Below are 144,179 nucleotides of genomic sequence, written 5' to 3'. Positions count from 1 at the left end.
CAGGGGTGGTTTGAGTATCTCAGAAACTTATGATCTCCTGGGATTTTCACGCACAGCGGTCTCTAGGGTCTTGCAGAAAAAGACCACACTGGGTTCCACTCCTGTACCTAATAAAGTGGCTACTGAGTGTAAATGGCCCCTTAGTGTAAATAATTGACAAATGAATAAAAGGGAATTTGATGGACATGAGAGAGTGAGAGTATGTCAAATGAGCAGCAGGAAATGAACCAATGGGATGACTGTAGGTGCTAGAGATCTGGATCTACCTTGTATACCATCTTGGTAGTCAAAAAGAATGAATAAAAGGGAATTTGATGGACATGAGCGAGACACGGCAACTTTTGCAGGCAGCACACATAACTTCTAGATGTACTTCTTCTGGACTACTATTTCTGCAATCTGCTCCCTGTAATTTTCCTTTACAAAATCTACTTCTGAACAGTCTAAATGCAGTTTTATTCATTATTAATTTATTTATTGACATTTTGTTTTGCTTTTTGTGTTTGCATAATTTGACTTCTTTTGCACATTGGTTGCTGGTCAGACTTTGTTTCCATGTAGTTTTTCATTGAGTCTTCTGTATTTCTTTGCATTTTCTGTAAGAAAATGAATCTCAGGGTAGCATACGGTGACGTATATGTACTTTGATAATAAGTTTACTTTGAACTTTGATGACATGAATAATGCTACCTCTAACTTACGGTGACCACTCCCATCCCCCACCATTTTCTGTTTTCCTATACCCCCATGGTCCTGTTACACCTTCTCTTTCCCCTCCCCCACCTTCCCCTTCCTCCTCTTGTCTCCCACTTCCTTCCCCTATCCCATGATCTACTGTCCTCTCCCGTCAGATTCCTCCTTCAGCCCTTCCCCTTTTCCACCTATCGCCTCCCAACTTCACATATTATTTCCTCCTCCCTCACCTGGATTCACCTATCACATGTTAGTTTCCCCCTCCCCGTCCCCCCCATGTTTTATGCTGGCTTCTGCCCCTTTTCAATAGTTCAATAGTTCCATTTAATATCAGATGTTATATACATCCTGAAATTCTTTTTCTTCACAGTCATCCACAAAAACAGAAGAGTACCCCAATGAATGACAGTTAAAACTTTATAACCCAAAAGCCTCCCACTCCCCACTCCCACGCACAAGCAGCAGCAAAGCAATGACCCCCCCCCACCCATGCACAAAAAAGCACCAGCACCCTCCACCCTCAGGAGGGTTTCCCTCAGAATCAATAAAATATGTCTGTCACCCACCAAGCAAGCAATAGCGAAGCCTCCAATGAAGACCATGATCTGCAGTGCAACAAAAAAACATCGTTCACCCAACAAATCGACATACCACAGGCCCTCCCTCTCCCTAATAAAGGGAAAAGAGGTCTCCCCTTTCACAGTGAGAAGAGAGACAGGACAGAACAACTCATTGACTTACAGTGTTAAAAGTCTGTCAGACCTCTTTTTTTTCAGAGCTCTGTGACCCCAGAAACTGCAACAATCTCTCGCCACTAATGAGAGAGAGAGAGAGAGAGAGAGAGAGAGAGCACAACTCGGCAAGTACACAGACTCCGACAGCTGATCCGATGTTCCCTTCTCTCCCGCGACGCCTCAGTCGGAGGCACCGGCCTAGAATCAGCCCGTACGCAGGGCCGCGAAGCCTCAGAACCCTGTCTTCTAGGCTGCATCCTTGGGATATTGAAAAGCAGCTGAGGCAGGTCCCACACTGCGAAGAGCCAAGTCCAAGTGTACCTCCAGGTCAGAGTCTTTGGCAGACCCCATCCACCCTGAAAGGGAGAAGGAGAGACATCAAAGGCAGAAATTAAACTGTTTTCACAGATAAACATGAAGGATTTGCAATTTAGCGCCATCGTGACTCCGTCTTTGCCTACGTCTTCCAGACCTGATGCAGGATCTAGACCTGAGATATTGACTATTCATTTCCCTTCATAGATGCTGCCTGATTAGCTGTGTTTCTCCCAGCATTTTGTGTGCCTAGATGGGATCACAGAACATAGAACTGTAATGGCCCTTCAGCCCACAATGTTGTGCCAACCCTTTAACCTACTCTAAGAGCAATGTAACCCTTCTCTCCCACATAATTGATGGCATGAATAAGAAAGCACATAGCGTGCTGGCCTTTGTTAGTCAGGGGATTGAGTTCAAGGGCCGTGAGGTAATGTTGCAGCTCAGTAAAACTGGTTAGACCATGCTTGGAATAATGTGTTCAGGTCTGGTTGCCTCATTATAGGAAGATCTACAGGATTAAGAGAGAGTGCAGAGGATATTTATCAGAATGCTGCAAGGATTAGAGACCATATCTTTGGAGGCATGGGTAATGGTAGGGTTCTTCGCAGCATGGAGGAACTCAAGTGATCTTTGAGTCCATGCCCATTAATTCCTCAAAGTTGTCACACAAAGTGATAGGGTGGTTAAGAAGATGTGTGGTGTTGTGGTCTTCATTAGTTGGGGGAGTGAGTCCAAGCGACATGAGGTAATGTTGAATATGTCAATAAAAACTGCTATAGAAGACCACACGGAGCACTGTGTTCAGTTCTGGTCACCTTCTCACTGGAGGGATGTGGAAGCTTTAGAGAGGGTCTAAAGGAGATCTACTGTCACTGTCATTTACAGAGTACTGTCATAATATACAGTGATCCCCAGAGGAAAACGTGATACAGGAAGTCATATATAGATATTTTTCAGGACATTTCACGTGAGCTTCTACTGCTGCTTCTCCCAATCGCTTACCATTGGTCAGATGATGTGTCAATCATTGTAAGTGAGCCCATCTTGGGGGGCGGGGGTGGTTAGGGTGTTGAGGTGAATAAAAATCACCTGATTGGCCAATTCTGGGTTACACTCTCTCCCCACTACTCTTTTCCCTTGATTTCAGAAAGGAAATCTGTGCAGATGTCAAAAAACTGAAATTTAAAAAAAACAATCCTGACAGCACTTAGCAGTCTGCACAGTGTCTGAAACGTTTAATGTTTTCAGTTGATGAACTGAAGTACAAGGTTCAGAGTAAATGTATTATTGAAGTCCATATCTGTCACAATATACAATCCTGGGATTCATTTATTGTCGAGGTACGCATTCCGCACACACAAAATGCTGGAGGAACTCAGCAGGGCAGGCAGCATCTACGGAAAAGAGTAGAGTCGACACTTGGGGCCGAGACACTTCACCCTTCATTTATTATTAAAGTACATCTTGTGTACGTCACCAGCTACTACCCAGAGATTCAATTTCTTGCTGCATTTACAGGAAAATAAAGACATACAATAGCACTTATGAAGAACTGTCCCTAGACAAAGACTGACAAACAACTAAGGTACAACCAAAGACATGGAACACCATTTCAGGATGCAGAGATGGAGGTCGGGGGGAGAGGCAGATATAAAGAACCAAGGGCAAAGTCTGTGGTAGGGTTGGGACCAGGGGCGAGTAAATGATGTGAATAAGTATTACTCTACTATTAATATCTTCCCAAGATTTTCAACCCCTCTCTCAGCAATGCCACTGCTACATTTTATAGAAAAGTACAAGCCCTTCAGCCCACAATGTTGTTTAACATTCTCCAAGATCAGTCTAACCCTTCCCTCCTCCATGGGCACATGATAGAAAAATGGAGTTTCTTAAATATCCCGGATATAGCTGCTTCTCTCCAGCACCCTAGCAATGGGTTCAACGCACCCAGCGCTCTCTGTGTAAAACAAACTGAGTGAGAGAAGACTACAGCATAGAAACAGGCCCTGTGGCCCATCTAGTAGGTGCTGCACTATTATTCCGCTTAGTCCCATCGACCATAGCCCCCCATTACACTCCCTCTTGTGTCCATTAAGCTCCTGGTCTCCAACACTTTATCCTTTGTAACTTTTAATGAAAGTTTATTGACCTAAGTCATGAATAAAAACCGAAGATGCAGGAGGCGCATCAGGTCAGGTAGCATTTGTTGAGAGAGGAGCGATGAGCATTTCAGGTACCATTGTGTGCAAAGCAAATTAGCTTTTAGTAAACTCAATGTAGGTTACATGGTCGGCACAATATTGTGGGCCGAAGGTCCTGTAATGTGCTGTTTCCATGGCTTGAAGGGCAGAATGTTTCTAGCAGATTCTGTTTATTTCATTGTCAATATTTATTTTCACAATGTGAAATTCCAATTCACCCTCCTACTCTGCTGAGTGTTTCCAGCATTATTGATTGTGTCTGAATTTGGTGGTTCAGCCACATGATTGGCCGATTAGATAGATATTTGTATTAATGATCAGGTGTACCCAATTAAGCGGCCACTTAGTATAAACTTGGTGGGTTCGGGGTTGGTTACAGGGTAATAGGATCTGGCCAACAAATTTCTTCCTCTATCCCATTTTAGTCACCTTCATTGGCTTCTACAATAATGCAGCAGTTTCACAGTCATCAAAATTCACTTAGTACCACTTTATTTGGTGTCTCCCGCACCCACTAAAGTGATCACTGAGTGGATATCCGTGGTTTCCTGCTGCTTTAGCCCATCCACTTCGAGGTCTGGTGTGTTGTGCATTCAGAGAAGGTCTTCTGCACACCACTGTTGTCACACGAGGTTATTTGAGTTACTTTTGCCTTTCTGGCCATTCTCCTCTGACCTCTCTCGTTAGCACGGTGTTTTTGTCCCACAGAACTGACTCTCCCTGGATGTTTATTTGTCCTTTTGCCCAACATTTTCTGTAAACTCTGGGAACTATTGTGTGTGAAAATCCCAGGAGACCAGCAGTTTCTGAGATACTCGATCCACCCCATCTGGCACCAACAATCATTCCATATTCAAAAGTCATTTAGATCACATTTCCTCCCTATTCCAATGTTTGGTCTGAACAACAACCAAACCTGATGAACAGTCTCAGCCCCAAACGTTGACTGTTTACTCTTTTCCATAGATGCCTGCCTAGCCTCCTGCGTTCCTCCAGCATGTTGTGTGTGTTGCTTGGATTTCCAGCACCTGCAGATTTTCTCTAACTGAACCTCTTGACCATATCAGCATGCTTTTAAGCTTTGGGTTGCTGCCACATGATTGGCTGATTAGATATTTGCATTAATGATCAGGTGTACAGGTGTATCTAATAAAGTGGCCACATAGTATAAAGCTTTCAATCTGGACATAGGGAGTTATTGGAATTTAAATTCCTAAGATGCCATGGTGGGAATTGAACTCGTGATTCCAGGTTAATGGCTTAGGGCTACAGATCAAATAATGGTAAATGGAATAGTGCAGATGGGTTGAAAGACCTGTTTCTTTGCTCTTTGACATCTGGCTGTTGGGCTAAAAGTTAACATTCCACCACAAGCTACACAACTGCTGCTTGTTCCTGCAGAATTGTGTCTCCAGGACAACATCCCACGCACCATCGCTCTACAGGCCATGTCACTCAGGAACTTGGTCTGTTTATTACATTTTTAATTTTTCTCAGCTCAAGCTGGTGAAACCCAAGGTATGATTAGAACCAAGCACACTCATTTCTCAGTTGCTAGGAACTTTCAGACTATTCTAGTAGCTTTCTGGAGATTTACATAAGTACTGCTATGTAGGCCTAATTGTTTAATGCCATTGTGTAGTGGCTATGAGATGCTACCAGTTGTAGATATTACTATTGGGACAATGTATACCCTGTTCATGTTCCATAGTCTTTCAATTTCCTCTCTTTAGTTCAGCATATTTCTGGTTATTGATTTCTGTATGTTATGTGTGTTTGGAATGGCTATATCTATTAAGTAAGTTGTTCTTGCTTGTTTATTCTGTAATATTATATCCCGGCAGTTATTATATATATTGCCCTATCTGTAATGATGGATCAGTTGTAATATAATTTGTAGGACACTGACTCTAAGATTATTCTTGTTATTTTGTGACAGTATGTTTTCCTGCTATAGTAATGATATGTGCTGTGTGCTGTTGGTACTGGGTCTAGCGGCTTGGCCCCGGAGCAACACAGCTCCGCTTGGATGTTTTCTATGTCTGGTTGGTTGACAATTGAACTTGAACTCGACTGCGAACGTGAACCTTCCCGAATTTTTTAACCAGTAAAACGTCCCAAGAGACTCCAAAAGAATAGCTGGGGAGACCTTTGACTGGGCATCTCATGGAAGCCATCAGGGTGGGTGACCAAAGAAGCAACTGGTGTTGAGGAAACAGGCTAAGATCTTCAGGGAGGGAACATGCTAATTTATTTCTACCACCAGGCTGAAGGTACCACAGTATAAGAACGTGGACTGTTAAGTTGGGTAGCAGCTTCTTCCTCTTGGCTGTGAGAGTTCTAAAAGCCCCGTTACCACCCAGTGCACGTTATTTATGACAACATCAGTGGCAGTAATAGTGTTGTATATTTAACTATTGGTCATTTTTCCACTTTATGTCAACTTGTACATGAAGAGAATACTTTTTTATCTGTTAATATTATTTTATGTGCTGCATGTGGTCCCTGAGGAAGATTGTATCATTTAGCGGTATACATGTGTACGGTTAAGTGGCAATAATCTTGAATGTATTGCCCCCAGAGGCAGCGTGGGATAAATTGAATAAAATATTGGGGAAGGAAATGAAACAATACAATAGAATTCAATAATAAACTTGAGAAACATTTCAACTTTTGTACCAGTAAATTTCCAAGGTGACGATGAGCCATTTCCCATTGGATTACACACACGCTGTTATCAGAGGAATGTTGTTACACCCAGCAGAGTTTGCTGGAGATCGGATGAGCCAGGATCGGAAGTTGGTGGCCCCTAACTCCCAGTGCTCAACTGCACAAATAAATGAAACACGTATGTTCAGAGAGCAGCCCAGAGGATTAGTCAGTGGTCGTGGAGGAGTGGTGTGTGCATTAGGTTAAGAGCAGTGTAGGATTCATCATCAAAGTGTCTCCCTCATGTTTGTGATGTTTGTGCCTTCCCTCCCACACCCCTTCCCCATTCCACCGGGTAAACCCTGATTCATATGTAAGGGGGACACAGTGATAAAACCATAACACCTACATCGGAACAGAATTAGGCCATTTGGCCCATCGAGCCTGCTCCACTATCATGGTTGATTTATTTTCCATCTCGACCCTATTCTCCTGCCTTCTCCCCATAACCTGTGACACCTTGACTAGTCAGGAATCTAGTAAACTCTGCTTTAATTACATCCTGACGAAGGGTCTCGGCCCGAAACGTCGACAGCGCTTCTCCCTATCGATGCTGCCTGGCCTGCTGTGTTCCACCAGCATTTTGTGCGTGTTGTTGTTTAATTACATCCGATGACTTGGCCTCCACAGCTGCCCGTGGCAATAAATTCCACAGATTCAGCATCCTCTGGCTGAAGAAATTCCTCCTCATCTCCGTTCGAAAGGGACATCCTTCTATTCTGAGGCTGTGCCCTCCGGTCCTAGGTTCCCCCACTATAAGATACATCCTCTCCATGTCCACTCTGTCTAGGCCTCTCAATATTCAAAAGGTTTCAATGAGATCCTCCCTCATTCTAAATTCCAGCAAGTACAGGCCCAGAGCCAACTTTAAATGCTTCATTCCCAGAATCATTCTCATGAACCTCCTCTGGACCGTCTCCAATGCCAGTACCCCCATTTCTTAGATAAGGGGCCCAGAACTGCTCATGGTACTCCCCAAAGAGACCTGACCAATGCCTTGTGATACCTCCGCATCTGAGGTGGGGGGGGGGGGGGAAGAATTGTCAATGTCCTGGAACAGTTTTCACCCACTTCCTCCACAGATACTGCTTGACCCTCTGAGTTCCTCCTGCAGATTGTTTGTTGCTCCAGATCCCAACATCCTCAGATCCTTGTGCCTCCAAAACGATAGGCTGTATATCGCAGAGAGCCGGTACTAGATTTGTTCCAATAGAGGAATGTGACATTGGAAATACCCAGAAGGTTAGGCAGCACCTGTGGAGAGAGAACTGGAACCAGTGGTTTAGATTGATGACTCCTGTGATGCCAGAGTCCTGTGATGTTAACCTCAACAGCTCTATGTCGTTTGTCGGCAGGCTGGAATGACAGCTGACGGACAGGGTGCGTGATTGCATCCTGAATCTCCACATGCTATTCCCCTGTGCCCCCCGCTTTCAATTCCCATCTTACCAACTTAGCTCCACTTCATTTCTTTGTTTCTCCAACAGAACGGTCAGGTGGTCCTGCTGTTCCCAAGGCAACGCTGTGGTGACGGTTGTTTTCCTTCCCACTCTCTGTAGTGCAGAATGGGAACCTGGTTCATACATCCCTGTCTCAGGCAACTTCTTGACATCATGTTCTCCGTATTATTTACTAATTCTTTAATTAGTTATACAAGTTGCCTTCTTTTTCACATTGACCACATGACAGTCTTTGTTTATGTATAGTTCTTTTATAAATTCTATGGTATTTCTTAATTTTCTCGTAAATGCTTGCAAGAAAATGAATTTGACGTATACGTACTTTATAATAAATTTACTTTGAGTTAGATTTTGATCACCTGCTTCAAGTCAGCTGGGGGCACCACGGTGGTGTAGTGGTTAGTGTAACACCACTACAGCGCCAGTGACATAGGTTCAATTACCCGCCATTGACTGTAAGGAGTTTGTAGCTTCTCCCCGTGACCGCGTGGGTTTCCTCTGGGTGCTCTGGTTTCCTCCCACATTCCAACAACGTACAGGTTAGTAGGTCAATTGGTCACATGGGTGTAATTGGACAGCACGGGGCCATTAGACCAAAGTTACTGTGCTGTATCTCGAAATTGTTACGAATGTGGAGCAACTCTGAGGGGCCGAAGGGTGCAAAGTCGCCCCCTCCTTTTTGAAAATTGCAAGATCGCTATTATTTCGGGTCTGAGACCCAGGAAATGAGAGAGATACACATCATGTCAGGAAATGAGAGAGAGAGACGCAGGATCACAGCAAAGGCAGTTGTAATAGACAACGCAGAATACACAACAAGGTGGAATGTCTCCTAACACAAGCAGAACGGAACCACTGATTACTGCTATTGTCTCTTGGAGAAGGAATTGTGTAGTGAGTACTGTACTATTCATTGAAGCCCTCAGGGAATGACCAGAGTGGGCTGGTTGAGGGATTGCATCATCCCAACCTGACTGACATCTGAGACCCCGTGAGTAAGGATAAAAGACGGGTCTGGAACAACCCTCAGACACACCAGGAGAAATGCTAGAAATCCAGTGACAGCATTTTATAGAGAAAGCCGGTGAGAGCTCGTGTGTGTCCTCCCTTGCCTGGGTGGCAGGCTCATCACGGAAGAACGGTTTAGTTAAAGGAGAGGTCACACTTGTACGGCCACAACAACGAGACACTGACGGATCGAAATCATAAAGGAAGGTTGGCAAAAACAATAGCGGTAACTGTTCCCATTCTTCTATCTCTCTCTCTCTCCAACAATTGCACACAGCGACAAACAACCACCTTCAACTGTGAGAAGACACCTTCAACAAACAACTGTGTGAACTGAAACAAACTTTATATTTCCATCGGACAATTCATTATCCCCTAGACAGCGATAGAGCTTATTTCTTATTGATGATTATTATACCCGCACTTTTAGGTTTAGTATTGATGACGTATATTATCTGTATATTTGCATTGATATTATTTTTGTGTATTTTTACTAATGAATACTGCTAAAAATAGTATCACCAGACTCCAACGGACGTCTCTATCTTTGCTGGTAAGTAACCCAGTTACGGGGTTCGTAACAAAATAAATTCAAATCAGTAGATGAATGGATCCGAACTGCTTCCCTTCTCAGTTACCTGATGATGAGTTCTTTGAAAATCATTCCACTGCAGATGCTGGAAACCTGAGGTAAAAACACCCAATGCTGGAAACTCTCAGCAGGTCAGGCAGCATCTGTGGGCAGAGAGACGGAATGAATGTTTTTCATTCCTCACTCACTCTGTCATACCTCCTGCTTCATAGATTCATGGATCAATACAGCGCAGATACAGGCCCTTTGGCCCAACAAATCCCTGCTGACCACAGTGCCCACCCAGCTAGTCTCAATTTCCTGCATTTTGCCCACATCCCTCTAAGCCCTACCCCTCCATGTATTTCTGAATTGATACTATTGTCCCCGCTTCAACTACTTCCGGAGGAAGTCAAGGCATTGGTGAGGTTTATTGGCCGTGACATTAATGTGATTGACAGGACAGGCTTTTAGCCCCTCAAGCCTGTTCTGCCTTTCAATAGGGGCAGCTGCATGTCCACATTCGACTCCTCATTCCTGTATTCCCCCAATATCCCTCGCTCCTTTTAGCACCAAGGGCAATATCGAAATCCTCCATAATCATTGCTGTTGAACTGCTGTCTGTGGGAGAGAATTCTGCAGCTTCACCACGCTCGGGAAGAAATTTCTCCTCATTTTGGTTTTAAATTGGTGTTAGTTTATTATCGTCACAGGAACTAGGAGGAATTTCTTTAGCCAGAAGGTGATGAATCTTTGGAATTCATTGCTATAGATGGCTTTGGAGGCCAAGTCATTGGGTATATTCAAAGCGGGACTTGATAGTTAGGGTGTCAAAGGTTTTGGGGAGAAGACAGGAGAATGGGGTTGAGAAATCAGCTATGATGGTATTACAGCTCCCCCTCTTTCTGCTTCCAACGGGATCCCACTACCAAGCACATCTTTCCCTAACCCCCTCTTTCTGCTTTCCACAGGGATCGCTCCCTACGCAACTCCCTTGTCCACTCATCCCCCCCCATCCCTTCCCACCGATCTCCCTCCTGGTACTTATCCTTGTAAGTGGAACAAGTGCTACACCTGCCCTTACACTTCCTCCCTCACCACCATTCAGGGCCCCAGACAGTCCTTCCAGGTGAGGCGACACTTCACCTGTGAGTCGGCTGGTGTGGTATACTGCGTCCGGTGCTCCCAGTGTGGCCTTTTATATATTGGTGAGACCCGACGCAGACTGGGAGACTGTTTCGCTGAACACCTACGCTCGGTCCACCAGAGAAAGCAGGATCTCCCAGTGGCCACACATTTTAATTCCACGTCCCATTCCCATCCTGATATATGTCTATCCATGGCCTCCTCTACTGTCAAGATGAATCCACACTCAGGTTGGAGGAACAACACCTTATATACCGGCTGGGTAGCCTCCAACCTGATGGCATGAACATTGACTTCTCTAACTTCTGTTAATGCCCCTCCTCCCCCTCTTACCCCATCCCTGACATATTTAGTTGTTTGTTTTTTTTCTCTCTCTCTGACCATCACCCTGCCTGTTCTCCATCTCCCTCTGGTGCTTCCCCCCCCTCCCCCTTTCTTTCTCCTGAGGCCTTGCGTCCCATGATCCTTTCCCTTCTCCAGCTCTGTATCACTTTCACCAATCACCTTTCCAGCTCTTAGCTTCATCCCACCCCCTCCGGTCTTCTCCTATCATTTCACATTTCCCCCTCCCCCCACTACTTTCAAATCTTTTAGTATCTCTCCTTTCAGTTAGTCCTGATGAAGGGTCTTGGCCCGAAACGTCGACAGTGCTTCTCCCTGTAGATGCTGCCTGGCCTGCTGTGTTCCACCAGCATTTTGTGTGTGTGCGTTGTTTGAATTTCCAGCATCTGCAGATTTCCTCATGTTTGAGCCTAACTTTTCTCCTTTGCCTTATGGTATTAAGGACTTATCCTCATACAAATCCCTGGTTCTGGATTCTTCAACAACTAGGAATATCCTTCCTCAATCTAATCTGTCCAATCCTGTAGGAATTTTGTGTGTTTTTCCGAGATTCTCATCTTCCTTTGTGTTCTCCCTCTTATTTCTTCATTGACCAGTCACCCAGTCGGCTATGGCAGCAGTTTATCACCACAGCAACATCAGCCTTGTTCTTTCTTCTAGACGTCTCTCCTTCGTCATCCCTGCAACTTAAAAATAAACTGTTCGCTTCCTTTTCCAATTCTGACCAAGAGTTATGAACCTGAAAAGCTGCAGTTCCAGCCCAGGTTACGTACCCACAACTGAAGGACACCCCACTATTGAGCACATTTACAAGTGAGCAACATCCTTTATCGAGGACCCCCACCATCCAGGCCATGCTCCCTTCAGGTCCCACACCACCAGGTTCAGGAACAGTTATTACCCTACAACCATCAGGCTCCTGAACCAGTGTGGATAACTTCACTCATCTCATCTCTGAACTGATTCCACAACCTGTGGACTCACTTTCAAGGCTCTACAACTCATGTTTGCAGTTTTATTTATTTCTTATTTGTGTCCTTTTTTGTGTCTGCACACTTCTTTTACACATTGGATCTCCATCAGTCTTTGTGTGTAGGTTTTCATTGGTTTAGTTGTATTTCTTTCTTCTACCATGAATGCCCGCAAAAAAATGAATCTCAGAACTGTACATGCCGACATATACAATCTTTGATAATAAGTTTACTTCGAGCTTTGAACTTTGAACCTCGTGCACGTGGGCGGCATGGGAGACCAGAGAGATGGATGGAATGGGTCTTCTCCCTTCACCCACCCTCGGGGGCCGGGTGGAGCCAAACAGGGCTGGCAGCGCTGAGCAAGCTCACCGGCTCGCTCACCCAGTCGGTGAGGCTGGCTGGCGGCCAATCTTCCCGCGCCTGCTCGCACTCCCGAACGTTTCTGTGGCCCCCTCTCACACCGTTCGTGTTCCTTTCTGACTTATTGACGGTTCAGGCTGTGAACAGTTCTGAGTAACAGAAACCTAGGGACTGCCTGTAATTCCCTGTCTACACTTCTCACTGCCTCGGTTAAGCAACCAGCATAGTCGAAGACCCCACTCCCCTCGGGCATTCTTTCTTTTCTCCTCTCCTATTGGGCAGAAGATACAACGGCCCGAAAGTTCAGTGACAGCTTCCATCCCCTGTCATAAGTCTATTAAACGATCCCCGATACAAAAAGATGGACTTCAGCTCATTAAGATTTTGCACTTCCTGCACTTTCTCTGTCGCTGTTACACTTTAATCTGCATTCTGTTATTGTTTTATCTTGTTCTACCTCAGTGTTCTGTGCGATGATTTGATGTGAATGAACCAAGAACAGCTCTGTACTGTATCTCAGTATCTGTGACAATAATAAACCAATTGCAATTCCAATCCAAACAAACTTTGGTTTCTCTTTCCACAGTTTCTGCCAGAGCTGCTGAATGATCTTTTCATTTAGTTTCTATTTTAAAAGCAAGTTTTTATTGCCACAAGAAGTGGGAGGAGGGAGTTGACCATTTAGCCTATTGAACCTGCCTCAGCATTCAATAAGATGATGGCTGATCCATCATTCCCCTCGTCCACTTTCTTGCCCTTTACTCACTTAGCCCTCGATTCCCTTCCGTACTCTGCACCTTCTGCACGTTCAGAGCATCCCAAAGCTTTGCAGCCAGCAGAACCGCCGTTGCGTAGGAAACGCGGCAGGTAGATTGGGTAAAGCAAGCTCCCACAAATTGCCATGGGATCACGACAAGACAAAAAGCAGCTTTAGGGCAACCAAGATGCTGTAACTCTGAAATCTGATGAACATTCCTCAACCCTGAAACATTAGCTCCGATTTTCTCTCTCCACCGACACTGTCTGACTTTCTGGGTATCTCAGGCAGACTCAATGGGCCAAATGGCCTAATTCTGCTCTTATGGTGTCATGAGAACAACCCTTCCCCACTGTCAACAAAAGAGCTGGTCACTGACTTCAGAAAGGGGTGCTGTGCACATGCCCCTGCCTAAGTCAACGGTGCTGAGGTCAAGCGCTGCAAATTCCTAGGAGTGAGCATCAAGATTTGTCTGTCCTGGTCCAGCCGCGTTGATGTCATAACCAAGAAAGTTCACCAAAACCTCTACTTCCTTAGGAGGCTAAAGAAATGCAAAATGACCCCATCAACTCCTACCAATTTTTATCAATGCGCCATATCAAAGCGTTCTGTCTGGATAGGGCATCTGTTCTGCATGTAACCACAAGGAAGTGCCGAGAGTTGTGGGCACATTACAGGAACCAGCCGTCCCTCCGTGGACTCTGTCTATATTTTTCACTGCCTCGGGAAAGCAGCCAACAAAATCAAAGACCCGGACATCCCCAAAACGCCACCACCCACCACCCATCGGGCAGAAGACACACAATTCTGAGAGCTTGTACCACCGGGCTCAAGGACGGCTTCAGTTCCACTATTGTACGAATCCGATTCAGGTTTAATATCATGGACATACAGAACGTTGTGAAATTTGTTGTTTTGCAGCAGCAGTACACTACATGAAAAGAACTATAAATTGCAATACCAAATATATAATATAAATTAAATAAGTGGTCTGAAAAGAGAGCAAAAATACAGCGGATGTGTTCATTGTCCATTCAGAAATCTGACGGTGAAGGGGAAGAAGCTGTTCCTTACATGTTGAGTGTGTGTCGTCAGGCTCCTGGATCTCCTCACTGATAGCAGCAATGAGAAGAGGGCATGACCTGGGTGATGGGGGTCTTTAATCATAGGTGACGGCTTCTTGAGGCATCGCCTTTCGACGACGTCTTCGATGCCGGGGAGACTGGTGCCCGTGATGGAGCTGGCTGATTTTGCAAGTCTTTGCAGCTCTTTCTGATTCTGCGCGGTGGCCCCGCCATACCAGACGGTGACGCAGTCAGTTAGAATACTCCCCATGGTACACCCATAGAAATTTGAGAATGCCTTTCGTGACATACCAAATCTCCTCTAACTGCTGATGATAAAATAGCTGCTGACATGCTTTCAGTAGGGGCCCAGGATAGATCCTCAGAGATGCTGATGCGCAGCAACTTGAGAGTACTCACCCTTTCCACTGCCGATCTCCTGTTGAGGACCAGTGTGTGTTCCCTCGATTTCCCCTTCCTGAAGTCCACGATCAATTCGTTGATCTTACTGACCATGAGTGCAATGTTGTTGTTCAGACACCACTCGACCAGCTGGTCTAACTTGCTCCTATATGCCTTTTCCTCACCATCTGAGCTTCTGCCAACAACATCGGCATATTTGAGCTGTGTCTAGCCACACAGCCATGGGCATAGACGGCAGAAGGCTAAGCACACATCTTTGAGATGCACTGGTGTTGATTGTCAATGAGGGGGAGATGTTATTTCTGATCTGCACAGACTCTGGTCTCTCAATGAGGACTATTGAATGGTTCCCTGTAGATAGACCCTTGGCTTTGTACCATACTGTCCACCTGCCCTGCACTTTCTCTGTAACTTGATGCACCATCAATAACTCTCGGAGACAGGAGGCGAACGATAGGCTTTTATTAGCAGCAAGAGACCACCACACAACATCCTGGAGACTGAGGGGGGAGCAGTGCCTCCAATCGCCTTTATACAGGGGTCTGTGGGAGGAGCCACAGGAGCAGTCAGCAGAGGGGCGTGTCCAGACAGGTATATGTAGTTTACCACATAACTGTAACACTCTATCCTGCATTCTAGTATTGTTTTCCCTTGTCCTGTCTCGATGTACTGATGAAATGATCTATACGGTTGGCACGGAACACATAAAGATTTCACTGTACCACACTCAGTACACGCAACAATAATAAACCAGTTTACCAATTTTTTCCAGTTTACTACCATCAGGCTGGAAAGTCTGTATTTAGCAGACTCTTCTGTGCTGCTTTTCTTTAAAGGGACCACATTTTCCATTCTCCAGACATCTGGTACCCCACTTGTAGCCAGCATACATTTAGAAATCTCAGCCTGAGCTCTATTAATCTCCTCCCTTGTCTTCCCTTGCAGTCCAGGATAAATCTCACCTGGCCCTGGGGATTTTGACTTCTTTAAGCCCACCAAGGCACTGAGTCTTTACTCACAGAAACTTGCACTCGAATTTCCCCTTCTTGGAAAAGTCCGGTGACGTCATCGTCGAGAATGGCAGCTTAAGTCATTAGCTCCTCCGGAAAAACACGTATTAAGCCCCGTTAACCCGTCAAACATAATATTTTTCGAAAAATATTTGAACTGAAAAGAGGGGCAAGAATGGGGAAAAAGAATGGAAATAAAAAAAGCGACTCTGCGGAGCCTACGGCCGAGGGGAGTGCAGCGAGTGGCTCTCCGACCCGACCGCGTGCTAGCGAGGCGGACGCTAGGCCTCGTTCAGGCGAAGCGGCGAATATGTTTGAAATCCTGAAAGAAATAATGGAGGTCCAGAAAGAAATAAAGCAGCAGCTCCGGGATATTAAGGCAGAGCTCGCCAGCGTTAATCAAAAAATAGTGGTGGCAGAGACTCGCATTGAGAAGGTGGAAGATCGTGTTCAAAACGTGGAACCGATACTGAGCAAGACAATAAAAATAATACATCACCAAGAAGGTAAACTGCTTGACCTGGAAGGAAGATCACGGCGGAAAAATATCAGAATATACAATGTTCCCAAAGGAGCAGAGGGCTCGTCTATGGGAGTTTGTCGGAAAGTTACTGCGGGACACGCTGGATCTTTCCCCCGGCTATGAAGCTGGAAATCGAGAGAACATTAGTCCCAAAACCTACCCAGGATAGAAAGCCACGATCAATTATAATTAAATTCCTTCGGTACAGCACCAAGGCGGAGATTCTATGAAGGGCCTGGGGTAAGAAGAGAGTGTTTTTAGAGGATAAATTAATATATTTCGACCAAGATTACCCCCCCCCCCGCGTTCCTCCAGAAACGCAAAGAATACTCCAAAGTAAAGCAAGTACTAAAGCAAAATAAGATTAGATTTCAAAATCCGTACCCTGCTAAACTTCGAGCGTTTTATGACAACGGGACGCAGTTGTACCAGACAGTGGAAGAAGAGACTACAGACATGAAGGCCAGAGGTTTGCCCGTCAGCATGACCAAAACGAAAGACAGCCTGGCTGAGGAATTGTCTCGCTTGGCTTGAGAAATAGTGTGAGAATCGAGAAGGCAGGAGATGGGAGGAAGCCGAGAGAAACATATCAGGAAGAGACCGGGAGTTTCCCAAAGACAGTCCTCACCCCTTTCAGAAGAGCCATAAGGTTTGGCTAACTTTAAAAATGCTGAGAAGCTAAACAGAAGCAAAAGTACACTGTGATATACCCAATTCGAGAAATACTTATAAAATCCACATTATAATATTACTTAGTTGTTATTCTTTATTTGCTCACTTACTCCTTTTCCCCCACCAAAATGAGAATATATATATATGTGCATATATGTGTATGTGTGTGTGTGTATATGTGTATGTATATATGTGTGTGTGTGTGTGTGTGTGTGTATGTATGTATGCATATATATATTTGTGTGTGTGTGCATATATATTTATATGTATATATAGGAGGAGTACACAGGGAAATCTTTTCTGTGTAATGGATTTGTTCACTGACTTTTATGAATACTGCAATGGTATTCAACTCACAAGTAGGAGGGGTTATCCCCCACAGCTAGACATTTCCTCTAGCTCAACACAGGGTCGTTTACTAGAGACCTCAGCCTTGGAATCACACGTTTGTTGCCATTTTTGTTATTATTTGAGTTTCTTGGTTCTTATTTGTTCAGGGAGTAGATCAATTAAGTTTTATTCTAATTTCAATGATACATTGACAGATAAATACAGAAGGTAAAATTCATTTCTTTTAATGTAAATGGGCTATTAAATCCAATCAAACATAAGAGAATTTTATCCAAAATGAAAAAAGAACAAGCCCATGTAGTATATTTACAGGAAACTCATTTAAGTGATAATGAGCATAAAAAACTAAAGAGAATGGGCTTCACTAATCTGTTTTTCTCCTCATATAAATCAGGACATAGGAGAGGAGTTGCTATTCTTATCTCAAGTAAGCTAAATTTTGAAAAAATATTCAAAATGGGAGACAAAGAAGGCAGATATATTCTGGTAAGGGGGAATATAGATGGCAATTCAGTTACTCTATTGAATATATACACACCCCCGGGAAGTGATATTGGTTTCTTTCAGAAAATTACTGATATTATGGTGATGGAAACAGAAGGTCTCCTGATATGTGGGGGAGACTTAAATTTACAATTGCAACCAAACTTAGACTCTTCCAATAGAAAACCTATGAAACAAAATCTTTACATAAGAAAGTTAATACACTTTTTGAGGATCTGGTTTAATTGATATATGGAGGGACTTTTTCCCTGACAGAAGGGATTACACTCATTATTCTGCTCCACATTCTGTATATACAAGAATAGACTATTTCATAACATTTGGAAAAGACAAAGACAAAATAAACACCTGTGGAATTGGGACAATAGATGTAAGTGACCATGCACCTATATATTTATCTGTTGATTTTGACCTACAACCAAAGAATACTATTTGCAAACTAAATTCAAGTCTACTCAATGATCCATACTTTAAGGAACAAATTTAAAAAGAAATTGGTCTCTACTTAGAATTTAATGATAATGGAGAGGTTTCACCTCCCATTTTATGGGATACTCTGAAGGCAGTCTTAAGAGGGAAAATTATAGCAATATCTTCATATAAGAAAAAAATAAGGAATAAAACATTAGAGGAATTACAAAATAGACTGAAGGAACTAGAGAAAAAACACAAATTGAATTTGGCACAGGATACATTACGAGAAATGAAAAGAATTAGGAATTAAATAAATAATTTGGCTACGCAAGAAATCAGGAAAAACTTAATGTTTCTGAAACAGAGACATTATGAAAGTGGATCAAAATCTATGAAAATACTGGTGTGAAAACTGAAAAAAAAGATAGCAGAAAATACAATTCATAGAATTAGGGACCCAAGAACGAAAATGATAAAAAAATAAGCTAAGTGAAATTCAAGAAGCTTTTGAAGTGTTTTACAAAACGCTATATTCCAAAGTTCCAGGGGAAAGCATAATCCAAATTGACACCTTCTTGAATTCTCTAGAGTTACCCACTTTAAGCGAAGAACAAAATAGAAGGATGACTGCTGACATAACTGAAGTTGAATTAAAAGCTGCAATTAGTAGGCTTAAATTAAGCAAGTCACTGGGATCAGATGGGTATATGGCAGAGTGGTACAAAGAATTTAAAAATGAGTTAATTCCTGTTTTACTCCCCACACTGAACTGGGCTCTAAAAAAGGCACAAATGCCACCCAGTTGGAAGGAAGCGATAATCTCAGCTATACCGAAAGAAAGCAAGGATAAAATGGAATGCGGGTCATTTAGACCAATATCCGTTCTTAATGTAGATTATAGGTTATTTACCTCCATCGTGGCCAAACGGTTAGAGGAGTTTCTATCCATACTGATACGTCATGATCAGACAGGTTTTATACGACAACACCAGACTCAAGACAATATACAAAGGACATTTCACATTATGGATCATATACAAAAAAATAAAATCGAAGCAATAGTGATAAGCATGGATGCTGAAAAAGCGTTTGATTCGGTTAGTTGGAATTTTCTTTACAGAGCTTTACATAGATTTGGTTTCCAAGACACAATTATTAAAACTATACAGACACTATATGACAATCCTACTGCTAGGATTAAAATCAATGGATATTTATCAAATAGTCTTATCCTAGAAAAGGGCACGAGACAGAGTTGTGCATGGTCACCACTACTCTTCGCGCTATATCTGGAACCATTACTCAATACATCAGAAAAAATGAAGATATCAGGGGAATTACTATTAAAGGGACAGAACATAAATTGGCTTGTTATGCGGATGACATTTTGATCTATCTAGGGCAACCAACGTACTCCTTACCTAATTTGATGCAATCCTTTGAACAATATGGTCAATTATCAGGATAGAAGATCAACATAGATAAAACCCAATTACTTTCATATTACTATAGCCTACCAAGAGAAATTGAAAGTCGATACCCCTGGGCATGGCACACAAAGTCTTTCAAATATTTGGGCATCATTATGCCAAAAGATTTGGCAAAATTATCAGAATGTAATTATCAGCCTCTATATAAAAAAATTAAGGAAGATGTGGCAAGATGGAGCCTGATTCCTTTTTTCAGGCTCAGTCCAAGGATTGAGTCTATTAAAATGAATATACTGCCCAGACTGTTAAATCTCTTTCAGACCCTACCAATAGAGATGAATCAAAATCAATTCAATGAATGGAACAAGATGCTATCAAGGTATATTTGGCAGGGTAAAAGGCCTAGAGTTTGTCTCAAAACTTTGCAATTAGCAAAGGAAAAGGGGGGATGGGGCTTGCCTTCTCTTAGAGATTATTATTTTGCAGCACAGTTGAGAGCTGTGATATGTTGGTGCAACCCATCATATGACGCTCAATGGAAAAACATTGAGGAGCAGGTACTTCCCATCCCCATACAAGCAATTTTGGCTGATAACAACCTGCAAAGGTACATAAATACTATTGATAACCCATGGGTGAAATTGACTCTTAAAATATGGAAAACCACTATAAAAGAATATAATCAAGAGGGAGATATTGCAATTCTTAAATTGTGTGCATATGACTCTGATTTTACACCAAATAAATTGAATGCTAGATTTAAGGACTGGACAGCTAAAGGAATAACAGTTCTTTGCAACATACTGAAAGAAGGAACACTGTTCAGTTTTGAAATGCTTGAAGAGAAACACTTATAAGAAAAACAAGATTTTTATTGGTATTTACAGATGCGACAATATGTTAATAAGATGCTTAAAAATGTAACCAAGGCAAATACATGTTTGATAGAGCTCTTTAGAAAAGCATATAATTCAGATAACGATAGTAGAATCATTTCAAGCATGTATAAGGGGTTGTCAAATCTTAAAACACATTCGACTTCATACATTACAACAAAATGGGAGAAGGAAGGAGGGATAATAATATCTGAGGAAGAATGGACAACAATATGGAGATATCAATGGAAGTGTACCAGTTCACAGAAATGGAGGGAGTTTGGATGGAAAAACTTGAAAAGATATTTTATTACACCCTCTCAGAAATCCCATTATGATAGTAACCTCCCTGTTTGCTGGAGAAATTGTGGAAATCAAAATGCAAATCATTATCATATTTTTTGGGACTGCCCTGTTATCAAAAACTATTGGAGGGGGATACACAATGCCCTACAAGACATATTTAAATGTGAAATACCCTTGAAGAGTAAGACCATATATTTTGGATATATACCTCAAGAATGGTTGAAAAGAGATAAATATTTAATGAATATACTGTTGGTGGCTGGTAAAAAGTCTCTTACTAGGAAATGGTTATCACAGGAGAGCCCAAATTTAAATACATGAATGGAAATTACAACGGACATTTACAAAATGGAGAAGATAACAGCATCTGTTAATCATAAGCTGGAACAATTTGATTCATACTGGGAAAAATGGTTTAACTACATAATGCCTCATAGGCTTGATTTTATTCTCTCAAATCAATGAATCTGTTGTAAAAACAAGATCACTCCCTACTTGTACATAGTTCTTTCCTTTTGCTTGTTTTTTCTTTCCACTCTTTTCTATAAGTGTATACCTCAGATAAATACTTTGTGGTGATTTGTGAAATATATGATTATATGATATATATGTACAATGTCTGAAATACATCTTATGGAAATGTTTGTTTGATGAACTTCAATAAAAAAATAAATTACAAGAATTTCCCCTTCTTCACAGAGTCCACTTCCACTGTGAAGTACAATGAAAACTTTACTGTTGGGACCTCAGCTGGTTCTGGCTCCATGAAAAGCCACTCTTCTCCCTAACCGTCTCTGCACGTTTCCTGGTTATCTTCTGCCTTTAATTGATTCACAAAATGTTGGGTTAGAGGAGCCACCGTTCAGATTCCACCTTGGTCGTCTCCAATCCAATGGCAGAAACATTGATTTCTCTAACTCCTCTCTGTTTCTACACCCCCCCCCCCTTTGATTCCCTCATTCTAGTAACCTGTTCACCCCTTGTCTTCTAATACCTCACCCTCATGGCCTGCCCAGCATCTCTCTCTGGCACCCCACCTCCCTCCCTCTATCCCATAGTCTATCTTCTTCTCCTGTTAAATTTCATCTTCTGCCCTTTGCCTATCACCTCCCAGCTTATCACATCATTCCCTTACACCTACTCCCCAACCCAACCACCTTCCTCCTCTGTACTCACCCATATCCAGCCAGATTGTACTCTTCCCCCTCCCTCTGCCTCTGTCTTTCTATTCTGGCTTCTGCCCCCTTGCTTTCCAGTCTGGATGAAGTGTCTCGCTTAGCACATGCTCTGGGCACTGTGTAATGATTTGATCAGTCTAACGGTATGCAAGGCATCTTTTCACTGGACGTTTATTTTTTATTTTCTTTAAAGATACACCACGGAACTGGCCTTTCTAGCCCAGGAGCCGTACCACCCAGCCACCCACCTATTTAACCCTAGCCTAATCACAGGACAATTTACCAGTGTGTCTTTGGATACTGGGAGGAAACTGGAAGACCTGAAGCAAATCACGGGAAGAATATACAAGCTCCTTACAAATGGCGCTGGAATTGAACTCTGACTCCGATACTCCGAGCTGTAATAGTGTTGCAGGAACTGTGACGGAACCGTAGCACACAATGCTTTTTGCTACGTGTGACAATAATAAACAAATACTAATACCAAGACATTAACTATTCATTTTCCTCCTTAGGTGTTGTGGACTTGCTAAGTTCCTCTAGCATCAAGATCTGCACCATTAACACTGCTTCCATCCTCTTTGAGATTCTCTGCTTGACGCATCCCAGTTAGTCTGAATGGTTTCAACCCCTAGAAAAATGGAGAAATCCAACCATTCACATCCATCCAAAATCCACCCACATCCATTTATCTGCATCTAACTACATCTATCCATCCACCCACATCCATCCATCCACATCCATCCATCCATCCACATCCATCCACCCACATCCATCCATCCACATCCATCCATCCACCCAAATCCATCCATATCCATAAATCCACATCCATCCACCCACATCTATCCATCCACCCACATCCATCCACCCACCCACATCCATCCATCCACATCCATCCACCCACATCCATCCATCCACATCCATCCATCCACCCACATCCATCCATCCACCCACATCCATCCATATCCATCCATCCACATCCATCCATCCATCCACATCCATCCATCCACCCACATCCATCCATCAATCCACATCCATCCATATCCATCCATCCACATCCATCCATCCACCCACATCTATCCATCCACCCACATCCATCCACCCACATCCACCCACCCACATCCATCCATCCACATCCATCCACCCACATCCATCCATCCATCCACCCACATCCATCCATCCACCCACATCCATCCATCCATCCACATCCATCCATCCACCCACATCCATTCATCAATCCACATCCATCCATCCACCCACATCCATCCATCAATCCACATCCATCCATCCACCCACATCCATCCATCAATCCACATCCATCCATCCACCCACATCCATTCATCAATCCACATCCATTCATCCACCCACATCCATCCATCCATCCACCCACATCCATCCATCCACCCACATCCATCCATCCATCCACATCCATCCATCCACCCACATCCATTCATCAATCCACATCCATCCATCCACCCACATCCATCCATCCATCCACATCCATCCATCCACCCACATCCATCCATCCATCCACCCACATCCATTCATCAATCCACATCCATTCATCCACCCACATCCATTCATCAATCCATCCACATCCATCCATATCCATCTGCATCCATCAATCCATCCACATCCATCCATTCATACACATCCATCCATATCCATTCATCAATCCACATCTATCTATCCATCCACATCCATCCATCAATCCACATCCATCCATCCACCCACATCCATTCATCAATCCACATCCATCCATCCATCCATCCACATCCATCCATCCACCCACATCCATCCATCCATCCATCAATCCACATCCATCCATTCATACACATCCATCCATATCCATTCATCAATCCACATCCATCCATCCACCCACATCCATTCATCAATCCACATCCATCCATCCACCCATATCCATTCATCAATCCACGTCCATCCATCCATCAATCCACATCCATCCATCCACCCACATCCATTCATCAATCCACGTCCATCCATCCATCAATCCACATCCATCCATCCACCCACATCCATTCATCAATCCACGTCCATCCATCCACCCACATCCATCCATCAATCCACATCCATCCATCCACATTCATCCATCCAACTACATCCATCCATCCACCCACATCCATCCATCCACATTCATCCATCCAACTACATCAATCTATCTTCCTTCCTTTGCTCGTTGCACCCTCTTCCCCCCCCCCTCCCCCTTCCGCCATCACCTCTGGCCGGTATGCGGCCCCTTTAACAATCTGTAGGGGTGACGTCACCTCCGCGGTCCGGGGGAAACCAGCGAGAGTGCGCAGGCGCGGGGGTTGCAGCTCTTTAATCCGGGATCGCGGTAGCGCTGGGGTTGTTGTGCTGGTGCGAGAGTGAATGCTCACCGCGCCCCCCCCCCCCATCACCAATACCTCCATTGCTTTTAGTTTTGCCCCTCCTCTCTCTTTCCTCACCCAATGTTGCAGCCCCCTCCTCTCTTATCTGTAACGTTTGAAGTTGCCCCTCGCTGTAATATTTCATCAGCGGAGTGACTACATCCCAGTGACAGCCATGCAAAGGTAAGAGGAGGCTGGGAGGGAGGCGAAAATAAAACACTTCTCTGAAGCAAATGCATCTCATTCTGATCAAATCGCCGTGATCTAATTAATAGTAACGCCGTTTTTAATAACTCCCACGGCAAAATCCACCGTTGGCTTAATTGCTGTTTTTTTTCTCGTCTGCAGTAGTTTAGGCGAAGCTGTAAAATCTGTGATGTGCGTTGAAATCAAATCTGTGTTCAAATGCATGTTAACGTCACACGTTGCAAAATGAAAAAAATCTGTCGAAGGTTTTAATCAGTGGAGCCAGGACACGCTGTTCGGCAAAACTTCCTGGTGCCTGTACCGTTTTCGCGTGGGGGTCGTGTGGTATTTGTTTCGGTCTGTCACGCCCTGTTTTTTTTTAGAAAACAGTTTAAAGAGCATCTTTTTATAACCGCTACTGGCATTCCTTCGCTCCTTTGGGTACGGTTTCGTATTGACAAATGCTAGAACGCTTTCTGGTGGACGTGTGCTATTTTTCTTTAAACTTGCACTCGCCGATCCTTCTTCCCCTCGAAGAAAATGTTTCTGAGGGGAGAGTTGTAATCTGCCAGCGGTACTCCGTGCAGCGCTCTCTCTCTCTCTCTCTCTCTTCACTGCACCAGCCGGAGGCTTGTGAGGCTGTAGCCTGTTAGTCCGGCGGAGCTTGGGGGCAGCGAGCCCCCTCTCCAGCTGCGCTGTGCGCTTCTGCCCATAAACAAAAATTCATCGACCGTGACACGCACCGAGACTACAGGACGAGGCAGTGAAGCCGTCTCTCCCAGTTGTCGATGTAACAATCCGTTCTTTTTTTCTCTTTCTGTGAGATGGTGGAGGTGTTAAGAGACATTCTGTTACAAGTTTCCGCCTTGATTTTGGTTTCGTGTCTGAATGTTATAGTCACGAATATGCGTTTCCTTCTGTAAGTGCAGTTTCGTTCACATTTTGCATTTCAAAACAATTCTCTCTCCCGTACACCGTGGTGTGTTTTTATTTTGTTTTGTACCGAAGTTTTTCCCCCCATCTAGTTTCAAAATGGCTGCAACAGGTTTCACACCGAGGTGGTCCAGAAAGCGACGTTGGCCAGTAGCCCAGCAGAGATATCCGAGGCCCGATTGACCTGACGTAGATTTATCTTGAGTCTTTTTTTTTGGTGTGTGAATATTGCTGGAATTTGTTCCCCATGTTCAGTGGCTCCGGGGCAGGTGATGGCGAGACACTCCGATTTGTGTGAAGAGGGAGGCAGTTCCCAGGATCAGATCTTGAGGTGATTTTGGACCCAAGGTCGGGGTGGTGTGGCATTTTGGGATCCTGTGGGTGGTGGTGTTGTCCTCGGCGGTGGAGGCTGTTGGTTTTGTGGGGTACCCTGGGTGAGTCACTGCTTTGTCGTTGAGAGGTGGCGCACACACTAGGTTGGGGGAGGAGGGGGGGGGTGAGTATTTATGCTTGTAAACGCAAGAGGATTGCAAAGAAACTGGAAATCTGGAGCAACACGTACAAAATGCTGGAGGAACAGCAGGTCAGGCAGCATCTATGCAGGGGAACAAACATTCGACATTTTAGGCTGAGACCCTTTATCACAGCCTTTCTCAACCTTTTTGCCCTGGAGGGATCCTTTGAAATAATTTTCAGGTCTCAGCAAACCCCTACGTTAAAAAAAATATATCTACAACTCATGGTACATTAGCGTGATCAGTAAGTCGATATACTAATCCAAAAATAATTGCCAATGCTCTTTTCAGCAGAGAATGAATTTTTAGCCAACCTTTCTTTGGGGGGGGGGGTGGAGATAGTTAAACTTAGCTTACCTTTCTTGAAATTAATCTTTCTATTTAAAAAAATTTAAAAACTCAAAGACAAACATAATAAATTTCTGTTAAACAACTGGCTTAAGGCAACATGGGATTTTAGTTTTCTAAAGGTAGGCTCCTACCGCGCACTGCCATACGGGCTGAGAGACCTCTAACAAGATTGCTAACGGGGCTGCTCAGTCACTGCCCGCCATTGTGAGCGCCAGCATCACACGTTGCGTGAAGTTAAAAAAAACGTTTATGGTTTTAATCACGACCTCTCTAGGGTTCCGCGGAACCCTGGTTGAGAAACTCGGCTTTAACTAGATCAGAAAGGGAGGGGGAAGAAGCCAGAATAAGGTGGGAGAGGGGAGGGAGAAGGAGTACATGCTGACAGGTTGATAGGTGAGGGGAGTAGGTGGGTGGGCATGCGGGGAGGCGATGAAGTAAGAAGCTGACAGCTGATAAGTGGAAGAGAGAAAGACCTGAAGAAGGAGGAGTCTGATAGGAAAGGAGAATAGACCATGGTAGAATGGGAAGGAGAACAGGAACCAGAAGGAGGTGATGGGTGAGTGGGAAGAAAAGCGGGGCCAGAATTTGGAATGGAAAAAGGGGGAGAGGGGTGAAATAACCAGAAGTTGGTAAGGTTGATGTTCATACCCAAGTAGAGTTGTTCTTCCAACCTGAGTTTGGCCCCATCATGGCAGTAGAGGAGGCCATGGACAGTCATGTTGGAATGAGAATGGGAAGTTGAATTAAAATAAGTGGGCAGTGGTTGCCTTTTAGTGTTGTGGATGAAGTGGCATTCAACTGAATTTACCGTGTCCTGAGTGGCAGAGAGACTAGGAGTTGCTCGAGCATCACTCATCCAAGGGAGGAGTGGGCTGTTGTACTGTTTGTCTTATTAACGGTGGGAAAGCCTTCAGCTCTCAGGAGGCGATTCGCTTGTCACTTGTGATTCTCAGCCTGCTGTCCATGTTGAAGGTTGTCGTCGACAGTACAGGTTTGTACAGGTGTACCTTGGAGAGCATCACCGTCTGGTGTGCAGGGGCCACTGCACAGGATCAGAAACATCTGCGAAGGGTTGCAAACTCGGCCAGCTCCGTTGCGGACACTAGTCTCCTCACCGTCGAGGACATCTTCAAAAGGTGACACCTTGAAAAGGTGGCATCACCCAGGATGTGCTCCTCCTTGTCACTACCGCTGCAGAGGAGGTACAGGAGCATGGAGAGAGACCCTGAGAGCTGCTGCTTCCCCTCCTTCAGATTTCTGAATGAACAATGAGCAAACAGATGAAAAATGTAACTGCACTAATTTAATTTTTTAAAGCATATTTCTTATTGTGATTTGTAGTACTTGTGTTTTGCTCTGTACTGATGCTGCAAAACAAAATTTCTCAGTGATATTTAACCTGATTCTGAATAACCCCTAGCTTGTTGACAGTGAGGAGCTTGGGCTGGAAGACATGGATGGGTGATTGGACTTGCTGTCAATGCTTGGTGTTTTGTGAATGGCTGATTGGACTTGTGGGTGATGGTCACTGTTTGGTGCTTTACCGTGCCATGGCTGAATGTGGACATGGCCCGGCTGCAGCTGGCTGCGGGCTGCTTCATCTACGATGTCTTGCGAATGGAGACCATCCCGCCCATGTTGAAGGAGCTGTCGCTGCTCTTTTTGCATCATGGTTCAGATATTTATCACACATATTTGCATTAACAGTCAACACAGCCTCAGGATGTGCTGGGGGCAGCCCGCAAGCGTTGCTGCGCATTCCCACGCCAGCGTACGTAGCGCCTCCACCGTGTTTGTAGAATGCACAGGCATCAACAGCAACAAAACAGTGAAACAAGCCACTTGCCTTCCTCTCATCCACCTTGCAGTCGGCCATTCTGCCCTTCGAGCTGGGCTGTCATACTGCAAGATCAGAGCTGGTTTAAATGCTAGCCCCATATCCCTTAATTCTGAAATATCCAAAAATCTGTTGCTGTGCTCATTGAACGAACTCAATAACTGAATTTCACAGCCTTCGGGGGAGGACTGTTCCAACTTCACTATCCCCAGAGGAAAGAAACTTCTCCTTTTTGGTCCTCAAGCTGGCAACTCACTTTCAACTCTAGACTCACAGCCAGGAGAAGCAAGCAAAACTGGATCTAGTGCTTTCCTGGTATTTATGACGAATAAACTCTTCTCGGGTTGGTAAAGATGGCAGAGCTTGTCATCGAAAGACCGGTTGTAATCGAGTAGAGTTTAAACTTCTGCAGCACTTGCCCCCTTGAAATCTCCGAAGAGTTTGACAGATTTTCCAGTGGAGGTTCATTTGTTTCTGTAGCTGAGAAGAGTGTCTACTGTCGCTGTTCCATGCTTATGAAATGATTTATTTTCAGCCAAAGGAAGCGGGCAGGTGCAGCGACTGCTCTGTGGAGCTCCCGGTTCGATCCTGACTTCCGCTGGAGTTTGCATGCGCTCCCTGTAACCGTGTGGGGTTCCTCTGGGTGTTCCGGTTTCCTCCCACGTCCCAGAGACCAGTAGGTTAGCTAGCCGCTGCAAATGGCCCCGGTGTGTGGGGCAGTTCATGAAATGTTAGGGGGAATGCAATGGGCAACTTGCGAGCTCTGGATTGGCTTAGACCTGGTGGGCTGAGGACAGGGCTGAACATAAACCAACACGATACTGCCCCTCAGGCCCACGGTATCGGGCTGACCTTTTGACCTACTCCAACGTGTCCGTGCTGACCAAGCTAGTCTCATTTCTCTGCTTTGCCTGTCGTGCTCTGAGCCTTTCCTATCTATGGGCTGAGCACGTACCTTTTTAAACGTCGTTATTGTACCTCCCTCTGCCAGCTCCTTCCTTGTGCCCAGTGCCCTCCACCCTCTGCAGGAAGAGCTCTCTCATCAGGGCGTCTTTTAACTCTTTCTCCTCTCCCTGTAAATCTGTGCTCTCCTTTTTATTTGGTTGTCTTTGCTTGGGAGCTGACAGCATCAAAGCAGTCTCTATATGAATGCGCAGCTTCCTGGGCTTTGGGGGTGAGACCTGGTGCAGACAGGATCTTCCTGTGCAGCCTTTCCACTTCCTACTTCGTCACCATCCCAAAGCAGGAAAATCCCAGCCTGGAATGGATTTCACAGTAAAGATATTCCTGTGACCGGATGGTCAGGACCATTTGCAGTCTCCCAGCCGAGACAAGCTCAGTGGTGGAGAAGACACAGACAACTGATCCTGGGTGCTACCTTTATCTCAGAACCAATTGCACTACCATCCTCGTGTCAGTGCGTCACCCCATGTGCAGCGTTTCCTCCTACAACAGCCCCGACCTCCCCCCCCCCCCCCCCCCAAATCACACTAAATCACGGAGAAGTATAGCATGGAAGTGGGCCAATCAGCCCATCCCATCCGTGCTCACCACTGGGCACCCATCCCAAGTAATTACTGTGTCCCATTATCTGAGAAATGATTTGCTTGGGCATTGGTCCAGAGGAAGTTCACACTAATGTTCTTGTTAATGGAAGGGTTAATGTGATTGTTTGATGGCTCTGGGCCTGTATTTGCTGAAGTTTTGAAGAATGTGGGGGGGGGGGGGGAGGGAGATCATACTGAAACCTATGGAATGTGGAAGTGCAGACAGAGTGGATGTAGAGAGGATGTTTCCAATAGTGGAGGAGTCTGGGACCAATGGGCACAGCCTCAGAATAGAACAGAGATGAAGATTTTTATCAGCCAGAAGGCAATGAGTCTCCGGAATTCATTGCTATAGACAGCTGTAGAGACTACGTTACTGGGTATATTTAAAGTGGAGGTTGATAAGTTCTTAATTAGTAAGGGTGTCAAAGTTACACGGAGAGGGCAGGAGAATGGGGTTGAAGCAATGATGGAATGATACAGGAGTCTGTATGGGCTGACTGGACCAATTCTGCTGTTGTATTTTATGGTACCCCTGCGTGCCTAAACAATTTGTGTTCTCATCTAGAGAGTTCTTAAATGTTGTGTACTGCTGTCCATTTCCCTCACCATTTTATGCACTTCAATCTCTAAATCCATCTGCAATCAACACACACTTTCTCACACACTCTCTCACACACTCTCTCACACACTCTCTCACACACTCTCTCACACACTCTCTCACACACTCTCTCACACACTCTCTCACACACTCTCTCACACACTCTCTCACACACTCTCTCACACACTCTCTCACACACTCTCTCACACACTCTCTCACACTCTCTCACACTCTCTCACACTCTCTCTCACACTCTCTCTCACACTCTCTCTCACACTCTCTCTCACACACTCTCTCACACACTCTCTCACACCCTCTCTCACACCCTCTCTCACACCCTCTCTCACTCTCTCTCTCACTCTCCCTGTCACTCTCCCTGTCACACTCTCTCTCACTCTCCCTGTCACACACTCCCTCTCCCTGTCACTCTCACTCTCTCACACACTCACACACACACGTAGCATCTATGGGTGGGAATGGCCAGGCGGTGTTTCGAATTGAGCCCCTTCAGCAGCACTGGAAGGGAAAGGGACAGAAGCCAGAGTGAGAGGGTGGGGAGGGGGACGAGTACAAGCTGGAGGTGATAGGTGAGGCCAGGTGGGTGGGAGAGTGGGGGGAATGAAGTGAGCAGCCAGGGAGATGATGGGTGAGACCAGGTGAGGGGGAAGATGGGTTGCAGGTGATGGGTGAGGGGTAGAAGGTGCGAGAGTGTGGGGGATGAAGTGAGAAGCTAGCGGGTGATGTGTAGAAGGGCGAAAGGGCAGGAGAAGAACGAATGTGAGAGGAGAGGACAGTGGATCACAATGAGAAGGAGGATGGAAAATTTTCTTGGGAAGAACACCCTGCTCTCTGGGTAGAACAGGTCCCCTCTCTTCCCCCCCCCGCCCCTTATCTGAAATCAGTGTATAGTTTTATCTTTCTGAGATGGGGAATGTTTCCTGTGGTCTACCTACTCTATTCCCCTGATAAATGTTTTATATTTCAGTCATGTCCACTCTTCCTGAGAGAACAAACTTGGGCTCGCCTCTTTCTCCTTGTAAGTGAAATGCTGCTCCACCCCCGGCAACATCTTGGTGAATCTTCACTCCTCCCTATCATTCCCTCCTTGCCCCCCCCCCCCCACCCCCGATCTCTTCAGAAGTCTTGGGTTACCTCTCCTGACTCTCGTCTAATAAAGGGCACCCTCTGTTTCAGAACAATTTTAGTGTGTTTTTGTCATTCTGGTGACGTTAGCAGGACCTGGCATTTTTCTCCATTTCTAAAGCCTCGTGGCTTTCATTTTTCTGCACAAAGGCATGAACCCAGTATTTGCCCCATTTGCCTCCATCCAGGCATCAAGATGGTACACCTCAAGGTGAACGCAGGAACCAAGGCGTTGCATCTCTTGGGCTACATAGACCCATTAGATACATAAAGGCGGCACAGAAAGCTTCGCATCTGGATGCATCAGGGCTTTGTTAGGCGGCTGCCTAAGGACGCAGTAGACTGCTGAGTTGTGGACACAACAGAGCACGTCACAGAAGCAAGCATCCCCTCTGGACTCTGAGTAAAGCAGCCAACATAATCAAAGATCCCACACACCCTGGACGTTCTGTCTTTGCCCCTCTCCCATCGGGCAGAAAGTACAAAGCTTGTAACACCAGGCTGGAGCGCGGCTCATGTCCCACAGTTCAGATACTATTGAACAGAAAGCTTGTGCGATAAGTTGGATTCTTGACCTCTCAATCTCCCTCATTATGATCTTGCACCTTGCTGTCTACCTGCACTACACCTTCTATATTTAAGACTTTGCCATTACTTTTCCCTTGAACTGCCTCAGTGTACAGCTGTGGTGAAATGATCAGTATGGACGGCAGGCAAAATCGTTTTTAACTGAACCTTGGTACAGTCAATGGTAGTAAATCACTACATATCCACCAGGAAGGGTTAACTGGCAAGCCTGCTGTTCTCTGCAAAAGAGGAAAATTTGCATTTATATCTATCCTCTGCAGATTGTCACTCACCGAAGATAGAACTGTCCTGAGAAAGAGCTTTAAGATAACAAGCTTTTAGAAAGTAAATAATTGTTATAGGAGGGACCAGAACCCAGTGGCATGAATGCAAGGAAACCACAAACGAGCTCAAAGCAAATTCACGAGAAATGTTAGTGGTTGGAATACAGAACTTGACAAAGAATAATTAGAGACTTTAAAGAGGAACTCCCAATAAGTGTCAGAGGGACCTGCTGTCAAAGTCTCAGCAGTGCAGGAGACCATTTGCTCTTTGAACTCTTGACTCCTGGGACTCTCTGCAGAGATTGTCTCATTCCTGTAGTGTTAAGTTTCCTTTCCTACCGTGTTCATCGAATTTTCTTTTGAAACGGTTATCAGTTGCGCCATCCTCAGGAGCAGTGAGTTCCAGGTTAATACCAACGGCTTGCGCAAATGAACGTCTCCCTGGCGTCACCTTGCTCGTCTCCTTCACTCTCAGCCTCGAACGTGTGCCTCTGTTTTTTCTGCTAACCTTGTCCAGCTACCAAACCACCCCTTGCTCCAAGTGAAATGAAGGGCAGCCTTGGAACTCTTCCGGTAAACCACTTCTTCCTCGCTTCCTTCTCTGAGCAAAGACCAGAGAATTATGGTGGTCATGTTACTGAGGTGCAGTGTAACCTCCCAATTTAGGCAAAGTGCTACACTCTCGCGTCCCTGTGCATTGGAGTTGCAACATTCATAGTTTAAAAGGTTAAAGACTAACTTTATTTGTTGCACGTGCATCAAAAATGCATCTTCTGCGCCAGTGACAAACGCAGTGCGGAGATGTGCTGGGGACAGCCCACAAGTATTGCCATGCTTCGGGCATCAACATAGCGTGCCCACAACTTGCAAACCCTACTCAAGTACGTCTTTGGTATGTGGGAAGAACTGAGAACCTGCAGGAAAGCTACGCAGTCAAGGGGAAAGCTAACTCTTTACAGACAGCAGCGGGAATTGAAGCCCGATTGGTATTCGCTGTAGCTGTAAAGCTTTGTGTTAACTGCTACGCCACCATACATTTATAGAAATTTGCTAGTGTTTGGCGACAATCCAAATCTCTAACTTCCCAAGGAGGTAAAGATGCTGGTATGCCATTCAAGAGATCGCTGGCTGACTAGAGTCATGTCCGTCACATAGGAGAAGCATCCAGTTTGAACAAATTCTTGCAAACACCAGTGATCATATTATCTGTTAGTGCCATTGACCCCCATGGTGCTAATGTAGAGTGAACATGTTGGTCTATCCGTGACATTGACTCCTGGTGCTAATGTAGAGTGAACATGTTAGTCTATCCGTGATATTGTCTGCTGGCGTTAATGTAGAGTGAATTTGTGATATTGACCCTTGAATGTACAGTGAACATGTTAATCTGTGACATTGACCCTGGGGGTGTTGATGTGAAACTGGGGTTAAAGTCACGAGAGACTGCAGGTTCTGGCAATCCAGATCCCCACACACAAGATGCTGGAAGAACTCCAAGTAAGATAGAGGCAGAAAAGTTTGTTAGGTGAGACTAGAACTAGGGGACAGAGTCTCAAGATTCAGGATGGAGATGAGGAGGAAGCTGTTTCTCTGAGACAGTAGTGAACCTGTGGAGTTCTCTGCCCAGTGGAGGTTACCCCTGTCCGTATATTTTGGACCCAGATAGATTTTTGCATAGCAGGGGAATTAAAGGTTTTGAGGGAAAAGGTAGGTAGAGTTGAGTCCATAGGCAGATCAGTTATGATCTTAGTGAAAGGCAGAACAGGCTTGACGGGCCAGTTGGCCGACTCTTGCTTCTGCCTTGTGCTCAGCTTCACACTCCGCTCGCTCACTCTCCAGTGGGGACAGGTCACTGGAAATCTGTTACAAAGCTGCCCAGAAACATCCCCTGATATGATCAACGTGTTAGAACAGGTCCAAATACTCGAGAGGACACCACACATCTGCGTGATGCAAACAACAAATAATTGGTATTCAGCGACTGATTGGGAGAAGCCAATTGCTGTCAACTGACCTAGTTTTCAAAAAACCCCTCTAGATGTTGCATATCTGAAATTAAAAAAAAGGGAAATGCTGGAAGAACTCATCAGGTCAGTCTGCATCTGTGGGAAGTGAGATAGAGTTAGCAACTTTTGTGCTTTTTCAACATGTGTCATTATTTCAGAGGACCTCTCCTGGGTCCAGCATGTAAATGCAATTACAAAACAAACACAGCAGCACCTCTACTCCCGTTGAAGATTTGGCATGATGTCTAAAACTTTGCCAAACTTCTATAGATGTGTGGTGGAGTGTGTATTGGCTAGCTGCATCACAGCCTGGTATGCAAACACCAGTGCCCTTGAACTAGAAATCTTATATATAAAAAAGTAGTGGATGCTACAGTCCATCAAGGGTTAACCCCTCCCCTACCATTGAGCACACCTACATGAAGCATTGTTGCAGAAAGCAGCATCCACAATCGAGGAGCTCGCCATCTAGAGCGTGCTCTCTTCTCGCTGCTGCCATCAGGAGGAAGGTACAGGAGCCTCAGGACCCACACCACCAGGTTCAGGAACAGTTATTGCCCCTCAGACATCAGACCCCTGAACCATTTGGGTTAACTTCACTCATCATCACTTGCCCCGTCACTAAACTGTTTCCACAAAATATCGACTCACATTCAAGGACTCTTCATCTCATGTTCTCGATATTTATTGTTTTTTAGTTTGTTATTAATATTTCTTCTGTATTTTGCACATTGTCTTTTGCACGTTGGTTGTTTCTGTCCTGTTGGGTGCGATCTTTAATCCTATTGTTTCTTGTATTTATTGATTATGCCCACAAGAGAATGAATCTCGGGTTTGTATAGGGTGACGTATGTGAACTTTAATAAATTTACTTTGAAATTTGAGCCAGACACAGGAGTGAACTGGGCCATTCGGCCTCATTCTTTGCCTTTCTGGACATTCTACTGTACTAGTAAAATTTTTGCTGGCAGTGTCACTCTTTCCAGTGCCAGGAACACACTGATACTGGTCTACGAAGAGATGAATCTGCATGCAGCAAACTTCTATGATGCTATGCCTGCCATTAAAGCACACAATTCAGTCGTACAGCTTGGAGCCAGCCCATTCGGCCCACTGAATCTCTGCTGTCCATGGAGTTCCCACATTCTTGTCCGATCTCCCTATTCTGTGCATTCGCTTATCCGTTTGGAACAGCCTATTACTCCGGTAACCTGCACATGTTTGGAGTGTGTGAGAAATGGATGACGGGTTTGTGATTGGTACATGTACTGATATTCAGTGGAAATTCTTTTCTCGAGAGCCATGCAGACAGATCATTCCTTACCGAGATGCTTCGAGGAACACAATGTAGAAGTGTTACAGCAGCAAGGAAAGGGCAGTGCAGGTAGACTAAGCAGGCAGCTCACAAGACTACAACATATTTTACCAAATGTACTTCAGAGCCACGATCACTGCAGTCTGCACTTGAATTTGTCTAAATGAATGATCAATGTGGATACAATAGGGTTGGATAGATACACAGAGCTTATAAAAATAGAGGGCTATGCGGTAGGGAAATTCTAGGCAGTTTCTCGAATTGGTTACATGGTCGGCACAACATTGTGGGCCGAAGGGCCTGTAATGTGCTGTAGATTTCTATGTTTCTAATGCTACGGTTATTATACAGTTTTACTTTTGCACATTGGTGGTTTGTCAGTCTTTGTAGTTTTTCATTGATTCTGTGGTATTTCTTTGCTTTGTAAATGCCTGCAAGAAAATGAATTTCGGGGTGGTAATGGTGACACAGATGTACTTCGAAGAGCCGGGGTCACAACAAGGCAGATTTGGAAATCAGGAATGTACCTTTCAGTGTTGAGAGTCTGATAATGACGGGATAGATCCTGGCCCTGATTCAGAAACACCCAGCATAAATTTGCGCAGTCACAGGGAGGACGTGCAAATTCCACATAGACAGTACCTGCGTTCAGGATTAACCCTGTGTTGCCGTGGCAACGAGGCAGCAGCAATGTGACTGTGAGGGATACTGAAGCCCTTGAGAAGGTGTGAGTCAGAGTGGCGAGAAAGATTCCAAAAATGCAAGGTTTGTCTATTGGGGATGAAAAACAACCCAAGACTCTCAAAAAAAAAGGTTGAAGCACACAGATCGAATGGACAGCCAGGGACCTCTTCCCGGGGCAGAAATGGTTAATACAAAGGGGTATATTTTTAAGTTGATTGGAGGAAAGTACAGGGGGGTGCAATGTCAGAAGTATTTTCTTTTAAAAGAGTGGGGAATATGTGGAATGCTCTGCTAGGGGCGGTGGTAGAGATGGATACATTAGGGACATTTAAGAGACATTGGATGAAAGAAAGATGGAGGGTTGTGCGGGAGGGAGGTGTTGGGTTGATTGGGTTTTATTTTTAGAGATGCAGTGCAGAACAGGCCCAATGAGCTGTACCATCCAGCCACTCACCGATTTAACTCTAGCCTCATCACAGGGCAATTTGCAATGATCAATTACCCTTTGGACTGTGGGAGGAAACCAGAGTACCCAGAGGAAACTCACAGGGAGAACGTACAGACTCCTTGCAGACGGAGTGGGAATTGAACTCTGAACTCCGGAGCACCCTGAACTGTGTTAAAATTGCACTAACCGCTCTACTACTGTTGTGCCCTTGAGTACAACATGGTGGGCCAAAATGCTGGTATTATGGTCCAGGACTAGAATGTCCCAATAAGGTTTTAAAGTTCTGCAGAGGGAGTGCTCCCTTCCGACTGCCGGGTAGGAAGGGATGTTGGCACGGGAGAGTCACCGAGGAATCCGTTCAGAAAGGTTAACGACTCCGTGGTGTGGTTTACTCTCTCTGGCAGCAGTTCAGACAGATGCCGTTGACGCATTGGAAGGGAGGCTGACCCATAAGACATGGGGACAGAATTAGGCCATTTGGCCCATCGAGTCTGTTCCACCATTCAATCAATTAACCCTCTCAACCCCGTTCTCCTGCCTTCTCACTGTAAACTTTGACGCCCTTACTTATCAAGAACCTATCGGCCTCTGCTGGACAAGCACTTGTGGGGAACGAGAGGGGGCACGCTGACGGATTTGGCTGAGGAAAATGAAAGGTGTGAGTGTCACACAAAAGCTAGCATGGAGTGATTGGGATGAATGGCCTGTTTCTGTGGCGTACTGTATATCCAATTTAACAGTGATTTTTCTTTCAGACACTGGTGGCAAGGACATCTCGGTGTATCCCTGAGGCTGTGAAAGACTGAATAAGAGCTGGCTTTTTGAGAGGCAGCAATATGCTGGAAGTATTTGTGTCCCTTTTTAACAGCATGTCTTTTTCTGCACTGCTTTTCCCGTAGGTTGTCAGGGACTGACTCAGTACTGTGTGACTCATCTTGGCCAAGAGGGACTTTGGCCCAGTGGTGAAGCCAGATAACGCTATGCTCCCTCCTTTTAACAAAGGAAGCCCCGGTGTTTACTTTGCAGTCAGTCATTTCCTGTCCTGTTGAAAGAAGGGCTAGATTTTCAGTCGGTCTTTTCCTGCCGCCTTGAAAGAAGGGCCTGGATTTGCTTCTCCTGTCTGGATAAGCACCAAGTCCCAGTCTCAGCTTCCTGACCTGACTGGGGAAGCAGGGATTGACGTCCGTCCAACAAGGAGGCGGCTGCTGCAGCAGCATCGTAGACATGTAGCATTAGAGATTCCAAGTTCAGTTTTATTTGTTATGTGTCCATGGTGAAATACACCTATTCGGGCACCAAAGTGGCATGCACATGATGCTCGGCAGAACAACCAACTGAGCAAGTCCCTTTCCTCCCTCCCTCCCGCGCTCATACACACACAGTCCTTTAACCCCAGCCTCCAGACCTTCCCAGTGGACTCATAGAGACTTGATGCCTTGTCTCTGGCCAGAACAGTCCCCTGGACTCCAGTGGGCACGGACTCGGGCATGCAGCCCTTCCCAGTGGACTGGCAGAGATTTGCTGTCTTGGCTGTGGCCAGCGGGCCTCGATTTCCAGGCGTCCAATTCGACCCTCAGGCCTCGATCCTTGGCATCAATCCCAGAACATGCCGATCACTGAACATTAGGCCTCAAGCAACTAGGAATTGTTCACCAGGAAAACATCCATTAAACCAATTAGACAGAAGCGAGAGCATTTAAAACAAGTTTATTGCGGTACAGTGGTCTTAGTTTTGATATGATAGGCTGTCCGTCATATTCAGTGATTGGCAAAAGCAGTCAGGACTGTAAAATGGAAAAGCTGAAGGGAGTTTCCACTGGGGTAATTCCACTCTCGTCCTTAGGAGTCTGGGTCCAGTGAGAAGGAGGTTTGTCACAACTGGGGTCGTCTTTGGTTGCAGTGGACGACCTTGACCCTTTTCTGTGCCTTGTCATGCCCTTCGTGCTCCGTGGGGAATTACGAAACAGCCTTCCTGTCCATTGCATCTCACTGTTCTCATTGTCCCAGTCTGTCAGAGCTGACTTTGTATGTTTGACTGGTCTTGCTGGTTTGGTTCAGTAACTGATTAGTTGAAGGAAAGAAGCCGTTCTTGAACCTGGTGGTGGGAGACCTAAGCTTCTGTACTTGCTGATTGATGGTAGCTGTGAGAAGCTGGCATGGTGGGGATCTTCTGACGATGGGTATTGCCAGCTTGAGCCAGCACGAGCCAGCACCTCTTGTCGATGCTGTTGATAGTGGGGAAGGATGTGCCCGTGATATATTGGGCAGAATCCACTACTCTCTGCAGCTTCTTGCATTTCTGAAGGTTTCTGAATGAAGTTGTATCATGTAGCACACATACTTCCTGACAGTTAGTCAGGGTGAGGTGATGGTGGGGGTGGGGGGGGGGGGTTTGCCCGCTCTCCTGGCTGTTGTGTTGAGGGGTTCCTGTTTGCCAATTCTCTTGGCCATCAGGGCGAGGAGGGGGGTCTGTTTGCCCACTCTCGGTCGTCGGGGCGAGGAGGGGGGGGACCATTTGCCTGCTTTCCTGGCTGTTGAAGCGAGGGGTTTCTGTTTGCCAACTCTCTTGGCCATTGGGCAAGGGAGCAGTGTTGACAAGTGGAGCAAAACCTATCAATTCAGCAGGTAAATCAGTATCTATGTGGGCAAAGTGCTGGCCCATGTTTCAGTTTAGGATCTTGCATTGGGAACTTATGTTGCTTGACCCGAATTCAAAGTAGAATTTATTATCAAAGTACATATATCTTGCCATAAAGATTCATTTTCTTGGGGGCATGCACATAAACCCAGGAAACAATAAAATCAATAAAAGGTTGCACCCAACAGGATGGACAGATAGGTGTGCAAAAGACCACAATCTGCGCATATGCAACAGAAAAAAAAGAATAACTGATAACAAATTTTCCAAAGTGTTGCTTCCTCAAATTTTTTTTTGTTTGATAGATTTTGAAGCTGAACATAAATATATGTTCAGACTACTTTTATCATGTAGGAATTTGGAGAAACAAGAATAACTTTCATTGAACAGAATGTGTTTAATTGCAGAACGGTGCAGATACTTTGCAATAGTTCAACTAAAATGATTTTCGTTTGTACTGAATGTCTGAGGCTTCTCACTTAAGTGTCCAACAATAATCAGCCAGTATTGATGGATTACAGTTCTCCTGATACTGTTTCTCCATGACCGCAGTTCCTGGTGAAACCTTTCACCATGTTCGTCACTGACAGCACCAAGATTTGCAGGGACAAAGCCGAAATGGAATTCAGAAAATGAATCTTCAATGACGTGTTGCTCTTCATGGTTTTGTGTGCTTGGAGCACGTTGTCAACCAGCTGCACGTAGTTTGGTGGTCTGTAGTTCAACAACACCCTTGAATTCCTTCCATGTCCTACTTTGAATTGCCTGTCACTGACCTGTTTGATTGTGTTCCTTAAGGAAAAATGTCTCCCTAAATCTTGGCCTCAGTTATTCTGGGGAACATCAGTCTCAAATATCAAAATCCTTCATGGAGATTTATAGCCTTTCTAAAGCCTGTCCTGCTGTATAGCATCCGCCCTGCTCTGGCATGTCTACGAGATTGAAAACTTTTCAGCTTACATTGTGGGCAACATTTTAATTGACTTGAAAATCATCGTGAAACTTCCCTATCGCACACCATTTTTTAAAACAAAAAGCTTATATTTGACATTTTATTTCACAACTCATGATCGGCAGCTTAAAATCTAAGAGACCCAAAAGTATTCAGGAAGCAAAATCTTTGTCTAGTGTTATAAACAAATAATAAATATTGAGAGCATGAGATGAAGAGTCCTTGAAAGTGAGTCTATAGGTTGTGGGAACAGTTTAGTGATGGGGGCAAGTGAAATTATCCACTCCATTATTGAAGTACGTATATGTCAGCATATCATAAACAGATTCTGCAGATGTGGGGAGGTCCAAAGCAACAGACACAGTCCGGGAAGAGCTTAGCAGGTCAGGTAGCATCTGTGGAGAGGAATAACCAGTCAATGTTTTGGGCCAAGATCTTCATCAGGACCTGAGAGGAAGGGGGAAGAAATCAGACTGAGGCGGGGGAGGGGTAGGAGTACAAGCTCATAGGTGAGAGGTGGTCAGGTGGCTGGGGGTGGGGGATGAAGTTAGAAACTAGAAGGTGATGGGTGGAAAAGTTGAAGGACTAGAGAAGGAGAAATCTGATAGGGGAGAGTGGACCATGGAGAAAGAGGGGCACCAGGGGGAAGTGATGGGCAGGTGAGGAGAAGAGAAGAGATCCAGAATGGGGAATTGAAGAGAGAGGGGGGGAATTTACCAGAAGTTGGAGAAATCCATCAGGCTGGAGGCTACACAGATGGAATGAGATGTTGTTCCTCCAACCTGGGAGTGGCCTCATTGTTGCTGCAGAGGAGGTCACAGACTGACGTGACCCATATGTTAGCCTTGAGACTCATTTTCTTTCATTTACAGGAAAATAAATGGAATTTGGAAAACTGTACATAAACCTGTTAGTTGTGGCAGGTGCTATACAAATGCAGATGTTTGTTACTGAGCTACCAGCTGAAACCGTATGTGGGGAGAGGAGCAGTTCCTGTATCTAATGAGATCTCCCACAGAGATGTGACCTTGTTTTCTTGAATTGCCTCTGTCAGTCAGGTTATTGGTGAAGCTCTGGTTTATTTCTGAACATTCCCTTTCCGCTGGGTGTCCTGCGCTGATGATCTAAAACACAGCTGTTGGGCAAATGGAGGCTCCTTTAACTCTCAGGCAGCCCAAAGCCCAGCTCTGACATCACTGAAAGAAAGACTAGCTTTATTTGTCAGGTGTATATCAAAACGCACAGTGAAATGCATAGCTCGTGTCAACGAACAGTACTGTCCAAGGATGTGCTGGGGGGCAGCCCACACATCTCGTGCTTCTGGCCAATGTAGCAAGCCCACAGCTTGTTGACCTTAACCCATTCATCTTTGGAATGTGGGAGAAAATAGGAGCACCCCGAGGAAACCCATGCAGTTCCGGGAGGACCGTACAAAATCCTTTCGGACAGCAGTGGAAACCAAGCTCCAATCTTATAGCTAACTGCTGCACGCTAATGCCGGAGATGTGACCAAATCTTCTACAGGGTCTCTGTTAGTCTCCTGGGTCTTTGGAGGAGAGGGCAGTGCTGGTTATTCCCTGGGTGTGTGGCCAATTTGAAAAGGATGATGGGATACTGGAGGAGTAGTGGGTGAGCCAGCTTGATGGGAAGGTAATGGTGAGGTGTTTTTTTTGCAAGTTGGAATTGGTTTATTGACAATGTACAGAGATGCTCATCATTACAGCGCTTTGAGCCTACAAGGTAAGGCAGTAACAAGTGCAGAATAAAGTGCAACAGCTACAGAGAAAGTGCAGTGCAGGTAATTAATAAGGGGCAAGATCATAACGAGGTAGATTGTGAAACTCTCGGGCACGTGGATGATAGAAAAATGGAGGACTCTGCTAGAAGGAAGGGTTGGATTGATCTTGGAGCAGGTTAAAAGGTCAGCACTACATTGTGGGCTGAAGGGCCACTGCTGGAGGAGCTCAGCAGGTCAGGTTGGCACTGCTGTACGGGTGATGTTGGGCAGCAATCGTCTGCAAACAGATTTGCCTCTGCTGGCACATCACGAGTTGGTTCTCGACACTGATGCCAGGCACAGCGGGCACAGGTGAACAGCACTGTCACTCGGGGCTCGTCAGTGTTGGCCAGAGCCCAGCATTACCTCGCTTCTGCTGATAGAGATTAAATATGCTGGGCTATCCCAGAAGGATGCTTATTTAAAAATTGATTTTGTAAGCTGTGTGGTGATTTGTTCACAGCACGCGCCCTCACAGCAGCTTGCCTGTTGGCTCAGTCGCTTCTACACCACCATCACCCCAGATCAATTCCCACCGCTGTCCAGAGTTTGTACGTCCATTGTGCGTTTCCTCCCACGTTCCGGAGATGTACGGGTCAGATTATCGAGTTGTGGGTATGCTGTGTTGGCACTTGTGGGCTGCCCCCAGCACAATCATTGCTGATCTGATGCATCTCACTGTCTCGAATCTAGGAACAGAGGGTGGTGAACCTGTGGAATTCACTGCCGCAGTTGTCTGTGGAGGCCAAGTCACTGGGTATATTTAAAGTGGAGGCTTACAGCTTCTTGGTTAGTAAGTGTCAAAGATTACGAGGGAAAAGACAGGAGGATAGGGGTAATAAATCAGCTGTGAGCAAAGGATAGAACAGGCTCAATGGGCTGAATGGCCTAATTTTGTTCTTGTCCATTGAGCTATTAGACCATGAGACACATGGCAAATAAAGCTGATTTTTTTTTTTAACCTTTATCACACACACTAATGAACTGAAGCCTGCGATGGTGGCTGAGAGATGTTGACGGCACATCGGGATGATGACCTGTGTTCTTCTACACCGGTCAGGCTAACACGTTGCCCCGGATACGAATCGTTTGACACTGCAGCACCCTCTCGGTCCTTCGACATGAATGTGCTGTCTAGCAGACACTGGGCTGAATGGCCTGATTCTGCTGAGTTATACAAAATTGAGGGGCCTAGATAGTGTAAATGCAAGCATGCTTTTCCCACTGAGGTTAGGAGGTCATGGGTTAAGGGTGAAATATTCGAGGGGCACCTGAGGGGGACTTTCAGTCAGGGTGGGGCGAATGTGAAATAAGCTGCCAGCAGAAGTGGTGATTACAACATTTAAGAGAAATTTGAATAGGTACATGGATGGGAGGGGTGTGGTTGGAGTACAGCTTGATGGGTCTAGAGTGATAGTTTGGACTAGATGGACTGAAGGGCCATTTCTTGCTGTAGTGCTGTGACTGTCAGTGACACTGAGCTTGGCGGTTGGCAAGGGTCACTGATACGGGCAGGGGGTGCGACTGGGAGCAGAGGTTGGGGTTTTCTTTGCCAATTCAGCCACAGAGCGCAGGTGAAATTTCCGCCACCCCGGTAATTTCAGCTGGTCTCCTGACTTGGAGGACTGAGAGGAAATTTGAGCCACATTTATTTCTGAGAAGCTTAGAGGCGATTGGAAAGGCATCTCCCGGTACCAAAGCTTGATCTAGAGCGTGGAAGGAAATGAATCCGGCCAGTGAGTAAATCGGAGCAACACGCACAAAATGCTGGGGAATCTCGGCAGGCCAGGCAGCATCTATGGGGGGGGAGACAGTTGATGTTTCAGGCTGAGACCCTTTGGCAGGATTTCCAGCATCTGCAGATTTCTCTTGACAGTAAATTGGTATCTCGGTTGGTGGAGACATTGTAGGCTGAAGATCTTGTTCCTGTGCTTCACTGATCTACACTTGGTGACCACTTCATAGGTACACCTGATTGTTGATGCAAATGTCTGAAGAGCCAATCATGTGGCAGCAACTCAATGCAGAAAAGCATGCAGGCATGGCCACGAGGTTCAGTAGTTGTTCCGACCAAACATCAAAATGGGGAAGAAATGTGATCTAAGTGACTTTGACACTGGAAGATTGTTGGTGCCAGATGGGGTGGTTTGAGTATCTCAGAAACTGCTGATCTCTTTTTGATTTTCACACACGACAGTCTCTGGAGTTTACAGAGAATGGTGCAAAGTACAAAAAAAAATACCCAGTTCTGTGGGAGAAAATGCCTGGTTAATAAGAGGTCAGAGGAGAATGGCCAGACTGGTTCAAGCTGACAGGAAGGCAACAGTAACTCAAATAACCACTCATTATAACAGTGGTGTGCAGAAGAGCATCTCTGAAGGCACAACATGTTGAACCTTGAAGTGGATGTGCTACAGTAGCAGAAGACCATGAGCATACATTCAGTGGCCACTTTATTGGGTAGAAGAGTGCACCCAGTCGTGGCCACTAAGTATGCTTTTTGTCCCCAAGGGCAGTAAGAAGCTGATGGACCAAATGACCATTTGTGCTATAATTGACAGAGTTCAAATAATTCTGTAATTGTTAATTTGTGAATTGATTATTCTTCGCCCTTTTTCTCCGTCTCAGTCTAATAATCACACCTGCACACTGGACAATTGTCAGTAAGAATTTGGATCCTACATCCCAAATGAGTATTTCAGATCCCGTGTCAGGTACGTGACCCATTTGTGCAGTAAGATTTGAGATTAGCTTTATTTGGCACGTACATCAAAACATCACAGTGAAATGCAACATTTGAATTGAATCGACTTTATTTCTTGCATCCTTCACGTACATGAGTAAAAATCTTTGTTATGCCTCTGTCTAAATGTGCAATCATAGTCATTTATAATAAATATTCCAGTCAGTGTAACATAGAAATACACTCAAATCAGCATGAGTTAATCTGTCTGAGGGCCTGGTGGAAGAAGCTGTCCTAGAGCCTGTTGGTCCTGGCTTTTATGCTGCAGTACCGTTTCCCGGATGGTAGCAGATGGAATAGATTGTAGTTGGGGTGACTCAGGTCCCCAATAATCCTTCGGACCCTTTTTTTTTCCACACCTGTCTTTGTAAATGTCCTGAATCCTGGGAAGTTCACAACTACAGATGTGCTGGGCTGTCCGCACTGCTCTCTGCAGAATCCTGTGATTGAGGGAAGTACAGTTCCCATACCGGGCAATGATGAAGCCAGTCAGGATGCTCTCAGTTGTTCCCCTGTAGAAAGTTCTTAGGATTTGGGGGCCCACACCAAACTTCCTCAACTGTCTGAGGTGAAAGAGGTGCTGTTGTGCCTTTTTCACCACACAGCTGGTATGTACAGGCCACTAGGTCCTTGGCGATGTGGATTCCAAGGAAATTGAAGTAGTTTACCCTCTCAACCTCAGATCCATTCCACAATCAGCTCCTTTGTTATTGCGACATTGTGGGAGAGGTTGTTTTCTTGACACCACTGTGTCAGAGAGATGACTTCTTCCCTGTAGGCCATCTTGTTACTGTTTGAGATTAGGCCAATCAATGTCCTGTTGTCGGCAAATTTAATTACCAGATTAGAGCTGTGGGTGACGACACAGTCATGGGTATACAGGGAGTAAAGGAACGGACTCAGTACACAGCTCTGAGGGACTCCTGTATTCGGAGTCAGAGGAGTGGAGGTGAGGGAGCCCATTCTTACCACCTGTCAGCAATCTGACAGGAAGACCAGGATCCAGCTGCACAAGACAGGGTCAAGGCCGAGGTCTCTGAGCTTCTTGAGCCTGGATGGAATTATGGTGTTGAATTTTGAACTGTAGTCCAAGAACAGCATTCTCACATAAGCATCCTTCTTCTCCAGAAGTGTAATTTGCATTGAATCAAATTGGTTGGGATGTGCTGGGGGCAGTCAGCAGGTGTTACCACACGTCTAGCACCTCACTAACCAAAACCTGTACGCCTGGGAATGTGGGAGGAAAGCAGAGCACCGGGAGGAAACCCACACAGTCACAGGGAAAACATAAAACTCCTTTATAGGGAGCACCGGAAATTGAACCTTGATCGGTGATCGCTGGCACTATAAAGTGATTGTACTAACCGTTATTCTTCAGTAGAATAGTGACGAGAACACATCTGTCTCTGCTCAATATCACATCTTGAGTCCAAATGTCAGTAATACAACAGAACTCTTCCAAAGGTTAATTTGCAGACTGAGTCGGTGGTGAGGAAGGCAAATGCAATGTTGGCATTCATTTCAAGAGGACTAGAATATAAAACCAAGTATGTATTGCTGAAGCTTTATATGACTCTTGGTCAGTCTGCATTTGGAATATTGTGAGCAGTTTTGGACTCCTTATCTAAGAACGGATGTGCTGGCATTTTAAAGGGTCCAGAGGAGATCCACGAGAATGATTCTGGAAAGGAAAGGGTTTTCATGTGATGATTGTTTGACAGCTCTGGGCCTGTGCTTGCTGAAACCTATCAATATTGAAAGGCCTAGATAGTCGATGTGGAGTGGATGTTTCCTATAGTTGGGGAGTCTAGGACCAGAGGGCAGAGCCTCAGAATGGAGGGATGTCCATTTAGAATAGAGGTGAAGAGGAATTTCTTTAACCAGAGGGTGGTGAATCTGTGGAGTTGATTGCTATGGGGATGGCTATTGAGGCCACGTCATTGGGTATATTTAAAGTGGAAGTTGAATAGTTCTTGATTAGTCAAGGCATCAAAGCTTACAGGGAGAAGGCAGGAGAATGGGGTTGAGAGTGATAATAAACCAAAGGAGCTGGTTGTTGATTACAGGAGGAATGGAGACAGGCTAACTGCTATTGACATCAATAGGTCTGGGGTTGACAGGGTGAATAGCTTTATGTTCCTTGGAAGAAGCATCACTGAAGATCTCATGTGGTCTGTACATACTGGCTGTGTGGTGGAAAAAAGATGGCTGAAGAAGTTTGGACTTCTTCAGAGAGTGGTGTGGACAGCCCAGCACATCTGTAGATGTGAACTTCCCACCATTCAGGACATTTACAGAGACGGATGCGTAAAAAGGGCCCGAAGGATTATTGGGGACCCGAGTCACTCCAACCACAAACTGTTCCATCTGCTACTATCAGGGATACAGTCTCTGCACAGCTGGAGGGCTGTTGAACTGCTGCTGTTATTGGAACAAGTGGCTTCACATTGTGGCCTATTTTCTCCCAGAACAGCCGGGCAAAGTCCGGTCGTCTCTTTGATGTGAACTGAGGGTGACAGGTTCATTTTTTTTAGATATTGTTATGGATGCCTGGAATGTGCTGCCAGAGATGATGGTGGAAGCAGACATGATGGAGGCATTTAGAGATTATAAGGATAGGCATAAAATGCATCTATGGAGAAGAATAAGAGGCTCTTGGCCTGAAACGTTGATTGTTTATTCATTTCCGCAGATGTTGAGTTCCTCAGCATTTTGTGTGTGTTGCTCTGGATTTCCAGCATCTGCAGAACCTCTTACCTCAGATAGGAACAGGGATATACAGAAAATGGAGGGATATGGACCACGTGCGGGCAGAGGGGATTAGTGTGATTAGGTGATGTTACATTAGTTGGGTCGGCACATTTTGTGGGCTGAAGGGCCTGTTCCTGTGCTGTACTGTTACGGTCTGTTTGCTACTCTGGCATTTGGTGTTCGGGTGTCTACTGTCGGGTGGATGTGAGCAGCGCCATATCCAAGGAAGGTTTGCTTTGTATCCAAAGGAGGACGTGCTGACCCTGGGCATGGTCCACAGGAAGTTCATGACCCCAGGAATGAAAGGGTTAACACGTTCAACATTTGATGGTTTTGGGCCTGTACTCACTGGTTTAGAGGAATGAGGGGAGATTCTCACCAAGTGTTGAAGAGCCTCGACAGAGTGGATGTGGAGAGGACGTTTCCTATGGTGGGTGAGTCAAGGCCCAGAGGGCACAGTCCCAGAATAGAGGGACGTCCATTTAGAACAGAACTGAGGAGGAATTTCTTTAGCCGAAGGCTGAAACTGTAGAATTCGTTGCCACGGGTGGCAGTCATTGGGTGTATTTAAAGTGAAGGTTGATTGGATGCCGATTAGATAGAGAGTTGGAGGGTTCAGAGTTAGAATCAGGTTTATCATCACTGAAATGGGTCGTGAAATTACTTGTTTTGTGACAGCTGTACTTTGCAGATATAACATTTATTATGTTAAAATAAAATGTATAAAAGAGGAATAGTGAGGAAGTGTTCATGAACTCTTCAATAATCTGTCAGAAGGGAGAAGCTGTTCCGAAAGCGTGTACGTGTGTGTGTTTGTTTGTCTTTGGGCTCCTGTGCCACCTCCTTGATGGTAATAATGAGAAGAGGGCTTGTCCTGGATGGTGAGGCTGCTTCAGGGTGGTTACAGTGAGAATGGGGGAGGGGGGAGTTGTAATTGAATAGTGGAGCAGATTTGATGGGCTGAATGGCCTAACTCTGCTCTTGCATCTAATGATCGTATTGTCCTTTGATTAAACTAAAAGACTGTGATTATTTTTTTTTTGATGAAGAATTCCTGCCCCGTTTTCCAAGCTTGGTTTTAAAAGTTAGATTGAGGATCCGAGTTCCGCACGAGTTGTGATTGCGTGCTTCACATTCTCTGCCCATTGGTCCAGCTCTCCTTAAGCCTCTCACAACAGCAATTCAGTCCCCTCGCTGATGTCCGCAGAGATGGCTTAGACTGGGCCTGCTGACGCGGAAGAATTTTCAGTCCTGTGTTTGTAACTGTCACTGAATGAATTCAACCAAGCACGGGCTGCCCGCTGTCTGACAGGTTTTGATGCTCAATAACAATGTTATTGAGGGTGGCATGGTAACATAGTGGTTAATATAATGCTATACAGCACTAACAATAGGCATTCAATTCCCCCCCCCCCCCCCCCCAATGTCTCTAAGCTGGGGTGTTCCCAACCTGGGGTCCATGGACCTCTCAGTTAATGGAAAAGCTCCGCGGTATAAGAGGTTGGAAGCTGGTCTGAGCATTTTCCTTGTGACCCCATGGGTTTCCTCTGGGTGCACGGGAAGCCGTGCGGGTTAAAGTTCGTAAGTTGTCAGCAGAAGTATGGCGACATTTGTGGGCTGCCCCCAGCGTGTGTATTGATGCAATGAGACATGTTTTGATGTTTCAATGTTGATATGACAAAAGTCTACTCTGGAGGACCAAACTGCAGTGAGATAGGAGGTGGATGTGTCTGACTGGATCGTCATAAAATAGAGCTAGTATGGATTTGGAGGGTCAAATAGCCTCTTCCATGCTGTAGTCATCTTGTCGTGACTGCCGTGTGTTTCGCTGCCAGCTGTATCCTGTGGCATTGCTGAAGGACAGGTAAAAGAGAGGCAAAAGAGTTTTGCTTGTGTGTGGTCGGTCCCTGTGACGAGCTGGTGACGTAGTGGTGTTGAAGAACTGGTTTTCACTGCCCTCGCTGCGTACGTACACAGCTATGCAGCGAGTTAAACAACTTCTCCAAAATCATCTGAGAGCGAAGCGTTCTTCAAGGTTTTTAAATGAAATCTCTTTTCTGTGAAACTGCAGAGAAGTTAAAACACCATAATTCAATACAGAATGGTTGTGTGCATGAATATACTATTACTCTTATTGGTAATTATTCTCACAACCAGTGTGTAGTTATTGGAGTATGCAACACTCCACAACTACATAGTGGCACACAGATAAGTTTAAAACATAATACTTCCTTCAAAATATATCTACTAACTGTTTACCAATATTACCAAAAACGGAAGCTGTGCAGATATTGCTGTTTAAAGGGCAAATACAGAGTGGATGGAGATGGATGTCTTTCCACTGAGCACTTCAAATACGATAAAAACTAGCTGTTCAAGAAATTATATTTTTCAAAAAGTGAGCATCTCCACTCCATCCGCCAAAAGTGGAACTTCGCAGTGCCCAAACGTTTTAATTCCCATTCCCATCCCAGTCCTGGCAAGTCGGTCCATGGCCACCTCTTGTGCCATGATGAGGCACCCTTAGGGTGGACGAGCAACACCTTGCGTTCCATGTGGGTAGCCTCCAACCTGATGGTATGAATATTGATTTCTGGTAAAATTATTTCTTTTCCCTCCCCTTCCCCACTTACTCTTCCCTACTCTGACCTCTACCTTTTCTCGCCTGCCTACTACTTCCCCCTGGGTCCCCTCCTCCTTCCCTTTCTCTTATGGTACACCCTCCTCTCCTATCAGAATCCTCCTTCTCCAGCCCTTTACTCTTCCCAGCCACCTGGCTCCACCTGTCACCTTGTAGATTATCCTCCTTCCCCTTTCCCCGTTTTATTCTGGTGTCTTCCCCCTTCCTTTCCTCTCCTGAAGAAGGGTCTCTGGCTGAACGTCATCTGTTTATTCATTTCCATGGATGCTACCATGAATTCCTCCAGCTTTTTGTGTGCATTGTGATTGATACATTTCTTTCAAAACAGCTTCTGTATAGGAAGCGATGTTCATTCAGAATTGTGCCTCGAGGCCAGGACACCTGATTATGTGGGAAGTGGGGTGTTGATAGTGTGCAGGGATGATTGCTCCATTTAATTTTCCATGTTGCTCAGCACGGGTGTTGTGGGCTGAAAGGCCAGTACCTATGCTGTTCTGTGGGGGAGATGTGAGACTGTTCTGCATCCTAAGTTCTTCACAAAATGTGGTCTTCCAAGCAAATGGAAAGCATACATTTACTTTCTCCACCTTTATTTTGATGGAATCGTTTTATGGTTAAGCATGGTTGGAGGTGATCCACCTCGTGCCAAACGATCTGCTCCAGGGATTCGGATCTGAGGATTCAATTTGGTTCGGAATGCTGTTGCCATGACTCGCTTCTGTTCTTTGCACGATTTGTGTTTTTTTTTCTTTCTCTGTGCATTGGGGGTTGGTCTTTAAATCCGGATTCCTGCTTTGTGGCTGCCTGTGAGCAAACAAATCTCAGGGTTGTATAATTTGTACATTCTTTGATAACTTTCTTTGGATCTTTGAAATGGGAGTAGGGTTGAGCCACTGTTTCTGTGAACTTGGCCTAGGTTCCACTTTCCTCACTATTGAAGGGAACAGAATTTTGAAAGGCCTAGATAGAGTAGATGTGGAGAACCAGAAGTCACAGCCTCAGAATAGATGGCTGTCCTTTTAGAACAGAGATGAAAAGGAATTTCTTTTGTCAGAAGGTGTTTAATCTGTGGAATTCGTTGCTAAAGACGGCCATGGATGCCAAGACTTTGGGTATATTTAAAACAGGGGTTGATAGCTTTTTGATTAGTAAGGGCATCAAAGGTTATAGGGAGAAGACAGGAGAATGGGGTTGACGGGGATAATAAATCAGCCATGATGGAATGGTGGAGCAGACTTCATAGGCCAAATGGCTTAATTCTGCTCCTATATTGTATGGTCTCAGGATAATTCGGGCATCTGGTAACTGCTATTCACTGATTCCATCTGGACTGGTAATGGGTCTCGGCCTGAAGCATCAACTGTTTATTCCTCTTCATAGATGCTGCCTGACTTGCTGAGTTCTTCCAGCTTTTTCTGTGTTGCTTTTAAATGCCTCTTTGGTAGTTGCCTCCATTACCATCCTGAGAGTACATTTCAGACACCCACCACCTTGCCTTTCATTTAAAAAAAAACTTGTCCTGTAAAAACCCCTGTTAAATGCCCCCTCACTTTAGATATTTGTCCTCCTAACACTCCCTTGAAATCATTCTTGTGCAGGATTAACAGCTGACTATCTCATCGTGTCTCTTGCTGTTGTTGCATCGTTGTGGATCTCGAAACCATTGGTAATGACGAGTTTGACATTGGCAATTCATATAATGCCAAGTAGTGATGTGCTTTCTGAAGTGAGGTTGCCATTTCACAGAGAGGAGGTCTGCTGGACAGTAAGCTGAATGTGATTGTCAGTCATACCGCTCTAAAGCATGTAAGCTGGCCCTTCTGCCCATCTAGCCCATGCCAGCCTGGTCTTGAGCTTAGTCCCGTCTACCCGCATCTGGTTCAGAGCCCTATATATTCCTTCCATCTATGTACCTATCCCCATTTCTCTCAGATGTTACAATAGAGCCTGTGTCTGCCACTTCTGCTGGCAGCTCATCTCACGCTGTCCCCACCCTCTGAATGGAGAAGTTTCCTCTCAAATACCCCTTCAGTATATCATTTTCCACCTTAAACCAATGACCTCTAGTTGTAGTCTCACCCTGCCAGAGAGGGGCGAAGTGTACATGCATTACACTATTTACGTTAAGAAGTTCTTGGATGTGATATGAAGGATATCTACAGTATTAGGACAACATCCTGGCCACTTGTTTTCTGACCTCCCAGGAGCACAGACTAAACTTTATCTCTCCTGAATGCAGTCCTCCCTCACTGCCTCACTAGAGCGTGTGCTTTTGGATGTTTGTGCGCAGATTCATGGAATAGATTTGCAGCCGCAGCCTCTTCTGACTCTGAGTCCTGAGGGTGATCTCATGTTATCATCACCAGGAGAGGTTTCAAAGGTACATGTCAGAGAAACAATATACATCCTGAAATGCTTTTTCTTCACAACCATCCAGGAAAACAGAGGAGTGCCCCAAAGAATGAATGACAGTTACATGTTAGAACCCCAAAGTCTCCCCCCCCCCCCCCCCCCGCTCCTCTCCCTTCTGTACGTAAGCGGCAGCAAGCAACAATCCTCCCTCCCCCCACCGGCAAAAAAAAAAGCATCGGCACCCACCACTGAGCACCCGAGCGTGCAGCAAAGACACAGACTTGCAGTACCCCAGAGACTATGCGTTCACCCGGTATTCGACATGCCTAATAAGGGAGAAAGAGATGACTCCGCTTCACAGCGAGACGGGAGACATAAGAAACAACTTGCTGGTTTACAGTGTTATAAGTCTGTTACGTTGCTTTTTCCGAGCTCTGTGCCCAAAGATCCCAGGTCTCCGGGCACACAGCCAAACATCTTCCAGCTCCCACGACACACTGGTCCGGGACACTGACCTTCGATCCGCCCGTCTCCAGAGCTCTGAGATCCCCCAGGCCTCCGAAGGCCACCCTTGGCACGTCGGATAACGACCAGTCGTGACACCCGAGAGTGGTTCCCACAAAGAACTGAAGTCAGCGTGTAACTCCAGGTCAGGATCTTCAAAAGAATCCCGAAAGGGAAAAATAGAGATATTAAAGATGGAAATAGAGCTGTTCCCAAAGATGCAAGCAAAGGAGTCACCTGCTTAGTGCCTCTATAATTGCACATATTGTCGATTTGAAGTCACCAACAGCTAGCCTTGCTGAGTATGTCTCGGTAGGTTAAGGAGCCAGAAGTTTGTGGGCTTCTGATCAAACTTGGAATGTGAAGGTTTGCAGAAACTTTTTCAATTTCTCCTTCCTGAGAGGCAGTGAAGACTAGCTGGATTGCCCTCATTGGCAACTGTGGGAGATGAGGAACTGCTGCATACTTGTTCTTGTGGAAACATGACTCCAGGACAGCATCACATGGACAATCAATCTTCAGGCCACGCCAATCAGAGACTTAGGCAAATAGTATTTTGTGACTGTGTTGTGTGACTATATGTACTGTGTTATGCATCTTGGCACCAAAGGAACAATGTTTTATTTATCCGTATACCTTTGTATGTTTGAATGATAATTAAACTTGAATTGGGGCTACTTAACTATACTGTGCCTCACTGTGTCCACATGCTCTCCTCCTCCAACTCTTGCCTCCGTGTTGGGAACATCAGAACTCTGACGGGCTCTAGTGCTGTGAAATCCCAAGTCGGAATAGTCATAGACGAGTGCAGCACAGAAACAGGCCCTTTGGCCCATCTAGTCCATGCAGAACTATTTAAACTGTCTAGTTCCATTGACCTGCACCCAGACAATGGCTGTCCGTACCTCTGCCGTCCATGTACCTGCCAATCTCCTCTTAAACGTTGAAATCAAACTCGCATGCACCATTTGGGTTGGCAGCCTATTCCACACTCTCACCACCCTGAATGAAGAAGTTTCCCCACGCGCTCCCCTTAAACCTTTCACCTTTCACCCCCACACCCATGACCTCTAGTTGTACTTCCACCTAAGCTCAGTGGGGAAAAAGCCTGCTTGCATTTATCCTTTTTATACCCCTCATAAGTTTGTATTACATCTGTCAAATCTCCCCTCTGCAGGGAGAAAAGCTCTAACCTCGGGCACCGCCCCTCACCGCAACTGGAGTACCGAAGTGTTTGACTGACAAACTGCAGTCCTCCTGAAGCATAGCAGCTTGTATTAGCGCGGACAGCTCTGTTTTTGAGAGCAGGCAGCTTCTCCCTGGTGACATTGCCAATGTTTTCCTCTCAACTGGCACCTCTTAACGGCCAAGTCATCTGTTTTTGTCACATTGCTGTTGTGCGTGAGGGGTTGTCATCAGCTGCAAATCATGAACATGAGATCCTGCTAACACTGGAAACCAAAATGCTGGAGGAACTGAGCAAGTCTGGAGAGGAATAAACAGGTGATGTTTTGTGCAGAGACCTTTCAGGTGGTCGTACTGACCCCCTCGATGTCTGGATCTTTGCCCTCCTCTTAGACTCTCTGTGCGAGTGTTGTCGGCGTGCAGGAGAATTCTGGCATAGATTGGAGGAACTACTCAGTTGAGTACTTTTGCTTTGTCTCCAGCAAAAGACAGGATCTGGCGGTGGCTACCCATTTCAGCTCAACTTCCCATTCCCGTTCCTGTTCCGATCTGTCTGCCCATGGTTTCCTGTACTGTCATAATGAGGCCACTGTCTGGTTGGAGGAGCAACACCTTGTATTCCGTCTGGGTTACCACCAACCTGATGGTGTGAACATCGATTTCTCTAACTTGTAATTTCATCCTCCTTTTACCCCTCCCCACACTTCGATTTTCCCGTTCCCCATTCTGGTTCCCCCTGACCCATTCTCATCTCCTCATCTGCCCATCACTTCCCTCTGGTTCCTCACCCCCTTTCCTTGCTCCCATGGCCTGTTCTTCTCTCCTATTAGATTCCTCCTTCAGCCCTTCACCTGTTGCACCTGTCACCTCCCAGCCTCTCACTTTATTCCTCCCTCCCTCCCTGACCCACCCACCTTCCCTCTCAGCTGGCAGCTCGTACTCATTCCCCTCCCTTCACTCCCACCACCTTCACTTTCTGACTTTTCCCTCTTTCCAGTCCCGAAAAGGTTCCTGGCTTGAAATGCTGACTGTTTATGCCTTTCTATAGCTGCTGCCCGACCTGCTGAAGTCCTCCAGCATTTTGTGTGATTGTCATGAGCTGCATTTCTTGCAAAACAGCACTGAAAGAACTTGGGGACATCCCAAAGTGGGAGGGACTACCTCCTGAGTGCTGTGTTGTTTCGAGGAACAGCTTATCTTCAGAATCTTTTTGTGTCGTGTGTTACGTCAGCGTGTTCTTCGCTTTTGCTGATTACCTTCCTTTAGCTCCTTTAATTTTGGTTCTTCTCCCCCGTCTCCCTTTCTGGTCTTGCTCGCACCAGCCCTGCCCTCTGCACCTGCACGCTGTGCCCCTTTCTCATGAAAGGAAGAAGTCAGGAGAACTCACTAGTCTTCATCGAGGGCTCACTAGTGGAAAGGGCAAGAAGCTTCAAGTTCCTGGGCGCCAACATCTCTGAATATTTTTCTTGGGGCCCAACGTGTTGATGCAATCATGACAGAGGCAGCCCAGCGGTTATATTTCATTAGGAGTTTGAGGAGATTTGGTATGTCGCCAAAGACCCCAGGAAATTTCTACAGATGTACGGTGGGGAGCATTCTGACTGGCTGCATCACTGTCTGGTATGGAGGCTTCAATGCACAGATTGACAAAAACCCCAGTGGGTTGTAGACTCAGCTAATTCCATCACGGACACTAGCCTCTCCACCATCTTCAAAAGGTGGTGCCTCAAGATGATCGCATGCATCATTGAGGAGCCCCATCACCCAGGACATGCCCTCTTCTCATTATTACTGTCAAGAAGGGCACACTGAAATGTTTTAGAAACAGTTTATTCACCTCTGATTTCTGAATGGCCCATGAATACTACCTCACTAATTTACAATCTTTTTGCTATTTATTTTTTGTTTTTATTATTGTAACTTATAGTTTTTTGTACTGCACTGTACTGCTGCCGCAAAACAACAAATTGCTGGACGCTTGTCAGTGATAATAACTCTGATTCTCTGTCAGATGAACAGCAGGCCGCTTGACAACAACAACGAGACCTTCTCCGCGGCCATGGTGGCTCCCAAGCTCAGCTCTGCCACCACCGTGGCCAGCCCCAGCGTCTCGTGGATGCCCGACACCCCCACACCATTGGAGCAGCCGATTTTCCTGATGACTACGGCAGCCCAGGGCGTCTCTGGGTTCTTCGTGTGGACAGCGCTGCTTATAACCTGCCAGCAGGTGAGAGTGTGAGGATGTCCGAGTGTTCGTAGTCACGGAACGTTACAGCCATTTGGCCCATTTTGTCTGTGCTAGCCTAGTCCCATTTAACTGCATGCTGTTTTTACAGTTGAATCATTATACAGTGCACTGAACAGTAAAACAATAACAATGCAGAATAGAGTGTAAAAGCTAATGGAAAAAGTGCAGGTAAACAAGTCCAAGATCATAATGAGGTGGATTGTGAGGCCGTGGGTCTATCTTACTGTACAAGAAATCCATTCAAGACTCTTATAACAAGCAGTGGGATGGAAACTGGTGGTTTGTGCTTTCAGGCCCAATCTCGTCTTTTCCCCAGTGGATGAAGGAAGAAGAGAATATCTGAGATGGTAGAGGCCCTTGGTGGGAGATGGCCACTTTACTGAGGTAACGTGAAGTTCAGAGACAGTGGGAAGAAATTGGAATTAGTTTATTATTATTTTCACAGGTACTGAGATACAGTGGGGAAAACTTGTATTGCATACTGTTTCTACAGATCAGATTATTACACAGCGCATTGAGGTAGAACAAGGTAAAACGGTAACAATGCAGAATAAGGTGTAAAAGTTACTGAAGAAGTGCAGGAAAATGAAAAGAGAAGATCATAATGAGGTTGATCATGAGGCCAAGAGTCTATCTTATCCCAAGAATCTTTTCAAGGGTCTAAATGGTTTTGTTGGGTTTTGCCTTTTCAGTAAGACCTGATGTGATCAATGTTTTCACCTTCTCACCCAAATTTTAATTGATTAATTGAAGTGATGGCATCCCGTGCTGACAGTGATATCCCCCCCCCCCCACCCCCCAGCCCCTGCACAAGTTCCACACCCGCAGTCCAGGACAACGGCAAACTCTGGTGGGCAGCTCCTGTGTGTGATATCAGCCTGCTGAGCTTCTGTTCGCGCCTCGGTTCAGCAAAGTGAGAGAAAGCATTTCTCAGTCGTAGGAAGTGGCTTTAGCAGCCATTCAAGTCTGGGTAAAGAAGCTCCCCCCTCCCCTCAGCCATCTGTTCCTTGCTGACTTCATCACTGACAGCAAACACCTTTCAAAGATTCCTCTGTCAATTAGTAGAGTGTTTGGAACATGGAACGTATACTCATTGGCCACTTTATTAGGCACAGGCATGGAGTTCAGAGATACTCTTGTGCACACCACTGTTGTGTGGTTATTTGTGTTTCTCTCACCTTCCTGTCAGTTTGAACCAGTCTGGCCGTTCTCATCTGACCTCTCTCATGAACAAGGCGTTTTTGCCCACAGAACTGCCGCCCACTGGATGTTTTGCTTTTTGCAGCATTCTCTGTAAACTCTAGAGACCGCAGTGTATGAAAATCCCAGGAGATCAGCAGTTCCTGAGATACTCAAACCACCCCGTCTGGCACCAGCAATCATTCACAGTCAAAGTCACTTGGATCACATTTCTTCCCCAGTCTGAACAACAATTGAACATCTTGACCGTGCCTGCTTGCTTTTCTGCATTGAGTTGCTGCCGTATGATGGGCTGATTCGATACTTGCATTAACGAGCAGGAGCAGCGATGTATCTAATGAAGTGGCCACTGAGTGTGGATCAGTAGAGCACAGGAACAGAACCTTCAGCTCACAATACCTGCACTGACCACAACACAAATTGCTGTGTAGAGATTTGATCTGTGCGACGACCGCGGCACTATCTCAGTTCATCCCCGACACCCCCCCCCCCCCCCCCCCACCTTCTCATTCTGGCTTCTGCACACTCTCTCTCCAGTCCCGATGAAGGGTCTCAGCCAGAAACGTTGACTCTTTATTCCGTTCCAAATGTTGCCTGACCCGCTGAGTTCCTCCAGCATTTTGTGTGTGCTGCCCGTGGTCTGTGTGTCTCCATTCCCTACCTGTGCAAATGTTCGGTAGGATGTTCCTCCTTCCTCCAAATGTTTTATGCTGCTGCTAAGAGTTCACTGAATATTCCTCATCACAATTTTCGGATCTGCTTCCACCCTCTTCCCTGGCAGCACGTTCCAGGCGCCCATCATTGTAGTGTAGCAGTTGGCATAATGCTTCCGTGTCAGTGATCGGAGGACTGGAGTTCAATTTCCTCTGCTGTCTGTAAGGCGTGTGCACGTTCATCCCATGACCTAGTGGGTTTCCTCTGTTCCGATGTATTTAAAAATTAGTTGTATTTCTCACAGGTACAACATTTACATTCATTTCAAGAGGGCCAGAATATAAAAGCAAAGATGTAGTGCTGAGGCTTTGGTCAGACCACATTTGCAGTCTTGTGAACAGATTTTGGGCCCCCTATCTTTAAGAAAGGATGTGCTGAATTTGAAGAGTGTTCAGAAGGGGTTTGTGAGAATAATCCTGTGAATGAAAGGGTTAACATATGAGGAGCACTTGATGGCTCTGTGCCTGTACTTGATTGAGGTTAGTAGAATGGGGGAAGGCGATCTCATTGAAACCTGTCGAATATTCAAAGCCTAGACAGAGTGGATGTGGGTGGGGGGGGGGGGGGGAATGTTTCTTATAGTGTGGGGAGTCTAGGACCAGAGAGCACAGCCTCAAAATAGAGGGATGTCCCACTCAGAGCAGAGCTGAGGAGGAATTTCTTTTACCAGAGTATAGCTAATCTGTGGAATTCATTGCCACAGATGGCTGTGGAAGCCAAGACGATTAAATATACTTAAAGTGAAGATTAATTGATTCTTGATTTGTAAGGGAGTCAAAGATTACAAGGGGAAGGCAGAAGAATGGGGTTGAGTGGGATAGTCAGCTGTGATAGCATGGTGATGGGCCAAATGGCCTGTCTGCTCCTATCTCTTGTGATTCACACTCTCCCAACCCGACTAGCTAATGTCGGCAGCCATTGTGATGGAGTGCCATTGAAGTTGCCCCTAGAAACTGGTTGCTGGGCAACAGCATTCACACCAGCAAGACGTGCACAGTTTTTGTAGTGCTGTCTCCTGGCCAAGCCCGTGTTCCGGGCAGCCAAGTAGATGCCTTGTTCCTTATTGAGGAGGCTGGATGTGGTCAGGGACGGGCTCTGTTGTGGTAGTCACCCTGTCTAAAACTGGCTCCCTGGGTAACAGAGTCGTATCTGCCAATCTTCTGTTTGACGTTTGTTTCCATTGGACAGACAAACCTGATTCACTAGTGCCCTGCAAACAGAAATCGAGCAAGAATAGGCCACTCAGATTCGGCTGTATCACATGTACAATGAAACGTGCGGACAGCCAACATATTCGAGGGTGTACTGTGGGGCAGCCCGCAAGTGTGGCCACAAATTCCAGCGCCTGCAATGTTCGCAGAGCACAGCATGTGACAAAACAAGCCCCTTTCCTGCCATCTGCCATGCCACACACAAAAGTTCGCACACAGACCGCTCACTCCAAAACAGGCCTTCTTCACCTTCGGTCTCCAACCCATACGCTCGCTCAGCCCTTTGGCCTTGACTCCCGCCTGGTACCTGGGCCTCTGTCAGGACCCCACCTCCCCCAACTGGCCCCTCAGAAATTTGAGAAAGAGGTCCCTGCCATTGAGAAAGAGTTTAAAAATTAAGGATTTTTCATAGTGCGATAATTGTATGTTATGCAATGAACCTAATTTGAATAGAGAGCTTAAGTAAAGGAACCATTAGGGGACCAGTGAACGTACTATTATAGAATTCACTCTCTGCAGTTTGAGAGGGAGAAGCTAAATTTGGGTGCTTCAGTAAAACAGTGGAGTAAAGGAAATAAGAGGTATGAGGGGGGAGCTGGCCCAAATTTGATTGGAAGGAAACACTAGCAGGGATGATTGCAGCACAACAATGGCCAGAGTTTCTGGGAGCAATTTGGAAGCCGTAATATAATTTGGGAGCCAGGGAAGTAGTAGTATTCTAAAGGCAGAGATAATGCAACCATGGCTTACGAGAGAAGTCAAAACCAGCATAAAAGCCAAAGAATGGGGCATATCATAAAGCAAAAATCAGTGGGAAGTTAGAGGATTGGGAAGCTTTTAAAAATCAACAGAAGGCAACTAAAAAGTCATATTAAGATGGAATACAAAGGTAAACAATCCAATAATATTAGAGGATACCAAAACATTCTTTAGATATGTAGTGTAAGAGTGGTGAGTGTATATCAAACCACTGGAAAATGATGCTGGAGAGGTAGCAATGGGGTACAAGGAATTAGTGGAATAAGTATTTTGCATCAGTCTTCACTGTGGAAGGAAATCGCAAAGTGCTGGAAGCTTGAGTGTGTTTGGGGTAGAAGTTATTGAAGTTGCTATTTCTAGGGAAAGGTTCTTGTGGGGAAATGGAAAGGTCTGACGGTAGTTAAGTCATTTGGACCAGGTGGTCCACACTACAGAGTTCTGAAAGGAGTGGCTGAAGAGATTGGGGAGGCATTAGTAATGATCTTTTAGGAATCACTGGAATATGGAATGGTTCTGGAAGACTGGAAGATTACAAATGTCACTCCACTCTACAAGAAGGGAGAGAGGCAGAAGAAAGGAAATTAGAGGCCAGTTAGTCTGACCTCAGTGGTTGGGAAGATGTTGGAGTCGATTATTAAGGATGAGGTTTCAGGGTACTTGGAGGCACATGATAAAATATGCTGTTGCCAGCATGGTTTCCTTGAGGAAAATCTTGCCTGAATTCTTTGAAGAAGTAACAAGCAGGATAGACAAAGAAGAAGTGGTGAATATTGTGTATTTGGATTTTCAGCAGGCTTTTGACAGGGTGCCACAAATGAGGCAGCTGAACAAGTTAAGATCACATGTGTTACATGAAAGATGCATAGGTGGAGCACTGGCTAATACACGGGAGGCAAAGAGTGCAAATATAGGGAGCCTTTTCTGGTTGGCTGTCGGTGACCAGTGGTCTTCCAGTGTTGGGATCGCTTCTTTTTATGTTATGTGTCAATTATTTGGATTACAGAGTTGATGGCTTTGTGGCCAAGTTTGCAGATGATGTGAAGATAGCTAGAGGGGCAGGTAGTGTTGAGGAAGCAGAGATGCTACAGAAGGACAGTCAGATTAGGAGACTAGGCAAAGAAGTGACAGATGGAATAGTGTGTTGGGAAGTGTATGGCCATGCACTTTGGTAGAAGAAATGAAAGGTAGACTATTTTCTAGATGGTGAGAAAATTAAGCAACCCGAGGCACAAAGTGACTTGGGAGTCCTTCATGCATGATTCCCTAAAGGTTAATTTCCAGGTTGAGTCAGTGGTGAGGAAAGCAAATGCGATGTTAACATTTATTTTGAGAGGACTAGAATATAAAAGCAAGGATGTAATGTTGAGCCTTGATAAGGCTCTGGTGAGGCCTCTCTTGGAGTATTGTGAGCAGTTTTGGGCCCCTTATCTAAGGAAGGCGTGTGCTGACATTGGAGAGGGATCAAAGGAGGTCCATGAAAATGATTCAAGGTTTGAAAGACTTACCATGTGAGGAGTGTTTGCCCCTGGGGCCTGTACTCATTGGAAGTCATTAGAATGAGAAGGGAATTTCATTGAAACCTTTCAAAAGTTGAAAGTCTGAGGTAAAGTAGCTGTGGAGAGGGTGTGCAGAGCCTCAGGATAGAGGGACATCGATTCAGAACAGAGGTGAGGAGGAATTTCTTTATCCAGAGATTGGCAAATCTGTGGAATTCATTGCCACAGATGCATATGAAGGGCAGATCATTGGGTGTACTTAAGGTGGAGGTTGTTCAGTTCTTGATTTGTCAGGGCTTGAAAGGATACACGGAGAAGTCAGGAGTTTAAGGCTGAGAAGGATACCATGATGGAACGGCAGAGCAGAACCATTGGGCCAAATGGCTTCCTATATTTTATGGTCTAGGGCAGTCACTTTACAGTGCTAGCTGCAAGATCGGAGTTTGATTCCAGCTGCTCTCTGTAAGGAGTTTGTACGTTCTCCCTGTAACTGTGTGGGTTTCCTCCAGGTGCTCTGGTTTCCTCCCACAGTCCAAAGATGTACGATTACGGTTTGTGAGTTGTGGGCATGCTAGGTTGGTGATACTTGCCGGCTGCCCAGCACAATCCTCGCTGATTCGTATTGACGCAAAGGGCACATTTTACTGTATGTTTCAACATGACAATTAAAGCTAATCTGATCTGGCCGTGAAGAAACAAAAAGGCTGTAAGCCAGTCCCGTCCACTTGAGGCTCTCCTCTCGCTCTCCCATCCCTCGCACTGACAGCCGTCTGTCTTCTCTTGCAGATTTACATGCACCTTCGGTGTTACAGCGTGCCAAATGAGCAGCGCCACATCGTGAGAATCCTCTTCATCGTTCCCATCTACGCCTTCGACTCCTGGCTCAGCCTCCTGTTCTTCACCAACGACCAGTACTATGTCTACTTCAACACTGTCCGAGACTGCTACGAGGGTAGGTCACTGCGAGATTCACCCCTGCTACCTTGGTGCTCGGGGTGAGCTGAACCCCCGGACTTGCAGCCCAAGAGTCCTGAGTTCAAATCTCACACGGCAGCTGCAAAATCCAGTAGGCTGCTCCAGACAAGACTATATGGCAGAGAAATCAGCATGGGATATAGGCCCTTTGGCCCACTGGTCCATGCTGAGCACGGTCCCTACCCATCTAGCCCCAATTTCTTGCATTCTTTATCATTTTTTTTCCCTGAAAGATGTGCCCAGCTTACCAACTCTAACTTGTGTGTCTTTGGAATGTGGGAGGAAACTGGAGCGCCAGAGGAAACCCACACGATCGCAGGGAGAATGTACAAAGTCCTTCCAGGCAACGGCTGGATTTGAACCCTAGTGCAGCGATTGCACTGACCGCTTTGCTACCATGCTGCCCTGATTGCCACCAACCTTAAAAAAAAAGATTAAAGAGAGGCCTTATTTGTCACATCAACATCGAAACGTTGTGAAATGTTGTTTGTGTCAAGTTAGCAAGGGTTGTGCTGGGCAGTCCGCAAGTATGGCTGTACTTCCGTTGCCAACATAGCACGTCCGCAGCTCTCAAACCCGTCTTTGCGATGTGGGAGGAAACCAGAGCACCCAGAGGAAACCCACACAGTCACGGAGAGAATGTACAAAGTCCTCGGAGGCAGCGGAGGGAGTTGAACCACGATCGGTGCTAAACACTACATTACCTATTTGCCGCCGATCTTAATTATTAAAGGCTAGCTTTATTTGTCACGTACACCAGAACATCGGCAACGAGAGTTGAAACCCGATTTTTAATCTTTGTGCCATCAGCAAACCTACTAACCCATCATTCTGCGTTTTTCTTTTATTAATGATAAAAGTCTTGAGAGTTTTCTACCCTGAAGTGAGTCAGGTAAACGAGCTGGGCCATTTTGTTCCAATCCTTTGCAAGCAGTTCGGCTTGAAACACAGTGCTTGGGATTCTGGACTGGGTTATGAGGACGTGTACTCTGGTGTGCTGACAATGCTGCAGTGTTTGGAGAGTTGAACCCAGTTCCTCTGCCCGTTCAAATGGATGCTAAAACCTGTCACACAATGTTAATGTTTCCCGTGCCTCAACAGTCCTTCACCGTGCTCTCTCCGTTCAGAGTGAGACGAGGATCAGCTCATCGAGGCTGTTCTGTCACTGACAATTTTATTCACAAGCCTTTCAACACAGTTGACTTGCCTCCAGTCCCGAACAACCAGACTCAGTTACTTTCCCCAGGCAGCAGGGCTGATCAACACCTCCGCCCACTAACCCACCCCTCCACACCCCAACCACCCCAACTTCATCATTTCCTGTCAGTCACCTTATGTACAGACTCTCCTGTGCCTGGCGTCATTTTACGGGCATGCTGTCAGTCTATGTATTTAAGTTAACTGGTGTATATATATATTTATTGCGTGTTTTTGTGTTTTTATTAGTGTTCTTTATCTTGGTGCGATTTCATATGCTGTACCAGATCTGGAGTAACAATTATTTACTTCTTTACACTTGTATATTAGAATTGACATTAAACAATCTTGAATCTCTGAGCAACTCTGGGTGTAAAAGAGATGTTTGTATGGTAATTGCTGCTTGTCAGATATGACTAGTTGGGGTTAATGGACAGCCCTTCTGTCTATGCTTGTTGTGCGTTTGGCCTCACTGGGAGTCGTACTGCTGTGTGTGGGTCAGGACTTCCCTGTGTTGGTCAGGGACTGAACTGATCTCATGCGGGTGAGGGGGTTGTCTCTTATATTTGCCCCCACAAATACCCCTGGCAGTTCACTCTTGGCACCCACTACCCTATATTTAAAATAGTATTTGAAAAAAAAACTGCCCTACTCATCCCTCTCCCGCCTTAAATGTGAGATGTGAGGGGATAATTCAACAGAGCTGTCCAGTAAATATTAGACCCCCCCCCCCCATGATGGGAGGTAGACACCCCTTTATGCCTCTCAAATTTCCAAGCTTTCAGGTTTCCCCTCAGCCTGTGCTACTCCAGAGAAAATGTCTGACCTGTCCTTGTCTGAGGCAATATCCTGGTAACCTGTCCTCCTCTCAGTAGTCTCCACATCCTCATAAAGGGGCGACCAGCACTGAATGCGATACTCCAGATGTGGCATAACCAGTGTTTTATAAAGCTTCAGTGCAACCTCCTGACTCTTGAACTCAATGCCACGACTAATGTAGGCAAGCATTGCCATCTGTGACCTTCGCTACCCTACTGAATTGTGTCCTGGCTACTCTTACTCATCGTCAGAAAGTTTCGGAGGGTTAGCCGGTCACAGTTCATTGCGGGACCCTGTATTGTGTTGGTACATGGGCGACGTCCGATAGCACTGGGGAAGAAACTGTTCTCGAGTCTGGCCATTCTGTATCTTTTAGGAGAAGAAAGAAGAGGGTATGGCTGGGCTGCCAGACGTCCTTGACGATACTGTTGGCTTTCCTGAAGCAACGCACTGTGAGGAAGTGCTGAGCCTGGGATGGACTGGGCAGTGTTTACCGCGCCCTGTAGGTTCTGTCATTCCGGAGCAGTTGCTGTCCCGGGCTGAGAACAAAGCTGTAGCTCCTTGTCCAGACAGTTGCATTGGAATCTGTTAATTATTGGCACATGTATTGAGATACATTGAAAAGCTTGTCTTGCATACTGTTCATACAAATCAGATAATTATACAGTGAATTGAGAAAGAACAAGGTAAAACAATAACAACGCAGAATAAAGTGTAGAAACTACAGAAACAACTGCAGATAGACAAAGTGCGAGGTCATAGCAAGGTAGACTGTGAGGTTAACTGAGCTCTTATTGTACAGGAGGTCCATTTAAGGGTCTGGTAACAGCGGGGTAGAAGGTGTCTTTGAGCCTGGTGGGACGTGCTTTCAGGCTTTTGTATCTTCTGCCCGACGGCAGAGTGGAGGGGAGAATGTCTGGCATGAGTAGGGGCTTTGATTTCGCTGACAGTGAAGAGTATAGACAAAGACAGTGCGAAGAAATTGGAATTGGTTTATTATTTGTCACGTACCGAGATGCAGTGAACAAAGCTTGCCTTGCAACTGGCTTTTTATTTCCTCCCTGTTGGGGAGGAGAAGAGGGAGAGCAACACAGTTCTTGTGCGTGCGCGTGCGTGTGTGTGTCCCGCTCCCCCTCTGTCTAAACCTGTACACTGAGTCCTGGTCTCCCTTGCCATTGGATCAGGGCCTAGCTCTGAAGATGTCCATGTGGAATCTTCTGTGTTGCAGCTCTTTCACATTAAAGAAAAGAGCTCAGGCCGTCACCTCATGGAGTCGGGTCCCTACTGGCTAATCCCAGTGGCAGTAGACCAGGATGCCCTCTGTGTGGGAGCGTGGACACTCCATTGACATGTCTTGTTTGAGAGATAGCAGGAAGCTTAAAGGGCAAGGGCGTGGGTGTAGGCGAGGAATGGAGTGTCACCTTCGCAATGCACTTTACCCCCTATCTTGGGATTTTCCAGGGCAGAGGAGATTTTTGCATGGGGTGATGGTAGGAGAGTCTGTCAGAGTGCTGCTCCCAGAATATGGGATGGGTGAAGAGCCATTTCTTTGAAAGTTTGAGGAGATGTTTCTTGGAGAAAGTCAGCCATGATCTAATGAATGGTGGAACACGCTTAAGAGGCAAAGTGGCCTAAATCGTACTTTGATTCTGTAGTTCCTGTCTCATTCTTCAGGTATTCCTTCAACCACCCAGCACTGTGTCAGTATAGTAGCAACAGTATGTATGGCCATGTTAAAGATAACAATCATCAGATATAGGAGCAGAATTAGCCTGTTTGGCACATGGAGTCTACTCTGCTGTTTCATCACGACTGATCCATTTTCCTTCTCAGCCCCAATCTCCTGCCTTCTCCCCATATCCCTTTATGCCCTGACAATCAAGAATCTCTCACCTGCTGCTTTAAATATACCCAGTGCCTTGGCCTCCACAGCCACCTGTGGTAACGAATTCCACAGATTCGCCGCTCAAGATTAACGTTGTGTGTCTGTTGAAAGATACAGTGAAATGCATCATTTGTGTCAATGACCAACAAGTCCAAGGATGTGCTGGGGACACCAACATAGCATTGCCACAACTTACTAAGCCTAACCCATGTGTCTTTGGAATGTGGGAGGAAACTGGAGCACGTGGGGGGAAACCCATGAGGAGAATGTATAGACTCCTTGTGGACAGCAGTGGAGCTGACCGAACGTGCTGTTTAAGTGCTCTGCTAACCGATGAGCTATCACGTCACCCACATTGTGCCCTAATGGGCTTTTATTAGTCATAGAGCACAACAGCACAAAAACAGGTCCTTCGGCCCATCTAGTCTGTGCCGAACTACTAGTCTGCCTAATTCAATCACCCTGCACCTAGGCCATTGCTCTCCCATTTACTTACCCGAAGTATTGAAATCAAACCTATAGCTACCACTTCCACTGGCAACTCATCCCATACTCTCACGACCCTCTGAGTGAAGCATTCCCTCATGTTCCTCTTAAACACCTTTCACCCTTGACCTATAACCTCTAGTTCTAGTCTCACCCTGCCTCAGTGGAAAAATTATTCCTGCATTACTTTATCTATACCCCCCTTTGTATAGATAGATCTACAGAGGTATTTACACCTAGGAACTTGAAACTGCTTACCCTTTCCAGTGCTAATCCCTTGATGAGGACTGGTGTGTATTTCCTCGACTTCCCCTAACTGAAGTCCCACAATCAATTCCTCTTTTCTTACTGACTTTGAGTGCGAGGTTGTTCTGAGCACCAGTCTACCTTCTGATCTGTCTCACTCTTGTACGCCTCTTCGTCACCACCTGAAATTCTGCCAAGTTCTGCAGTGGGCTAAGCACGCAGACTTGAGGTGTGCCTATGTTGATTGCCAGTGAGGAGGAAATGTTATTTCTGAACAGCACAGAATGTGGTCTGCTGGTGAGGAAGTCAAAGATCCAGTTGCAGAGGGAGTTAACAGAGGCCCAGGTTTGGAGCTTGTTGATTAGAACTGAGGGCATGATTGTGCTGAATGCTGAGCTATAGTCAGTAAACAGCAGCCTGATGTAGGTATTGCTGTTGTCCAGGTGATCCAAGGCTGAGTGAAGAGCCAGTGAGATTGTATCTGCTGTAGACCTATTGTAGTGATGGGTGTTTTGCAGTGGATACAGATCCTTTGGTAGTTGATTCTAACCAGAACCAACCTCAAACACTTCATCACAGTAGATGTGAATGCCACTGGGCGATAGTCATTGAGGCAGCTCACCCTTATCGGGCACTGGTATGATTGTTACCCTTTTGAAGCAGGTGGGAACCCATAACTGCAGCCGTGAGAGTGAAGATTTTCCTTGAAGACTCCCGCCAGTTGGTTGGCACAGGTTTTTGGAACCCTGCCAGGTGCACCATCAGGGCCTGAGGCCTTGCGAGAGTTCACCATTTTTTTTTAAAGCTGTTCTGGCAGATTATAAGGTCACCAGATGCTGCAGGGATTCACACAGATGTTGTTTTATTCCCCCTTTCAAAGTGTGTGTAAAAGATTCACCTGGGAGTGAAGCATCACAACAATTCATGTTACGTTTTGCTTTGCAGGAAGTAATGGCCTGCAAAATCTGCTAGAGCTGATGTGCATCGTATTTTGTCTCTGACTTCATTTGGAAATACTTTATTCTTAAAATAGCCTTCCGTGTGTCATACCTACACTACTTGTACAGTTCAGGATTACTGGTTTTCAATGCCACGATACAGCCCTTGGCAAACTAGCCATCTCCAAGTTCATCCACGGCATTGAATTTGGCATGTTCTTGAAGGCGCACGCTCATCCACACAGGTTTTTTTTGTAATTTATTTTTTTATTGAAGTTCATCATCAAACAAACATTTCCATAGGTACATGAATACTATTGATAACCCATGGGTGAAATTGACTCTTAAAATATGGAAAGCTACTATAAAAGAATATAATCTAGAGGGAGATATTGCAATTCTTAAATTGTGTGCATATGACTCGGATTTTACACCAAATAAATTGGATGCTAGATTTAAGGACTGGACAGCTGAAGGAATAACAGTTCTTTGCAACATAATGAAAGAAGGAACACTGTTCAGTTTTGAAATGCTTAAAGAGAAACACTTATTAGAAAAACAAGATTTTTATCGGTATTTACAGATGCGACAATATGTTAATAAGATGCTTAAAAATGTAACCAAGGCAAATACATGCTTGATAGAGCTCTTTAGAAAAGCATATAATTCAGATAATGGTAGTAGAATCATTTCAAGCATGTATAAGGGGTTGTCAAATCTTAAAACACATTCGACTTCATACATTAAAACAAAATGAGAGAAGGAAGGAGGGATAATTATATCTGAGGAAGAATGGACAACAATATGGAGATATCAATGGAAGTGTACCAGTTCACAGAAATGGAGGGAGTTTGGATGGAAAAACTTGAAAAGATATTTTATTACACCCTCTCAGAAATCCCATTATGATAATAACCTCCCTGTTTGCTGGAGAAATTGTGGAAATCAAAATGCAAATCGTTATCATATGTTTTGGGACTGCCCTGTTATCAAAAACTATTGGAGGGGGATACACATTGCCCTACAAGACATCTTTAAATGTGAAATACCCTTGGAGAGTAAGACCATATATTTTGGATATATACCTCAAGAATGGTTGAAAAGAGATAAATATTTAATGAATATACTGTTGGTGGCTGGTAAAAAGACTCTTACTAGGAAATAGATAGATAGATAGATACTTTATTCATCCCCATGGGGAAATTCAACTTTTTTTCCAATGTCCCATACACTTGTTGTAGCAAAACTAATTACATACAATACTTAACTCAGTAAAAAAATATGATATGCATCTAAATCACTATCTCAAAAAGCATTAATAATAGCTTTTAAAAAGGTTATCACAGGAGAGCCCAACTTTAAATACATGGATGGAAATTACAATGGACATTTACAAAATGGAGAAGATAACAGCATCTGTTAATCATAAGCTGGAACAATTTGATGACTGTGGCACACTCATTCAGACTTTAGGAATGAATATTTGAGTATTGTCCAGTCCACCGACTGAAAGCAGTCCTGTAAGTGATCCACCACTTGCCTTGGTCATCTTTGCCCTTGTCACTGGTGCTTTGGTCTTTAGTCTCTGTCTGTGAGCTGAGAGTATAGCCGGGTGGTTGGACTTTCCCAGGTATGGCCTGGGATGGCACAGTAATTGTTCTTGACGGTGGTACAACGGTGGTCAAGTGTGTTGGCTCCTCTGGCTCCAAAGGTGATATGTTAGTGGTAATTGTTCGGACACTTCAAGCTGGCCTGGTTGAAATCTGCAATGATAGGGAAGGCATTAGGGTGTGCAGTTTTGCACCTGCTTTTACAGTGCTCATCTCCTCTAGTGCCGGTCTACATTGGCTTTGGGTGGAATTGGAGCATACACTGCTACCAGGATGATGGCGGAAAACTCCTTCGGCAGATAAAATGGATGATATTTCACCACTTGATGTTCTAGGTCAGCTGAGCAGGACCGAGGCAGAGCTGCCATGTTTGTGCACACGATGAGTTAATCAAAGCAGACTCCATCTCTTCTGCCTTTAAAGACTGAGCTGTCCTGTCTTTGTGGAGACTGGTAAGGCTGCGCACAAAATGGCAGGTGTGAGCCATGTTTCCGTAAAGCAAAGTACACAGCAGTCTTTGATGTCCCTCTGGTACAACAACCTTGCTCTGAGGTTTCCAGAGGCTATACATTCACCAGCAGGATAGTCAGGAGTGGATGTCTAAAGTGTACCAGTAGACCATCTTGGCTTGGCATCTTGGCACTTCTACTTTCTTAAAGGAGAACCGCACTAGCGACTTGAGTCTGCCGTCGTGGTGTACATCAACTTTGAGTATCAATAGATTTTTTTAAAAAGAAGTCTTAAAAGAACGTTCCTTACTGCAAATCCCATGTCTGTGACTGAATTTCAGCTGTCGTAATCCTGAATGGGAATATTTGATGTTTCCCATTAGAGATGCACGCGAACAGACGCCTCTATCGATGCCATTTTGTCCCATGCCTTCATCAGTCTCTACCATTTCCCCAGCACTGTGTTCCAGGCACTTAACATTCTGTTTTTCAACCTCTGACATCTCTGCTAAACTTTCCTCCACTCGCTTTGAACGGGTAATTAAATCTGACTGCTGCTGTCCAGGGAGGGATTGAAGAGGTGATGGTGTGTTGTAAACCCCTTGGTTTTGTTTAATCTCTTGTCACTGTTGATTTAGGATGGATTTGTTCTTGTCTGAACTGGAGTTCAGCCTACGACCATACGCCTTTAATTAAAAGCTGGATCTAATTTATGCAGGCATTTGTACGCTGGTTTTCAACGGACTTGACGAGGCTATCTGTATAGGTGTCACAAGACCAGCAGTGCCTTTTGTTAGCCACACAGACCAGTTTAGAGACAGCAGATGACATCTCCTGTGCCAGTAGCCATGTTTGTTTTAACTTGGGGCCTACAGGGAGGGTTAGATGTTTGCTCAAAGGCTGTTGCTTAGCAATGTGTTTTGATGAATCTTTCTAAGGGACTTGAGTGACATAACATCTGCTCTGGTTGCCTAGGTGATGGTATGGGATGTGTAGGCCTGGTGGGAGTTACTCAGGCCTATTGCTGATTCTAGGATGAATTGTGGAGCTATTTAAATTTTTAAAAATTGTTTTCAGTCTCAAGAGCATTTGGGATTTCAAACAATGTTTTTTATAGAACATGCAATCTCTAATGAGGCTTGATCTTCAATTAATACTGCTGTAGTTTGTGAGAAAGCCTCTTTATTAGATACTTGGAGTTTTTAGTTGTTTCCAAGGAGAGCATTTGCCATCTCTGGATTGATTACAATTAAAACTGCACTTCAAGTTCACTTCATCCCGTGCTCCCTGCTTTCACAAACCCTCATTTCCTGTCAAAAGATCCAGATTACTTCTGAGAGACTTGACTTTGTAGCCAGATCCAGGAGCTCATAGAGCACTATAGCAAAGAAATAAGCCCTTCAGCCCAACTAGACCATGCTGAACTGTTATTCTGCCTAGTTGCACTGAACCATATCTGGACTATTTCCTTCCATGTACTCATCCAGACTTTCTTAAATATTGAAATCAAACTCGCTTACACCACTTCAATGGGCAGCTAGTTCAACGAGATTCCAGGATGGGACGTTGCCTTCCAGGTGCGGGGATGGGCAGGAAGGAGCAAATGAGTTACTTGAGTATAAGAAATGTAAGAGGACTCTTAACAAGGAAATCAGAAGGTCTAAAAGAAGGCATGAGGTTGCCCTAGCAGACAAGGTGAAGGAGAATCATAAGGGCTTCTACAGAAGTATTAAGACAAAATCGGTCCTCTGGAAGATCAGAATGGTAATCTATACGTGGAGTCGTAAGAGAGGGGAGAGGTTTTAGATGGACTTTTTGCATCTGTATTTACTCGCGTCTGTAGAAGTGAGGCAAAGCAACAGTGAGGTCATGGACCCTGTATAGATTACACGGGAGGAGGTGTTTGCTGTCTTGAGGAAAAAGAGGGTGGATAAATCCCTAGGTGTGGGAGGCTAGTGCAGAAATTGCAAGGGCTTAGCAGAAATATTTAAAATGTTCTTAGGCACGGGTGAGGTGCCAGTGGACTGGAAGTTAGCTAGTGCTGTTCCACTGTTTAAGAAAGGCTCTAAGAATAAGCCAGGAAATTACAGGCCAGTGAGCCTGACATCAGTATTGGGAAAGTTATTGGAAGGTATTCTAAGGGACCAGATATACAAGTATTTGGCTAGACATGGACTGATTAGGGATAGTCAGCACAATGTTTTTTGCACATTAGGTCATGTCTAACCAATCTTTTGGTTTTTTGAGGAAGTTACCAGGAAAATTGATGGAGTCAAGTCAGTGGATATTGCCTACATGGACCAGCAAGGCATTTGGCAAGGTCCCGCATGGGAGGTTGGTCAAGAAGGTTCAGTTACTTTGGCAATCAAGATGAGGTAATAAACTGGATTACACATTGGCTTTGTGGAAGAAGCCAGAGAGTGGTAGTAGAGGGTTGCCTCTCTGACTGGGGGCCTGTAACTAGTGATGTGCTGCAGGGATCAGTGCTGGGTCCATTGTTATTTGTCATCTATATCAATGGATCTGGATGATAATGTGGTAAACTGAATCAGCAAATTTGTGGGTGACGCCAAGCTTGCTGGTGTAGTGGATAGCGAGGATGACTATGAAAGCTTGCAGTGGGATCTGAGCCAGCTGGGAAAATGGCCGATGGCGTTTAATGCAGACAATTGTGCGGTGTTGCACTTTGGTAGGACCATCTCTCAGAGTAGGCCTTGAACAGTGAGGGATCTGGGAATACAGGTCCATATTTTCTTCAAAGTAGCATCACAGGTAGATGAGGTCGTAAAGAAAGCACATTGGCCTTCATAAATCAATATACTGAGTACAGGAGTTATATTGAAATTGTGTAAGATGTTGGTGAGGTCTAATTGGGAATAGTATGTACAGTCTTGGTCAACTACCTACAGGAGAGATGCCAATAAGATTTAAAGAGTGCAAAGGAAATTTACAAGGATGTTGCTGGGACTGGAGGAGCTGAGTTATAGGGAAAGGTTGAATAGGTTAGGACATTTGCCTTGGAGCATAGGAGAATGAGGGGAGATTTGATAGAGGTATAGAAAATTGAGGGGTGTAGATAGGGTAAATGCAAGTAGACTTGTTCCACTAAGGTTGGGTGAGACTTGAACTAGAGGTTGTGGGTTGACATTTAACAGAAATTTGGATATATGTGGAAGGCTGTGTCCAGGTGCTGGTCAATGGGACTAGGCGAAGTTATAGTCCTGCATGGACTGAAGGGCCTGTTTCTGTGCTGTAATGTTCAATGACTTCACCCTCTGAGTGTGTAAGTTTCCCCCTCATGCTCCCCCTAAATATTTCACTTTTCATTCTTAACCCATGACCTCTAGTTCAGGTTTCACTCAACTGCAGTAGAAAAAGTCTGTTTGCTTTGTGGTGTGTGTCTGTGCAAATACAAAAAAAATTATAATAACTAAGTAATAAATATCAAGTACACGAGTTCTTAAAAGTGAGTCCATAGGTTGTGGAATCAGTTCAGTGATGAGGTGAGTGAAACTATCCCCTTTGGAATGAGAGCCTGATGGTTCTTGTATTATCCCTGAACCTGGTGATGTGGGACTGGAGGCTCCTGTACCTCCTTCTGAATGGCAGCGGTGAGAAGAGAGCACACAATACTCCAAAGAAGACCTCACCAACATCTTGTACAACTGCAATGTAACATCCCCAACGCCTGTACTCAATACTTCGACTCATGGAGCCCAACGTGCCAAAAGCACGTCTATCACCCATCGACGTGTGATGCCACTTCCAAGGAATTGTGGATCTGTATTTGCAGATCCTTCAGTGACCTACTGTTCATTTGTGGACCTATTAGATCTCCCAGGTAGTAACGGGTATGTAACATCCCCAACGCCTGTACTCAATACTTCGACTCATGGAGCCCAACGTGCCAAAAGCACGTCTACCACCCATCGACGTGTGATGCCACTTCCAAGGAATTGTGGATCTGTATTTGCAGATCCTTCAGTGACCTACTGTTCATTTGTGGACCTATTAGATCTCCCAGGTAGTAACGGGTAGTGTGTTTTAGCTGAAGGATCAGGGTTAGATGCCAGAGGAACACTCTACTCTCAGATTCCTGTCCCACCAATCCCAGCCCTCTCCATGTTTATACTGGCCATCTTGCCTCTGTGTACTCAGGCCTGATGTAGTGTTTTGACCCAAAACATTGATGGCTCCTTTTAGCCCCCCCCCCCCCCATTTCTTCCACAGATGCTGCATGCCTGTTGAGTTTCCCCAGGAGGCTGATAGTTCCTCCGGATGCCAGCAACTGCAGTCTGTCTCTCCACTCTGGCTTGTAAGATGTTCCGGGTCCCTCGGGACAACATTTGGGCGATGTGACCTACTCAATGTCATCTGGCTGGGCACTGGAAACGAAATTGGGAAGGAGCAGTGGAGGGTATAGATCTGCCATGAGTTAATCGGATAGAGGGTCTGGTTAGAATGTCCTTTTCCTATCCTTTTGGCCCATCTCCATGTGTGTGTGTTTTAGCTACCTTTTGACCACAGTTGGTTTGGGATGACCAAATCGGCTCCTTGGCCAAAATCTTCTGCTGGTGATTGGTTTCCAACTCAAGAACCTATTCAATCACAAGTGGCAAGTCCAAGTTTGGGTTAGTCAAGATATATCAGGCAGTTATAAGGGAAATATATAAAATCATGAAGTCTGTAGATAAGATGAAAAGCCCTAGTCTTTTCCCCAGCATTGCAGAAGGTAAACTAAATGACAGTGTTTTAAGGCGAGAGGGTACAGATTTAAACAGGACCTAAGGAAAAGTGTTTTCACACACAGTTGTGTGTGTATATGCAGTGAGCTGCCAGGTGAAGTGGTAGACAATTTCAATGTTTAAAAGATTTTTATAAACATTGATAAGAAAGGTTTGAAGGAGATGGGCCAAATGCAGGCAATTGGGACAAGCTTGGATGGGCATCTTGGTCAGTGTGGACAGGTTGGACTGAAAGCCTGTTTCTCTAACTTGAGTTTTTAAAGTTACTACTACACCGCAGGTTTTGGGAATCTCAAAATTGAACACTAGAAAGTGATTGATTAAATATATTTAAATCAACACGATTAAATCAAATGAAATTGCTTGAAACTTGATCTCCTCTGCATTCAGTGTAATGGCATTCACTGATGTGACCAGGATAAGGCTTAGGATCTTTGGAAGCTTGTTTTTCCTGGTTAAACCCCCCCATTCCCCCCCCCCCCCCAATGAGGTCCAAAGCAAACTATTATTGCACTGCTTTACATGTTACTATATACTGCTGCCCTGAGATCCATTTTTTTGTAGGTATTCACAGAAAAAAATGCAATAGAATTTAGAAAAACTATACACAAGACAAAGACTAACAAATTACCAATGAGCAAAAGACAAACTGCGAGTAAAAATAATACTGAGAACATGAGTTGTAAAGAGCCGTTGAAAGTTCGTAGAATCAGATTAGAGTTGCAGTGATTGAAGTTATTCACACTGGTTCAGGAGCCTGATGGCTGACGGGTAATAACTGTACCCAAGGCTTCTGCAGCTCCTACCTGATGGTAGTGAGAAGGCAGCCTGGCCTGTGTGGTGGGATTCTGACTGGATAAAATTTTGTGGCTTCTGTCTTCATGTGTTAGTCCTGTACTTGTGGGGAGAGCCATGCGTTGGGTGGGGACTGGGAAGCGTCTGCGAGATCTCAAGCAGACCTGAATGGTGACGTTCTGAACATGGCGGACAAGCAGGCTGCATCGAGGCTGTCTCCTTGGTTAAATAGTTATAGAGTCCCAGTTCCACAGCACGAGGCCCGGCCCTTTGACCAACGCATCCATGCCAAGAGTTGTGGCCTCTGGTCAAACTTTCAACCACATTCAAAGAAGAGGAAAATGTCTCGGATTATGGATCCCATTCCTGTCAAGGTGGTCATCCACCCTGAGGATGCTGAGGCTCTGGGTAGTAAGTGAGGTACATCGCTAGTTCTAATCTCAGTGAATTTCTGAGCAGTCTTGCAAAGGTGATTAGCACAACTTTGTCTGGAGGAAAGTACAAGGTGGTAGATTTTTTTTTAGAGGGGTGGGTGCATGGGTGGTGGTAGAGGCAAATATATTAGGGGTATTTAAGAGACTTGGATAGGAACATGGATGAAAGAAAAATGGAGGCCTGTGTGAGAGGGAAGGGTTAGATTGATCTTGGAGTGGAAGGTCAGTACTGCACTGTATATTTTACATTCTTAACATTATGATGTCAATGTGTTGAAGCGTGTTCTGAGTTAAAAAAAAAATATGGTGTGAGCACTTCTGAAATTGTCACAGTAGCTGGGAACTGTTTTGGCACATCGTTTGGGAATGGTGTTCTGAATTGCATCCAACACAGACACCACCTAGAGTGGGTAGAGTTCAAATGAGTTATGTGCTTTGTTTTCTAGGATTGAATAATTTATTAAAGCAATGAATGTATAACACGTGTGGGTTTACTAATTTATAAGTGATTAAATTTTCATGTGTTTATATGCCTGCATTTATACAACTCTTGTAATGAGTACAATGAGTCAGTAATGCTTCATGGAGGCACAGATTGACGAATACTGAAGGTTAGCCACTAAAGTGGGGGGGGGGGGGTGGTAGTCAGGTGAACAAGACCGTGAATAAAGGGTAAATTTTAATCAGCATTTTAAAGAAAATGGGAAGAGCGAATGGTGGGAAGCAGAGAATTCTAGAGTCTCAAGAGGCTAATGGCCCAGCTACTGGTGGAAAAGGGGATAGCTGCAATGTTAGGGGCTTGCGGGTTCGAGGGGCTTATCAGACACCGTTGTCTCCCGACAGTAGGTTAGTATGGAGAATCTCTTGCTTCATGAGGAGTGGTGCAGATCTTTGTGGGAATAGATAATGAGCTGCTTTGGATGAGCAGGTTTATAAGAATGATATTGGCGATGAAAAGTTTAACTTAAGAGAAGTGTTTGGCTCTGGGCTTGTATTCAAATGGAGTTTAGAAGGATGATGCGGGAATCTCATGGAAGTTCAAGTTTATTGTCATTCAACTGTACACGTGTATACAGCTAAATGAAACAATATTTCTCTGGAACCAAAGTGCACAATACAGTGCATACCTCTCATAAAACAGTATTAACACAATATTAATGTTCTGTAGACGTACAAGTTGAAATGAAGTATACGAAGTATAGTTAAAAATACAACTAATATGCTGGTAAGGTTTCACTGCTAATGTAATGGTTTCTTTGTAGCAGCAATGTTTGGGTTATGACTAGAGATAATGGGGTTTTGGAAAGTGGGGTAGATATTCAAACTCTGGATGAATTGTTAATTTGTCTATTAAGTGCTGTTAAAGTTGCAGTTGAGGGGTTGAGAGTTTGACTGGGTGGGCGGCTGACATTGTGAGAGCCATCAGGTTACAGTAAACTTGGGGAACGGCGTCATCAGAAACCCCCAATTGATCCACCGTCCTGTCCTTTTTTTTTCCCTCCCCCTACCTTTCTTCTCCAAGGGAGGGTAACCTCACAAAAGCTGATTCAACAGATGACTCACTTTTCCACAGCCTTTCACGAGCCTCCGAGAGTAACTACAGAACTCTAGGCTGTGAGCGCTGTGTGCTCGTTCCTTGGGTATTACTGTCATGCTGTCATAAATAATGTGCACTGAGTGGTAGCAGGGTGTTAGAAAGCCTTACAGCTGGGTGAGGAACAGCCTAGCAGGCAGTGTTCTTATTCTAAAGGAAGGAGGTCAAAGAGATTGTGGGACAGATGGGAGGGGTCCTTGACAATGCCTCGATGCCTACCGAATATCGAAAGGGCTGGGTAAAGTGGATGTGGAGAAAGATGTTTCCTACAGAGGGCGAGTGCAGAGGAAATGGTTTGGGCAGATACAATGGTATCTGATCCAACTTGCAGGTGGAGTCGGTGGTGAGGAAGGCAAATGCAGTGTTAGCATTCATTTCGACAGGGCTAGAACACAAGAGAAAGGAGGTAATACTGAGGCTTTATAAAGCACTGGTCAGACCACTCGGTGCATTGTGTGTGGTTTTGTGCTGGCATTGGAGAGGGCCCAGAAGGAGGTTCACGAGAATGATTCCAGGAATGGAGGAGTTAACATGGGAGGAGCATTAAATGGCTCTAGGCCTGTACTTTCCGAAGTTTAGAAGAATGGCGGGTGGGTGGGGAGGGAGGGGGAAGAATCTCGGTGAAACCTACCACTATTCAAAGGTCTGGATAGAGTGGACACAGAGGCTGCATCACCATCCGGTATGGAGGCCCTACTGCACAGATTCCTTGCAGATGGTTCAGAATTGAACACCAGATGCTCCGAGCTGTAATAGTGCTTCAGTAACCACTACGCTACTGAGCATTTGGCCTTTCATATTCTTTGTAATTGATTTTGTCTTGCACTGTACTGCTGCCTTAAATCAACATCTTTCACAATGTATATCCATTATAACGTGTATTGGAAAATGCTGCGGTGTGTTGTAAACTCAGCCAGGTCCACCAAGGGCACTCGCCTCCCCAGCACTGAGGACATCTTCAAAAAGGTGGCGTCCATCATTAAGGACCCTCATCACCCAGGACATGCTCTCCTCGCTGGTAATAATGAGAAGAGCTACAGGAGCCTGAAGAGAGACACTCGAATGTTTCAGGAACAGTTTATTCCCTTCCATCATGAGATTTCTGAATGTATAATGAACCCATGAACACTACTTCAGTATTTTTGCGAGACTCATTTATTTTTGTTCACTTTATTTGGCGATTATAGGATGGTGTAGGCCCTTCCGGCCCTTTGAACTATGCTGCCCCAGTAACTCCTGACAAACCTGATTTAACACTCTAATCATGGGACAATTTACAATCACGGTACACCTTTGGAATGTGGGAGGAAATGGGATTGTCCAGGGAAAACCCACATATTCCACAGGGAGAGCATACTATAACAGTCGGTGGCGGAATTGAACTCCAAACTCCGGAATACCCTGAGCTGTAATAGCGTCGCACTAACCGCTACACTACTGTGCATTTGACCCTTAATATATGTGGTAATTTATAGTGTATTTTGTCTTAGAAACATAGAAAATAGGTGCAGGAGTAGGCCATTCGGCCCTTTGAGCCTGCACCGCCATTCAGTATGATCATGGCTGATCATCCAACTCAAAACCCTGTACCTGCTTTCTCTCCATACCCCCTGATCCCTTTAGCCACAAGGGCCATATCTAACTTCCTCTATGCACTAACTTCCTCTTGCACTAAGCTGCTGCCTCAAAACAAAACTTTAATGACATCTATCAGGGATAAAGGTTCAAAGTACATTTATTATAGATTGTGTGCGGTATTGAGATTCGTTTTCCCTCAGACAGCCATGAAACAAAAAAATCTATAGAACCTGCTCACAGAATAAACATCAAATCTCCCAATGCACAAAAAAACGCGCGAATTGCAAAAAAAGAGTGAAAAACGAGTCCTGGCGTATTCAATTCATTATGTGCAGGCCGGACCAATCAAAAATCACCCAAAATCAGAACCAAAGACCAGAAACCAGAAATAATAGACCCGATTTGAATTCTGATTCACGGCAGCATTGTTTTAAGATGCTTATTTTTCTTTTTATAGTAATTTTTAATGTATTCTGTATGGAGGGTGTAAAACGTATCTCGTGACGTATATCAGTGATAATAAATCTGATTCAAGTTTGTATTCACTGGTTCTGCTGTGAGCTTTAAAAAATTTTTTATTAAACTATTTAAGCTGTCAGATTGCAATGATTAGCTTGCTGCCTGTACTGATGTATAGCCATGATTTTTGGATTGATGCATAGTAACTGGTTTGTCACTGACGTTCTCTTGCAGCCTTTGTCATTTACAACTTCCTGAGTCTGTGCTACGAGTACCTCGGAGGCGAGAGTGCCATCATGTCGGAGATCCGCGGCAAGCCCATCGAGTGAGTCGCCTGCCAACTGCAGTCTTGTTCCGACTTTGCCGCCAGTGTCTTGCCTTTGGAGCATGCTGGGAACATCCAGCAGGCCGGGCAGCAGTTGTGGAGGGAGGAACGGACACGAGGTTCTGCAGATGCTGGAGATCTTGGAGCTGGAGGAACTCAGCGGGTCAGGCAGCATCTGTGGAGGGGAATAAACAGTTGATGTTTTGGGCTGCGATTCTTATCCGGATGCTGTATTCATTTTCCTCCACAGACGCAGCCTGACTTGCTGAGTTCCTCTAGCATTTTGTGTATATTGAGAGACAAACTGTTAATGAGATGATGTGGTATTGTAGCAGTTAGTTTAACGCCAGTGACCCAGGTACAGTTCCACTGCTATCTGAAAGGAGATTGTATGTTTTCTGCGTGACCGCATGGGCTTCCTCTGGGTGCTCTGGTTTCCTCCCACATTACAAAGACATATGGGGTAGTAGGATAATTGTTCACATGGGTGGTGTGGGCTAGTTGGGCTGGAAGGGCCTGTTACTGTGCCATATCTCTAAAATACTCCAAAAAAAAAACAACAAAAAAAAAACACTAGGTTAATGGCCCTTTGTCAGGTCCCTGCTGAGCCTTTGGTTTTCATTTTGGGTTTCCAGCATCTGCAGTTTTTCCTAAATCTTGTTTCAGGAATCTCCCATCTATGCCTCCTTCCTGCATTTACTCAGTCCACGGTTGGGTGCTGGACAGGTACGTGGATGAGAGGGGTATGGGGGGCTATGGTCCAGATGCAGGTCGATGGATCTAGGCACAAGATTGTGTTGGTACGGGCTGAAGGGCCTGTTCCTGTGCTGTAATACTCTTAATAGAAGCAAGAGAAGGCCATTTGGCCCTTCTTGCCTATTCTGCCATAAGGTCACAGCTGATCATTTACCACTGCAACTCTTGTTAAAACTAACCCATATCCTTTAATATCAAAGACACAATGGGGCTATGGGAGCAGCCGTGCTCGGGGGATTATGAAGACCCTTAAGACAGGAGGAGAATTAGGCTATCTGACCTATCAAGTTCAATCGTTCACCATTCAATCGCGGCTGATTTATTTCCCTGTTACCCCCATTCTTCTGCCTTCTCCCCGTAAACTTTGATGCCCTTACTAGTCAAGAACCTATCAACCTTATACCCAGTGACATGACATCCGCAGCTGTCTGTGGCAATGAATTCCACAGATTCACCACCATCTGGCTAAAGAAATTCCTCCTCATCTCTTCTAAAGAGATATCCCTCCATTCTGAGGCCATGGCCTTGGTCCTAGTCTGCCCCACTATTTGAAACATCTTCCCATGTCCACTCTATCTAGGCCTTTCAGTATTTGATAGATTTCAGTGAGATTCATTCCCCCCCCCCCATTCTTCTAAGCTCATGAAGACAGTAAACAGGCCCTGAAAACGAATTTAAAAATAAAACTGACCTACATCTCAGATCCTGAGCAGAGTGAGTGTCTCTGTGGTGAGAGAGAGTTCAATTTCTATGGGGAAAGAGTTCCTCGGGTATTTTCTCCACGTGCTTTGGTTTAGAGATGGTCCCGTTTGGTGCACGAGTGGTTCCTGGGATCAGCGGGCAGATCCTCAAGGGATATGGTCTGCCATGACGTTGTCATCTCTGAGTGGAAAATATCTGACCAATGTGTCTCTGTCTGTCTCCCCACAGGTTGAGCTGTTTGTATGGGACCTGTTGCCTCTGGGGAAAGACCTACTCCATTGGGTTCCTGCGCTTCTGCAAGCAGGTACACACCATTCCTGCTTCACCCCAGTGTTCCCAGGTTTCTAATTGGCTTTTTCTCTTCAGGAATCTGCTTCCCAAAAGCCTTTTGGGGGTGGCAACGATCTGTGGGATTAGAACCCACTTCTCACTTGGCCTGCTCCTGCTTTCTGCCTTGCAAAGAGCCATCTTCCCTCATCTGTGCCCAGAGGCGCTGGTTAGGCGCCGGTGAATCTCTGCATGTGGGAGGGTGCGGTTACACCTCATCACGTAGTGGTCGTGCGAACAAGCCTTTTATTCTTGCCAGGTGCAAAGTGCGAAGGCTTTTTTTCCCCTTGGGTAGGGTGAGACTAGAACTAGAAACGGTAAGTTTAAGGTGAAAGATAAAATATTTTTAAGGTGGGAGGGATGGGGAAAGGGCACATTTTCGCTGTCGTGGTCTTCCTTTCTTGTTGCTTGTGTTGCTTGTGTTCTGCGGAACATAGTGGACATGCTATGCTAGTACCGTGAGGTGTGACAACACTTGCGGGCTTCCCCCAACCGTCCTTGGGCGTGTTGGTTGTTAAGCGACGCATTTCACTGAATGTCTTATAGAAACATAGAAAACCTACAGCACAATACAGGCCCTTCGGCCCACAATGCTGTGCCAAACATGTACTTTAGAAAATAGCCCTTTATTTTTCTAAGCTCCAAGTATCTATCCAGGAGTCTCTTAAAAGATCCTTTTGTATTGGCCACCCCTCCTTCACTGGCAGCTCATTCCACGTACCTACCACTCTCACGTTTATATAAAAAAACTTACCCCTGACATCTCCTCTGTACCTACTTCCAAGCACCTTAAAACTGTGCCCTCTCGTATTAGCCATTTCAGCTGTGGGAAAAAGCCTCTGACTATCCACACAATCAATGCCTCTCATCATTTTATACACCTCTATCAGGTCACCTCTCATCCTCTGTCATTCCAAGGAGAAAAAGCCAAGTTCACTCAACCTATTCTCATAAGGCATGCACTCCAATCCAGGCAACATCCTTGTAAATCTCCTCTGCACCCTTTCTATGGTTTCCACATCCTTCCTGTAGTGAGGTGACCAGAACAGAACAGTAGTCCAAGTGGGGTCTGACGAGGGTCCTATATAGCTGTAATATTACCTCTCAGATCTTGAACTCAATTCCACAGTGTATTGGCCTTCACGGTTGAAGCACCGTATGCTGCCTTAACCACACAGTCAATCTGCGCAGCAGCTTTGAGTGTCTTATGGACTCGGACCCCAAGATCCCTCTGATCCTCCACACTGCCAAGAGTCTTACCATTAATACTGCCATCATATTTGACCTACCAAAATGAAACACCTCACATATACCTGGGTTGAATATCTGCCACTTCTCAGCCCAGTTTTGCATCCTATCGATGTCCCGCTTTAACCTCTGACATCCCTCCAGACTATCCACAACACCCCCAACCTTTGTGTTATCAGTAAACTTACTAACCCATCCCTCCACTTCCTCATCCAGGTCAATTATAAAAATCACAAAGAGTAAGGGTCCCAGAACAGATCCCTGAAGCACACCACTGGTGACCAACCTCCATGCAGAATATGTCCCGTCTACAACCACTCTTTGCCTTCTGTGGGCAAGCCAATTCTGAAACAACAAAGCAATGTCCCCTTGGATCCTGTGCCTCCTTACTTTCTCAATAAGCCTGGCATAGGGTACCTTATCAAATGCCTTGCTGAAATTCAATTAGGCTTGTAAGGCACAACCTGCCTTTGACAAAGCCATGCTGATTATTCCTAATAATATTATGCCTCTCCAAATGTTCATAAATCCTGCCTCTCAGGATCTTTTCCATCAACTTACCAATCACTGAAGTAAGACTCACTGGGCTATAATTTCCAGGGCTATCTCTACTCCCTTTCTTGAATAAAGAAACAACATCCACAACCCTCCAATCCTCTGGAATGTCTCCCATCCCCATTGATGCAAAGATCATTTCCAGAGGCTTAGAACTCTCCTCCCATAGTAGCCTGGGGTACATCCCATCTGCTCCCAGTGACTTATCCAACTTGGTGCTTTCCAAAAGCTCCAGCACATCCTCTTACTTAATATTTACATGCTCAAGCTTTTCAGTCCACTGTAAATCATCCCTACAATCACCAAGGTCCTTTTCCATAGTGAATACTGAAGCAAAGTATTTATTAAGTACCTCTGTTAACTCCTTCGGTTCCATACACACATTGCCACTGTCCCACTTGATTCTCTGAAGTGTTATCCTCGTGCTCTTCACATACTTGTAGAGTGCCTTGGGGTTTTCCTCACCAAGGTCTTCTCATGGCCCCTTCTGGCTCTCCTAATTTCATTCTTGAGCTCCTTCCTGCAAGCCTTGTAATTTTCTAGATCTCTATCATTACCTAGTTTTTTGAACCTTTCGTAAGCTTTTCTTTTCTTCTTGACTAGATTTCCAACAGCCTTTGTACACCACAGTTCCTGTACCTTACCATCCTTTCCCTGTCTCATTGGAACGTACCTATGCAGACCCCATGCAAATATCCTCTGAACATTTGCAACATTTCTGCTGTACATTTCCCTGAGAATATCTGCTCCCAATTTATACTTCCAAGTTCCTGCCTGATAGCTTCATATTTCCCCTTACTCCAATTAAACGTTTTCCTAACTTGTCTGCACCTGTCGCTCTCCACTGACATGGTAAAGGAGGTAGAATTGTGATTACTATCTCGAAAATGCTCTCCCACTGAGAGATCTGACATCTGACCAGGTTCATTTCCCAGGTCTCAGTGCACGTGTGATAAATAAATCTGAATTTGAATCATTCAGAATGGTGAGCGTGTGGAACGAGCTGCCAGCAGAAGTGGTGGCTGCGGGTTTAATTGTAACATTTAAGAGGGGTTTTCATTGGTGTGTGGATGAGAGAGGTATGGAGGGCTATGATGAGGATGCAGATAGATAGGACGAGGCAGAAGACCAGGCTGGCATAGACTAGAAGGGCTGAAGGTCCTGTATCAGTGCTGCAGTGCTCTGACTAGAAATCGGCCACTTAGTGCGAAGCATGAGACTGCAGAAGCTGGAATCTGGAACAACAAACAATCGGTTGGTGGAACTCAGAAGGTCGAGCAGTGTCTGTGTGGGGGAGGTAGTAAAAGGGAGTGATGGTACAGAACCCTGAGGTGTACACAAAACACTGGAGGAACTTAGCAAGTCAGGCAGTATCAATAGAAATTAATAATAAAAACATTGTTTCAGGCTGAGATCCTTTCTGATGAAAGGTCTTGGACCAAAATGCCGACTGTTTATTTCTCACCTTAGATGCTGCCTGCCCTGTTGAGTCCCTCCAGTATTTTGTGTGTGTTACTCTGGATTTCCGGCCTCTGCAGGATCTCTTGTGTTTCTGACCTGCTGAGTTCCTCCAGTACTCCGTGTGTGCGTGCGTGTTCGTGTTCGTTCTATCATCTGCAGAGTCCCCTATGTTTACAAGCCTGACGTGCTTCATCCACCTCAGCATTTCTTTTCCCTTATTTTGTCTGCATCTCAAGTCAAGTCACTTTTTATTGTCATTTCGACCATAACCATAACTGCTGGTACAGTATACAGTAAAAACAAGACGTTTTTCAGGATCGTGGTGCTACATGAAACAGTACAAAAACTACACTGAACTACGTAAAAACTACACTAAACTACAGATGTACCCAGGACCGCATAAAGTGCACGAAACAGTGGAGGCATTACAATAAATAATAAACAAGACAATAGGCACAGTTGAGGGCAGTAAGTTGTGTTGCAGAGTCTGGTCGTGAGAGCCTGAATGCTCTGGTGCCTTTTCCCAGATGGCAGGAGGGAGAAGAGCTTGTCTGAGGGATGCGTGGGGTCCTTTATAATGCTGTTTCCTTTGCGGATGCAGCGTGTAGTGTAAATGTCCGTGATGGCAGGAAGAAAGACCCCGAAAGATCTTCTCAGCTGACCTCACTATCCGCTGCAGGGTCTTGCGATCCGAGATGGTGCAATTTCCGAACCAGGCAGTGATGCAGCTGCTCAGGATGCTCTCAATACAACTTCTGTAGAATGTGATGAGGATGGGGGGTGGGAGATGGACTTTCCTCAGCCTTCGCAGAAAGTAGAGATGCTGCTGGGCTTTCTTTGCTATGGCACTGGTGTTGAGGGACCAGGTGAGATTCTCCGCCAGGTGAACACCAAGAAATTTGGTGCTCTTTACGATCCCTACTGAGGAGCTGTCGTTGTTCAGCGGGGAGTGGTCGCTTCGTGCCCTCCTGAAGTCAACAACCATCTCTTTGGTTCACATTCAGAGACAGGTTGTTGGCTCTGCACCAGTCTGTTAGCTGCTGCACCTCCTCTCTGTAAGCTGACTCGTCGTTCTTGCTGATGAGACCCACCACGGTCGTGTCATCAGTGAACTAGATTATGTGGTTCGAACTGTGAGTTTCAGCACAGTCATGGGTCAGCAGAGTGAACAACAGAGCAGCATCTATCATTCACCTGCCAACTGCACCCCCCCCCACCCCCCCCGATCTTCTCTCCTACTCGGTACTACCTATGTGTCATCTTGCAGTGTGGTGTAGAGGGAGTTACAAGTCCCACCTTTTGAGATCTGAAAGGTCCCATGCTGACTGTTCTGAAAGAGGGCACTGCAGTGATCTCCAGTTTAGTGGACAGTGTTTGCCCACTGTTGCTTTTGGGAGCTGCCAGGTTTCCTGGCCAATCGGCCAGACTTCAAAATGATTGCATTAGCAGAAAAGGTATTGTAGAAGTGCAGGTCTCTTTCTTTGACTGGGAGAAAGGATTGTGCGAAGCAGGACCTGATGGGCTGTTGGCTATATTTCCTTGCTCTTTGGGGATCTGGGTGAACAACAGCCGTGGTGGCTCATGTGATTGTTCTCTGATTTAATTCCAAATCAAAGCTGAGTTTATTGTTATTTGCACAAATACATATATGCACAGGGCAGTGAAAAACACAAAACATTCACAAGAAATATGTAAATTATACACAATTTTACAAGGAAGAACAAAGTTCAAAGTAAATTTTTATATAGAATTTCATGTATGTCAGTATACAACCCTGAGATTCATTTTCTTGTGGGCATACTCAATAAATGCAATAACGATAATAAAATTAATGAAAGACAACACCTAACAGGGTGCAAATACAAAAGAACAGAACTAATAAATAAATAAGCAATAAATTTTGAGAATATGAAATGAAGAGACCTTGAAAGTGAATCAGTAGGTTCTGGGAGCAGTTCAGTGATGGGGCAAACAAATTTGAGTGAAGTTATTCTCACTGGTTCAAGAGCCTGATGGTTGAGGGGTAGTAACTGTTCCTGAACCTGGTGGTGAGTGCTCAGGCTCCTGTACCACCTTGATGGCAGCAGTAAGAAGAACGCCTGGCCTTTGTTGTGGGGATCCTGGTGGCAGATGCTGCTTTCCTGTAACAGCGTGTAGATGTGCTCTGTGGTGGGGTGGGCTCCACCCATAGTGGACTGGGCCATTTCCACTACTTTTTTTGGAGTTTCCATTAGAGGGCATTGGTGTTTCCATACTAGGCTGTGGCTGCACCTGTGGCGCAGTCAATATACTCTCCTCCGCACGTCTGTAGGAATTTGTCAAAGTTTCAGATGTTACACTAAATCAGTATTAGAACAAAAGAATCCCACAGGTGCAAAGGAAATGTTACATGCAGCAGCATCACCACAGGTATTCAGTATCAGATAAACATCACTCAACAAGAAAAAAAAACACACACAAATTATAGAAGAGGGAAACAATCGGACCAAAAAGTTCATTGTAGTGCAAAGTGGTGGAAGTGGGGTAGTTATTAGGGTTTTGCAAGAACCAAGTAGTTGAAGGGAAGTTGCTGTTCCTGGACCCGGTGGTGTGGGACTTCAGGCTTTTGTACCTCCTGCCTGATGGTATCTGCGAGAAGATGGCACGTCATGGATTGGGGGATGGGTGTCTTTGCGTATCTTTGTCTTGAGGCAGCGTCCCCTGTGGATATTACTGATGGTGGGTGTTGGTGGAGCTTGAATTTTAGTTGTTGAAACATCGTATTTGTTTTTCACAGGCGACCCTTCAGTTCTGCGTCGTGAAACCACTGATGGCCATTATCACCGTGATTCTACAAGCTTTCGGCAAATACAAGGACGGAGACTTCAAGTGAGCAATCTCTAGCCTTCCTCTTTTCCCCCTCCCTCACCAACGTCCTGGTCCATTTATCCTCCTGAAGGCTTTCTCTTGGGAGATCACTGTGTCACTGAAGCCATGGTTGCATAAGTATCTGGGGAGACTTGCTCACTGAGGGTGTCCATGCCAGAGGTTTGGATATTGAGGTTAATCGGGTTGGTGCAAAGTTATAGTTTTGAGATAAAGGGCCGGCTGGGGCTTCATTGAATACTTGAACAATGGCATGTGGCCCAGTGACCTGACCTACGTCCTGTGTGGTTATCTCTTAGCCCTCAATGGCCAAGATTGATTCATTGTTGAGTCCTGTACTGAAGCTGTTCAGATCCTAAGGAGTAGTCTAAATTCACTCTGAGATCTTGAGCAACATGCACAAGTTGCTGGAGGAACTCACTAACTCAGCCAGCATTAATTGTGGGGAGTGATGTTCAAGTTGTCAGGTTGGAGGCTACCCAGAGATATTGCTCCTCCAGCCTGAATGTGGCCTCTTCACAGAACACTTACAACATAGTAACAGTCCCCTTGGATGCCAAGTCTGCAACAAACTGTTATTCTGCCCAGTCCCAATGACCCAAACGTGGACCACAGCCCTCCCTACCTCTCTCATCCATGGACTTGTCCAGTGTTGAAGTCGAACACCCATCCACCACTTCACTTGGCAGCTTGCTCCCCCCTCTGAGTGAAGATGTTACCCTTTGTGTTCCACTTCAATAATTACCCAGAGGGTAAATGTAAGCTGGCTTTTTCCACTGAGGGAGGGGGAGGCAACTAGTTCTAGTCTCCCAATTTCAGCAGAAAAAAGCCTGCTTGCATTTACTCTACCCACACCCTGCTCCCTTTTCTTTCCACGTGATTATCCACAGCCCTGTTGATCCTCTGATGTTTCTACGCTGTTCCCAGTCGTTGACCATCCCCAAATTTAATTGTGCCTGTGCTGCCCGGGCTTTGCGCTGTAGTTTCCTTTCCAAATCCAATCTACACATTGTCCCTGCTCCTCAAACTCTCTCGTCACCCAAGTACTCTCGTCGGATAGCTGTGCAAGTTTTTATTTACACAGAGTGGTGGGTATGTGGCAGTGGCCGATACATTAGGAACACTGAGGAAATATGAGGTATGACGTTGGGTCTAATCTCATTGAATAATTGAGCAGGTGTGCTGAGGCTGATTAACATAATTTTAAGGTGATTGAAGGAAATTGTAAGGGAGTTGTCAAAGGTAAGTTTTTTTTTAAACAGTGGTGGGTGTGTCGAACGCTCTGCCAGGGATGGTGGTAGAAGTAGAAGCATTAGGGGAATTGTAGAGACTCTTGGTTAGGCACGTGGGTGACAGAAAGATGGAGGGCTATGTGGGAGGGAAGGGTTAGATTGATCTCAGAGTAGCTTGAAAGGCTGGCATAACTGGGAAGTAGTATCATGGTATGAGTGTGAGTGGTGGGAACATGCTGCTCGGGTGGTGGCAGAGGCAGCTACGTTAGGGACATTTTAGTAACTCTGTGATAGATGAAAGAACAATGAAGGGAATTGTGGGAGGGAAGGGCTAGCTTGATCTTGGAGTATGTTTAAAGGTTGTCATAGCAGGCTGAAGGGGGCTGTACTGTGATGAAATGTTATAGGTTCCATCTCTTTGTGCTCTCCCTTCTCCCCTCTGCACCCCTCCCCTCCATTTTCTCTCTTGATCCCACAGGCCCAATTTGCGTCCCTCTTTCCTCTCCTTCCCACCCTCCCTACCTCCTCCCATTAATTCCCCTCCCCATCTCCTTCCCTTTATTCCTGGCTGTGAGGTTCTGTCATCTTCAGCCTTCCTATCACCACATCCACTCTGTTGCATCCACCTTTCTTCTGCCAAGCCCTTGCTTCGCTCCCCTCACCCTTCCCTCCCTGGTTCTGTACTGGTTATTTCTATCCAGATGAAGGGTCTGGATCTGAAACATCAACTGCTTCCCTCTACAGAGTTCCTGCATCACTTTTTGTGTTGATGTACTGTTTGGATATTCTTGTAGACCATAGGAAGAGTTATTCTATAGGAAACTACACTGTTGCCATTTTTTGACCATCCCCAAATTTAATTATGCCCTTGGCTGCCTGGGCTTTGTACCTGTACACATCTCTTTCCAAAATCTCTTGCTCATCATTCCTGCTGTTGGAATTCTGCAGATGTTCAAAATCCAAAGCAACAAAGAATGTTGGAGGAACTCAGCAGGTCAGGCAGCATCTGTGGAGAGGAATAAACAGTTGGAGTTTTGGTCCTGATGAAGGGTCTCGGCCCGAAACATTGACTGTTTATTCCTCTCCATAGATGCTGACCTGCGGAGATCCTCCAGCATTTTGTGTGCGTGGCTATTGTCTGTTATTGTTGCTTGTATTGTTCTGCTAAGCATTCTATGTCAATGCCAGACTGTGTGGTGACACTCGCAGATTGCCCCAGTGCAAACTTGGGTTGTGCTGGCTGTTAACGTAAACAACACATTGCACTGTGTGATTTCATGTTAAGGCTCGGGTGCGAAGTACTTAATATGTATAAAACATCACACACAAAAACTGCACAAACTAAGGTCTGGTTAAAACAATAAATTTTAAGGAGACTTAGTGAGACTGTCAGGAAGGAGAGCAGATGATGGGGCAAAATTGCAATCAGTGGGATGAGTTGCAGTGTAAAACATGGACAAAATTGAAAAGAGTGCCAGATACAGGACTGAGGGTGTTGTATTTGAATGCATGCAGTATACAGAATAAAGTTGATGATCTTGTAGCACAATTAGAGATTGGTAGGTAGATTTTTGTGGACATCACTGACTCGTGGATGAAAGAAGATCATAGTTGGGCGCTTAAGTCCAAGCATGCACATGTATCGTAAGGACAGGCAGGGAGGAAGAGAGGGTGGGGTGGCTCTGCTGGTTAAAAAATGAAATCAAATCCATAGAAAGTGATTACGTAGGATCAGAAGATGTGGAATCATTGTGGGTAGGGTTAAGGAACTGCAAGAGTAAAAAGACCCTGATAGATGTTATATACAGGAGCAGTAGCCAAGATGTGGGCTACAAATTACAGTGGGAAAGTAGAAGAAGCATGTCAAAAGGGCAGTGTTAACGATAATCTTGGGGGATTTCAATATGCAGATAGATTGGGAAAATCAAGTTGGTACTGGATCCCAAGAGAGTACTTGTAGAATGCCTACGTGATGGCGTTTTAGAGCAGCTTGTAGTTAAGCCTCCAAGGGGATCAGCTATTCTGCATTTGATTTGGAAGCTTAAGATAAAGGAACCTTGGGAGACAGGGATCATAATATGATAGAATACACCCTGCCACTTGAGAGAGAGAAGCTAACCTCAGATATATCAGTATTACAGTGGTGTAAAGGGAATTCAGAGTGAGGTTTAATATCACTGGCAAATGTTGAAATTTGTCATTTTACAGTAAATGTATATATCAAAAAGAGGAAGAGAAAAAACAAGTAGTCAAGTAGTGTTCATGGGTTCAATGTCCATTCAGAAATCTGCTGGCAGAGGAGATGATGATATTCCTGGATCGCTGAATGTGTGCCTTCAGGCTTCTGTACCTCCTTCCTGATGGTAACAGTGAGAAAAGGGTATGTCCTGGTTGATGGGGGTCCTTAATAATGGATGCCGCCTTTTTGAGGTATCACTCCTTGAAGGTGGCTTGGATACTATGAAGGCTGATGGCCATAATGGAACTGACTGAGTTCACGGTTTTCTGTAGCTTATTTCGATCCTGTGCAGTAACTGTCCCCCCCCCCCCCCTCATCCCATACAGTCAGAATGATCTCTGTGCTACCTCTGTAAAAATTTGCAAGTGTCATTTGTGACATACCGAATCTCCTCCAACTCCTAATAAAATATAGCTGCTGTAATGCCTTCTTCATAACTGCATCGATATGTTGGGCCCACGATAGATCCTCTGAAGTGTTGATACCCAGGAACTTGAACGTGCTCACCATTTCTACCTCTGATCCCTCTGAGGACTGGTGTGTGATCCCTCATTTTACCTTTCCTGAAGTCCAGAATCACTACTTTTGTTGTACTGATGTTGAGTGCAAGGTTGTTGCTGTGACATCACTTAACCAGTGGATCTATCTCGCTCCTATATGCCTTCTTGTCACCGTCTGAGATTCTGCCAACAATAGTTGTCAGCAAGTTTAGGGATGGCATTTGAGCTGTGCCTGGCCACGCACCCTGTAGAGAGTGTAAGCAATGGGTTAAGCACACATCCTTGAGGTTGATCCTCAGTGAGCTGGAGATGTGATTTCCGATTTGCACGGACTTAGTGGATTACATTGGCATGAGAGAGTAGCTGGTCAAAGTTGATTAGAAGGGGGACTCTAGCAGGGATGATGACAGGGTAGCAACGGCTGGTGTTTGTGGGAGCAATTTGGAAGACGCAGGATTATCCTGGAAGTCTGTTGGGAATGACTATGACATCAGTGACGTCTCTGAGAGCGAAGCCCGGATTGGGAGGCGCAGGTTGGACATGTTATGGCCAACCATGAAGGATCGGGTCATTTCTCCTTGCGGTCCTGGCGATTTGGATCGCAGTCCTTCAGCTGCTTCTCTTCGAATTCACTGGTGCCTTTGTAGCCTGCCAGGTGCCAGGCATTGCAGTCTTTGGCCAAGGCCTCCCAACCAGTCATGGAGATGTTACATGCCTTCAAGGACGCTTTCATGCAGTCTTTATAGTGTTCTGTGGGGCCTCTCTGTTTTCTGGTGCTATGTGCGAGCTCAGAAAAGAATCCCATCTTTGGAAGGCGGTTGTCTTTCACCCGGACCACATGTCCAACCCATCAAAGTTGAGCCTTCATGATCAGTGTGTCTGTGCCAGAGCTCTCGGCCCTTCATAGCGCTTCTGTGGTGCGGACTCTTGTCTTGCCACGAGTTGCCTGTGATCTTGTGAAGGCATCGCAGGTGGAACTGGTCAAACACCTTGATGTGCCTGCGGTATTGGGTCCATGTTTCACAGAAGTCAGGATGACTGCTCTGTAGACTGCCATCTTGGTCTTCAGCGAGATGCTATGATTTCCCCACACACGTGTCCCTAGACTGCCAAAGGATTCCCCAGCTTCTGCAAGTCTGGATCTAGACTGCAGGAGGAGGTGAGGCAGCTTCCCAGGTAGGTGAAGGCGTCAACAGCCTTCAACAGCTGTGAGCCTTCACTCTCAATTCATGGTTCCACATGATCGATATGGGGTGCAGGCTGAAGTAGAACTTCTGTCTTCTGCAGGTTGATGGTTAGGCCAAGATTTCTTGCTGCCACAGCGAGCTCCTGCAGGTCCCTTTCACTGAGCGCTGCAAGAGTGCAGTCATGTGCAAAGAGGAAGTCTCTTACTATTGCTTCCAGCACTATGGTCTTGGCCTTGAGGCGTTGCAGATCAAAGAAGTGTCCGTCAGACCTGTAGTGAATTGTTATTCCCGTATCAGTCTGAGAGAGAACAGCAGGCTGAAGAGTAGATGTGAGGACACAGCTTGACACCGTTAGTTACTAGAAAGGGGTCAGAGGTGCAGCAGTTTTCGATGACCCTGGCCACCTTGCTGTCGTGGAATGACCTGCCGAGTCCTGGGTTCCGGCACTACTCCTGGACTGCAAAGATCATGCCCTGTGTTAGATCTGAAACCACATTGGCTGTCTGATGCAGTGTCATCAAGGAGGTGAGAGGTAATCCTGTTCACTATGATACGGGCCATGATCTTCCTGGCTATGCTCGGGAGAATTATACTTCTGTGGTTGTCACAGGATGCCCTGAACCCTTGTTGTCGTACAGGTGGATGATGTTTGCATCCATGAAGCCCTGTGGTACACCGGCTCTCTCCCAGAACTGCTGCCTGAGCTCTGTCACTCTCTGAAGGAGGGTTTTGCCACCCTCCTTGAAGTCTTCTGGTGGGATCCCATCCGGGCCAGGGCCTTACTTGGCTGCAGCCGGTGAACTGCCTTCCTAGCTTCTACCAGTGTGGCGGGGGGGGTTGGGGGGGGGGGGGGGAGAATGTCAAATCTTCAAGGGTCTCCAAGACTGGGCACTGGGGCATATCTTCTGTGGCCCGGTCCTCTATCTGGGATGGCCTGTTCAGCAGCTGGTTGAAATGGTCTGCCCAGTGTTGGACAATGTCGCCTTTGTCAGTGAGGAGCTCTCCATCCAAGGAGCGGACTGGTGCTCTGCTGTCGGAGGACGGTCCGTACACTGCCTTTAGACCATCAGAATACCACTTCGTGTTGTTCTGGTCAGCGTAGTGCTGAAGTTCTACCGATTTTGGCCTCCCACCACTGATCTTTCAACTTCCGCAGCTCAGCCTGGACCTTACTACTGAGGTGCTTCAGTCGGTCATGTTCGGAGGTTGACTGCTCATCACTGAGCCAGCTTGCAAAGGCTTCCTGTTTCTGCTTGAGAAGGGTGACGATATCAGAGTTGTTCTCATCGAACCAGTCCTGACGTTCCTCTTGGACTGCCCGAGAACGTCACTTCCAGTGCTGTGTGGGGTATCTCTGAAGACAGTCCGTGTTGTTTCTGGCTCTGCTTCCTCAAGCAGTTGCTCAAGTCTGTTCAGCTTCCGCTTAGAGGCAGCCTGCTGGCGCCTGTACGCCCTGGTGATCTGAAACGACAGCTTGCTTCTCAGTCCAGCAGTCTGCACCCCTCATCGCTCTGGTGTTGGTCACGTCCCTGATGTCCCGGTGCCTTGTGTTCACATAATCAGTCAGGGTGCACTCAGGCTGCCTTGTGGATGTCTGGAAGCTGGAAGAGGATGTTGGTGATTGTCATCCTATTTCCTGTGCAATTCCCCTTTCCAAGGCCATGCCAATGACTTCCGGCCAAGTCATTGCCTGCTCGGGCAGTAAAGTCACCAAGAAGCAGGATCTTGTCGTCTTTGGGGACAGAGCATATTAGCTGACCGGGTTCTGGTAGAACAGTTCCTTCTGTTCAGATGTGTAGGTCATGGTGGGTGTGTAGGCACTGATCAGAGTCAGAGGTAGCCTCATTACTGTGAGGCGATCATTGATCCCTCTGGGGAGCGACTCCAGTTCCTGACGATTGTGGTCCGGATGGCAAAGCCAACTTCGGCTTCTCTAGCCACCTCCTTTATCTCACCACTCCAGAAAAACGAGTAGCCAGCCCCTGCTTCTGTGATTTCACCGGTCTCAGCCGGGCGTGTCTCACTGAGCGGTACAGTGTCGATGTTGTACTTCACGTGGCACGTGTCCTACAAGAGCAGTTCGCCTCTCCGGTCTGTTACTGGTCCTTGTTGTCCATGAGTGTCCTGACGTTCCAGGCTCCAATACCGAGTTTGCTCGGCTTTCTGGTGGTTCTTCCTTGTTTTGTGGTTTTTGAGGTAGTTCGACTACAAAATAGATGTCCAGTCAGCTGCGGTATGCTGACAGGGTAGGGTGAGGCAAGCTTCTTTAGGTCACCTTTTCCCGACCCTTGCCCATGAGTGGGGCTGCTCCATTGTCAGGGTGGCTGCTGAACACTGCCCTTGCCTCGTGAGAAGAGAGCGACCATCCTGCCTTGGCCGCCTGACTAGTGGCTCCCAGCACCATCTTGTGCCTGCCACCATCGCCACTTGCCCATCGCCCCAAAATCTTGAGTAGGTTGTGGAGACTGGCGCAACCAAATTCTGGACAGGAGGTGTATAAATACCGTGAGTTGCCCAAGCATCACGATCCTCCTCTTGGTCCAGATGCTGATGTCAAAAGGGATACCAGGCATAATATTTTGATGATGGCTGAACTGCAGGAGCCGCCAAAATTACATTGAATCAACTTCAGACTGTCTTAGGGGCTCCGATCCAGATTTCTTCCTTTGTTTACTCCTGAAGCCTTCCCTATGAGTGGGTATAGCCGCAAAACAGCGGAGGTTTTGGATCAGTTTTCCTTTTCCTAGACGTGCTGCCTTCCCAAGTTAATGAGCCCCACCTGCCTGAAGCAACTGGTTTTAAGGTGCCAGTGACCCACCTTTGCCCCTCTCCTGTCAGTATAAACAGTTCTGCCATGTGAAAGCCAGCAGTTGGACTTGGTTATCAGAGGCTAATTTGAGAAGCATGCCACTTTATAGGTAGTGGGAGCTTATCCCCAGTACCACCCCAGCTGTGGCAACCATCCGGAACGCAGGATAGATACATCCCAAAGAAGTAGTATTCTAAAGGCTGGATGATTCAACTGTGGATAACAAGGGAAGTCAAAGCCAACATTAAAGCCAAAGAGAGGGCATATAATAGGGCAAACATTAGCGGGAAGTTAGAGGATTGGGAAGCTTTTAAAAACCAACAAAAGGCAACTGGAAAAAGTCACAAGGATGGAAAAGACGAAATATGAAATAATAGCCAATAATATCAAAGAGGATACCAAAAGTTTTTCCTGATATATAAAGAGTAAAAGAGAGGTGAGAGCAGTGTGCTGGAAGTTCGAGAGTGTCGAGGCAGAAGTGAGTGCAGTTGCTATTACTAGGGAAAAGGTGTTTGGGAAGCTGAAAGGTCTGAAGGTAGATAAATCCTCTGGACCAAGAAGACTGCACCCCAAGGTTCTGAAAGAGCCTGAACTGATTAAGGAGATATTTGGTAATGGTCTTTCAAGAGTCATTAGATTTTGGCATGGTTCTGGAGGACTGTAAGATTGCAAATGTCACTCCACTCTTCAAGAAGGGAGGGAAGCAGAAGAAAGGAAACTATAGGCCAGTTAGCTTGACCTCAGTGGTTCAGAAGATTTTGGATTCAATTGTTAAGGATGAGGTCTCAGTACTTGGAGACACATGGTAAAATAGCCCTTGAACAGCATGGTTTCTTTAAGGGAAAATCTTGCTTACCAAATCTGTTGGAATTTTTTGAAGAAATAAACAAGGTAAGAGCCCATAGGAAGCAGGAAAGATACAAGTGTGGATGGAGCATTGGCAGAAGGCAAAGAGCGGGAAAAAGGGAGCATTTTCTGGTTGGTTGCCGGTGACTGGTGGTGTTCTGCAGGCATCAGTTATATGTCAATGATTTCGATGATGGAATTGAGGGCTTTGTGGCCAGATTTGTAGACAATATAAAAATAGTGGAGGGAGCAGGGGCACTGCAGAAGGACTTGGACAGATTAGGAGAATGGGCAAACCTGTGGCAGATGGAATGCAGTATTGAGAAGTGTATGGTCATGCACTTAAGTAGAAGGAACAAAAGCATAGACTATATTCTAAATGGGGTGAAAATTCAAAAATCCAAGATACAAAGGGACTTTGGAGTCCTTGTGCAAGATTCCCTAAAGGTTAACTTGCAGATTGAGTTGATGGTGAGGAAGGCAAATGCAATGTTTGCATTCATTTCAAAAGGATTAGAATATAAAGACAAGGATGTAATGCTGAAGCTTTATAAGGCACTGGTGAGGCCTCACTTGGAATATTGTAGCAGTTTTGGGCCCCTTGTCTGAGAAAGGATGTGCTGACATTGGAGAGTGTCCAGAGGAGGTTCATGAGGATGATCCAGGAATGAAAGGGTTATTGTATGAGGAGCGTTTGATGACAGTAGGCCTGTACTTGCTAGAATTTAGAATAATGTGGTGAGATCACTTTGAAACCTATTGAATGTGTAAGGCCTAGATAAGAGTGGATGTGGAGAGGATGTTTCCTATGGGTGGAATTTGTTGCCACAATTCACAATTCACAATACACCCAATGACCTGTGTAGGCCAGGTCATTGGGTGTATTTAAGGCAAATGTTGATGGTGATAGTTTGTTGATTGGCATGAAGGGTTACGGGGAGAAGACAAGGAGATTGGGGCTGAGAAGGAAGTGATCATGGTGGAATGATGGAGCAGAATTCGATGGGCCAAATGGCCAAATTCTGCTCTGTGTCTTATGGTGTCTCTTAAAGTAAAGGTGAAGAGGAAGGAAATCCAGAGTTCAGGACCAATGAATTTTTTTTCTTGGGCATCAAAGGCTGATAAAGGTTTATAAAATTGAGAGACTATGATGGGGTAGACAGTTGGACCTGCCTGCACTGTTTGCGTTAGAAGAGGAGACAGCAGCTGGAAAGGTTGGCTCACCCTTCGAATGGAAACTGGCCACCCTCTGCTGCATTCAACACCACAAACCACTCCTACTGTTAACCTCATCTCAGCGTTATGTAGGTTCAGCTGATCTCCGAGTTAAACAGAGATGGGTTGTACAGTGGCGTGTGGGGAGTCTAGGACCAGAGGGCACAGCTTCAGAGCAGAAGGATACCCTTTTAGAACAGAGATGATGGGAAGTTTAGCCAGATGGTGGTGAATTTGTGGATTTCATTGCCGCAGATGGACGTGGAAGTGGATATATTTGAAGTGGAGGTCGATAGATTTTTGATTAGTCAGTGTGTCAAAGGTTACAGGGAGAAGGCAGGAGAATGGATTAAGAGAGAAATAGATCAGTTAGGATGAAATGACAGAGCAGATTTGTTAGGCTAAATGACCTGATTCTGCTCCTCTATCTTATGGTCAGGGTCTTTTACCCAGGGTGGAAATGTTGAATACCAGAGAGAGGGGTATTTAAAGGGGATGTGTGGATTGAGCTGCCGGGAGTGTTGCAGATGCGATAGTGATGGTCAGGAGGCTTTTAGATAAAAACCCGAATATGCAAGGGATGGAGGGATATAGATCATGTGCAGGCAGAAGGAGCTAGTTTAATCTGATGTCATGCTTGCCACAGATGTCATGGCCAAAGGGCTTGTATCCTGGCTGAAAGCATGATACCAGATTGTCTTTGTCACATGTGCCTCAAAACACACAGTGAAATGCGAAGCTTGCATCAACAGCCAACGCATTCCAAGATTGTGCTGTGGGGATTCAGCAAGTGTCACCATGTTCCCGGCACCAACATAGTATTCCCACAACTTCCTAATCCGTACCCCTATGAATATGGGAGGAAACCTGAGCACCCGGAGGAAATCCATGTTGTCACAGGAAATATGTACAAACCCCGTACAGACCGCAGTGGGAATTTAGTCCTGTAAAGTGTTTGCTTAACTACTACGTATCTTGCTGAGTCTACAATGATTATTTGGGGATGAGTAGGAGGCTAGAATACAGAAACTAGGATATGATTGTGTGGATAATTAGGGTAATGAGATTGCAGTTTGTCTTGTTTTGGGACTAGGTTAAATCTGTTTCCCTCTCCACCCCCAGCGTTGCCAGTGGCTACCTCTACGTTATGATCATCTACAACATCTCCGTCAGCCTCTCGCTCTACGCACTGTTCCTCTTCTACTTTGCCACAAGGGAGCTCCTGAGCCCCTACAGCCCCGTGCTCAAGTTCTTCATGGTGAAATCCGTCATCTTCCTTTCCTTCTGGCAGGGTGAGTGCACACGTTGCTGTCTTCGGTGAGCATGGTTATGGTACTGCGGGACTTGGCGATAGAGGGGAGTGGGTCCTGTTATGTTGGTTTCAAATGGATCACTCTGGCCATTGTGCTGTCTTTCTGGGTCCCGTCCCCCCCCACTCCCATACCTTCCGCGTTTCCCATTAACATCTCAACAGAAAACGTTGGAAGGAGTAATTTATAGGAAATAGGATTTGACAGATCACAGGTGCATGTTAGTTGGTTGGCATCTGTCTGTCTTGAAGGACAGTGGGTGCTGATCATCATTGTTGCAAGCCTGGGCGAAAGGTGTGGAGATCCTGAGATACCCAATTGTTAAGATCCCCCTCTCGGCCTCACCAGTGTAGTCCAAAGGAAAGCTTATGAAGCGATACGTTTGGCTGCAGGAGTGCCGGAAGGACATTCAGTGACGTCCAGTCGCCTTCGGCTCTCCTCTCAGGATTTGCTGTTTGGGTTTATTCCCGTACCCTTTGTGTGTGTGTGTGTGTGTGTGTGTGTGTGTGTGTGTGTCTCTCTCTCTCTCTCCCCTCCTCCCTCCCCCTCCCCCTCCCCCTCCCCCTCCCTCTCTCTCCCCCCCCCTCGGCTATTTACCCATAGATGGAGATCTCCATCATACAACAGGGTTAATACAGTATTAGGCAGAGTATAATCTACATGTAGGCTGTAAAATTTCAGAATGATCGATCTGGATGGCATGCAAATTTATTTTATCAGCGATACATTACAGTAACTGGCCCTTCTGGCCCAAGGAGCCACCCATGTGACCACTTAACCTACAAACAATATCTTTGGGAGGTGAGAGGAGCATCTTGACAAAAACTACACAATCAGACAGACATACTTTATTGATCCCAAGGGAAATTGGGTTTCGTTACAGTCGCACCAACCAAGAATAGTGTAGAAATACAGCAATATAAAACCATAAATAATTAAATAATAATAAGTAAATTATGCCAAGTGGAAATAAGTCCAGGACCAGCCTATTGGCTCAGGGTGTCTGACACTCCGAGGGAGGAGTTGTAAAGTGTGATGGCCACAAGTAGGAATGACTTCCTATGACGCTCAGTGTTGCATCTCGGTGGAATGAGTCTCTGGCTGAATGTACTGTGCCTAACCAGTACATTGCGGAGTGGATTGGAGACATTGTCCAAGATGGCATGCAACTTGGACAGCATCCTCTTTTCAGACACCACCGTCAGAGAGTCCAGTTCCACCCCCACAACATCACTGGCCTTACAAATGAGTTTGTTGATTCTGTTGGTGTCTGCTACCCTCAGCCTGCTGCCCCAGCACACAACAGCAAACATGATAGCACTGGCAACCACAGACTCAGAACATCCTCAGCATTGTCCGGCAGATGTTAAAGGACCTCAGTCTCCACAGGAAGTAGAGACAGCTGTGACCCTTCTTGTAGACAGCCTCAGTGTTCTTTGACCGGTCCAGTTTATTGTCAATTCGTATCCGCAGGTATTTGTAATCCTCCACCATGTCCACACTGACCCCTTGGATGGAAACAGGTGTCACCGGTCCCTTAGCCCTTCTCAGGTCCACCACCAGCTCCTTAGTCGCGGGGAGAACATGCAAACTCCTTGCAGACAGCGGTCTCACTGTAGTTGCAATTGCGTTAAGCTGACTGCTACATTACCATGCCACCGCGTATCTCAGTGCATGTGACAATAATAAGCCAATCAAAGTCCAGGAGGCTGAAGATCAGCCATAATCCTGAATGACAGATAAACAGTTTGCTGAAGTGAAAGATGTTCATAGAGTGTATTTGAGACTCTGTTCCTGATTATTGTGTTTAGGAACCAACTGTGGGGTGAAGTGCCTATTTTGAATCGTGTTTTGTGCGATGAGAAAGGCTTGGTCTGTAATCTTGAGGGGCCTTCTGGGAAAGACTGACCACAATGTGACAAATTTATTGTTGGGAAGTGATGTGGTTCAGTGCCGAGGACTGGCTCCTGATAAGCCATTGTGGGCTGAATAAAGGAAAATTTCTTCACTCGTAGGGCATGGCGGATTCTTCATTTATCTACCCTGAGACCTGTGGAGGCTGTGTCATATTCATTAAACAATGGATCAGCAGATTAGTATGCATTTCAGAGAATCAAGCAATATGGGGATTAAAAGAAATTAAAGATTAACTTTATTTGTTACATGCACAGTGAAATGTATCGTTTGCATCAATGACTAGTTTGACTGTTGTGCTGGGGGCCGCTGTAAGTGTTGCCACATTTCTAGTACCGATGTAGCATACCGCGTGTTACCAACCCTAACCATAAGTCTTTGGAATATGGGAGGAAAATGGTTACGGGGAGAAGGTACAGACAGCGGTGGGAATTTAAGCCGAATAGAGATCGCTGGTGCTGTAAAGCTTTGTGCTAATCAGTACGCTATCATGACGCCCAGAAAGTGCAGGGAGATAGTACTATTTGTGTACTATTACTATTTGTGCTGTACTATTCTATGTTCTATAGTGCAAAGGTAGAAAACGAGCCTTGGTCCTGAATGGTGTGGTTAATTACTCATTTATTGTCAGAGGTACTGAGATACAGTGGGGAAAACTTGTCTTGCATACTGTTCATACAGATCAGATAATTACACAGTGCACCGAGGTAGGGCAAGGTAAAACAATAACAGAATACAGAATAAAGTGTAACGGCTACAAAGAAATGTGGAGGGTTATACAGGAAGGGTTAGATTGATCTTAGAGTAGGTTAAAAGTTTAACAAACATCATGGGCTGAAGGGCCTGTACTGTGCTGTAATGTTCTTTAAGTGGCTTCAGCTTTGCTGATAAAACTATTAGGTGGCATCTTATCAAAAGTCTTCTGGAAGCCCATCAACCCCTTTACACTCACTAACTCTGTTACCCCTTCAGAAAATCTCTATCAGATTGAGCATAATTTGCCCAAAGAACGGGTGCTGGTCTTTCATAACTAATCCACTTTGCACACGTGACTATTAATCCCATCCCTGATCAAGGGTTCTAAGAGCTCTCCCACCATTGAACTTGAGATGAGTGTTTTGCGTGGTTTATTATTGTCACATGTACCAAGATACAGTGAAAGGCTCGACTTACTCATACAGATCATATCACAGTGCAATGAGGTAGAACAAGGCCATTTCCCGCACATCTGCCCTCACCCCATCTGCCCGCCACCCCACTCGGGATAGGGTTCCCCTTGTCCTAACCTACCACCCCACCAGCCTCCAGGTCCAACGTATAATTCTCCGTAACTTCCGCCACCTCCAACGGGATCCCACTACCAAACACATTTTTCCCTCCCCCCCCCCCCCTTTCTGCTTTTCTCAGGGATCGCTCCCTACGCGACTCCCTTGTCCACTCGTTTCTCCCCCCCATCCCTTCCCACTGATCTCCCTCCTGGCACTTGTCCTTGTAAGCGGAACAAGTGCTACACCTGCCCTTGCACTTCCTCCCTCACCACCATTCAGGGCCCCAGACAGTCCTTCCAGGTGAGGCGACACTTCACCTGTGAGTCGGCTGGTGTGGTATACTGTGTCCGGTGCTCCCGGTGTGGCCTTTTATATATTGGTGAGACCCGACGCAGACTGGGAGACCGTTTCGCTAAACACCTACGCTCGGTCCGCCAGAGAAAGCAGGATCTCCCAGTGGCCACACATTTTAATTCCACGTCCCATTCTCTATTGGGTATATTTAAAGCAGAGGTTGATAGGTTCTAGATTAATAAGCATGTAAAAGGTTAAAGTGAGAAGGCAAAAGAATGGAGTAATGGGACTGAGAGGGATAATAAATCAGCCATGATGGAATGGCAGAGCAGACTCGATGGGCTGAAAGGCCTAAATCTGTTCCTAGGTCTTGTGGTCTATCAACAAATTTAAGGTCTAATGTTCTGTCCAGTTTGGACTGGGCACCTTATAACAGATCTGCAGCTTCAAAGTGCCAGAGCCCTGGAGGGCAACATAATTGGGAGAAATGTACATTATTCATGACCACCAACTTGAGTTGGGGTTTTGATTTAAGAGGCTAGTCTGACGTGATGATGTTATTATGTAAATGGTTTTTAGCGCTTTGTTGTGTAGGTTTTTCCAGTTCAATAAACCATGTTATGGGTTTAGTTAAACATAAAAACCCCTTATTTTGTTTTATTTGCGGAAAGCCTACAGACCCAGCTTCAACTCTGACCTCCGGCGCTGTCTGTGTGGAGTTTGTTTTCTCTGTGAGGAATGTTTAAAAAAAATGCACACAGACAGTGCACACAGAAAGTTGAACCTTTCAGGCTATGGATATGGTGGTTGATGCCCAAACTGGGGTTGCTCCAGCTTCCTCCCACATCCTAAAGATATGTGGGTGGTTAGGTTATATTGTGAGTGTAAGTTGCCTCTCGTGTACAGACTCGATGGGCCCAAGTGCTTATCTTCGTGTTGTTTGGCTCTGCAACCTTGTGATTTAATTAGCCTGAAGGATTCACTGAGTGATGGGTGCCAGGCTGCAGAGTGTAGCTGCAAGTGCCCTCTGCTGTTGGGGAGCTGAAATGCAACTAGGGGACTCAATAAATATTTAATTCTGGGAATAGCTTCCTAAAGGTTAGGTCAGGCAGATAATAATTGGTTTAGAATTGGTTCCTTCTCTGAAGATGGTAGCCTAGCAGGCAAGCTAACTGCATTGGCATCCAGAGGTACGGACAAAAGAATTCTGAATCTCCCAGTGGCTTCCTCAGATCGTAAATTCAAATGAATGCAATAGGAATCAAAAGACAGATTCAAGTGGCAATCACAAGACCACTATATAACTGTAAATAGATGATTCACTGCCCTGGGATTATTGGCTGGGTTTTAATTGCATTTCAGTAATTTCGTGGCCCAGTTGCGTAGAATTTTTTTCCATCGTAATTATTTAATTCCCGTCCCTACTCTGACATGTTGAGCTATGGCCACCTCTAATGCTGCAATTCTGTCTGGGTAGCCTCAAACCTGATGGTGTGAACATCGATTTTTGCCAAATTCTGGCAATTTCTCCCCTCTTTTTTTTTCCTATTCCTCATTCAGGTTGCCCTCTCAACTGTTCTCATATGCCCCTCACCTGTCTCTGATTCCATTTCTCTTCTTCATTTTGCTTTGGTCCACTCTCCTCTCCTATTAGATTCTTTCTTTCTTCAGCCCTGTATATATTCCACCCATCACCTCACAGCTGCTCAATTCACCTCCCTCCCAGACACCTTCCCTCTCACCTGGGCTCACATATCACCTGCCAGCTTGGTTTCCTCACCACCTTATTCTGGCTTCTGCCCCCTTCCTTTCTAGTCCTGACGAAGGGTCTCGGCCTGAAACATCAACTGTTTATTCCTCTCTACAGATACCTGCTGAGTTCCTCCAGCATTTTATGTGTGCTGCTCAAGATTTCCAGAATTTGCAGAATCTTTTGTATCACTTTAATTCTCTAGCTGCCCTTGTGTGATTTGAACCCATGATCCCAGATGATTTAGCCAGGACTGTAAATGATGGTCTGGTAATTTAACTATTGTGTTACTGAGTGCTGTCTCCTCTTTCCCCTCTCAGTCACCCTTTGACCAATTTCGTTACTGCTTACATCTACGGGGATGTTTGAAGAGAAATTCTATTGGTCATTTGCAGCTCCCCATGTCCGATCCCACCCAAAGTTAAGTTTATTGTCTGTGTACATACATGGACTTCTACAGGTGCAAGGAGAAACTTGCTTGCAGAAGCATCACAAGCATAGCATCGGATAAGCAGCATTCCCATTTAAAAAAAACATCTTAAACACTATTTTAAAAGAAAACATAAAGTGCATTGTTGCCCTACTGAGATAGTGATAGGGTCATGCAGGTTGGTCCAAGAACTGATTGGTTGAAGGGAAGTAGCTATTGCTGAACCTGGTGTGAGATTTCTGGCTTCTGTATCTCCTGCCCAGTGGGAGTTGCAAGAAGATAGCACAGCCTGGATAATGAAGATCTGTAGTGGATGTTGCTTTCTTCAGGCAGAGCCTCCTTCAGGTACTTTTATGGTGGGGAGAGTCAAGCTGGTGATGTACTGGGTTGAGTCTATTTCCCTCTTGCGTTTCTGCCCTCTCCGTCCCTTGCATTAGTAGGTGTGCTGACCTTTCATTTCCTCCTCCCATCAGGAATGTTGTTGGCTATTCTGGAAAAGTGCGGAGCCATCCCCAAGATCGCAGCGGCCGACGTCTACGTGGGTGAGGGGACAGTTGCTGCAGGCTACCAGAACTTCATCATCTGCATCGAGATGTTCTTTGCTGCCATTGCTCTGCGCTACGCCTTTACATCCAAGGTCTACAGAGACAAGCGAGTGGACTCACAAGGTAAATGTAACCAAAGGAATTCAGCAAGTGATGGCCCTACTCTGGGTGGCCAAGAGGATATCGTTGGTGAATAACATTTAGGCAAAACCCATCGACTGAGAGAAGGATACTTAAGGTGGCTGGGTTTCTCATCTGTCCATCACTGGTGGTTCAACCAGCCCTCAGTGACTTGGTCAGATACTTGGTGTCAGAGTCAACTCTGAGGCGAGGCCACATGGCTCCTGAGAAACTTGTCTCCACCCATTGCTCAGAGGGAGGGAGACAAGGAAAGAGGATGTGGGTTCAAACTTGCTTCTGGGAGATGTGCAAGATGAAAGTGGGCAAAGGTAGAGTTCGCAGCCAGCTTCTTACTCACAGGGTGGAAATGGCTGACAACAGAGGGCATTTAAGGTGATTGAAGGAAATTATGGGGATTGTTGGAGGTAAATTCTTTACATGGAGTGGTGGGTGCATGAAACACCCTGCCAGGGGTGGTGGTAGAGACAGGTACATTAGGGAGATTTGACAGACTCTTAGTTACATGAATGAAATAAAATTGGAGAGCTATGTGGGAGGGAAGGGTTAAATTGATCTTGGAGGTTAAAAGGTCAGTACAACATCATGGGCCAAAGGGCCTGTAATATGCTATACTGTTCTATGAAAGTGTGGAGATGTGGAGTCCTGAGTTTTACCGGTGCCTCCAGAGGACAGGCAGTCTCTGTAAATACAACTCACAAGTTGTTGGATTTGTCTGTCTTGATCCTACCTGTTAGACTCCCCCTGGCTGTCCTAGTACTGCCCCCTAGAGTTACCCAGTTATAACAAAGGGCCACCAGGGAGGTCCATTACCTCATCTCCTTGTGCAATACTACATTTATGATTGAGCAAAGGCAGGTATACTGTGGAATCGTTCTTGTACTTTCATAACCGGTGCTGTTTACAGGGGCAGGGGACCTTTCTCTCACCCTCTCTCACTCTATCTTTCTGTCTCCTTCTGCCAATCTTTCACCTTGGATAGTCCTGGCGTACGGGCCCTACGGTAGGCAGAATTTAACTTTTTATTCTCTGTGCTGCTGTTGAACTCTGCTCTGTGAATGTCCCATGTTCTGTTTGGGGCCCCCTATCTAAGAAAGGATGTGCTGGCGTTGGAGAGGGTTCAAATGAGTTTTGTGAGAATGAAAGGGTTAATCAGTGAGAAGTGTTCAGGATCAGTTTATTATCATACGTTGTGAAATTTGCGGTTTTGTGGCAGCAGTACAACGCAATACATAAACTCTACTATAAATTACAATAAGAAAGTTTGTCCTGGAAAGTGGCATCACAGGTAATTCCCATTTTCCTTTCGGGTTTCCAGCATGTGGAATTTTTGAATTTTCTGTTCAGGAATTGTTTTTTAAAGTAAAGCACAGTTGAATCTCCCTTCAGAGACCTTTCTCCAAAGGAAGCACCCACCATTTGAAAAGAACAGATTGCACCAGGAATTAGTTTTACTTGAGACAATAAAAAGGAGCATGGTGTAGGCAGAGTGGCCATTGTTGGAGTGGGCCAGTGTTAGAGGCATCCTTAGCCTCTGCCTGTTGCGCCTGAGCCTCCCACTCTGAGTCATTTGTTACAGTTGATTTTTGACTGTGGAACTTAGGCTTGAGAAGTTAGAGCCAAAACTATAACAAGCTTAATGAGAAGAGGGCGAGTGAGTGACTTAGGTGAGTATGAAACTTAAAGGTTTCAGAGAGAAGGCGCAGGTAAGCTTTATTTTATTATCTGTAAATCCTTAGTCCTTTATTCAGTGTAGGCAGGATGGTAGTTAGGGCAGTGGAATACTCCTGTAAGGTGTGAGATCTCAGTGTTCCTGACAGTTACCCTGATGACTGCATCTGCAGGACGTACACCTAACTGACAAGGAACTGGAGTTGAAAGTACTGGAGGACCACCCAGGAAGCTGGAAATCTCCTTGATGTAACTTCTCCTGAGGTGGTTACACCCAAAGCACAGGTTTCAGATAGTAGTTGGGTGACCACCAGAAGTAGGGAGAGTAAGCAGTTCCCATGTGACCATTTCCCTCAGCAACAAGTATACCCCCTTGGATACTGCTGAGGGTCTGGCCTGTTAAGGCACAGCAGCAGCAACCAGGCCAGTGGTGCTGTGTCCGGCTCTGAGGCTCGGCAGAGAAAGGTAGAGTCAGGCAGAGCGATAGTGATAGACTTCATTGTTATGGGTTTCTCAGAGAAGCCAGGATAGCGTGTTGCCTCCCTGGTCCTGGGGTCTAGAAGGTCTCAGAGTAGCTGAAGAATATTCTGAAGGGGGAAGGTGAGCAGCCAGAGGTCATAGTGCACATTGGCACCAATAACATGGGTAGAAAGGGGGAAAGGGGTCCTACGCAGAGAGTGAAGGGAGTTAGGAAAAAAAGCTGAAGAAGAGGACCTCCCAAGTAATCTCTGCATTACTTCCAGTATCACATGCTAATCAGGCCAGGAATAGAATGATAGTACAGATGAATGAGTGGCTGAGGAATGGTGCAGGGGGCAGGGTTTCAGGTTCTTGGATCATTGGAACCTCTTCTGGGGCAGGAGTGACTTGTACAAGAGGAACAGGTTGCACCTAAACTTATTCTGGTAAGGAGGTTCACTAATGCTGCTCTGGAAAGTTTAAGCAGGGGTGTGGGAATCGGAGCACCAGATCAGAAAGTGGATGGAGAGGAAACTAGATGTCAAAGTAATAGATACGATGGGACAGTTAGTTTGAAGTGTGTGTATTTTAATGCTAGGAGTGTAATGTGTAAAGGGGCATGGATCAGTACATCGAACTACGATGTCGTGGCCATTAAAGAGACTTGGTTGAGAGAGGGACAGGAGTGGGTGCTTATTGTTCCAGTGTGTTTGATCTTTTAGAAAAGATAGAGAGGGAGGCATGGTAGCATAGTGGTTTCCACATTGTTTTACAGTACAGGCAATCCAGGTTCAGTTCTCACCACTGCCTGTAAGGAATTTGTATGTTCTCCTCGTGACTACGCGGGTTTCCTCTGTGTGCTTCGACTTCCTCCCACAGTCCAAAGACCTACCAATTGATAGATTGATTGGTCATTGTAAATTCTCCTGTGATGAAGCTAGGGTCAAACCAGGGGATTGCTGGGCAGTGTAGCTTGGAGGCCCAGAAGGGCTCACTCTGTGCTACATCTCAATAAATAAAGAAAGGGGATACACAACTAATCAGGGACAATATCTCTGCTACACTCAGAGGGGGCATAATGGAGGGCTCGCCCACTGAGTCTATGTGGGTAGAACTCAAAATAGGAAGGGTGCCATCACTCTGGGATTGTAATACCTTCCCAAAGGCCACTGGAACATTGAGGGACGGATATGCAGGCTGAATAAGGAAAGGTGTATAAACAATAGGGTCGTTGTCGTGGGAGCCTTCAAAGTCCCTAATATAAACTATTTAAAGCAAGAGGGCTAGATGGCCGAATTTCTTGGGTGCATCCAAGAAAGTCAACAAAAGGATGGTTTGTTCTGGATCTAGCGCTGGGTAATGAGCCTAGCAGGTGAGCAGCTTTTCAGTGGGTGAGCAATTGGGGAACAGTAAGATGGTTATAGACGAGGATAAGTATGGACCTTGCGGGAGAGTCAGGAGCAGGTAGAAGTGTAAATGGGTGCTTAATGGTCACTGCAGACGAGATGGGCCAAAATGCTTGTTTCTGTCACTCTGTTAAGGACTCTACACGCATTGAGAACTGGGGTGAGGAGAGATCAACTTCACCCTGCAGTAATGTTCCCTCTAATTTGTAATGGCCAGTGTGCACAAAAATCTTGTGCTGTTCAATTTTTCACCCAATGATAACGTGTGCACTGAATCTTATATATGGAGGTATTCATTTTGACAGCTAGCAAAACACTGCCAGTACAAACTTTGACCTCCTCTGGGTTTGATCATTTTTGCACCTCTTCATCTGCACTTTCACAAAACGTGTAGCAGGCCTGTAGCGGGTAATGAAGGATTTTCTCACTGGAGCTTTTGTACATTGTCCATATGTGATTTGCATGCTAAATGACACTTTTAAAAAGTCGTACCACTTTAAATGAACTAACAATTCTTTCGCACTTCACGCCCTTTGCTTCTTTGGAATTTGAAATAGTGAATCAATAATTTCTTCAATAAAAATGGTATAAATAAGCTAATTCTAAAATCTGTAGACAAATCAACACAAACTCCACGTCGTCAACATCAGAAACCGGAAAAGGAAATGTAATTGTGTACAATTGTGAAATATACTTAACATGCCAACCAGGTAGATTGACAACCTTTTGTGTGCAGTTTAAATTCCTTTGTATGCTAGTAGCAAATTATGTGAGTTCACGCACACCTTAGAGGGAAGCTCTGGGGATGGGGCGGTGTGGTTGCTAAATCTTTGTACTCTACCCAACAGAGGACTCAGTTACAAGAGAGGGATCCATTGGTTTTTTTTAAATATACAAACAATTGCTGTGAGAGTGGAGTTGAGGTAGAGTCAGCTGTGACTGTATTGAATGGCAGTGCAGGCTTGAGGGACTAAATTGCCTTGTGTTACTTTTTGCTAGGTCTTTGCTGTTTGTGGGATCTTGCTGTGTCTCTTGTGGCATCAACTGTGCTTCCAGTGTGGTGTGTTATAGACTGAGGGTGCAATTATAAACAATCCTGGGGATGGAGCCAATGCATGGGGGAAGAACCTGTATTGAGCCTGGAGTCTAATTTTGCAAAGGGTGTTGTTTCACCTGGAAGTTGCCACTTGTATAATCTCCTCTGGGTAAAAACATATGCTTCTTTGCGTACTAGTCAATTTGTTTTTCCCTAATTTTTCTCTTGCTCTGCATCCTTTCCTTTTTCTTCAGCTATCTGGTGGCAGGGACTTGGATGCAAGGCTTGGACTTTCAAAAGGCCCTGTTGCATCATTCTAAATGACAGCCCCGTGCTCCCAAAACTTCTCAAAATACTGCAAGTTTACTGCCACCGATTGACAATGTCCTGCAGCATCTGCAGAATCTCTTGTGATTCAGAATTCCCCATTGTCTGTGATCATGGGGAGCAGAATTTGACCCAAGATTGACTACTGGACACAGTTGGCACCACTTATAACCCACCATCTTCCCTCTCCTTTCCTGGAGCAAACCCACACCATGATGGAAATTGAATTTGTACAGTGGCGATGAACAGCCAGAGTTTTGGAGGGGTACAAATTCAATTTCCATCATGGACCATGGGAATTTACATCAAGTAATTAAATCTGGAAGAACACACACAAAATGCTGCAGGAACTCGGCAAGTCAGGTAGCATCTATAGTGAGAAATAAACAGTCGATGTTTTGGGCTGAGACCCTTCATCAGGACCGGAAAGGAAGAAGGCATAAACCAGAATAAGGAGGTGGAGGGAGGAGTTAAGAGGGAGGGGGGAGAAATTACCAGAAACTAGAGAAACCTATGTTCATGCCATCAGGTTTACAATCAGAATCGAGTTTATCACCAACATACAGCACATTGTGAAATTTATTGTTTTGTGGCAGAAGTACAGTGTGATACATAAATTACTAAAAGTTAGAAGAAATATAAAAAAATTAATGCAAACAGAACAAAATAGTGAGGTAGCGTTTGTGGGTTCATTGTCTCATAACAACTCTGATGGTAGAAGGAAAGAAGCTGTTCCTAGTATGTTGAGTGTGTGCCTTCAGGCTCCTGTATCTCCTCCCTGGTGGTAGTAATGAGAAGAGAGCATGTCCTGGCTGATAAGGATTACCTAGTTGGAATGTGAGGTGTTGCGCCTGAGTTTTGCTCCATCATGGCAGTAGAGCAAGACATGAATCGACATGTCGGAATGGAAATGGGAAGTTGAATTGAAATGGGTAGCCACCAAGAAATCCTGCTTTTTGTCTGGCAGACAGTGCTCAACAAAGCAATCCCCCAATCTGCGTCAGGTCCTGCCGATGTAGTGGAGACATGACGTGATAGACTCACAGGTGAGGTTCCTTTCACCTGGAAAGACTGGGCCCATGAATGGTGTTGAGGGAGGAAGTGAATGGTTAGGTTGTAGAGGTAGGGGCCGGGAGGGAGATTAGTAGGGAGGATGAATGGAGAAGGGAGTTCATTGGTTGTTGAATTGGTGGCAGAATAAGGGAGTAGGGATGGGAGCAGACTGACCACTGGGAAATAAACAGGAAAAATGGAATTGATGGGATTGTTCTGAGAGCTGGCATAGACTTGGCAGGTGGAATATCTTAAGTATGACATCAGTAGACAGGAAAGCAGAGCTAAGTCCCAGGTCAGGTGGGAGTGGATCTCATTGTTAAAGGAAAAACATCATTAAGTGGGAACAGTGAAGAATATTTTTGAGAATGTTGCCAGGACTTGAAGGGCAGTTATAGGGAGAAGTTGGGCAGGCAAGGACTTTATTCCTTTGTGTACTAATTTTGAGGGTGAATGCACACAGTTCTTTTCCAAGGGAAAGGGAACTAAACTGGAGGGTCGTAGGTTGAAGATGAGAGGGGAAAGATTTAAAAGGAATGGACAGGACTTGCTGGTGATGTTCGCACCATGTGAATAAGTGAATTAAATTTCCCGTTTGAAACCTGCAGTTGTTCTGACAAGAGCACTGGACCAGCGATTAGAAACTCGTTTGACAGGATCCCGTGTGGGAAGTTGGACAAGATGGTTCAGTCACTCGGTATTCATGATGAGGTAGTAAACTGGACTAGACTTTGGCTTTGTGGGAGAAGCCGGTCATAATGGATGATTGCTTTTCTGACGGGAGGCCTGTGACTAGTGGAGTGCCATGGGGGTCGGTGCTGGGTCCATTGCTGTTTGTCTTCTATATCGATGTTCTGGGTGATAATGTGGTTAATTAGTTCAGCAAATCTGTGTGTGGACAGCAAGGAAAGCTATCAGAGCTTGCAGGATCTGGACCAGCTTGAACATTGGGCTGAAATTAAATTTAATGCAGACAAGTGTGAGGTGTTGCACTTTGGTAGGACTGTCCAGGGGGGTAAGTCTTAGTGAGCAGCTGGGCACTGAGGGGGAAATCTGGGAATATAGGTCCACAATTCATTGAAAGTGGCATCATAGATAGATAAGAGGAACATGAGGGGAAACCTCTTCACTCAGAGGGTTGTGAGAGTGTAGAACAAACTGCCAGTGCAAATGATGTATGCAAGCTTGATTTCAAAGTTTTAAGAGAAGTTTGGATAGGTACATGGATGGGAGGGGATATGGCGGGTTGTGATCCTAATGGAGGTCAAGGGCCTGATTTTATGCTGTGATATGGTATATTTATTGCATGTGGATTTGCTTAAGAACAAAATCAGCTCACTGCAATGATGTGGACCCTGGCAAGACCAGACCTGGAATATTTTGTGAAGGTCTGGGCTCCTTGTCTACCTGTGGCAGAAGGAGTGCAGGAAAGTTTTGCCAGATTGATCCCGGGGATGGCGGGATGAAGCAGAACAACTTTGAACCCTGAATTTTGAAGAATACTTGCTCATTGCTACTATCGAGTAGGATTGTTCAGGAGCTTGAAGACCACACTCAATGTTTTTGGAACATCTCTTCCCTTCTGCCATCAAATTTCAGAACAGACAATGATCCAACCTATAAACACTACCACAGTATTTTGCTCTTTTTGCACTACTCATTTTCATTTTTAATACACACGTTTCTTATTGTAACATAGAGTGTATATAGATGCCTAGCAAAGAATACAACAGGATATAGATCATTTGTAGATATGGATGCAGAATTGGTGGTTCATTATTATTATGTGCCATGTCATATGACACAGGAGATCATGGTCTTCTTGGCAAATATTTCCGCAGAACTGGTTTGCCTTCTATGGAGTTTAACCTGACCACGTGAAATGTTATACCTTTGTAGGTCAAATGTAAAGAGACAGTAAAGCAAGACCGTTAACAGTGTTGATGAGCAGAGGGATCTTGGGGTTGGGGCTCCTAGCTCCCTGAAAGTGGTTACACGGGTTAACGGGAATGTTAAGAAGGCATGTGGCGTGCTTGCCTTTTATTAGTCAAGCCATTGAGTTTTAAAGTCAGGAAGTTGTGTTGCAGCTTTATAAAATTGCAGCAATGTGCACAAAATGCTGGAGGTTAGGCAATGTGTGTGAAAATGAACAGTCGATGTTTTGGACTGAAACCTTTCTTCAGGACTGGAAAGGAAGGGGGAAGACACCAAAAACTGTAGTTAGGCCACATCTGGAGTATTACATTATAGGAAGGCTTTGCAGAGGGTGCAGAAGAGGTTTACCAGGATTCTGTCTGGAGTAGAGGGCATGTGCTCCTAAGAGAGTTTGGACCAATGGGTTGTTTTCTCTGGACTGGTGGAGACTGAGGGGAGATCTAATAAGAGGTTTATAAGATTATGAGAGGTATAGATAGAGTAGACAGTATCATTTTCCGAAGGTTTAAATGTCTAAACCCAGAGTGCATGGTTTTAAGGTGAGAGGAGGTAATTTCAAAGGAGTTGTGAGGTGAGGGGCAAAACCTTTACATGGTGGGTGCCTGGAACACCCTTCCTTGAGTGATTGATGGTAGAGGCAGATATATTAGGGGAAGGATAAGGACATTGTGTATCCAGAAGAGATTAGTTACTGATTTATTTGGTCTGTTCCTGTGCTGTACTGTCCTGTGTTCTATGCTGCTGCAAAACAACAAATTTCATGATACATGTCAGTGACAATAAACCCAATTCTGATTAATTTCTCCTACATACCAGGGCTCAATGAAATTCCTTACCTATGTGAACCTCTCAGGGTGAGTGAATCACAAAGACGAGAGGTCTGGAATAACAGAGTAACACACACAAAATGTGGCCTGCTCCTCTAGCACCTATGGAAAGAAATAAACAATCAACGTTTCAGCTGTGACCCTTTATCAGGGTTTCTTGGCCGGAAATGGTGACTGTTTATTCCTCTCCATAGGTCCTGCCTGACTGAAGGAGTTCCTCCAGCGTGTGTGTGTGTGTGTGTGTGTTACTCAGAGTAAGCAGCATACATGCTAATGAGAAATACAAATGAGTGTAAGATAAGAGAATGGTGTTTGAAAGGAACTGCTAAAGTGGCAGTGGAATAACTGTCAGAGGTGGAGTCAAACAAGGCAGCACCACCGGGGAGGGGGATGTGGAAGAGATGATTGGCTCGGGAGTCTGCAGCAGTGGGGAGGAAGCTGTTCTTGAGTCAAGACCTTTAGATTTTCAAGCTCCTATATCCTCTCTCAGAAGGTAAAAGAGAGAAAAGGGAATGGCTGGGGTTGGGGGGGGGGGGGGCAGGCATCCCTAGTGATACCAAAAACAAGGCACAATGAAGATCAGAAGTGATCAGGACCAGAATTACCCAGAGAGGCTATGGAGTGGATGTTTTCCCAGGCCGGGGTGTCTAGAATTGATATCAGTCTCAAAATAAGGAATGGGCCATTGGGGACCAAAAGATGATGCATTTAAGGTCATTCTGGAGGATGTGAGGGAAGCCAGGGCGAGTTTGAGAGAGGCAAGGTAGGAGGCATTGAACAGTGTGAAGAAGGGGATAAGGGAGGAGGTATTAAAGTGTGGGGAGGGGATGGGGTGGCAAAGGAGGGGATGAGAAAGGTATTGAATGATGTGAGGGAGGGGACGAGGGAGAAGGTATTGAACAGTGTGGGGAGGGGACGAGGGAGAAGGTATTGAACAGTGTGGGGAGGGGACGAGGGAGGAGGTATTGAACGGTGTGAGGGAGGGAATGAATAATGTGAGGAGGAGTAGTTTGAGTGCTGACTTGCCCCTGGTTTCTCCTCCAGGCCGTTGTGCCCCGATGAAGAGCATCTCCAGCAGCCTGAAAGAGACCATGAACCCCCACGACATCGTGCAGGACGCCATTCATAACTTCTCGCCTGCCTATCAGCAGTACACCCAGCAGTCCACCCTGGAGCACGGCACGCCCTGGCACAAGGGGCACACTGTCTCTCGCACACATAGTACTGCCAGTATCCGTGACACAGAGAAGACCCTCCTGCTGAGCTCTGATGATGAATTCTGAGCCTGCCCTCCAGTGGGAGGAGTCGTGGACGGGGTTGGGGTGTGTGGGTGGGGGTGGTATGGTGTGTACCAGCAGTAAGCAGCCTCTCACCCGACTGTGTTCCTAAGCTCAGGCTGTGAAGGGCTGTCGCCGACTACCAGCAAAAAAACTGGGAACTAGTTAATCTGCTCAGTCAAACTAAAGCAACTGGTCTGTACATCTGATGGAAATTGGCTTCCAAATTTATTTTACCCATCGATCTGTGGTCAAATGTGAGTTGCATTTGGATATGAAGACTTGGATCTCTGATTGAAGGTTAAGAACTCTCCCTGGCTGACTTGGCATTGTTTTAGAGTTTAAGCAATTCTTTTTTTTTAAACATTTTGGGATTGTTCTGTTTTTTAATGTAGTTAGTCGACAACCAAACGCAGTGGGCTCTGAGTTTGTCTTGTGGGGGACAGATGGCACATTGATGATGGGATCTGGGGGGGATCTTTATCTCGGGGCCAGATTTGGTGGTCTGTGGCCAGTACTTGGCTATCCATTCCAAAACACAATTCCATAGTGAGAGGAGATGACATATATCCAATACACAGATCCATTCGTATCCATAGACACAAGATTCTGCAGTTTCTAGGAAGCTTGAGCAGTGCACACAAAATGCTGGAGGAACTCAGCAGATCAGGCAGCATCTATCGAGGGGAATAAACAGTCGACATTTTGGGCCAGAACCCTTCATCTGAAACGTTGATTGTCTATTCCCCTCCATTGATGCAGCTGAACTTGCTGAGTTCCTCCAGGATTTTGTGTGTGTTGCTCAATACTGTTGGTTTCTGGAGCTCAGGCAGGAGGACACAAGGGAAATTTTACCACTTGCTTGCATTGTTTCTTTCTCTCCAAGGGATTTAACTGGAAGTTCCCAAAGATTCCTTGCTCTGCACAGAGTGAGGTAAGACACAGGGCATTGTTGTTACTGGGACCTCAAAACCGCTTTCCATGAGCGGTGCTGTATCGGATAATCATCTCCACTCTGTGCCTCAGCAACCCCCTCCCAACACCACATGATTCTTTCCCCACACACATTGCTTGGGATATGGCCCGTCCTCCTGTCTAGGCATAACCAGCCACATGGCGGAATGTGCATCTGTTGGGAGATGGCTGAGACTACTGTTGTCTCCCTGGTATCCAGTTTGGTTCCTTTCATTTGGCTTCCTTCCCAGCTATTAGATGTCCGCTGAGGTTACTCTTCCTCTTGCAATCTGGCTTTCTGCCCACTTCTGAGCCATTCTTTCTCCTCAAGGGTTTAAACTGGAATGCTTTGCTCCTGCTTTCTGCAGGCAGTGAGTTGGGATGCAGTGGCAACACAAGGAATAGTCCAGGTGCACTTGTTCTGTGGCAAGAGGCTCGCAGTAGTCAGATCCCAGCGGGCTTTCTCCCCTTTCCAAAAATGAGGCAAATTAAAAAGAAAATGCCCTGTAGATGGATCTGTTGCTTGTTGAGAGAGTGCCATAAGTTGGACGTGTTGAAGAGTTACACCACCCCAGTTTGCACTAGGCACCTGATTGACTGTGAAGTGTTTTGGGGGTGGTCCAAGAAGGATGTGAATGAGGCTATGGCAATGCAGGTCTGGGCAGTTGCTTGTTTGTCCTGCAGTACTTGGCTGCCCAGTATGGATCTGAGTTACTAAATCATTAACCAGCAAAGTAAATTTTCATCCAGCATCACCCACTACTGGTGTTCTGAACATTGTAACACTGGTGTATTTGTGTACCAGAAGCCCCCTACTTTTCTGTTTAATCTGACTCATTTGTGAAATGCGGCCAGAATTTCTACTGCTAATTTTTAAGCATTTCTTTTTTTAATGTTTTGGAATTGTTCTGTTTTTTAATGTAGTTAGTCAACGTGCAAATGTAGTGGGCTCTATGTTTGTCTTGTCGGGAAGAGATGGCAGAGGATTGGTGATGGGATCTGGGGAGATCTTTATCTCAGGGCCAGTTTTGGTGGTCCAGGCTTACAGAGCACCTACTACCCATTGGCCAGGGTGTGTTTTCACACCCCAAAAATTTGCCCTTGATCATGCCCTTCAGAAGCCACAGGAATTCAAAGTTCAAAATAAATTTATTATACAACCTTGAAATTCATTTTCTTGTAGGAACCACAGAGAGAAACAAAGAAATGTGATAGAATCCATGAAAAACCACACATAACTTACAATGCACAAAAGGGGACAAGTAAAGTGAACAAATAATGAGGCTGAGCTGCAGAAACCCCAAAGGTGAGTCCACAGGCTTGCCAAGTCAGTTCAGTGCTCCTTCCTGCCTCACTGCAGTATCCGAACTTAATTCCAACCCCCCCGTGAAAGCCAGATATCTCATCTGTGCTACACGTTGGCCTGACCTCATTCTCCACCGAGATGGAGTTTCTTTTCCTTTACAAATTTAGATCCTGGCATCATGTGCCTTAATTGAAAGCTGTAAAGAAGGGAATCTTTCTTCTTTTGTGGAACTGAACACTTCATGGCTTTCTTACCCTTGTCTATTATTTTTTGGACTTCTACCTTGGTAAACCTCGTGTAAAATTTTTTTTTTTTACCGACCCCTCCCCTTCCCCAGAGTGGGTAATATTCAAGTCCTGTATCATCCTAATCTCCAGTAGTCAACCAGAGAATTTAATTTTCTCCTTTTTAAACAGAAGGCTGTTATTCGAGTCTACTGCATCCATGTCAATTCCCAGGAGAGCAACCTACCAGATCCATTTTCCCATCATGTTAGTGTGACACTATTAGAGCTTGGGGTGCCAGTGTTTGGAGGTCAGTTCTGACATCCTCTAAGAAAGTTTGCACCTTCTCTCCATCGGTTTCCCCGGGTGCTCTGGTTACATCCGATAGTCCAAAGACCTACCATTGGTAGGTTAATTAGTCATTGTAAATTATCCTGTGATTAGGCTTGGGCTAAAGCAGAGGCTTGCTGGACAGCACACCTCTTTGGGCTGATAGGGTCTGTCCATGCTCTCCCTCTAAATAAAATTAATTTCCATATTTTGCTGGACTGGTACAACATACCCTCTTTAACCAGAAAGCTCCCTCTGAATCATTATCCCACCTGCCTACTCCAGGGTATTTTATGGTAGCCAGTCAATTACTGACCCAATCAAACCAATTTTTCTACCTGGAGTAGCTCAACCCATGGCTCTGCTGAAAAATGCTTCTCAAAGGCAAATGTTGCCAGGTTGATGGTTTCAGGAGCAAGTAACTTTCCACTAAGCTGCAGAGGTAAAATGGATCCAATCTTGTCTAAATTTTGTCACCTCCCAACTTCTCACTTCATCCCCCTCCCCCACCCACCTACCTTCTTCACATAGCTTCACCCATCACATTCCTTCACCTCCCAGCCCCCATTTTATTCTGGTTTCTTCCCCCTTCCTTTCCAGTTCTGATGAAGGGTAAACCCTAACCCTAAAGTCTGGAATATGGACTCTTTATTCCTTTCCATAATGCTGCCTGACCTGAGTTCCTCCAGAATTTTGTGTGTGTTACCCTGGTTTAACATATTAATTCTTTTTACACTAACCTAGATTTTATTTTGCTCATTGCTTGTAAGAGGGTAGATAAATCCTCAGTGGAGTATTTGAATCAAGGTTGTTAAGTATTCCTTGCCCATATTGAGACCATGGCAGAATTATCCGTCGTTAAGTATGTGGGCTCCACATTCACCATGGCAAGCTAATGAGCCCAATGAGTCCTTACTGAGTTGTAGGTTTTTTTTGTTTTATGAACAAGAATATTTTCTCTCCTGACTGCCTTCACAGGGAGCATCTTCCTGGTTCAAGTTCCAATGTGGAAAGCAATGTTGCCCCTCAATGTTAAACAGGAGAGATTCCTGATTTTTCTTTTTCTTTTGGCTGTTCTGCTTGAGTAAGGCAATGGTTTGAAGAGAAATGCTGCGCCTTTAGTAGTCTTGTCTGTAACAATGTTCCTGTACAAGTTGAGGTACCCTTTTAAAAGTAGTCACCCTCTTGCCCCATTCTTTGGATGTAAATGGATGGTCCACTCCACGCTGTACATCGGGGTACAGTCTTGCACAGATGAGATGAGAAGAGGCTCGTGCACGTTGGTTGTTCTGTGGACGATTAAGAGCTGTTCTCCTCTCACCAGTGCACTTTGCAGTAACTCTCCATTTTTGGGGGTAACTATCTTTGTTTTGTATACTTAAAGGGTCCAGCTTGTACCTCCAGGTTTCCATGGAGATCCTGTGGGGTAACTGGTCCTTTCCAAATTTTTCTACAGGGTCCCAAAGATAGCTCAGAGGCTGGTGTCTCTGGGAATGATGGGGATGGGACAGAGAGGATGAAAATGTGTATTTATGGCATTATGGTGTGATAATGTACATAATTATATATATTGAAATAATGTATGATATAAAGATGACAGAAACACCTAGTTTTGTATCTTTAGCTGTCGTTTGTGTATATGAGCTCAAGGAAACTGCTTCTATTTTGGTTCTTGTGATGTTTCTCCTCTATAAGAATTAATAAAAGATCTTATAACAATTTATTTTTCTTGTTGCTTTTGTAACTGGGTTGGAGATATCTTTGAGCTCGTCTTTCTCCCACATCCCTAAGACATGCAGGTCGGTAGGTTGAATGGCCGCTGCAGGTAATTCCTAGTGTGCACAAGATTTGGATGGGGGTGGAGAGTGAGTCACAAATACACTAGCAGAGGAAAGGAATTGCTCAGTAAGCGGAGCTAGATAATGGGCTGCTTTGGTGACCACTGTGCAACAGGGTATTAGACTTCATACCTCAGACAGTCAGGATCCTCCCCATCACCCTCAACATGGTACTCCCCTGGGCTGTGTTCAGAGCCCACTGCTATACACACTGCTCACCCAGGATTGCACGACCAAACACTGATGTCAAGTTCACTGATGATATGATAGTGGTGGGGCTCATCAACAACAATGGGATGATCTACAGAGAGGAGGTGGAAGAGCTTGGGGCCTAGAACCAGGCAAATAACCTCTTCCTTAATGTCAACAAGACAAAGTAGGTGGTTCTGAAATTTAGCAAAACTTTCATCACTCACGTCCCTCTTCGCAGCAGTCATTGGAAACTGTAAACAGGTTCAAACTCCTGAGAGCGCAACCACTCATGGTCCTAGAACACATTCTACACAAGCAGGAAAGATCACCAATGCCTCTACTTTCTGAGAAGGTGGAAGAGAGCTGGACTGTGCACACCTATATTCACTGCAGATAGAGAGCATCCTAACAAGCTGATCGCTACATGATACGGAAACTGCACCGTGGCAGAGATGAAGGCTCTACAATGGGCAGTAAAAACTACCCTACACATCACCGGCACCAGTCTACTGCCATCAAAGAGAGCCACAGATCACTACGCCAGAGAAACTGGCCCTTTGGCCCATCTGGTCTGTGTTGAACTATTAATCTGCCTAGTTCCATTGACCTGCACTCAGATCATAGGCCTTAAACCCCTCAACCCCACATCCACCTCTCCCTCAGGCAGCTCATTCCACGCTCTCATGACCCTCAGAGGGAGGAAGTTCCCTCCCATGTTCCTTTTAAACATTTCACCTTACACTCTTAACCCATGATCTCTAGTTCAATTCTCACCCAACATCAGTGTAAAAAGCCTGCTTGCTTTTACCCTATCGACCCAACCCAATTTTGTATATCTCTATCAAATCGCCCTGCATTGTGGGGAGTAAAGTCCTAACCTACTCAATCTTTCCCTGTAACTCAGGACCTCTAGTCCCAGCAACACCCTCGTAAATTTTCTCTGCAGTCTTTCAATCTTATTTACATCTTTCCTGTAGGTAGTGACCAAAACTGCACACAATACTCCAAATGAGGCCTCACCAACATCTTATACAATTTCAACATAACATCCCATCATCTGCACTCAATACATTGAGTTATGAAGGCCAATGTGTCAAAAGCTGCCTTTATGACCCTATCTAGCTCCGATGCCACTTTCAATAAATTATGGACCTATATTCCCAGATTCCCCCCTCAGTGCCTTACCGGTCACTGTATAAAAACTGTTTGGTCCTCCTAAAGTGCAACACCTCACACTTGTCTGCATTAAATACTATCTGCCACTTTTCAGCACCTTTTTGCAGCTGATCCAGATTCTACTGCAAGCTTTGATAGTCATCCTTACTGTCCACTTTCCCTCTGCAAATTTGCCGATCCAATTACCACAATATAATCCAAATCATTCATATAGATGACAAACAACAATGGACCCAGTATGAATCCCTGCAGTACCCCACTAGACACAGGCCTCCAGTCAGAAAGGCCATCATCTACTACCACTTTCTGACTTCTCCCACAAAGCCAATGTCTAATCCGATTTACTACTTCACCTTGAATGTCAAGTGACTGAACCTTCTTGACTACCCTCCCATGCAGGATCTTATCAAATGCCTTGTAGAGAACATCCACTGGCTTCCCTTTATCAACTTTCCTGGTAACCTCCTCAAAATACAATTGAGATTGGTTAGACATGAATTGCCATGCACAAAGAACTGTTGACTATCCCTAATCAGTCCTTGTTTATCCAAATACTCATATCCAGTCCCTTAGAATATCTTCCTTAAACAACCGAACAACATTAGGAATCCTCCAGTGCTTTGGGACCCCACCTGAGGCCAAGGATGTTTTAAATATCTCTGCTAGGGCCTTTCTTAAAGTGAATTAAGGAAGGTACTGAATGACGCCACAGCAGAGTTCAAGGATGGCACAGAAAAGTCAAACATACCAAGGGTAAAATAGCGCTAAATGGAAATGCCACATTCAAGTTTTACAAAGCACATCCGGTTCCTTATTCCATTTGTTATAAAGAAACCAGTGAGCTAGATCGCAGTGGCTGAAGGAATTCTTTCCCAGGTTGAGTGGAGCCCACGGTCAACGCCAGTGGTCTCAGTAGCCAAGAAGAATGGGTCTGTCCGAATCTATGGTGATTTTAAGATCACCATTAACCCAATACTGAAAGTAGATCAATACCCTCTGCCCAAGACAGAGGATATCATTGCAAACCTTACTGAAGAGAAACACTTCAGCAAAGTGGACTTAGCTGGAGCCTATCTACAGATGGAGATCACACAGATACAATAGAATTGTTCCCTGTTAATTTAAACCTGGGGACCCCCAAATACCCAGATACAAAATAGAAATCAGAGAAAACTAGAAGTAAGGAAAATGTGTCTTTGAAATGAAGCCTAGTTGGCACCAGCGAACCAAGGGTGATATCCTCCAGACAAAAATACGACTTTCACTTTCAACAAACACAAAGACCTACAGATGCTGGAACTCTGAGCAACACCCACAAAATGCTGGAGGAACTCAGCAGACCAGGCAGCATCAATGGAAAAGAGTATAGTCGATGTTTCAGGCCGAAACCCTTCAGCTTTCACTTTCTACTTGTTTTTCTTTCACTGTGGTTCCGCTATTTTTGAAGCCTGTGATCTACATTTTGATGGGGTGTTTACGGACTGATTGAGTGACCTGGAGGCCAAGAAACCTGGAGGGGAGATAGAGGAAGATAGAGAAACATCGAGGATGAGAGCAGGTGGTGAGCTGGTGCTCAGTGCTATCTACCTGCGGGTGACTGATCTGGCTCCCCCTCTTGTCTGCTGCTCCCGGAGGAAGGTCCCTGTGTTCGAATGGCCTCACTTCCTCTCGCTCGATGCTGCCAGACTCCTGGGTCTTGGGCCCGGTTGAATCAATGCGCTTTGTGGATTGGCTCTGTAGTTCATGTTATAATGTGTTTCTGGTTTCTGGTCACTCCGTTTTTGCTGCTATTTTGATCAGGGCATCTGGCCCGGCAGCCTGAAGTTAATGAATGACACAGCGTTAGATTGAACTGAATATGCCTGTGTAGGTTTCTGCAAATAAAACCAGCAATGGCAGTTTGCTCCTAAAACTCCAGCAGTTTCAAAGCAATGACATACTCTAACTCTGGAATTGTCCTGAAGCATCGGGGTCACCAATGTAGGTTTTCACAAATAAAACGGCTTGAGGTGTATTATGTTTAACGAACCCTGTAACATATTTTATTGAACTCCAAACCTTACATAACAAATACATGCTAAAAACCTTTTACATAATAACGTCATCACGTCAGACCAGCCTTTTAAAACAAAACCCCAACTCAATGTCGGTGGTTGTGAATTACGATGGTTTGTGGTTTGGCGTTTAAATTTGGTGTTTTTCCACGATTTCTTTTTGCTGTTTGCATGATTTTTTTGTGCATTGGGGAGTTGATATTTTTCTTTGAACAGGTTCCATGGTTTTCTTTGTTTCGTGGCTGTCTGTGGGAAGATGAACCCCAGGGTTGTTATCTGCATACATACTTTGATAATAAATGCACTTTGAACTTTGAAGAAGAGTCGAAAGCACGGCTTCCCAACCTGGGGTCCGTGGACCTCTTGGTTAATGGTGAGGCTCCATGGCATACAAAGGTTGAGGAACCTGGTCTAAAAGTGTCTATCACCATAAACACTCACACAAGACTTTATTGCTATAATAGGCTTATTTTTGGAATAGCATCTGCACCTACTCTGGCAGAAAGCTATGGACTAGGTGGTGCAAGGCTGCTCACTGTTACCTGGATAACCAGTGAGGAAGACAAGGAACCTCTCCAGAATCTCAAGACAGTGTTAAAAAGATCAGAGGATTATGGGCTCGGAGCATGATGCAACATGTGATTTCTTTAAACCAAGTATCACATACGGTGGTCACACCACTGACACACAAGTATGCTGAGAAAATTCAAGCAGTGGTGGATGCTCCAAGGCCAAAGGATGTGTCACAGTTGCGTCTTTTTTTGGATTTGTCAATTATTAAATTTGTCAAAGTAGGTTCCTGCCAAACCCTACTTTTGTGCTCCATCACTCGAACTCATTACTACAGATGGGGAAGAAATGGCAATGGACAAAGCAGAGTGAGGTGGCTTTCCCAAAAACAAGGGAAACAGTGACGTCAGACACTGCACTCACACATTTTGATCCACGTCGTCCAGTGAAACTTGCCTGTGATGTTTCGTCTTATGGTACAGGTGCAGTCATATCGCATGTCATAAGTGATGGAAGTGAACACCCACGTAGCCTTTGCATCACATTCCCTTACCGCTGCAGAGAAAAATTACTCACAGATTGACAGAGAGGCCTTGAGTCTGGTTTGAAGAGCAAACTGTTCCAACCAATACCTGTATGGGAGAGAGGTTACTAATGGTCACTGATCAACCTTTAGTGTTCATTTTTAATTCACAGATAGGTGTTCCATTAACAGCAGCAACAGCATGAATGTGGAGATGGGCTCTGTTTCTTGGAGGACGTGATTGCAAGATTGAATTCAAGAGGATAACTGATCATGGAAGTGCTGATGGATTGTCCCGTTTACCCTTGGAAAAGGAAATACTTGAGAAATAGGAGCTGTTTGGCCTCTGTCTCAGCGAGGACCAGGCCCCAAACTGCGGAGTCACCTGCTTACAGCCGCCCATGAGAGAGGGATGGAGTCAGTGTGCTCCACTGGAGTGCCGGAGATAGTGTGGTACGGCATCCAAGCTGGAGTCAGTGCTGCCCCCAGTGTTTGCTCGGCAGAAGACATGTTGTATGCATTGGGGATGCAGAATCAAAAAGGGTAACAAATACAGTACTCAAAAGTGTTATATCTCAGAAAACAGAGTACAAGAAATAAGGTGAATGATCTTGTTGCGCTATTACAGGAATTTAAAGGAAATTATAGACCAGTTTGCTTGGCCTCAGTGGTTAGGAAGATGTTGGAGTCAATTTTTAAGGATGAGGTTATGGAGTACTTGGTGACACAGGACAAGATAGGACAAAGTTAGTAGGGTTTCCTTAATGGATAACCTTACCTGATGAACCTTTTGGAATTCTTTGAGGAGATTACAACTAGAATAGATAAAGGGGATGTAGTGGATGTTGTATATTTGGATTTTTAGCAGGCCTTTCATAAGATATCACAGGAGTCAGCTAAACCAAGTTACGAGCCCATGGTATTACAGGAAAGTTACTAGCATGGTAAGAGCATTGGCTGATAGGTAGGAGGCAGCGAGTGGGAATAAAATGATCCTTTTCTGATTGGCTGCCAGTGACCAGGGGTGTTCCACAGGGATTAGTGTTGGGACCGCTTCTTTTTATGCTATATATCAATGATTTAGATGATGGAATAGATGGCTATGTTGCCAAGTTTGCAGATGATATGAAGATTGGTGGAGGGACAGGTAATGTTGAGGAATCAAGAAGGCTGCAGAAAGACTTAGACAGATTAGGAGAATGGGCAAGAAAAGTGGCAAATGAAATACAAAGTTTGAAAATGCACAGTCCTGCGCTTTGGTAGAAGAAAAAAGTGCAGCCTCTTTTCTAAGTGGAGAGAAAATCCAAAAATCTGAGATGCAAAGGGACTTGGGAGTCCTTGTGTAGATTGCCCTGAAGGTTAACTTGCAGGCTGAGTTGGTGATGAGGAAGGCAAGTGCAATGTTAGTATTCAGTTCAAGAGGTCTAGAATATAAGGTCAGGGATGTGATGATGAGGCTTTATAAGGCACTGGTGAGGCCTCACCTTGAGTATTGTGAACAGTTTAGAGCTCCTCATCCAAGACAAAATGTGTTGGTGTTGGAAAGGGTTCAGAGGTGGTTCACAAGGGTGTCTCTGGGAATGAAAGGGTTACATATGAGGAACAATTGCGGGCTCTGGGCCTGTACCCACTGGAATTTAGAAGGATGAGAGAGGAATCTCACTGAAACCTTTCAAATGTTGAAAGGTGTGGACAGAGTAGATGTGGCAAGTATGTTTCCCATGGTGGGGGAGTCTAGGACACAGCCTCAGGATAGAGCAGCATCCATTTAAAGCTGAGATGCAGAGAAACTTTAGTCAGAGGGTGGTAAATCTGTGGAATTTGTTGCCACGATTGTCTGCGGAGGTCAAGTCATTGGGTGCATTTAAGGCAGAGATAGAGGGGTTCTGGCAGCGGAGTTGAGATGACTGGAAGAATTGGAACAGACTTGATAGGCCGAATGGCCTAATCCTCCTATGCCTTATGGTCTTATATAGTCAGGTCTCAGGGTGTGAAAGGTTCAGGGATCACACGGTGATGTCACATGGTGTGATAGGGTCAGGAATCTGACAGTAGTCAGTTTGCAGGGTGAAATAGGATCAGGAATCACAATGTTGTCTGGTCTTAGGGTGGAATAGAGTCAGGAATCACAGTATAGTCAGGTCGTGGTGTAATATGGTCAGGGATCACATTGTAGTCGGGTCAGGAATCACACTGTAGTCAGTTCACAAAGTATAGTAGATTCAGGAATCACACTATAGTCAGGCTTCATATTCAGGAAACACACAATAGTCCTGTCTCAGTGTCAGGGATCACAGATTAGTCAGGTCTCAGGTTGTCACAGGGTCAGTAATCACATTGTATTCAGGTCTCAGGGTGTAATAGGGTCATTAATCAGTGTAGTCAGGTCTCAGGGTTTAATGGGGTTAGGATTCACACCGTAGTCAGGTCTCAGGGTTTAATGGGGTTAGGATTCACACTGTAGTCAGGTCTCAGGGTTTAATGGGGTTAGGATTCACACCGTAGTCAGGTCTCAGGGTTTAATGGCATCAGGGATCACTGACTGTTTTCAGGATTCACCATGCAATGTGGTCTACATCATACACACTGTTCTTGAGATTCAGGGTGCAACAGGGTCAGTGATCACACACTGGGGTCACATCTATGTGTGTAATAGGCTTAGGGATTACACACAGGGTAAAAAGACCCTGAGGGGAGTTAAATAGAAGCCTCTGAACAGTAGCCAGGATGTGGACTACAAATTCTAACAGGAGATTGAAAAGGCTTGTCAAAAGAGCAATAGTCATGGGGGATTTCAATATGTGGGGAGATTGGGAATATCATGTCGGTGTTGGATCCCAAGAGAAAATTTGTAGGATGCCTACATGATAGCTTTTTCGAGCAGCTTGTTGTTGAGTCCAATAGGGGATCAGCTAGTGTCTGGATTGGGTCTTGTGTAATGGACTGGATTTGATAAGGGAGCTCAAGGTAAATAACCCCTTAAGAGGCAGTGATCACAATATGATAGAATTCACCTTGCAATTTGAGAGGAAGAAGCCAGGTGTATCACTATTACAGTGGAGTGAAGGGAACTACAGAGGCATGAGAAAGGAGCTGGTCAGAGTTGTTTAGAAGGGGACACGAACAACAATGGCTGGAGTTTCTGGAAGCAATTAGGAAGGCACAGGATAGCTACAACCCAAAAGAAGTATCCTAAAGGCAGATGATGCAAATGTGGTTGACAAGGGAAATTGAAGCAAAAGCAAAAGAGAGAACATCTAATAGAGCAAAACTTAGTGAGCAGTTAGAGGATTGGGAAACTTTTAAAACCCAACAGAAGGCAACTGAGAAAAAAAGTGTGGGGAGGAGGTTTGAGATTAAATATGAAGGTAAACTAGCTAACAATTTCACAGGGAGAAGTGTTGAGGTCATCAAAGGCATGTGACACGCCGTAGATATGGGGGGGAAGGGACTGAACTAAGGAGGTTAAAATGGAGTCAAAGTATGCGGAGACAAGTTCAGTGGAGCAGCAGGAGCACGCAGAAACAATGGAACTAATTGGACAGTCAGGTTTGTGGATCTTGGGAAGGAGGTAGAAGCGAGCAGTGCAGAATAAGGGAAATCAGCAAGCCCTTGTCTGTGGGTTTGATAGTGAGGTTGGGATTGGTGCAGAGAGTGGTGGGCAGTGCCTTCAGAGGAGTTAAGGTTCAAAGGGAAGCATGCCACATGCCTTCTTAACCACCATAAAACCTGTGTAGCCACTTTTGAAGAGCTATGAACTTGGACCCTAAGAGCCCTCTGCTCATCAATACTTAAGGGTCTTGCCCTTAACCATATACTGTTCCTTTATATTTGACCTGTTAAGGTGTGTTATGAGTGATGAACAGACCTGATGGAAATGGGGTGAAGAGTTAACCATTCCCCCCCCCCCCCCAGAACTATGAACTATTGCTGTTGCTACGCTGCTAATGAGAGACAGAGATGAAGCACAGAGGCAGGAACATCTGCTACAGATAAGAGGGAGAGAGAGACGTTGATTTATTGTATTTTGACTCTTCCTGGATTATTTACCTTTCACTACAAGGACTTTACTTTGCTCGTTAACATTCCCCAGGACACAGCAGGAGTGGCCTGATTTGATGGACACAATCATTCAGAGTTGATGGATAGCTGAGACCCCGTGAGTGGGGATAAAAGACAGGTCTGGAGAGACACCCTTCAGACACACCAGTGGACACTGACTGAGTGTTGTGAACCCACAGGAAGGTGGGGGCTTTGAGGACCGGATCAGGAGATTGGTCAACAAAGCTCACAGTGTGATGGCAGGGCCGGTGGGGACTTGTGTGTGTGTCCACTCATGCCAGAGTGACGAGTCCACCACAGAAGAACGGTCTAGCTGAAGAACAGAGGGGTCATAACTGAATGGCCACAACGATACGACGGAATAAGAAAGCAACACAAGGTTTGCCTGCTGCAGCTGTTACATCTCGCTCGCTTTCTCTCTCTCCAACGATTACAACACAACCATAACTACCTCAGCACGCATGAACTGAACTTTATACTCTTCTATGACAATCCATTTACCCCTAGACATCGATATAGAGTGTGTTATTGTTTATTGATAGAGCTTGTTTATTATTGCTTATTATTATTCCTACACTTCTATGTTTATTATTGCTAACTTGTTTTATATGTATATTTGCATTTTTGATACTGTATTGTGTAGTTTACTAATAAACACCTTTAGTTTTGGTACCACCAGACTCCAACCGATACTTCTATCTTTGCTGGTCTGTAAACCCAGTTACGGGGTACGTAACAGGTGCAATACTTCACATTTGGCTAGGTTAAACTCCATCTGCCATTTCTCCACCCATAGCTGCAACTGATCTGTATTCGACTGTGTTCTACGCCATCTTCAACACCTGTGTATGGTATGCAAACTTCCTAACTACCCATCTACTTTTTCATTCGGGTCATTTATATACATGGATCCCATGCATCTCAATCTTCTGAATGAGCCTCCCATGAAGGACTTTGTCGAACACCTTACTAAATCTATGTAGACAAAATCTACAGCTCTACCTTTATCAACCGCCCATGTCACTTCATCAAAAAACTCAATCAAGTTAGCAAGACGCAATTTGCTCCACACAAAGCTATGCTAGCTCTCCCTAATTAGGCCAAGGGGTTCCAAATGCTCATAAATCTTATCCTTAAGAATTCTCTCCAGTGACTTCCCTACCATTGATATGAGACTCACTGGTCTATAGTTTTCAGGATTATCTTTGGTTCCTTTCTTGAATACTGCAACAATGTAAGTGGCTTGCCAGAAATCCGGGATCTCGCCTATGGCTAGAGAGGACACAAAGATAGTGGTCAAGGCCACAAAATCTCATCACTTGCCTCTGTCAATAACCTGGAGTAATTCCATTATGCCCTGGGGGTTTATCCACCTTAATGCTCTTTAAGAGACCCAACACTACCTTCTCTTTTACCTCAAAATGCCTGAGCATATTAAAACTCTCAGCACTGAAATCCCTATCTCCCACATTCTTCTCCTTGGTAAATACTGATGTCTTTTTTATTTATATATATATATATATATATATATATACATATACACACACACACACACACACACACACACACACACACACACACACACACACACACACACACACACACACACACACACACACACACACACACACACCACCCCTTTTGCACCCCTAAGCAAATGTTCCCCTTTCCCTGCCTTATCCTAAGCCACTTATACTAAGAAAGTCTCCATTTAAATTAAGTAAGTTGAAATCCCCCATGGCCAAGTCTTTTGTTTTACATTTTTCCTTTAACTGCCTGCATATCTGTTCCTTCCAATGTCCTGGTGGCTATTGGGGGTGGGGTGGTGGGTGTCTGTAATACAATCCCTTCAGAGTGATTGATTGCACCCTTCCTATCTTTGAGCTCTACCCATATAGACTCTGTGGATGAGCCCTCCATTATGAGCGCTGCTGTAATATTGTCCCTGATTAGTAGTGTAACTCCTCCCCCCTCCTCTTCTTTTTCCTCTCTATCATTCTAAAACATCCAAACCATGGGCATTAAGTGGTCCACAGGAATGTTTACAGAACTTGTACCAGTCCACAGCCTTGAGAGTAGATAATGGTGAAAAACATGTTAGGCAATATCTTTGTGCATATGTTTTTTAAAATTTATTGTGAACTTCAGCTTCACAAACCAAGGCTCTTGTTGATGATTTGTGGAACCAAAGCCATGTCTTGTGTAACTCAGACAGAGAAGCCTGCCAGATCTGAATAAGGACAATCTAGGATGAGGCTTCTTGATTCCTCAGTGCAAATCTGATGCTCTGTTACAGGGATCAGTAAAGTTTTGTTTATTCTTTCCTTCTGTTAGATACCTGACAGTAACTTGACCTCTCTAACAAGCTGAAGGTTATCTCCAACCTGGTGGCCTCAACATCAGTTTCACTAGACAGGGAATTGAGTAAGAGTTAAAACATTGTGTTACACTGGTGTAAGTCATGTTTATTTGGTAAATTTTTGACAAATTTTTAAAACTTGACCATTAGCTAACAAGCTTCTAGCAGTCATGGTAAGATTAGACAAACTATTAATAACCCTCTTATGAATTCTAAATATTATTTAACCCTCCTTGTAAACTATCATTAAAAACTTCTACAATGAACTCTTGCAGCCATTAGTGAGACTTGGTTGCAGGAGAGAGCAGGACTGGCAGCTCAGTATTCTGGGGTTCTGTTGTTTAGACATGACAGAGTCGTAAAGATTAAAGGGTGAGGGTGACATTACTAGGGAAAATGTCACAGCAGTGCTCAGTCAGGACAGACTGGAGAGTTTATCTCATGAGGTGTTATGGGTGGAAATGAGGAATTAGAAAGGTCTGACCATGTTAATGGGGCTATATTACAGACCACCCAACAGTCTGCAGGATATAGAGGAACAAATCTGTAGAGAGATTGAAGACTGCTGTAAGAAATATAGTGTTGTTATAATAGGTGATTTCAACTTTCCACATATAGACTGGGACTCCCATACTGTAAAAAGACTAGATGGGATAGAGCTTGTCAAATGTGTTCAGAAAACTTTCCTTAATCAGTACGTAGAACTCCTGAGTGTGTGATGATCTCCGATGAGGAATGAAAAGGGGCAGGTGACAAAAGTTTGTGTTGGGGAACACTTTGTATCTAATGCCATTAGTTTCACAATAATCATGGAAAACGACAGGTCTTGTCCTCGGGTTGAGGTTCTTAATTGGAGAAAGGTCCATTTTGATGGTATCAGAAAGTATCTGGCAAGTGTGGATTGGGACAGGGTGTTTTCTGGCAACGGTAGTAAGTGGGAGGCCTTTAAACGTGAAATTTGGAGAGAGTACAAAGCTTGTATGTGCCAGTCAGAATAAAAAGGCAAGGATGACAGGTTTAGGGAACCTTAGTTAGAGAGACGTTGAGGCCCTGATTAAGAAAAAAAAACAGATGCATAGTAGATATAGGCAGGAAGGAACAAATGACAAACTGAGGAGAACAAGAAATGCAAGAGGAAATCAGGAGGCCTAAAAGACATGAAGTTGTTCTAGTGTACATGGTGAAGGATAATACGAAGGGATTCCACAGATATAATAAGAGCAAAAGGCTTGCAAAGGACAAAATTGGTCCTCTGTAAGATCAGAATGGTACTCTATGTGTGGAGCCATAAGAGATGGGGGGAAATCTTAAAAGAATATTTTGTATCTGTATTTACTTAAGAGACAGACGCAAAGTCTATATAAGTGTGGCAAAGCAGCAGTGAGATTATGGACCCTATACAGGTTACAAAGGAGATGGTGTTTGCTGTCTTGAGATAAATTAGGGTGGATAAATCCTCAGGGCTTGACAAGGTGTTTCCTCTGACCCTGTGGGAAGCATGTGCTGAAATTGCAGGGGCCCTAGCAGAGGTATTTAAATCAATGCTTAGATATAGCTGAGTTACTGGAGCATTGGAGATAGCTAATGTTGTTCTGCTGTTTAAGGAAGGCTCAAAAAATAAACCAAGAAATTTTAGGCCAGTGAGCCTGACATTAGTAGTGGGAAAATTATTGGAAGGTATTCTAAGGGACTGGATATGTAAGTAGTTGGATAGACATGGTCTGATTAGGGATAGTCAGCATGGCTCTGTGCATGATAGGTCATGTCTAACTAATCTTATGGAGTTTTTTGAGGAAGTTACCAGTAAAGTTGATGAAGACAAGGCAGTGGATGTTGTCCACATGGACTTCAGCAAGGCATTTGACAAGGTCCCACATGGGAGGTTTGTCAAGAAGGTTCAATCACTTGGCATTCAAGATGAGGTAGTAAATTGGATTAGGCATTGGCTTTGCAGGAGAAGACAACGAGGTAGTAGATGTCTGCTTCTGTGACTAGTGAGGTGCTGCAGGGGTGGATGCTGGGTCTGTTCTTGTTTGTCATCTATAACAAGGATCTGGATGATAATGTGGTTAACAGCAAATTTGTGGATTACACCAAGATTAAGGATGTAGTAGTGGACAGTGCGGAAGACTATTAGAGCTTGCAGCAGGTTCTATACCAGCGGGAAAAATGGCAGATGGAATTTAATGCAGACAAGTGCAGGGTGTTGCACTACACTAGGACCAACCAGGGTAGGTCTTACACAGTGAATGGTAGGGCACTGAGGAGTGCAGCAGAACAAAGGGAGCTGGGAATACACGTCCAGAATTCATTAAAAGATGTAAATTAGGTTGAAAGACTAGAGAGAAAATTTACAAGGATGGTACTTGGCTTGCAAGACTGAGTTAAAAGGAAAGATTGAATAGGTTAGAACTTTATTCCTCAGAACATAGAATATTTGAGGGGAAATCTGATAGAGATATGCAAAATTATGAGAGGTACAGGTAGTTAAACCCAAGCAGCCTTTTCCCACTGAGGTTGGGTGAAACTACAACTAGAGGTCGTGGGTTAAGGGGAAAGGTGAAAGGAGAACATATGGGGAAACCTCTTCACTCAGAGGGTCTTGAGAGCATGGAACGAGCTGCCAGCAGAAGTGGTATATTGAAGCTCAATGTCAAAGCTTAAAAGAGAAATTTGGATAGGTATGCAGACTGTAGGGGTATGGAGAGCTATTGTCCCTGAGCAGGTCAATGGAACTAGGCAGTTTAAATGTATCGGTACAGACTAGATGGGCTGATGGGCCTGTTTCTGTACTGTACTTCTCTATGACCATCTCACGATGTTTTTCTCCAGCTTTTAATATAATTTTAACGTTTGCTGTCCTACTTTTAGTTTGTATCGTATATCTATCACGAAAGTGACAAGCTTTAGTTAATTAATGAATCCTGTTACAAAATCATGCATTTTACACACACTGCATATTAACAAATCCCATTGACATTGTATCCTGTACTTTCTGCAGAACCTCCGCATATATGTCTAATTCCAACTGAACACGCTGCAATGCCACAACATAAACATTTCCAGACTCTCTGCATAAGCAGAGCTGTGTTCTCGCCCACAGTTGATATTTAGCCCAACGCCTTCTCCAGCACATCTACTAAACCGCATTTTACTGTTCTACATAGCTGCTACACGGTCAAGCTTTTTGGCATTGAAAACATCTGAGAGGCCACAGCACATAGACTCCAACCATATAACTCAGTATGTAGATCACCAACATTTCATTCGAAGTTGCGCTGATGATGTTGCCTAGCTGGGTAACGAACGAAACGTCTGCAAGCTAACAAGCCAGCTCGGCGAGCCACTCAACAAGATTTTCTCTTGCTTGGGATACTTATTTTTTTCCAAATCCTTAGTCTAATTAGATTGGTATCAGACACTGATCCACATTTAAAACTCAACAAAACCTGAAACAAGACAAAGTGCTGGAGGAACTCAACAAGTCAAGCAGCATCTATGGAAATGAACAGTCGTGAACTACTTATTCATTCCCATTGATGCTGCTTGACCTGTTGAGTTCCTTCAGTATTTTGTGTGGGTTTTTTTTAATGGACTTCCAGCATCTGCAGACTTCATCGTGTTTATGATTTGGTTAAAGCCTTCCTTCGTTCCTGTATTTGAATCCTGTCTATTTGCATTCATTAATGGACGATAAAGCACCACAATCCTCAATCGGCCGCTTATTATTTTCGTTTCACAGAAACCTCCCATGGCTAAATAACATCTCCCGTTCGCTACCTCCATCGATTCCTCCCCGAGAGGAAACTCCCGACATCCGCTCAGTCCTCCACCCCGGCCCCGGAGCTCCCTCCTCCCGATACTCAAATGGCGGAGTTTGGTGGAGCTGTGGCACGTGGGCCGCCTGTGATTGGTGGCGAGCGTGTCACGTGAGAAGACGCGTGCTCGTAGTGGGGGCGTCACGTGGGTCGCGGGAGGCGGGAGGCGGGAAGCGCCTGTTAGCGGGCGGCCGGCGTTGACCGGGGCTCTTTCTCGCTCTGGCGGGGGAGCAGCGCATCTCCCACCGCCGTTACCCATGGCAGGCCACGTCAGAGCAGTGGGACTCCGGGTAGCTGCCGGTCAGTACGGAGGCCTCTGCTACGACTCTCCGGTATGCAGGGGGTTCGGAAGGGACGGTGGCAGCTTCCTGAGGGTGAGACTCCGAGGAGGAGCTCCGGATTCGTCGAACAGAAGCCTTCCTCCGGATAAGGTCGCTGTAGAGACCCTGAGCCCCTCGCTACACCCGCGAAGGTAGGCAGGCGGAGCCTTGGCCGCTCCCGCTGCATTGTGGCTGAGGTGAGGGCAAAACCCAACTGAAGTAAGGGGAGCCCGCAGCCTCCCTGATGCAGCACAGTGTAATGTAATAATGGATGGGCCCGCAGTCCAGGAATGACTACTCTGCCTAACGCTGTAAGATACAGGAGCAGAATTAGACCGTTTGCCCCATCGATCATGGTTGATCCATTTTCCCTCTCAGTCCCAATCTCCTACCTTCTCCCCATCTCCATGCCCTGACCAATCAAGAATCTATCAGCCTCTGCCTTAAATATGCATAAAGACTTGGTCTCCAAAGCTACCTGCGGTACAGAATTCCAGTGAGTAGAGGCCCAGAGCCATCAAACCTCCTCATGATGAGAATCCTAGAATCATTGTTGCGAACCTCCTTTGAACCCTCTCCAGTGTGCACATCCTTTCTTAGAAAAGGGGCCCAGAGCTGCTCAAAATATTGTAAGTGAGGTCTCGCCAGTCCTTTATAAAGTCTCAACATCTGCCAACACAGATGCCTTGTGCAGGAAGGCACAGAGTCGACTGTACTTCCTAAGAAGGTTGGCGTCATTCAATGTCTGTAGTGAGATGCTGAAGATGTTCTATAGGTCAGTTGTGGAGAGCGCCCTCTTCTTTGTGGTGGCGTGTTGGGGAGGAAGCATTAAGAAGAGGGACGCCTCACGTCTTAATAAGCTGGTAAGGAAGGCGGGCTCTGTCGTGGGCAAAGTACTCGAGAGTTTAACATCGGTAGCTGAGCGAAGGGCGCTGAGTAGGCTACGGTCAATTTATGGATAACTCTGAACATCCTCTACATAGCACCATCCAGAGACAGAGAAGCAGTTTCAGCGACAGGTTACTATCGATGCAATGCTCCTCAGACAGGATGAAGAGGTCAATACTCCCCAATGCCATTAGGCTTTACAATTCTACCGCCAGGACTTAAGAACTTTTTAAAAGCTATTATTAATGCTTTTTGAGATAGTGATTTAGATGCATATCATATTTTTTTTACTGAGTTAAGTATTGTATGTAATTAGTTTTGCTACAACAAGTGTATGGGACATTGGAAAAAAAGTTGAATTTCCCCATGGGGATGAATAAAGTATCTATCTATCTATCTATTTCAAAATGAATGCTAACATTTGCATTTCCCTTCCTCACCATAGACTCAACCTACAAGTTACCCTTCAGGAAATTCTGCATGAGGACTCACAAGTCCCTTTGCCCCTCAGGTTTTTGAGTTTTCTCTCCATTTAGACAATAGCCCCTGCTTTTATTACTTCAAAATGCACTTCCCACCACTATTCCATCTGCCATTTTGCCCATCCTCCTGACTAAGGTCCTTCAGTAGTCGTCTGTATCCTCAACACTACCTTCCTGTCCACCTATATTTCAATTCATCCACAAACTTGGCCACAAAGCCGTCAATTCCTTCATCCAAATAATTGACATACAGTGTAAAAAGAGCTAGTCATTGGCAGCCAACCAGAAAGACTCCCTTTATTTCCATTCTGTCTCCTGTCAATCAGCCAATGCTCTAAGTACGCTAGTATCTTTCCTGTAATACTTGTTTTAACTTGTTAAGCACCAGGTCAAAGGCCTTCTGAAAATCCAAGTACACAATGGCTACTGCATCTCCTTTGTCTACCCTGCTTGCAATTTTCTCAAAAAAATTGCAATAGGTTAGTCGGGCAGGATTTTCCTTTCAGGGAACCATGCTGGCTTTGGCCTACCTTGTCATGTGCCTTCAGATACTCCATAATCTCATCCCTAACTCGATTCCAACAACTTTCCAACCACTGATGCCAGGCTAATGGGTCTATAGTTTCCTTTCTGCTGCCTCCCACCCTTCTTAAATAGTGTGGAGTAACATTTGCAGTCATCTGATACAATGCCAGAATCTATTGATTTTTGAAAAATCATTGTCAATGCCTCTGCAATCTCGACAGCTACTTCCTTCAGAACCCGAGGGTGCATTCCATCAGGTCCAGGAGATTTATCCATCCTCAGACCATTAAGCTTCCAGAGCACCTTCTCAGTCGTAATTTTCACTGCATATACTTCACTTCCCTGACACTCTTGAACGTCTGGTATACTGCAGATGTCTTCCACTATGAAGACTGATGCAAAATGTGCATTCAGTTCCTCTGCCATATCTGCATCTCTCATTACAGTATCTCCAGCATCATTTTCTATTGGTCCTATATCTACCCTTTCTTTCACCCTTTATATACTTACAAAAGCTTTTAGTATCTTTGTTACTAGTTGCCAGCTTCCTTTCATAATCTGTCTTTTCCTTCCTAATGACCTCCTTAGTTTCCTTCCTAATGACCTCCTTAGTTTCCTTCTGTAGGTTTTTAAAAGCTTCCCAATCGTCTGTCTTGAAGCTTTAGCTTCATTGTATACACTCTCTTTTGCTTTTACTTTGGCTCTGACTTCACTTGTCAGCCACGGTACTGTCCTTCCATTTGAACATTTCTTCTTATTTGGAATATATCTGTTCTTTTAAGTACAACAGTTTGCTCTAAAGTTCCAGAAAAGCAGTTGGTTCTACATAAACCAGGAAAATATCCCTTCACTAACAAAATATTTTTAAAGGAAATTGGACTTCACATCTAGATAAAGGTGTATTAGATTGTGTAGTCGCCATCTAGTAATTGCCTAGTTTTATTTTATGTGGGGATACAGCATGGTAACAAGCCATTCTGGCCCAATAAGTCCACACCGCTCACCCCACATGTCTTTAGAATGTGGGTGGAAACCAGTGAAAATGGGGAGAACTTACAAACTCCTTGCAGATGGGTGGGAATTGAACCTGTGTTGCTAGCTGCTATTTCATTACACTAAGCTATGCTTTTGTGGCAACGTTAGATATTTATTAGGTCATTTGTAGAAGTCAACCAGTGTCCAATAGCATCAGTTATTCAATAACTAATTACTGTTAAGTTGTAGAAAATTTGTGTGGTTTCTTCAGCACACTGATCTTTTGACACAAGTGCCTCCTTTCTGGCAAGTTCCCAACATCAGTCATCAGGTTATCCAAATCCAATATATGAAATGATAACTTTTTCATAGCTGGTTTTGCTTCAGAAATCCGACTATTGTTAGAGCTAAATAAAATGACATTCCTTTAGATCAGAGATGAAAACTTTCTTTAGCCAGAGGATAGTTCATTGCCACGGATGGCTGTGGAAGCCAAATCATTGGTATTTTTAAAGAGGTGGTTGATACGTTCTTGATTAGTCAAGGCATCAAAGGTTATGGGGATAAGGCAGCAGTACAGGCTTGAGAGGAAAAATAAATCAGCCATGATAGGACCATGGAGCAGACAGACTTGATGTCCTGATGGCCCAATTCTGCTCCTGTGTCTTTAGCAAAAAGTAGTCAATCTTTAGAATTCATTGCCACAAATGGCTGTGGAGGCCAAGTCACTTGTTACATTTAAAGTGGAGGTTGATAAGTCTTTGAGTAAGGCCGTCAAAGATTACAGGGAGAAGGCAGGGGAATGGGGTTGAGAGGGGAAAAAATCAGCCATAATGGAATGGCAGAGCAGTCTTGATGGTCCAAATGGCTTAATTCTGCTCTTGTGTTTTATGGTATTATGGTTAGAAAAATTGGGATTCATGGTTAATGCAGAAGTCATCAAACATCTATCAGAGTAGTATTTAGTGGTAATGGTTCAGAGGCATGGTGGGTGGCTCTCCACCCTCTCCCCTTGAATGATGTCCTGTGAGTCTGAATTGATTATGTGATTGAGTTGCTGTTTCTCATGGAAAATCATTTTACTGAACTACTGCAATTTTACAACTTAAAAACATAAGATTCTGCAAGACGCTGGAGATCCTGATGCTGGAACTCAGCAAGTCAGGCACGATCTATTGAAAGTCTTGGTCCAAAATATTGACAATTTCCCTCAATAGATGCTGCCTGGTCTCTTGAGTTCTTCCAGCATTTTGTTGCTCATGATTTCTGGCATCTGTAGCTTCTCTTGTGTTTATGCTGCTCAACCTGCTGTGTTCCTCCAGTAGGCAGCTTGTTGCTTTAGATTTTGACTATATCCTACACAGCAGACAGAAGTTGAGGGCCATTCAGCTCACTGCATCCATACTAAATCATGTGGGAGTAATCCCTTCTACACCATTTCCCCTCTTTTGCCCAGAGATTTTCCCTGGCATCAACTGGCCAATTTGAATATTAACTACATGAGGGGCATTTTACTGTGGCCAATTCTGAGAATTAACTGGAACGCTCACAGGAGACCCACATGGTGACAGGGAGCCTGTAAATTCCACACAGATGGTGCCCGAAGTTGGGTTTGACCCAATTCTTCGGGGCAGCGATTCAGTGGCTTTACCCACTACATCACTGTGTGAATGCTCCATCAATGTAACTCATTCATTGCTTAGGCCACTAACTCTTATCCTGAAGTACTAGTGTCTTTTCCCTCAGCCATGTACAGCATTCGTTTATTGTCTGTGTTTAGACCTCACACCGACTTCTGACACCATGTTATGTTTGCTTTTAGTAAAAACAAACAGCATGGGAAACACTAGAACATTTTTATTTACAAAAACGGTTTCAGTTCCACACTGAACTCGTGCAACGTTGATGTAATTTCCAGTGCCAGGTGAACCACCCTCGTTGGCCACTGGGAAATGAAATTCTTTATTATGAACACATATAACAACACATCTGCCCCCTTTAAAGAAAATCAGACACAACACAATGTCCTCATAAAACTTCAAGGAACAATAATCCTTCCCAACAAAGATATATACATTAACTTCAATTGTAATGAGCAAATACAGTCTCTGAAGTGGCTAAATGATCCTTTTTTGCCTGCGATTTGTTCCCTCAGATGTATTGCTTGTGTTTAGCACGTTAATGTCTTTCTGAGAACACTGATCAATATGTTCATTTTTTTTTTAAACATCTGCTGACTCACTGGTGTGCTAGCAAGTGACATGTCACAGCTATGGGTTAGAGCTTGTGGTCTAGGTCCACAGCTTCCTTCTTAGAGGTGTCCCTAGCTCTTCTGGATCTGGTAGGAGTGTGTAGCTACTTCCTCTTGCATATATCCTTGCATGGACCATGTGCCAGAATATGCAGTTGATCTCCAGGCTTCAGGACTGGTAGGTGTTTTGCAGTCTTGTCGTGACACTGTTTCTGTATTTCTTTCCCTTTCTCTTGTGTCAATTTGACCTTATGTTCTCCTTTGGGTGAACTTTCTGTATTTGTGCACTGAAGGATTAGTGCGTATGCATTGACCCATCAGCATTTCGGCTGGTAAAAGGCCATTCTTCAGTGGCATACTTCTATAAATCATTAGACTTTTGTGGATGTCCTTTCATTCATCTTGTCCCTCCTTCACTACCTTGACCAAACTCTGCTAAGCCATTAGATTTTGGGTGATGTGGACTTGTATGTTGAAACCCCCCCCCCCCCCCAATTTCACAACTTAAGTTGTGGACCACTGCCTGATACCACTTTATGTGGAACTCCGTGCCTCGCAAACACAGCTTTCAGTGAGAATAGTAAACACAAAGTACACTGCAGATGCTGTGGTCAAATCAAGACGTACAAAAAAGCTGGATGAACTCAGCAGGTCGGGCAGCATCCATTGAAAGGAGCAGTCAACGTTTCGGGTCAAGACCCTTCGTCAGGACTAAAGAAGGAGGGGGCAGGGGCCCTATAAAGAAGGTGGGGGGGGGGGGGTAGAAAACCTTTCAGTGAGAATGTAGCAGCATGTGCCCTGGAATTAAACCACTTGATCCCTGATTCCATGTCCCACAGCTCCGTGTTACTTCCTGCTTCAAAACCTTAATTTTGGAGTATTGGTGATCTCTGGGTGTGAATTTTTCAGTTTTCCAGCCTTCCAAAAGAAGTTTCTGCCCATCTCTGCCCTCCGTGGGCGATCTTTTGATGTGACACAGTCCCCTGGCTTGAGGGCTTCCAAAAATCATAAGGCAGGTTTTTAAAAAATTAACACAATGGGTCCTTGAGGTGGGCTTCCAAGGCTGATGGTGGAAGCAGATACAAACACGAGATTCTGAAGATGCTGGAAAGGCTGAGGAACACACACAAAATGTTGGAGGAACTCAACAAGTATCTATGGAGAGGAATATTTCAGGCTGAGACCATTCATTTGGACTGGACAGGAAGGCAGTAGAAACCAGATGGAGGGGGAGGGGAAAGGGGTATAAGCTGGCAAGTGCTAGATCAGATCTGCATTAATCTATATGCAAATAAAGCTAATCTTTATTTTATAAATGTGCCCAATGTCAGTGAGTTGTTTTTTTTTGTATTTCAGGATAGCAAGGAGCTGGTGCTGGAAAGTTGGGAGTACGAGAACAGTGTTTCCCTGTCCTAGGCCCCGGCTCCCTGATCTTGGAGACCTGGTACAAATCAGTTCTTTCTCCTCAATAGCCTTCGCTTTGCTGTCTATCTCCAGCAGGTTGACCAGCAGTGTTTCACTGGCACACAACTATAGCAAAGAGCCAGGAGCCTGTGGAGTGCTAGGGTGCCCCAAGGGGCAAGAATGGAAGAGCCAAACCCAGGGTAAGATACTGAGTATCTCTCTCTCCACTATCCCATCACACAGCCCCATTACTCACTCCCAGAGCATGTTCAGCAGAAGTTGCACAGAGTGGTGCTCCAGTGGTTGTCTCACCAGTATGTACCCTATAGTGCAGTGGTCCCCAACCACCGGGCCACAAAGCATGTGCTACTGGGCCGCGAGGAAACAAATGATTTGGTGATAGGAAACTATGAGTCAGCTGCACCTTTCCTCATTCCCTGTCACGCCCACTGTTGAACTTGAATGCACGCGAGGGCATCAGTCGCCTAAATGCAGTGACACCCTTGAGCCAGGGATGGTTGGCCTCGGGTAAACGGCTGCGTCATGCAGCTGGCGGGAAGTGCCGTTGCTAATGGCCTGGAGCGCGGACAGATGGGCGCCGTCTCTAAACCTGTTCACCACACCGAATGTTCATGGGGAACCCAGTGCTAAAATGTTCATAGACTACCTAATTCGGGCTCGGTTTTGTAAATAGCAGTGCAACTACCTTGCAGCGATCTACTGAAAGTCATCCCGCAAGCCAAACTTTTGTCGGCTGATAGATCCTACCTACCTACAAGGGAAGGCGGGTGCACACCCTGTCACACCTCTCACTCGGTCAGTCGCTCTCTCCGGATTGTGACTGCCGCGTCCCGGCACGGGGACCTCCGGCCCTTACCTTGTCCTCTCACTGGTGTGTTGCAATGATTTCATATGTTCATACGAGGAAAATATGCGCTGTGTGTTTAAGATCCAAACGTTACTTAAAATGTTATGATGCTATTTATAAATGAGTTATAATTGACTTACTATATTCATGTGAGGAAAATATGTGCTGTGTTTAATATTAAATTCATTAGATAAACCCTTTTAGAAATGAAATTGAGTGTATTAGCCACTTATAAGTGACATAGTTGACTTATCACCTATATTCCGGCTGATTAACACCACCCCCCTCCCGTCGTCGGCCGGTCCGCAAGAATATTGTAAATATTAAACCGGTCTGCGGTGCAAAGAAGATTGGTAACCCCTGCTATAGTGCACTGTTGTTTAAGCTTCCCACCAGCTCAGACCAAGTGTCAGATTATTCTCAGTGTCTCCAAGGACTGGGTGTCCAGCTCGTAGACCTGCCATTTGTGGGAGGGATAACATTGCTCTCTGACTGTGGGTGACAGTGTTTCTTGTCTAGATCTGCCTTTGACTTAAATCCACCTTCTTAAGGTGTTCTTTTTTTAAAAAAAAAAGTTTTTACCATCAGTCCATAGAGGTTTGTAGTTCACAGTCGGTCACCTAAACACACATGGTGGAGAATGTTAAATCTCCTGTGAACACCAGACCCGCACCACGGAGCCCAACTCCTTGGGGCTGAGGGAAGAGGGAGTGATCCCCCACCCCCTTCTACTCCACAGTTGGCAGGTTAGTGGGACTGCTGGAAGTTCCTGGGGGATAAATCCTGTTTTCACAGCACCCCATTCATTCCATCATCTCTTGTCATTTAAAGGAGACCTATTCAGGTGTGCCCATCTCTCCAGTTCTGAGCCATAAAACACAGAAACAGACCTCTCGGCCCACCGGGTCTCACCACGAGTTCCTCCAGCAGTTTCTGCACAGAACCTGTTGCTCTGCTCTTTAACCATCGCACAGACTATGCTTTTTGTCACCACACCCTCCC

General features: G+C 45.2%; 1 protein-coding gene across 4 annotated transcripts; it reads left to right on the top strand.

Moving 5' to 3' along the window:
• The first annotated feature begins 24,377 nt into the window (after nucleotides 1-24,377).
• On the top strand, nucleotides 24,378-120,651 carry LOC140719126 (transmembrane protein 184B-like). Of its 4 annotated transcripts, none has more exons than XM_073033517.1 (10): nucleotides 24,378-24,596; nucleotides 56,385-56,600; nucleotides 62,788-62,953; nucleotides 80,446-80,536; nucleotides 82,223-82,298; nucleotides 88,362-88,453; nucleotides 99,601-99,770; nucleotides 105,918-106,112; nucleotides 107,110-107,130; nucleotides 115,886-120,651. In XM_073033517.1, exons 2-10 carry the CDS (start codon nucleotides 56,385-56,387, stop codon nucleotides 116,122-116,124), a joined length of 1,266 nt encoding a protein of 421 aa, XP_072889618.1. In that variant the 5' UTR covers nucleotides 24,378-24,596; the 3' UTR covers nucleotides 116,125-120,651. The 4 variants fall into 4 exon arrangements, with proteins under 4 accessions (XP_072889618.1, XP_072889621.1, XP_072889619.1 ...); XM_073033518.1 differs by lacking the exon at nucleotides 24,378-24,596 and adding an exon at nucleotides 25,264-25,518; XM_073033519.1 differs by lacking the exon at nucleotides 24,378-24,596 and adding an exon at nucleotides 53,420-54,691.
• Nucleotides 120,652-144,179: the final 23,528 nt, after the last annotated feature.

Source organism: Hemitrygon akajei, chromosome 31, assembly GCF_048418815.1.
Source record: "Hemitrygon akajei chromosome 31, sHemAka1.3, whole genome shotgun sequence".
NCBI lineage: Eukaryota > Metazoa > Chordata > Chondrichthyes > Myliobatiformes > Dasyatidae > Hemitrygon > Hemitrygon akajei.
Note: the sequence above shows the minus strand (reverse complement) of the source record. Positions and strands in the feature narration are given on the sequence as shown.

Coding starts and splice junctions, on each gene's coding strand:
- LOC140719126 (XM_073033517.1), top strand. CDS start 56,385: ATGAACAGCAGGCCGCTTGACAACAACAACGAGACCTTCTCCGCGGCC. Junction 56,601..62,787: donor TGCTTATAACCTGCCAGCAG/GTGAGAGTGTGA, acceptor CTTCTCTTGCAG/ATTTACATGCACCTTCGGTG. Junction 82,299..88,361: donor TCCTGCGCTTCTGCAAGCAG/GTACACACCATT, acceptor TGTTTTTCACAG/GCGACCCTTCAGTTCTGCGT.